Source organism: Ornithodoros turicata, chromosome 9 (genome assembly GCF_037126465.1).
Source record: "Ornithodoros turicata isolate Travis chromosome 9, ASM3712646v1, whole genome shotgun sequence".
Taxonomy (NCBI): domain Eukaryota; kingdom Metazoa; phylum Arthropoda; class Arachnida; order Ixodida; family Argasidae; genus Ornithodoros; species Ornithodoros turicata.
Window position 1 is genome coordinate 5,120,829 of NC_088209.1, and position 144,179 is coordinate 5,265,007.

Here is a 144,179-nt window from a genome sequence, read left to right on the forward strand (position 1 = left end):
ATAAACACTAGCACAACGTTACATGCAGTTCACGAGTCCTGAGACTCGGAGAAAACCGAGGAGAGCGGCAGTGACAGCCCACTGGTTGGGGTGCAAGACGGGGCCAAGAAGAGCGGCCAACGAAAAGTCATTAAAGCCAATCTGGAGCAGACGGCAACGGAGAGTGTCCCTATGTTGAAGGTGCTGCTGGCAATACAGGAGTTGGTGTGGGATGTCCGCTTCCACTCCACAGACATTACAGTTTGGTGAATTTAGCCGACCCATCTTGAAGAGAAGTGAGGGTGTACGGGCAACATTGAGTCGTAGGCGGTGGAGAAGGGATTCTTCTTTACGGCTGCGGTGGCAAGTGATGACGAACTCCATCAATTGGTTCGATAGACCGTAGGAATGAGTTGTAAGTCGTTGTTTCGGCACGGAACTGCTGAGCACATGTGGCACACCGACGGCGTATGTATAGACGGCATGTTGAGGCTGTAAGCGGCAGAGGTGCCAGGGCCGAAGTGTCATCAGACCCAGCGCGTCTCGCTACTGTGTCTGCTCGGGTATTTCCATACACGCCTACGTGGCCAGGGACCCATTGAAACGTGATGTTGTAACCAGTGGCGATGAGCTCATTGAATTTTTGAAGCGTCATGGTATGCAAGTCGCTTATTATGCTGGGGCGAGATGACGACAACATATCTAGTGATGCCTTGCTGTCGGTGAGAATGACCCACGTTCCGTGCCCGGATTCAGTAATATGCTACAGTGCTGCCAGGATACCAAACAGTTCGGCTCTGTCGAGGACACTGTATAGGGGAGTTTGAAACCGTGGCCCAGGTCTTCATCCGGAATGTAGAAAGCCGCGCTCGAACTACCTTCGGTTACCGAGCCATCTGTGTATATATGGCGACTTAGTCGGTGTGTTGAGGCGAGGTGCTCCAGTGTGAGCTGGTGGGCCACGACTGCGGGGACGTCTTTCTTGCGTTGGAGTCCAGGGATGTCCAAGATGGATGGGTCGCCTGTTTGACCATGGAAGTATCCCTCTGAAGAGAGCAATGCAATACAAGACAAAGAAAACTTCATGTAACAGTGCACTGCCAACCGTTTAATGACAAATCACCCATAGTAACATATGACAACTCGTGCGAACATTGAGATGTTTGTGTGTGGTAGCCTGACGTTTACAGGATCCGCAATCAGCATGTACAACGCTATGTACAGTACAAGACATGGTGTGGTGCACTTATGACCTCATAAGGGTCCGGCCCAAGTTTGGGTTACAGGAAACCTTTCAAAGAAGCTAGTCCATTCCACCATCACACGTCACTGCAAAACAAGTCTACAATCTATGGGAGTGCACTATGAAATATATGCCACTGGTATGAGATGGTACCACAGGCAATAACTCTCAATATACAACCTGTATATCACCTGTAACTTTCACATGCTGATCACAAGTGAAAATAGGGACACAACAAGGCGGCACGTGAAAGGGCATGGAGGGTTACTTCATCTGGCACATCTGTCATAATGCTGCATGGATTGCTCCACCTTTTTAAAAAGTGTTGAGTAGATCAAGGTAGCAATTCTCAGACACTGAGGGAGGGCAAAAAGTAGCAAGTGTGCATGTACATGGTGCATGCATATGACAGTCAACCTGAGACATTCAAAATAACACAATGCAAAGCAGAAAAGGCGTAATAAGCACCAAGCCACACTATATTCCTCAGTAAAGCAGTCCGCACACAGACAGGTTTTCTGAGCTCCCCAGGAGCATTTACGTGGTCTTCATGTGCACCGAGTAAAATTATGAAAAAGGTTAAACCAGGTTCAGGTTATGCCATTTTCTCATGTCGATGTACCTGTACTATCAGTGCGATGGTGATGATCCCGGAGGGGTAAGGTTGGTGACCCTGTGCTCCCTGTATAACCTTCTGTCCCTGCAGTTTCATCACAGACGAGCCTGCTGGGCACCAAGATGATGGCATGTTTTCTGCTGTCCTCCCCAATGCTTCTGCTTTACGCTATATGGTGTCAACCTACATCTGTACAACAATACATGCGTCTGCTTTACTCCTTTCGCGGTCATGCTGATATAAGGACAGAGACACAGAAAACATTGCTCAGTTCTGTTTTTGTTTACCCCATACTTACCAGCACTATATGAAGAGCATCTATGTGTCGGGACTGCATCCCACCTGAGCCTTCCTGTGCGTAATAGTGCAGTCTATGCAAAGTGTTGTGCACAGAGCAATGCGGGGTGCCAAAGAAACAGAACAGCTCTGGAGCTTCACGTCACAAAATTCCAGCCATGCCACCACCCGTTAAATAGTTCTCATAGCAAGTAGCTGTTACACAAAAATGTATGCAAGATAATATACAAGAACTGGCGGGTATCCCAGGCATGCATCAGACTGCGAAACACGAAGCCCCACAGTTCACTGCAACACCGTGTTCAAATGCAATCAGAAGCAAGCAAGAAAGCGAGCCCATACTCATGCCCCAAGTGCCCACCTGACAAAAACCATATAACTCCAGTATCCATCCAAATATGAGAAGCAGAAATTATGCGACAAGCTCGTGCCTCTGCGTGAGGTGGTGTGGTGCACACCGTTCAAATTCGCGCGCCCAATATCAGAAACAGCGAGGCACGTGCTTAAGATTTTGAGTGTTTACCACCTCAGTTGACGTTTACCAATGCGGACAGATGTTCACTCATCAACAGCGCAGAAAATCACACAATATCATTTACGCACCAACAAACTATCTCATGTGGTTGTTGGACAGTTTTTTTTTTCTTTTCGCTCTATAGGCATCGCGTCATATCCAATGCTAATCAGTTGAAGTGTGCGTAGATGAGAAGTCTGTTGCTAGCGTTCCGTGCTAACCTAGCCTCAGTCACGACAGATGCAGTCTACGTGGACTCTCTCAACACATGGAATATGTATTCGCCAGACCTATATAACCTAACCTCAGTCACGACGGATGCTCAGTCAAACGCAGAGAGAGGGAGAGGGGGAAAAATTCCATACGATCGGATTCGAACTGCGGAACCCCACTTTTACAGCCAGGAGCTCAACCCATTACTCCATAACCGCTCCACCGAGAGGCGACGTACTTTGGACGGAACACTAACTGCAGTGATTCGGCTTCCGTCTAGACGGAACGCTAGACACTTCGAAATGGGCATAACCGCAGACGCATGTATGTGCACTTCTTCTCTGCGCTTTTCGAAACAACAATGCTTCTTCAGGTGCTCACCTGGTAGGATCCTTAAGAAACGGGTAAAAAGCGTGTACCTGGACATCGCTCACGCTTTTACCGGGGCTTGCAATAGGGAATATTCTATGTTCAGCTTCTCTACTACACGTTCAGCTTACCTTCAAATCCCCGGGTGTTATTGTATGATATAGCAATAAATACACGCAAAAAATGCGAAGCAGTCCGTGCGGCACAACAAATGGAGAAACTTGAACTGCACACGCGCAGCTCCCGGTGAGCAGCGGGATGCGGAAACTCGCTTACGCTGCATGACTTTGACGTACGCATCGAGCAGGCAAGGAGGTACCTTTTACTATATTGAATAACCGAGCAAGTGTTTAGTTCACACCTAACTTATTTCATCGATGTAAAAAAGAAAAGTTGCTTACGTTCGTATTTGTCCTCGCAAGAGCCAGGTTCACTTGCGCATCAAAATGCCAGGGTTGCCGGGTCAGATTTCGTATTTTTTTCCCGCCTTCGCTACGTTTTTAGATTTACGTTGGTGAACTCATTAGGCATGTGAACAAAATAGTGAACGGTGTGTGCGTATAGATATGCTTCGATGGCGGTGAGTTGTCGGTTTAATGCATCTTGTCTTGTTGCGTCTTATTGCATCATACTTGAGAGCGTGTATTGAAGTAGTGTATCTTTTGTGATTAACTTGTTGCGATTAGCAGAAAGTCTTCCCTTGTTGTTGTTATTATTCTTGTCCGTGCATGCCCAAACATGTTAGTTATTCCCTTGTTGCTGTTCTCATCAGTGCATGCCCGCAAGTGTTCGTGATGGTGAATATCCCGTGTGCGCCTGTTTTCGCGCGTGTTTTTCCCTCCATAGCACATTTCCCCCCATAGAGTTAATATAAGAAGACTCTAGAGAACGTACTTGGCGCGCCGTCAATGGGATTCTCCTATTCGCGAGCGTGATCGTCCGGGCGCAGCCATCCGTTCGTCATGGACAGTGTTAGTGGACGAATTTCAGCCCCCTAACTACAGCAGAGCTGCTCCATTTGTTGCCAACCCTGTGCAGTCACGTGGGATGACAAAGAGGGGAAGGAGCCGGCGAAGGCATGACGTCCACCGTAGGAAGCGAGGTCAGTCGTGTAATTGAGTTGAGTACGCACCAGGAACGCGCGAATCTTCGGGGAACGCGCAGAATTGAGTAGTGCTATCGGAATCACAAGGTAAATGCTGTTATATCAAACATGAATCATACCTTATCTATGAGATTACCTGCGACACCGGCAACCCTTGGTTTTTCGGATGAAGACATTTACCGCCTATGACGTGTTGAAGTGGCGTTTGTATGCTTTGCGAGTGAAATCAATAAACCGTTGCACATCGTAACGAATGTAGGCTTGTATTTCCGAAGGCAACAGAATTCCAAAGATGAGTACGCACAGTAAATCGCCATTTCATGCTGCTCTGCGAACCAACGGGAACCGGAAATGGCAAAAACGAAACCACGGCCAACGGAAGGCAACACCTTCCATGACCAAGGATGGCAGCTCCCGTAAGGTCAGCTTTTTTAAGCGAGTCCGACCCCCTGTTTTTTTCCACGGAAGTCGCCATGATGACGACGGTGCTGCCACCTGATGTGATGCTTTGCAACCCGTGATGGCGGTCGCGCTCATGGCCTCAGGTCACCGGAGCTCATCCAAAACGGCCGTCAAACTAAGGAAGCCGCCATCAGGCGTCCCCATGTTGCCAGGCCAGAACTGGCGGAGCCCGCTAGTTTTGGCGGAGGAAATCTGAACAATGGTTTTGGTTCATGTTTGTCGTTTTGTTACTGTGTGTGAGCTTCGACGCTGTTTCGGAAGTCAGCAACATAAACATGAAACTCCCCATTGGCCTCTGGCGATGGAACTCCCCATTCTTATCTTAAAATAAAGTTGTTATTGTTGTTGCCCAATAAATGCATAAAAGAGAACTGCAAGCAGTGCAGAGAGGGTGGATCAGGAGCATCTTTCCTAAAGTAAGTAGCCTGCTTTTCCTACTTTCATGTGTGTGAAATTCTTGCACTATGTTTTTCAGTGAATAAAGTTTGTCTTTCCCTGGCCGTGCATCTTTGTACATCAGAGTGCCAATATGTACAAACACAGCTTGATATTTGCAACATTCACCCAAACCTATAAATTTAAACATCAGAAATATTTTACTAACACAGCATTGACTAGAGGGCACATGTCACAAGGTATTATGCTGCTTAGCACCCACCTTATCCCAGTTACTTATATTTGTTTGATCCCATCTGCCGTGTCTTTGTTCAACAATCTGAGAAAAGGTACCGAAAGAAGCAGCGCAAGTTACTAAGAAAATAATTGCATTTCAGATACAAGTACACACACATATAGGAGCACCTTGTATTTTCCCCAAGCTAATACAAGCACTCAGATATTTTCAATCTGGGAATACGGCAAGCAGATGCTGCACCATCCCATTCACAGCTCCACTCGGGAAGGCTCTGGGGATGCATGCACCTGCAGCTGGAGATCCTACAACTTTTTCCTACACATTTGAAGGCGTATTATGCGTGTGCTACATAACGATAAAGAGGGCACTACTTCTGTTGTTTCTGTAACATTGTTAATGAAAATTTGTCGCCCTCACAGGCTCCCACAGCAACATACGGAACGATATTCGAAATGGGTTCAGCGACTTGAGGAAGTGAATGTGAAATCCTACACTGACTGCAAACACGACCTCATGTGCTCCACTCATTTTCAGCAATGCTCCTTTGATGGTGGACACAGTCAAGCTGTACTGAAGCCTGGTGCATGCCCTAGCGTTCCGGCACCAGGTCAACAAAGTATACATGTTCAGGTCATGGAGCTTACACTGTTTCATTCCTTTTAGTGTCAGTGTGCCTCTGTACTTCTCTGTGAATTTTCTCAATTTTATCCTGCTTGTGCTTGTGTGCAGGTCATGCAAGAGTATACCAACAGCAAAGTGTGTCTCAGATGCAAACCTCATCAAGCATTTGCCATGAAGCCATGACACAGGAACGGCTTCACTTGGGCCATTCAGTTGAAAGTCTGCTTGCGGCGTACTTTTTGCTTGAGCAAGGGTTCTCAAATCCTTTTAAAAGTAAAGTACTAGTACATGATTCCTGCATAAATGTAATTTTTAAAAGCCAGAAAAGCCAAAAAAGGTTGGCCAGATAGTCTGTGTGAGGCATATTCATCTAACACATGTTACATTACTAAAATTCATGTACAAGCCACAAAACTATGGCTTAAATTTTTGTACAATTACACCAAAACCAAGGAAGAATCTCCAGCAAAGTGCGCGGGCACTACGACTGTCTACATCAAGCAGCTATGTGCTACAACATGTTCTACATCGTGGCTGCTCGGTCGATCATCTCTTTTATAGGGGGAGTACAGACACTGACAGTGCAGCGTGGTGAATACTCCTGTGTAGTACAGTCACAGCTTGTTACAGAGAAGTCAATGCAATTGTATTTTCACTGAAACAAAATAGAATCATCTCCTGATTGATGATATTCACAATTTCCTTTATTTTATTAACAGTGCCCTCGCAAACAAAACCCATTTCCTTATCTGTTGCGAAATTATAAGCCTCACTCTATGAATCTCAATTAATTATAATATTTTGCAGGAATATTGACCATTCATAAATTGTGTGTTAATTGTATTCGATACAATAAAGTAGGCCACTAATGATCACCATCCATTCTTTTAATATAGAAGTGTACCTGTGTCAAACAGCCTGTGTACCTACAACATTATATTTGCGGTCTGACGTTTTCAAGTTAAGCTCATCTCCTACTGATTATTACCCCGAATCAGTTGAGCCCCAATTTTGGTTCAACATGACCTCTGTCTGAACTCCAATCATGTATCATATCTACTAATTAGTGGCTTTATGAATGCATATGTATGATGTAAAATTATTTTTGTGCAAAAATAAACTATGCAAGGCACATTTGATATCACAACATTCAGCATTTGTGACCAGTAATTGTGACAACTGTATATTTGACTTCCTTTACCTGAGGTACAGTCGCACAGAGAAGAGAGAAAAATTACGAAGCTTATAACACCCAAATGCATCAGCAGCACCTGATGTCATCCTGATTTACAGATGGGAAACTGAAAGACTGTATGCAGTCCACATTTTTCTTCCCTTTCCTAGGAAGCATACTAAAAAAAAGACAGACGCGAGTAGTTTGCTCAGACGTAGCGCTGTAGAACAGCATTCCATCCACAACTCCGTTTTTACATGCTCCTTGGCAGCAGCAGCTACATGTCTGTTGACTACCCCGTGAAACAGCTTAATTTTACTGTACTGTTCTCTAATGAAATCGTGACTCGCATTAATAAACAGATTTTCTTTGTTGCAACAAAGTTGTGCGTTGCTCTCTCATTCACCTACACGTTTCCCTCTACTTCGTGCATTCGAATAGCTATTCTGCCTGAATCACGACAGATTGTGATATCGCACATCGACCTACAGAGCTCTGTGCCAAGTACCGTCAACATGCGCAGTTCATTCGATGCAAACAACTTGATGCATCTGTTAATAGTTTAATTGCATGATGCAGCTAGCACGCTGATCCATATGCTGCGTACTTCACTTCGCTAAATTGAAACGAATTCACAAAAACGAACGCAGGTCATTGTTCATGGTAGAAGTTGTAAATGACACGCAAATGTAAAGGCCACAGCACCGACAACACTACTCCAACAAACGCGACGACGTAAACAAGGCTTGAAGCCCGGAAGCCACAAATCACAAATTTCACAAAACTGTGCAGCATATTGTAGATCAAGAACTTCGAAAAATACGTTTGCTCAATTCACAAACCGACGATTTCGCATTATCTTCGCCTTCGCAGTGCTTCTTGTTGACATTAGGAACATTTAGGCTTTGCTTGGACAAGTTGCCATTTGGTGGCTTGGATCGAGTCTGTAATCCACTTCGATCCAAACAATCATCCAACTTTAGGCTCAGTGCGCCCAGACACTTTATACTTTGCGCCAAGTATGGGGAGAGATATTTCTGTGCTACTAACTATGGGACGTCTGATGGCTGCCGCCGCCGTTTGACGCGCTGAATAGGGAGAAATGCATGGGAAGATGGCGACTTACTCCCACCTGCATGGCCTGATGCAGTTACAGAACATGGACTGCCTCATTAATAAATTGTAGCGACTTATATTATTAAATAAGTTGAGAAAGTGGAGTTCTGCGAATGTGCGCTTCTTTTCATGTCTCTCATTATAGAAAATGACGAACCTTTACGATAATTTGACTCCTCCTGAATTAGTCCTCTCTTCTGTCATGGGAATGAATGGTAATTGAATTTGTCTATTGAAAATTCTATTCTACGCGCGTTGTTATTCATGTGTGAGTTAAAGGAAAAAAAAAAAAAGTGGGGTGGGGGTTGAAAAATTGGTGGTGGGAGAGGGGTTAAGACAGAAGGGAATATCATATTACTCGTTAAGTCATATTATTTGCTTGCTACTATCATTCACGAATAAAGGCCTATCCACAAGTTCGTGAACGCCACGATTTGCATGCAGTACAGAGGCAATATGAAGCGTGTTCGGCTCTAGTGAACTTTATGATGCCTTGTGCTATAGAGAACATGTATTTAGGCTCCTATATAATATATTTATGTGTCAAGCTGGAATCCAAATACTTGCATAATGTAAAACCCCGAGACTAGGGAACACGAAAGGACAGACACAACACGAAGTCTTCGAGTTGTGTCTGTCCTTTCGTGTTCCGTAGTCCCGGGGTTTTACATTATGCATCATCTTCACCAGCTCGCTTGCTTCCTAGCCACTTTTTCATTGTCCAAATACTTGCCTTGCTCCCATGTCACTTTTCGTCCCTATGTTCTCTCGCCATCAAAGTGTATTGCGCATGAAACAGTTTTGGGAGGTACTATGGCTGCAGAACTTTGCAACTTCCTCTTTTTTCTTTTTTGAGAAGCTGAGACGAGAGTTCAGTCTCAATGCAGCAGAACTTGTCGGGAGATGTACTCAATTTTGCCTTCTTCCAAGACTCATAGCAATTGGTCAGCAGTTTTACTGCAATATTCCGTTATGTTACGGTCCTGTAGAAAAAAAAGAAAAAGAAACAGTGAAGACACCCTGATGGCGTCTGTCTTCCCGATCTCTCACTGCGTAGTGTGTTTGTAAAGCTGCACACAGGTGGCACAGCATCGAAAAGAACAGGATTACGGCGTTCCACGTTTTTGTAGTTTTTGTAGTGGGTTTCGTTCACGAGGCACATAGGCACATATACAACAAAAAATGGCGAGAAGGTGTAGATCGTGTTTGTAAGAAACATGGTTGCAAACGCGAAGAAACACGGACGGACAAAGGACCCCTTCCTGATTCTTCAAAACAACGACGGAAATGTTCGAGCGTGACGTTCCATAAAGATTACATTAGGTTAAATATTGTTTTACTTTTAGTTATCTTCTACCGTGCAATAACGCAGACAAAAAATTGTCATGAATCTTTAGACAAATGGCTATCAGTGTGCAATGATTAGGGCCGGAGAAGCCAGTCTTCTATTTTTAATGTGCCATCCAAACGTGTAATAATGATTGCTTGACTAATCCTGCATGCTCACCTACCCTTGCAGGAAATGTGGTCAGGGTTGTTATGACTACTGTCCTTTTGTGATCTTGTAATGCGTCTCATCGTTACAGATGGCGTATTACTTCAGAGAACAATTCGACGGCTGTGAAGTCAAAATCAAGGTCATAGGAACACGTATCGTAAGTGTTGTTGTTGTATCAGGCCAACATTCTAATACCAGGCACTAATAACAATCTCCCATTTCAGTTTACCGCTCAGGAAGAAGAATTATACCTGCCCAAAGTTGTGAAAGACGGGCAGATAAGTGTTGATTTGCGAAATGTAACATTCGATGGATTTGTTGCCCTGAATCCCGAAGTGGACGCGGCGGATATCGTGGTTTTTCTCACGGGGTAAGCTTGCCATGGAATATTTCAACCTCATCGCCCGTTTCAAGAGTGTTGCGGACCTACGAAATCAACAAGTGAATTTGTGTAGAAAGTGCCCATAGCACCTCGGTCATTCCACGCGAAAGGATCCAATGAGTGCGCTCGACCTACCACCATTCGAGCCGAAACAAATTGTGGCACATCCTGGGTACCTATAATGTCACGTGACAAAATATTTATGTTCTATAGTAGTAGCCGTTGTCGCTCCAGGCGCCGTTAAAGAGTGAGTTCCTTCTAAAAACCACCAATCGCCCGAAACTTTGTTGAGACGCTCCGCGATCTCCTAGAGGTTTCGGGTTTGTTTTAAATTGTAGAAGGTGGTCTATTTTATAATCGCAGCGAAGTTTCCCCTTTTTACCTTCCCCCGTCATTGCCTGCGGAACCCGTCACGAACGTAAATTTTCGCTTCGATTTGGGATTTTGTTGCGCCTGATGGGTCAGTTCAATTTTCGTGCATATTTTTTTCGCTGGTAGCTCTCGTGATACTGCTCAGGTACAAAAATCGCAGAACTGAGGGTGTAGTTGGTAATGTATTAAAAATTGGCAAAGTAGCCATTCTTAGTTAAATCTTCAATGTTCAGAGGCAAAATTCGGAATGTGGATGTCGGTTTGGAACAATATAGTTTGCGTCATTGTATGCGATGGACTTTACCGTACAACATATAAAAAAATATCGAGGGTACTTTTTGATAAGCGCGAGGAAAAAAAAAAGTTTGCCGACGGATACATCGCCACTGCGCTGGGCCACTTTGAGTTTGAGCTGAGGCACCTTGGGGCCGAGGGAGCATGGCTCCAATGGAGCGTCGCATTCCCTGTAATCGAAGGCAATCAACCTACAAGTGCACACAAGTACATCAAGACACAGGGAATAAAAACGGTGACCAGAGGGCGAATATTACACGTCCGCCCCTCGCTGCGTTGAGACTTCTCGTTTTTGTCTGTGACCTTTCGTTAGCGTTGTCGTTGCCTCTGAGCCCACCATGTGTCTTGTTTGATAGAACAGCCCACACAAGCCACGCATACACTGCCCTCCTATCCTTGCCTTCAGGTAATCTGGCTCACATGCGGGTAAAAGAATCCTACCTGACGGGACTGCAGAGCAGGGAAGGATAACGGACGTATTTTGGTTACCGTTTCCATTTTCGTTACTGTTATATTTTCGTTTCCGTTATCCCCTTTCTGGTACCGGCCTTTCAATTTCGTTTCCGTTACGTTTCCGTTACGTTTCCGTTACTGTTTCCGGTAATCGAACAGTTGTTACAGAGCTGCGTGGGGGAGACATCCCGTCCGGCTCTATATCAGCACCCTGTTTTGCCCAAGTGCTGCTTCAGTGTCACGCGTACAGACTGCGCAAGTAATTTTACGTCGTTGGGATGCGCACATCCTGCAAGATAAAAAAAAAAGTAGGAACATGTCTTCAGTCACTCGGGGTCCAGAAACTCAAGATGGGCGTAACCTTCATCCAATGTCGCATCCATAGGCGGACGCTCTCAGTAGTAATGATACTGCGATGGCCACGGTGAAATGAAAAGAAAAGAAAAGTACAAAGTAAGTAACTAAAAATCGTAGCCTGTTATCCTGGTGCTATGGTGGAGTACAGTCATGTGTTGATGTCATGGAGTTACGAGGACTGGGACGAGGTAAGCGACGTCGTGCACCCTCGAGATCCAATATTGCGCTTTCTTTCCATGCTCTCGTGTAGTATTTAGAGCCTTACAGGGAATGGCGTCATAAAAACAAAAACACACTGAAACAAAAATGAAAAGTCACTCATATGTCATCGCACAACAGGTATAGCCATTACCCGAATTCAATACCGGACGATAAATTCGTTTCTGTTTCCAGTAATGGAGGACCGTGGTATGCGTTGCCGTTTCCGTTATCGTTATCAACTCCAATTTAGGTATATACTGTTTCTGTTTCCGTTACCATTACCGTCATACCCTTCCCTGCTGCACATATCATCCGAGCTTCCTGATGGTCTCGCTTCGTCCAACGTGCACAGACTGATGGACGACCGCGAGGCTGAATATTAAATTTGTACTCGACGCGTTGCGTCCAGCCTTAGCGACGCCTTAGCGAGACGCAGACCAAGGTAAATATAAATGGTAGCGAAGGCGGGAAAAAATACGAAATCTGTGTTAGCAACCCTGCGCCCTTCATGATACACATGCGAGCGTGATTGTTGAGTGGCAAACTACGAAGGTAAACAAAAATAATTTAATCGGAGGCGCGAATAATGTCTGTACTAATACAATATGCATGTTTTTAATGAATTCGCGCGGTCTGCCAGTAATACGTAAGATTATAGACAGAGCCGAGTACTCTTCCGGTTCCTATCGCTCTCCATGTTGTTAGCTATGAGTTTGCTGCAGGCTCCGACAGCTGCCCATAGAGCCCATAGTTTGAGATAATTCACACAACACTGGGCACACGACCAATGACGTTGTAGAAATTATGCAATGCCAGTCGGCCAATCAGGAGCCTTAACTTTGGCTGACCTTTCGACCGGTTCTGGCTACCATCGACTTCTACCGGATTTCACGCCTACCGCCGTTACCCCATATTCAAAATAACTGAAAGGGACTCTGACCAGAAGTTCGACAAATCTTTCGTTTGCATCTATTACGAAGGTATAATATGCCTCCAAGCCACACGCGAAATATTTTGGCTGTGCGCGGCGGCAAAGTTTGCCAAACGGCGAGCTGAAAACTGGCTTCGCTTTTCCTCCTCAACTCGCGCAATCGGGGCCGAAATCTAGCCTCTTTGTAGTGGACATCCTCCAATTTCCGTGTGCGTGACGAAAGCACGAGGTCCACGTTTCATTGGGCGCCCGGACCGGAAGTTATGTTGTTAGTGAGTTTGTGAGAGCGCTGGCATCCGTCCGGAAAGCGATCTTCAATATGGACGTCGAAGGAAGAAATGCGGAGACTTCGAGCCCGGAACTTCTTTCTGACCTTTCTGCGATCGAGAAGAAAATTCTGCGTGCTGAACAGCTCGGTATAGGCTTTCGAAACGTCGCCGATGCCGCGAATGCGAGACGAAGTTAGAGCTCTACGAACATCGGTCACAGATGGAGCAAACAGCATGAGTCGCCTGTCTTCAGGTAAGCGATGAGCTTTTTAACGCACACTGTGATCGAACACGTAAACGTTCTCTGAAATTTCGTGTTCTGATATTTAATACGCACTTGCTGTTCATGGTGCCGGTGTGGCTGGTGTGTCATAATGCCGAAGGAGACCGAATGCTTGTGCTGCCAGGAGCTCGAAAACACTGCCAATTGACTGCAGTATTAGTGCATTACAACCCACGAAGATTTCCAACTTCTATGCTTCAATATGGCTGTCCTGAAGGTCGCATATTGAACTCCGTGGGCAGCGCGAACCTATGAGCGACTATTCACAAGTAAGTCACATGTGTCCTTGTCGAACGATGTTAAAATTTGGGCGCCTAAAACTGGTTTGGTCCTGCATTAAAGCCGTTAAAAACTCCAGTACAGTGCGCAGCACGTAAAAAGACTGTACAGTACACAAATCTGAACTGGAGAAAACCAATAGAGGCAAATTTGTAATTGTCAGTGTGCTGTGTCCTGAGTCACGTTTTTATGTATTGCCCAGCGCATAAGGTTTTAGCGTAGGTTTTTAGCGATATTGAGTGTTCTTCATTGTCGATTCAGTGAAAAGTAAAACAATGTTGGTTTCTAAAAGAACACAGCATGTGTAGTAATGTACAGGGTGTGGGCAGGTAAACTGCAGTTGCTCTCAGGTACATGTAGAAATGACACTGCACACACACTGTACTGTAACCGGTTACCTATTTGCCTAAACTATATTTTATGTACATCTGTGTAGACGATGCAGATACACTGGGTATCGCAAGTTTGCAAGGTGAGTATGGCACAAGCTTGGGAAAAACAAGAGCATGGTCATCCCAGGCCTGTGCAGTGAAGAGGGTCTGGCAAGCCTTTCCCACAGAAAATGCCACAGGCTTCAAGTACCCAAGATCCTAACTGGGGGTACCTCTTCGCACAGCTCGTCTATAGCATTTAAAATAATTCAGCATCTATATTTGGGATGATTTATAGCTCTCAGGATGAGTTCATGAGTTCAATATGTTGTGTTGAAACACAACTCTAGCCCTTTTTAATGAGTCTTGCGGAACGATAGATAAGCACTCCTTTCGCGACATTGTGTACCATTGCTACAGTGAACAATTTCTTGAGCAAGACTGATGAACGAACGAAAAACAGAGTCTGTCTTCCAAATATGTATGTTCCTTGTAACTTCCGTATTTGTTAAGTGACCCATGTTAATGTGCCCCTCATGTAATGCCTGTGAGGGCCTTTGAGATATATTTATAAATAAATATCAAAACCGGAAAAAGATGTAACACCTATCCTCTCTTTGTGTGAATGATACATAAACATTCTCAGAAGATCCATGACTTGAAAACCCGAGACGAGGTAGGGACGATAACAGACAAACACAAACACGGTCTCAGATCCCACGGTCTCAGAGACCGTGTTTGTGTTTGTCTGTTATCGTCCCTACCTCGTCTTGGGTTTTCAAGTCATGGATCGTCACCACCAGCTCACTTGCTACCTAACTTTCCTTTCGTTATCATTCTCAGAAGATTTGTACATAGTCACACTTTGCCTCATTTTGCCTAAAGCCTAGTTCCACCTCTTACATCATCTCCAATCCCCAAAGGAGTACAAGGCTAAAGTAATCAGCTACTACATAAAAAGAAGGAGGGGGAGGAAAACAAAAGCTGGCACATCTAAAATTCGAAGAAACCCTGGTGCTTTCACGGGGCTACTCACGGCTCAGTCCTGGATCAGATCCCGATGAAAAACAGCTTTTCTGAACAAGAGAGAAACTGATGTTCTGAGGCTGGAACAGCTTTTCTGAGCCTCAGTGATAGATTCCCTTGATTGCACTGACTGTGAGGAACAACTCATTGGCTTGGTGGCAAGTGGGCTTGCGTCTGATAGTACAATTTGGGATAAAGGGAGCAAGGAACATCTCTCTACGGTCTTAAGAAGGATATCAACATTACCAGTCAAGGTACAGCATTTCATGTTGCTTTCAGTAAGTACAACTTGACTCCTCATAGCAGTTACCATTCGTGTTGGGAAAGCATGCTGAAGTTAGCTGAGGCAGTGCATCCAGAACTGTGAATCAGGTTCATAGAGAGCACCTGGTGAGAGGGACAGCAACAGCGTCCAGTAAAGACTCTCCAGGAATTTTGTGCAGGTTTGGGGGTCACACCTTTTAATAGTGTTGATGGAGAGCAGGGTGTGTGAAAGACTGACCTCTGGTAGATGAATTCTTGTTATTTATAACCAGGTACCCATGTTCTAGTAATCTAGAAAAAGCCTTGGCTCACTTGGAGGAAATTGCTAATGAATCTTGAGTGTCTTTTGTGGAAACAGGTTGTAACTGCCTTTCTATCCACCCTTCTTAGTTGCCCTAGCAAAAGCAAATATGTAATGCTGTACACCATATCTGATGCTAGCACACTAATTGCGTTGAGTGTTCTCAGGCTTCTGAAATGGAGCTACCTCGTACATACGTTGTGCCATGTCGGCAAGAACATAAATCATACTGCCTTTACTTTTTACATTGGCCCGTCAGTGCTTCATGTGACTGCAAGAATGGCACCCCAAAAATGATAGGCAATGAGAATGATTTCTGCAATTTATTGAGCTTTGTAAAAGAACAACTTTATTTGAAAATATATTCCAAAAGCCGGGTGACGACCTCATAATGTAGCGTCCTTTACTGCAAACACCGCTCAACACAACGATTAAAAACAGAGCGTAAACGTTTTGCCGCCTATCCAGGTGGCATCATCAGTACAACAAAGGCCAAAGACGAGCACATCAGCCTATCTAAGAGGGCATCATACACATCCGATAGGGGGCCACGGTTTGTATTACAGGCTGAAGCATCACGCCTGATAAAGCAGGATTCTAAGAACTTTCTAGGGCCCCATCGCTAGTCATGTGCAAAGGTTACTGCACCATCAAAATATATGTCCCTTAGGACAGCAATGGTAGATTAATTCGGTCTTGGTTAGTTAAGCTAAGCGCTAGTAGCCCTGGCAACATCCCTTGTGTGCTCTTTTAGTCTTGTCCCGCGTCTTTTGTCTATCTCGCCAATGTAGGTTGCATCACATTCTATGCACTCAACTTGATATGCACAGTCAAAATGCCTGATGGGCACAGTGCCCTCCAAATAGCGTATGAAATACGTTGGATGAAAGGAATGCGCACCACCGATTTGATTCCTTTGATGTTGTTTTTGATTGTTCCCTGTTGTAGGGATGATGCCAACTGGATAGGCAATGAAACGTTTACTCTATTCTTAATTGTTGTGTTAAGCCGGTGTTCTCAGTACAGGATTTTACATTATGAACTTTGTTTGATGATTAGTGGCGAGCTTCATACCCTGGGCCACTACTCTAACAATTGCTTGGGGTAGTGTGGCGAAATGGAATAACGAGCCTTGTAAACCAATGTACTTGGAAATATGTTTATTTATCTCTCATAGGTTGAAAAACCCAGTGTGGGCTTACATAACGGAGCGGCATGTAATCATACAAGACCGATCACCAAAAGGCCTTGCTTTTGACTAGATTAAAATGTGAAGCGATTGTAACATAACAAATGCTGCATGGTGGCGATATGATAGGTTCTCCTCGCGAGGTGTCGCAACGGTTACGGTTAGTTGAGAAACTGCATATCCAGTTAGCAGGATCAAATTTTAATTAGGCTACTTTAGCCAACACGCGAGCACACAGCACAGTGTCAAAAGCCCTTACAAAATAAAAAAATACTACATCTACGTGGACCCAGAAATCAAGACAGTTCAAAATGCTGTGAACGAATTCCACTACGTTAGTTTTGCCTGAATACCCTTTTCTAAAGCCATGCTGGAATGTAAAAAAAAGAAATCGACAGACTCAACTTGGTTGACAACGTGGTAGCACATGATGTGCTCCATTAGTTTACAGGGAACCCTAAAAAGTGGAGCTGGTGGATAGAAGGAGCATAGTTGTCACCTCTTCTGAAGACAGGAATCAGCTTGAGACCTATGTCCTCGACTCACACACATACTAAGCACCTTTCACACAGATTAACATATCTTCGTTCCAGCTCTTTCACTTTCAGATGTTCATCTCTGTTGAGTGGTCTCACTGTAAACTTTTTCACACCTTTAAAGGTGTGCGCTATGCACATTCAATCTGGTTGCGTCACATTGCATCTCCAGTAAGATATTTTACAAAATTCGGAAAGCATTACTAAAGATCAAGTGTCAGTGCAAATCTTGCTTTCATTATGTCTTGGATATCGTAGGTACGAGCTAATGCATATATGCATCGCTATCGATAATCGAGCACGCGCAAGTGTCTACAATACCGTTGAACAATGTTGAGATGTTGCAAGACTAACTTTTTGGAGGACAGACAACACTCGAGTGAAGAAAATTTGTGCGAAACCGTGCTCCATTATGATGTTACCAAAATTACACCTAAAAAGGCGTGCGCCATGCACGCTATTACACCTTTAAAGGTGTGAAAAGATTTAGAGTGCTGTCATTCTTGTAATACAGGAATTGGAATTGAAATGCAGGTGCATAAGGGATGCTCTGAAAGAAAAGTGTTTGGTTTTAGTCCTCTTAATGTTTCCGAAAACGAAAACAAACTTCACGGTGACTATTCTTCTGAAATGAGCAATTCCAGGATGACAGCAAAAAATATATCTCGCCATATCATTATATAAACCTGGCACTTCAGTTGAATAATGGCAGTTGAAGATGATGATGATTCAATTTAATGGCACATAAGCAACTCGGGCTATAGTGCGCCAAAACCATGGTAAAACTGTGACTTGTTAAATATCAGACGATTATACTAAAATAATATACTTTGTTGGTTGGTAAATTGAAATATAGACAAAAACATGATATGATAAAAATAAGCAATTGAAGAAAAGCCAATTGTTGGCTTTGTGTGACTGATGTCGAGTTTGCCACACTACGTCTTGAGTAATAATGTACGCTGATATGCTGTACCATATAAAGTACAATCATACACACGCTCAATATGTGGTGGATATGTGAAACCAATATACACATACTTACATTTCAAACTTTCTTGAAAAAGGCAGTCCAAGTCTAGGCGTGCTGCACTCGGATGAAGTCGAATGTTTAAAATTCGAGTTTAGAGAAACCGCGGGGTTTAATGCATGAATTTTCGCATGGAGAGTCCTTGTTGGGTGCTTTATCGACTGCAAGTACGAAAGAGCTCCCACAGTTTCTGGTCAGAGTCCCTTGAAGCTTGTTTCGGCTAAAATAAATATTTATTTGACACAAAGCACCGATTCAAAGATCTGATACATGTGTGCACTGTGAATACAAAGTCCACTGCGTTGCTGACGCCAGGTGGATCAAGCTGCCGTAAAATCAGCGTCAAATAGCGGAGGCTGCCATCTTGTGGAACGCAGTTGCCAGACCCGGAAACCCGAAGTTCGCGAGTTACGGCGGCAAAAAAAAAAAAAAAAAAAACGCCGTTGTTGTTTCTTTGTCATATTTGCTTAAACAAACGCATTTCTTGAAAAATGATGCAGCAAACATGTAAAAGTTAGTAATAACTAACCCATGTTGCCTTGGACATTCTTGGCGATTGTTGTAACGCTCGCTTGTAACGCATGCACAAGCTACAATGATAGTTTCGGTTTCGTGGTTGCGTGTTTTCGCGGGCTACATATCTATCATATGCAGGCACATCTGGAACTACATGTTGAGCCAAAGTCTGTCTGAATTTTTTTTTATATGTTTGTAAAGGAGGGGGAGGATGGAACGTTCAACACACCGCATTACAATACTGCTAAGGTTGATGAATGCAGACGAAATGTGATCAGATCAGAAAAGATAACGAAATGTGACCACACCTCGATGGCAGAATCCTGATGTGAAGCCTCCATGGACCAGAGGAGATCCCGATCCTATCGTGATTACTGAAGCAGCTCTGTTCTAAGATGGAGCAGTGACGAACTCTCACCCTCTTCCTGCACCAAAACGAGTAGCCTACACTAAGCGTATATTGGTATGATGGTTGACCACAGTGGGAACACCATACTTCTGCTTCTGGAAAGCAGTCTCAATATAGCTTATCCCTTCTTATTGGAGAAAATCTTCTTCACTGTGATGAGCATACATACAGGCAAAGCGCATATGTTGCTTTGCAACCACTTGTCATCTGTGCATTTTAGATTTTCGTATAGAGACAACGCTTTGGAAGTGCACAAGTGAGATATTTTAGTGAAGGCACAATTCCTCGGAACGACGTGCCAGTCAGACACAGGAAACGATCATGGTACATGACAGAGCTCATGCCAGATATGTTGTACATGTCCATACATAAACAAATTTTACTTCAAGGCAATAAGTAGTTACGTCCAGCACAGTAATGCCACTGTGTGTGCACACATTTTGTGTACGCAATGACGGTGTTCCACATTTCACTTCTATCAAGTAGGAATTGTTTGTGTGGAAAAAGCAACATATGGGTGGGTGAATATGAATTTCGCAGATATTAGTAACGTGTAATACAAACCATTTACTTATCTTTTATAGCTGCACAGATTTCTTAATTGTATGAATGCCTCAACTCATGTGAAAGCGAAGCAAACAAATTTTGTTAAGAAATCTGTAATCAGTGATCTACAACAAAGTAAATTTCATTTGTACATATGTTTTGTGAACGTAATCACTGTTTCACATCTTACGTCTAATATAGTTAAAAGCGATAAAACCCCCTGCGCAGGAAAAGATGAGAACGGAACACAGAAAAGATGAGGACGCCACACTGAACTGCCAACCAAAGAACTTTTATTTTGTGAAACATGCCTTAAATACATGAGACCTCCTCTCCCCCGTATTCCCTCTCATGTTGGACTTCCTGTTTACATCACAAAGATAAATACAGTGGTTACTGACGCAGTTACTACCTGCCTTTTTTTTTTCTCATGCGCCTCTCGAAAGAGAAGGCTACTTCGTTTTTTTACACCTGAACAAAATTTTTGCTTTTGGAATTCCGCCTGACATCCCATACATAATGTAAAAACCCCAAGACTAGGGAACACGAAGGGACAGACAAAAACACGATGTCTTTTCACACAAGTCACACACGTCAAACACGAAGTCAAGTCAAACACAAAGTCAGGTTTGTGTCTGTCCCTTCGTGTTCTCTAGTCTCGGGGTTTTTACATTATGCATCATCTTCACCAGCTCGCTTGCTTCCTAGCCATTTTTTCATTGTCACACCCACATGTCAATAAGTGGTCCCCCAATGCACCGTATCTATTAGAGGTATTAGTTGAATGTTCTTTTAAACGAGTGCTCATGCACCTTTCAATTAAAAACACTGGAAAAACCCCCAGTGCTTTATCAACCAGCCAAAACACTCTTCGACGTCGATTCGGTCGTCGTGTACATCGCAGATCACCCTGTCACCAAGAGGACCATCCTCCACGCACTAGCACGCATCTTCGACCCCCTGGGGTACTTGACCCCCTTCACTATATCCGCGCGCCTGTTGTTTCAGTCGTTGTGGAGTCTCGGTTACGGTTGGGATGCCCAGCTTGCTCCCCAGCAAAGTTCCGGTTGGACCGAATGGTGTTCGCAGTTACCAACCCTCAACACCATACACTTGCCTCGCCTCCTGACAACGGTATGTGACCTCGAGAATTCGTCCGGCGATCTTCACATTTTCGCTGACGCCAATCCGCGCGCCTACGGCACGGCGCTATACCTTCGAACGATCGCCTCCCAAGGCCATTGGAACTGCAGTCTTCTCATCAGCAAGGGCCGGATGGCTCCGCATAAGATCCATCTCCCTTCCTCGCGTTGAACTCATCGGATGCCTCTCCGCCGCAAGGCTCGCTGCTCACATCCGGCAACTTCCGTTGCTCACATCTCTGCCCACTTATTTTTGGACCGATTCTACAATAGCATTACACTGGATCACAGCCGACCTACCGTCCAGACGTGCCTTTGTTCAGCACCACATCACCGAAATCAAACGCATCTCTGCCGGTCACACGTGGCGTCATTGCCCCGGACAAGAGAACCCCGCTGATCTTGTCACTCGCGGTGTGTCTGCTCAGCGACTCGCCGCCGAACCCCTATGGTGGCACGGCCCACACTGGCTCACAATGCAGGCCGACTCCTGGCCTTCTCTGCCCTCTTCAAGCTTCACCCCAGTCCCCCAAGATGAAGAACGCGTCACGCAGACCACTGTCTGCCCCGCTCCCTCGCTCAGGTTGCCGGCTCTTTTCGATTTGCACCGCTACAGCAATCTAAGCACGGTTCTCCGGATTACCGCTTGGGTACGCCGCTTCGTCACTAACGCTCGCCACACGGCGTCGCCCATATGCGGTCCCCTAACCGGGAAGATTTGGTGAGACAGAGTACAATGACTATATCCCAATGCAATCTAGCTGTTTCCTCCCTTCTTTGTCTAGCTGACCTTTCCTCTTTCATTTAATAACCTTTCACATATCTCTTATTTCCTGGCGTTCTAAATTGAGTATCATTTAAGGACGGCACGCAAGCCCAAGTATGACATGATTATGTCTCGAAAGCAGGAGAATGGCAACTATCGGATTTTAAAGGATGACCCCTGTTCTGTACACCCCGAAGCCGATGTACTCGTACAAGTTGCAAGAACTTGGCCGATAATGCGTATGCTGTTTAGAGTCACATCATAACAGCAGTTTATCTCTCGCTTCTCTGAAATAATAGACTCCCTGTAAGAACTAAAGGGAGGATTCACAGAGATTAAACGAAAGTTAGCCAGGATAAGTCTATCGTAGGAGATAATTTTAATATCTGTCAAACTTGCGATTCATTTCGAGAGCTATCCTATTGACATAGACAAGATAACAAGGGCGTTTCCTTAGAGAAGCTATGCAGTCGCCCGGACAGTGCTTTACCAAAGTCGCAATGACAGTTCTCCGTCCTCGAAGACCCTGTTTGCCGCGCGTGATCTGCTGCGTTTCTTAATTTTCCCTTCCGCTCAGAATATCACAGTCAACTTTTTTACACTTTTTGGGTGTAAATGGCTTGTCCCATGGCGCACACCTTTTTGGTGTTGCCGTTACACTCAAATGATGGGTGTTTTCTAATACACCCTTTAGTTAAGTGTATTCCTAATAAAATACTGTTATAACGGGTGTTTAAAAACAAAAACACATTTAAAAGGGGAGTATTCAATTGAAAACACCTTTCATGATGGAATTATTTGCTTGCAAATATTCCCTCGCAAATAGTGTAATAGAAGCTTCCGCGCGGCAGCATACCGAGACTACTGGCCGAGATATATAAGCTAAATTTCTAATATCCCTCCCTGTCAGATACTGTGTTTTTAACTCAGGCCATCGTCTATAATGTGATTACTTGCTGAGCGGAGCTGTGAAACCAGCATAATTTTTCTCTCACGAAATAAAACACCATTTTTTACACCGTATTTCAAATTCAAGTGGGGTGTAAAAAAGGTGTATTCGATGGTAAGCACCTTTTTCAACACCTCACTGTACACCTTTAACGATCGACATTGGACGAAACCTGGTGTATGTCGATATTGCACGTTTAGTGATGCTGTTTTTGCACCGTTTGCGGAATAGAAAAGGGTGTTTTTATAAGAGTACACCTTTTTTGAGCAAATAAAGGTGTAAAATGATGGACTGCGTATCACTTTTTTTTTTCCTCTGCGGCATCATCATTCACGGTTTAATATCTTTTGCTCTGTTCCTCTCTTCTTCGAATGAGGTTTCATACTCACTTTCCCACATTGATTTCCCAATGGGATACTGCAAGTGCTTTGAAGTAATGCGTTTGTTATGTTTGTTTGCTGTTTCGAGCAGCGTCGTTTAGCAGCACAAGTTGACTCTGTTCATACAATCGAGTTTGCCCATTGCATCACCATTAAAATCATTTGGCATACTTTGTACTTCCAGGTACAGTTTGCTATACAGCAATGATGATAAGAACGGTAAGAAGGGCACATACACTGCATGCTATCCTGATGTATTACTCAATGTCAAAAACGACAGTGACCCTCAGCGTATCCAAATTCATTTGATGCAAGGTTTCCTTTTTATGCATGTGGATCTCCTGTACACCACATGTTAAAGTTCATATATCATAGAGTGAGATTAAACGGTTGGAGCTACTTATTTATTCACACATCGGGTAAACAAGACTTTCGTGCACGAGACTGCACTTCTTCTGGTTACAAAAATATTATATATATATATATATATATATATATATATATATAATGCAGGAAAAAAAAAGCCATTAAAGAAACAAATAAATGATACTAGACTTGTTTGAAATTCAAACTTACAGATTAACATGGCTTCTATGGCTGCACGCAGAAAAACAGATACTCATGGAACGATGCGGCAGCACCAGAGGACACGTGTTTCGCCGTGTTTGCGGCTCGTCGGCCCTGGGTAGCTGCGCATCGTTGCGAATTGGGAAACCAGGGGTCACTCAGCGAGCGATATACACCTGGGAGGGTGACTGAGCACTCCTCAATGCCACAGTGCAAGCCAGTGAATTGTAATGCAGGAAAAAAAAAAGCCATTAAAGAAACAAATAAATGATACTAGACGTGTTTGAAATTCAAACTTACAGATTAACATGGCTTCTATGGCTGCACGCAGAAAAACAGATACTCATGGAACGATGCGGCAGCACCAGAGGACACGTGTTTCGCCGTGTTTGCGGCTCGTCGGCCCTGGGTAGCTGCGCATCGTTCCGAATTGGCAAACCAGGGGTCACTCAGCGAGCGATATACACCTGGGAGGGTGACTGAGCACTCCTCAATGTCACAGTGCAAGCCAGTGAATTGTAATGCAGGAAAAAAAAGCCATTAAAGAAACAAATAAATGATACTAGACGTGTTTGAAATTCAAACTTACAGATTAACATGGCTTCTATGGCTGCACGCAGAAAAACAGATACTCATGGAACGATGCGGCAGCACCAGAGGACACGTGTTTCGCCGTGTTTGCGGCTCGTCGGCCCTGGGTAGCTGCGCATCGTTCCGAATTGGCAAACCAGGGGTCACTCAGCGAGCGATATACACCTGGGAGGGTGACTGAGCACTCCTCAATGCCACAGTGCAAGCCAGTGAATTGTAATGCAGGAAAAAAAAAGCCACTAAAGAAACAAATAAATGATACTAGACGTGTTTGAAATTCAAACTTACAGATTAACATGGCTTCTATGGCTGCACGCAGAAAAACAGATACTCATGGAACGATGCGGCAGCACCAGAGGACACGTGTTTCGCCGTGTTTGCGGCTCGTCGGCCCTGGGTAGCTGCGCATCGTTCCGAATTGGCAAACCAGGGGTCACTCAGCGAGCGATATACACCTGGGAGGGTGACTGAGCACTCCTCAATGCCACAGTGCAAGCCAGTGAATTGTAATGCAGGAAAAAAAAAGCCATTAAAGGAACAAATAAATGATACTAGACGTGTTTGAAATTCAAACTTACAGATTAACATGGCTTCTATGGCTGCACGCAGAAAAACAGATACTCATGGAACGATGCGGCAGCACCAGAGGACACGTGTTTCGCCGTGTTTGCGGCTCGTCGGCCCTGGGTAGCTGCGCATCGTTCCGAATTGGCAAACCAGGGGTCACTCAGCGAGCGATATACACCTGGGAGGGTGACTGAGCACTCCTCAATGCCACAGTGCAAGCCAGTGAATTGTAATGCAGGAAAAAAAAAGCCATTAAAGAAACAAATAAATGATACTAGACGTGTTTGAAATTCAAACTTACAGATTAACATGGCTTCTATGGCTGCACGCAGAAAAACAGATACTCATGGAACGATGCGGCAGCACCAGAGGACACGTGTTTCGCCGTGTTTGCGGCTCGTCGGCCCTGGGTAGCTCTGGGTAGCCCTGGGTAGCCCTGGGTAGCCTCTGGTGCTGCCGCATCGTTCCATGAGTATCTGTTTTTCTGCGTGCAGCCATAGAAGCCATGTTAATCTGTAAGTTTGAATTTCAAACACGTCTAGTATCATTTATTTGTTTCTTTAATGGCTTTTTTTTTTCCTGCATTACAATTCACTGGCTTGCACTGTGGCATTGAGGAGTGCTCAGTCACCCTCCCAGGTGTATATCGCTCGCTGAGTGACCCCTGGTTTGCCAATTCGGAACGATGCGCAGCTACCCAGGGCCGACGAGCCGCAAACACGGCAAAACACGTGTCCTCTGGTGCTGCCGCATCGTTCCATGAGTATCTGTTTTTCTGCGTGCAGCCATAGAAGCCATGTTAATCTGTAAGTTTGAATTTCAAACACGTCTAGTATCATTTATTTGTTTCTTTAATGGCTTTTTTTTTTCTGCATTACAATTCACTGGCTTGCACTGTGGCATTGAGGAGTGCTCAGTCACCCTCCCAGGTGTATATCGCTCGCTGAGTGACCCCTGGTTTGCCAATTCGGAACGATGCGCAGCTACCCAGGGCCGACGAGCCGCAAACACGGCGAAACACGTGTCCTCTGGTGCTGCCGCATCGTTCCATGAGTATCTGTTTTTCTGCGTGCAGCCATAGAAGCCATGTTAATCTGTAAGTTTGAATTTCAAACACGTCTAGTATCATTTATTTGTTTCTTTAATGGCTTTTTTTTTTCCTGCATTACAATTCACTGGCTTGCACTGTGGCATTGAGGAGTGCTCAGTCACCCTCCCAGGTGTATATCGCTCGCTGAGTGACCCCTGGTTTGCCAATTCGGAACGATGCGCAGCTACCCAGGGCCGACGAGCCGCAAACACGGCGAAACACGTGTCCTCTGGTGCTGCCGCATCGTTCCATGAGTATCTGTTTTTCTGCGTGCAGCCATAGAAGCCATGTTAATCTGTAAGCTTGAATTTCAAACACGTCTAGTATCATTTATTTGTTTCTTTAATGGCTTTTTTTTCTGCATTACAATTCACTGGCTTGCACTGTGGCATTGAGGAGTGCTCAGTCACCCTCCCAGGTGTATATCGCTCGCTGAGTGACCCCTGGTTTGCCAATTCGGAACGATGCGCAGCTACCCACGGCCGACGAGCCGCAAACACGGCGAAACACGTGTCCTCTGGTGCTGCCGCATCGTTCCATGAGTATCTGTTTTTCTGCGTGCAGCCATAGAAGCCATGTTAATCTGTAAGTTTGAATTTCAAACACGTCTAGTATCATTTATTTGTTTCTTTAATGGCTTTTTTTTTTCCTGCATTACAATTCACTGGCTTGCACTGTGGCATTGAGGAGTGCTCAGTCACCCTCCCAGGTGTATATCGCTCGCTGAGTGACCCCTGGTTTGCCAATTCGGAACGATGCGCAGCTACCCAGGGCCGACGAGCCGCAAACACGGCGAAACACGTGTCCTCTGGTGCTGCCGCATCGTTCCATGAGTATCTGTTTTTCTGCGTGCAGCCATAGAAGCCATGTTAATCTGTAAGTTTGAATTTCAAACACGTCTAGTATCATTTATTTGTTTCTTTAATGGCTTTTTTTTTCCTGCATTACAATTCACTGGCTTGCACTGTGGCATTGAGGAGTGCTCAGTCACCCTCCCAGGTGTATATCGCTCGCTGAGTGACCCCTGGTTTGCCAATTCGGAACGATGCGCAGCTACCCAGGGCCGACGAACCGCAAACACGGCGAAACACGTGTCCTCTGGTGCTGCCGCATCGTTCCATGAGTATCTGTTTTTCTGCGTGCAGCCATAGAAGCCATGTTAATCTGTAAGTTTGAATTTCAAACACGTCTAGTATCATTTATTTGTTTCTTTAATGGCTTTTTTTTTCCTGCATTACAATTCACTGGCTTGCACTGTGGCATTGAGGAGTGCTCAGTCACCCTCCCAGGTGTATATCGCTCGCTGAGTGACCCCTGGTTTCCCAATTCGGAACGATGCGCAGCTACCCAGGGCCGACGAGCCGCAAACACGGCGAAACACGTGTCCTCTGGTGCTGCCGCATCGTTCCATGAGTATCTGTTTTTCTGCGTGCAGCCATAGAAGCCATGTTAATCTGTAAGTTTGAATTTCAAACACGTCTAGTATCATTTATTTGTTTCTTTAATGGCTTTTTTTTTCCTGCATTACAATTCACTGGCTTGCACTGTGGCATTGAGGAGTGCTCAGTCACCCTCCCAGGTGTATATCGCTCGCTGAGTGACCCCTGGTTTGCCAATTCGGAACGATGCGCAGCTACCCAGGGCCGACGAGCCGCAAACACGGCGAAACACGTGTCCTCTGGTGCTGCCGCATCGTTCCATGAGTATCTGTTTTTCTGCGTGCAGCCATAGAAGCCATGTTAATCTGTAAGTTTGAATTTCAAACACGTCTAGTATCATTTATTTGTTTCTTTAATGGCTTTTTTTTTCCTGCATTACAATTCACTGGCTTGCACTGTGGCATTGAGGAGTGCTCAGTCACCCTCCCAGGTGTATATCGCTCGCTGAGTGACCCCTGGTTTGCCAATTCGGAACGATGCGCAGCTACCCAGGGCCGACGAGCCGCAAACACGGCGAAACACGTGTCCTCTGGTGCTGCCGCATCGTTCCATGAGTATCTGTTTTTCTGCGTGCAGCCATAGAAGCCATGTTAATCTGTAAGTTTGAATTTCAAACACGTCTAGTATCATTTATTTGTTTCTTTAATGGCTTTTTTTTTCCTGCATTACAATTCACTGGCTTGCACTGTGGCATTGAGGAGTGCTCAGTCACCCTCCCAGGTGTATATCGCTCGCTGAGTGACCCCTGGTTTGCCAATTCGGAACGATGCGCAGCTACCCAGGGCCGACGAGCCGCAAACACGGCGAAACACGTGTCCTCTGGTGCTGCCGCATCGTTCCATGAGTATCTATATATATATATATATATATATATCGAACCTCCATTTTGCAGTGTATATATATATATATATATATAATATGTATGTGTATATATCTATACTCATGGTACGATGCGACAGCACCAGAGGACACGTGTTTCACCGTGTTTGCGGCTCGTCAGCTCTGGGAAGCTGCGCATCATTTGGAATTGGTAAACCAGGGGTCGCTCAGCGAGCGATCTACACCTGGGAGGGTGACTGAGCACTCCTCAATGCCACAGTGCAAGCCAGTGAATTATAATGCAGGGGGAAAAGCCATTAAAGAAACAAGTAAATGACACTAGACGCACTTGAATTTGAAAATTACAGATTAAGGTGGCTTCTATGGCTGCACGCAGAGAAACAGATACTCATGGAACGATGCGACACACCAGAGGACATGTTTCGCCGTGTTTGCGGCTCGTCAGCTCTGGGAAGCTGCGCATCGTTCGGAATTGGTAAACCAGGGGTCGCTCAGCGAGCGATCTACACCTGGGAGGGTGACTGAGCACTCCTCAATGCCACAGTGCAAGCCAGTGAATTATAATGCAGGGGGAAAAGCCATTAAAGAAACAAGTAAATGACACTAGACGCACTTGAATTCGAAAATTACAGATTAAGGTGGCTTCTATGGCTGCACGCAGAGAAACAGATACTCATGGAACGATGCGACACACCAGAGGACATGTTTCGCCGTGTTTGCGGCTCGTCAGCTCTGGGAAGCTGCGCATCGTTCGGAATTGGTAAACCAGGGGTCGCTCAGCGAGCGATCTACACCTGGGAGGGTGACTGAGCACTCCTCAATGCCACAGTGCAAGCCAGTGAATTATAATGCAGGGGGAAAAGCCATTAAAGAAACAAGTAAATGACACTAGACGCACTTGAATTTGAAAATTACAGATTAAGGTGGCTTCTATGGCTGCACGCAGAGAAACAGATACTCATGGAACGATGCGACACACCACAGGACATGTTTCGCCGTGTTTGCGGCTCGTCAGCTCTGGGAAGCTGCGCATCGTTCGGAATTGGTAAACCAGGGGTCGCTCAGCGAGCGATCTACACCTGGGAGGGTGACTGAGCACTCCTCAATGCCACAGTGCAAGCCAGTGAATTATAATGCAGGGGGAAAAGCCATTAAAGAAACAAGTAAATGACACTAGACGCACTTGAATTCGAAAATTACAGATTAAGGTGGCTTCTATGGCTGCACGCAGAGAAACAGATACTCATGGAACGATGCGACACACCAGAGGACATGTTTCGCCGTGTTTGCGGCTCGTCAGCTCTGGGAAGCTGCGCATCGTTCGGAATTGGTAAACCAGGGGTCGCTCAGCGAGCGATCTACACCTGGGAGGGTGACTGAGCACTCCTCAATGCCACAGTGCAAGCCAGTGAATTATAATGCAGAAAGAAAAGCCATTAAAGAAACAAGTAAATGACACTAAACGTATTTGAATTTCAAAATTACGGATTAAGATGGCTTCTATTGCTGCACGCAGAGAAACAGATACTCATGGGACGATGCGACAGCACCAGAAAACACGTGTTTCGCAGTGTTTGCGGCTCGTCAGCTCTGGGAAGCTGCGCATCGTTCGGAATTGGTAAACCAGGGGTCGCTCAGCGAGCGATCTACACCTGGGAGAGTGACTGAGCACTCCTCAATGCCACAGTGCAAGCCAGTGAATTATAATGCAGGGAGAAAAGCCATTAAAGAAACAAGTAAATGACACTAAACGTATTTGAATTTCAAAATTACGGATTAAGATGGCTTCTATTGCTGCACGCAGAGAAACAGATACTCATGGGACGATGCGACAGCACCAGAAAACACGTGTTTCGCAGTGTTTGCGGCTCGTCAGCTCTGGGAAGCTGCGCATCGTTCGGAATTGGTAAACCAGGGGTCGCTCAGCGAGCGATCTACACCTGGGAGAGTGACTGAGCACTCCTCAATGCCACAGTGCAAGCCAGTGAATTATAATGCAGAAAGAAAAGCCATTAAAGAAACAAGTAAATGACACTAAACGTATTTGAATTTCAAAATTACGGATTAAGATGGCTTCTATTGCTGCACGCAGAGAAACAGATACTCATGGAACGATGCGACACACCAGAGGACATGTTTCGCCGTGTTTGCGGCTCGTCAGCTCTGGGAAGCTGCGCATCGTTCGGAATTGGTAAACCAGGGGTCGCTCAGCGAGCGATCTACACCTGGGAGGGTGACTGAGCACTCCTCAATGCCACAGTGCAAGCCAGTGAATTATAATGCAGAAAGAAAAGCCATTAAAGAAACAAGTAAATGACACTAAACGTATTTGAATTTCAAAATTACGGATTAAGATGGCTTCTATTGCTGCACGCAGAGAAACAGATACTCATGGGACGATGCGACAGCACCAGAAAACACGTGTTTCGCAGTGTTTGCGGCTCGTCAGCTCTGGGAAGCTGCGCATCGTTCGGAATTGGTAAACCAGGGGTCGCTCAGCGAGCGATCTACACCTGGGAGAGTGACTGAGCACTCCTCAATGCCACAGTGCAAGCCAGTGAATTATAATGCAGGGAGAAAAGCCATTAAAGAAACAAGTAAATGACACTAAACGTATTTGAATTTCAAAATTACGGATTAAGATGGCTTCTATTGCTGCACGCAGAGAAACAGATACTCATGGGACGATGCGACAGCACCAGAAAACACGTGTTTCGCAGTGTTTGCGGCTCGTCAGCTCTGGGAAGCTGCGCATCGTTCGGAATTGGTAAACCAGGGGTCGCTCAGCGAGCGATCTACACCTGGGAGAGTGACTGAGCACTCCTCAATGCCACAGTGCAAGCCAGTGAATTATAATGCAGAAAGAAAAGCCATTAAAGAAACAAGTAAATGACACTAAACGTATTTGAATTTCAAAATTACGGATTAAGATGGCTTCTATTGCTGCACGCAGAGAAACAGATACTCATGGGACGATGCGACAGCACCAGAAAACACGTGTTTCGCAGTGTTTGCGGCTCGTCAGCTCTGGGAAGCTGCGCATCGTTCGGAATTGGTAAACCAGGGGTCGCTCAGCGAGCGATCTACACCTGGGAGAGTGACTGAGCACTCCTCAATGCCACAGTGCAAGCCAGTGAATTATAATGCAGGGAGAAAAGCCATTAAAGAAACAAGTAAATGACACTAAACGTATTTGAATTTCAAAATTGCAGTGCAAGCCAGTGAAGTATTAAGGAAAGAAAAGTAAAGTAATATACAGGGTGCCCACGCTAAGTGTGAACAGATTTTTAAAAAATATATCAATCACTTTTTCCGAGATGAAATCAATTGCAATATAGCATATGCTGAAGGGCACTCCCTAGGGGGGCATTAACAGACTCCTAAGGCAATGTCTTAATTAATTTTCAATAATTAACTTTTTAATTATAAAAGCTACGAAGTTGCTCCAATGAGAACATCTGATCTCTTCCGTCACTAGATACCAAAACCGTTTTCAGAGCAAAAATCCGTTCGGTAGATCGTCCGCAAAAAATTCGTGAAGGAACGCCACTTTTTCTTTATTTGGTTTATTGCGCATCTTCAAAGAAGAGGCTTTCCTTTACCCCCAGTGTGAGAGATTGAAAGAGCAGTGATCTGGATAGAAATTTGAACCAACTCAAGCAAATATTCATCAGTCGCCAATTCCCACCCAGTTTAGTTGAGGACGCAATAAGGAAGGCCCGCAGGGCAGATCGCAAAGCTCTGTTCCAAAACCGCAACCGCAAATCAGACAATGGCTCCGTCAACCTCGCTGTAACATTCAACAATAATGTTTCCAACATCAACAGTATACTTAATCGCCACCACGGTATTCTTCGTCAGTCAGAGCGCATGCGACAAATCTTCCCGGAACCCCCACGTGTGGCCTACAGGCGGACGCAAAACCTCCACGATAATCTAGTCAGCTCCAAAGTCAACCGACCAACAAGTCCGACGGCAGGCTGCCACATGTGCAATGGCCGCAGATGTCAAATATGCAAACTAATGCGAAGTGCCCATGTGCATAACAGCACAAATTCTAATTTCTTCGTCAAAATTCATGGTGACTTTGACTGTAATTCATCCAATGTCATTTATGCCATTCAGTGCAACGCGTGTCAAGCACAATACGTAGGCCAAACCAAAACATCTTTTCGGATCAGGTTCAACAACCACCGGTCGGACGTTAATAAAAAGCCAAATCTTCCTGTTTCTCGTCATTTCAACCAGCCTGATCATTCAATAAATGACGTCGCGCTTTTTATTCTTCAATCAAACTTTAGCTCTGATAGAGGAGGGAACAACGCGAGTCTTACCTCATTTACAAATTCCAATCAATCATTAACGAAGATACCGGTGTACTTTCAACAGTAAGGAACCTGTTCGCCTAGATGGGATATACTTTCCCGTTTTCTCCTTTTATGTTCTTTTCAGCTATGGCCTCAGTACAGCTCACCCTGAGCTGGCTCCCCAAGAAAGATTACATCACCACCCGGACTTGACCTTGCGGAATGTTCGAGAATATGACTCAGACAACTGCCACGTGGCATACTTGCACCGATTGTGACGTCACCCAGGGAACCTATTTAAGCAATATCAACCCTTGTACAGGTCCTGACAAAAGTTTACGGAACACGCGAGCGGTGTATTTTCTCCTCGGTGCGACACCCTAGCGGCAAGCGGAAGCTGGCGAAATCAGGCCAGTTCACTGCCTCAGAGGGGTGGACGACTGCACTCTTAGCGACACACAGCGGTAGTTTCGGTATGATTTCTGTTGTATGTGCCCGCAAAGTGAGCTGGATTTTACTGTTGTGCTCGCCAGCAACACGTGATTCAACGATTGTTGAGACAGGGAGCTCGCCGCTATCATCGCGTTAACAAGGATGAATCATAGTGGCAACACTTTACCGTGTATTGTTTTTATTGGAAAGCCAGGATATGTAGAGAAGACAAAGAAAGGTATCTGGTGAAGAGTTGCCTTATTATGGACGACGCGTGACGAGCTGATGAACACATGACGTTGACATTGATAATTGATTGATAAACAAGTGACGTGAGTCACGAGTTGTTGACGAGCACAACAGTTTAATCCAACTCACTCCACGGGCACATACAACAGTAATCATACCGAAACTACCGCTGTGTGTCGCTAAGAGCGCAGTCGTCCACCCCTCTGAGGCAGTGAACTGGCCTGATTTCGCCAGCTTCCGCTTGCCGCCAGGGTGTCGTACCGAGAAGAAAATACACCGCTCGCGTGTTCCGTAAACTTTTGTCGGGACCTGTACCTCTTTTGTCCTGACGAAGACAGTGCCACTCTCGAAACGTCGACCATTCTTTTTTAAATTTGTGTGTTAAATTGCCCATTAAACAAATTAGTTTTTTAACGTTCCTGTAATCTGTAGTTCACGTCTTATTATTTCACTTTTATTCAACTTCATAGCCGTCTGATATATTAACCTATTTGTCCTTTATATATATATATATATATTATATAGGTATATCACCCTGACGAAGTGCAGTCTCGTGCACGAAAGTCTTGTTTACCATGTGTAAATAAATAAGTTGCTCTTACCTTTTAGCATCACTCTGTACGCCCCGCGCACCTAAACTGTCACTTGCACAACACAAGAGCAAACAAAAAAAAAAAAAAAAACACATTCACTTGTTCTGATCGGCTGGCGGCTCCGGACTTCTTTCTTTCACGACCTCGATTGAGGACAGCTGACACAGTGTACAGGCGCGCACCCAGAGACGAATGTCTTTTCGTGCACCCGGCCATACGAAACGGCAGGGTCACCAGATGTGCGGTCCTCAATTGAGGGCGTGAAATAAAGAGGTCCGGAGCCGCCAGCTGATCACAACAAGTGAATGTTTTTTTGTTTTTTCGCGCGCCCCGCGCACCTAAACTGTAGCTTGCACGGCACGAGAGCATCGTCGTCTGTAGCGCTACAACTCTTTGGTTTACTCACCACCGGTAACTTGACATCGCTTATTTTTTACCTTCGTATCTTAAAGTTCATATAGCAAAGTAATGTAAAAAAGTATTAAAGTAAATAATAAAAACATGAAAGGAGTGCAGGTCAGGGAAAGGAAAAATTCTGGATGTGTAAAAGAGGCCTTACTCGTTCCCCGTAAGTGCGTGTTCTTTGCGACTTCTGTTTCATGAGTTGGTTGCTGTAAGTGAGTGTTCATAGGTTGAACTTATGATTGTCCCCTTGGTCTTGACTCCATCTTTTTGGTGCGCCTATTGTTCACAATGAATTACAGTAAAGGATAAGAATAATGACTGCTACCTATTCTCACGATGAATTATGAAGGTGGTAGGGTAGGACTCCTGCCTGCTGATCCACGTCTGAATAATGTACTTAAGTGTTCTGACGATGGTAGCTATGGTACATCGACAATAAACGGAGTGTTGCCATCACGTTCGCTGAAAAGCAAGACTTTCCTCTGCGGCAATAGCAAACTGTTGAAAATAATAAACAATAGCAAATTGACGTGGTGAATGGACTTATCACGTCATCACTCCATGCGTGTGTGTGTGCGCGCGCTGATCTCAACATTGTATTAACTGGTTGTTCATGCATATCTGCAGTGTACTCCCCAGACGAGTCCAGAATTTGCACTCGGGACAAATACATTGTGCTCACTGATCAAGCCTTTAGTTACTCTGCATACGACGACCTTGCATGGAAGCTGGGAAGCAAGTGAGTGCTGAAACCAAGTTCTCGCGAACGTATTATTTCGACCTTGTATATATCACCACTCAACAGAGGACCAGTACGTTTCTCTGCACAGTAATGGCCACTTAACTTTCAGCGATTAGCATTGAGGATCATGGCATTGGAGTATGGAGATTTCTCCGAAGGTGCACATGCATCGAGCAATTCTCCGCATAATGCAGCACACAAACACGCTAATTCGCTTGTCATTTTGGTCTACATTGCGTTCACAGAGAGAGATTTTGCGGTAAACTACATAACGGTTTTCCTGTTGAATATCAGGTTTGTCGGTACTCGAAAGTGTCGCACTTGTACATTTAGGGTAAACAGGTATAAATCCTTACGTGTTTATTTGCTCAAGGGTCATTTCACTTGATGCTGTGCATTTCAGGATGGGAGTTGAAGAGTACGATCCTTCCGGGAATGTTTGCCTCCGCATTCAGAACGCATACAGGTGAGCCGTCTGCCACGTAAGCCCTCAGCTCGGATCCGTATACTTATACACACAAGGTATAATCAACCAATCATGCAGCCGACTGATTGTCTCCTTCGTCTGTTTTCTTTTAATTTCAATTTGAAATTTATTGAAAACAACAACATGACAAGGAGTAGCGGGACCTAGTACAGACTCCTGGCCGTTCACTCGGTCACATTGGGGCGGCGTAAATCGAAAGAAACTATATGCGTACCAGTAGTACCTAGTAAATAGTGTCGTCATGAACACGAACAACTGAACTAATCAAGCTAAGGTACAAGATATACTGAGGTCAAACAACAATTATCTGGTTATACTAGTCAAAACTTAACGAAAGATAACGAAATACTGTGCCATAATACATTCCAGAAAGGCAAGATGCAACGGTGCACACACCACGCATGTTCGTAATATTGGCATTGCGCGGCAAAGAAATAACACGTTTTACCCGTACCCTCCTAGACTAAACAACATACGAGGGCAAACCGAAAAAATAGGGGAGGCTGTGCCTGGAAACGGCCGCGACTTTTGACGTGAATGGTGGCTCGCCGTTGTGGGCGTGGGCAACGTCACGACTGACGTCTTGGGGAATGGACATGGAAATCGATTTTGGTTGTAATATCAAGACCGTGGAGCTCCAGGAAGCAACATCGTTCACGTAGGACATGCATCCTTTAATCATAAGCTCGACGAAGATCGTAAGCAGCGAGCAAGAACAGGACTTTTGCGTGCGCCGAATTGTTGTTGTTGTTGTTGACGTTGTAGTGGTTGACTACAAGACGAAATACCCAGAAATTGCTCTTCTCCCACCAAGGACTTTGTCGTGAACCACAGAGCCCATCAACAGAATTTTTGAAACACACAGAATACACGACACCGTCATGTCGGGCAACGGTCCCCAGTTTCCTTCAATTGTGTTCACAGGCACTGCCAAAACCTACCGTTTCCAACACGTGACAAGGAGTCCGTCTTACTCCGAATCGAATGGAGAGTCTGAGCAAATGGTGCAAATGGAGAAGTGAGTACTGGTAAAAGAGGAAAACCTTTATCTGGCATTATTTGCGTCCAGGAACATGCCTGGCAACACTGGGTACATCCCAGCAGCAATCTTCTGATGCTACCATGAACGTTTTGTCGAAGGATGTTGGATTAAGAGGGTGTTTCGAAGATGATGGCAGCAGAAATGGAAAATCAGAGGCTTCGTTACAAGAGGAGACATCGCGCAATACCTCTCGCAGACTTGAAACCATGTGATACAGTCTGGATCAAGGGCTCCGGAACGAAGGGGTGATCGCTCGACGTCCAGATGTCTGGTGCAGCTTGACGTGAGTTGGGACGGCAGCGACTACCACACCTCTCTCGCCTGAGCGCACACAGCTGCATTTCGCTGCGGCTGATTTATGGGCAGCAGTGTGCAGCATCCGAGAAAGATCACGGCACCAGCATCATCATCACCATCATCATCAACATTGATAATACAACCTCTTCAAGCGTCACAGAAGGGGGACGAGCACCAGCTGTGGAACCACGTAGCGAAAATTCACGTATGCAGCGATACGTGGGTGTATCGCGGTAGGGCAAACAGGTCTTCAGACCATAAAGACTTGGTTTGTGAGATTTGGGGCTACTGGACATGCATAAGTGCTTGCGTAGTGATACTGCGTTGTGTGTTTAGTCATTCTTTAGAGAAGGGGAAAAGTGCTGTAACAGCATAAATAGTGATAACAATGTTGCTCAGGGAAGGGATAAGAGGTGGAATGGGGTATTGGTGGGGTGCATGCCTGTGGAACACTTCTACAAAAGAGCACGCGCAGAATATTGTTTTTTATTTGGCTTATTAGACACTGGAGCGTGCACATCTCGTGGGCTCAGTAGAACAGAACAATGCGTTGAGTCGTATTCGACTTTTGAATGAATGCAGCGTATCGACGGGGGATGTTTCGTGGCATCCGAAAAGCAAGCGTTGGATGAACTGTTACAGGCATACATGTCATTAGTTGTCGAAGAATAGAACGACGGTAATGCAATACTCGCTCGTCTCCTCGATGAGAGAGCTGCTCCTGAGGCGCCGTCCGCCTGTGCATTCCATGATACACGAGAATGTGCTGGAACCCACTGGAGATCCAACCTGAGGCGTACTTTGTACACATACTGGTGAGCCATTGGCACATATGTCACTAAAGGTGCCGCTTATGCGTCTGTTCTCGAGAGCTTGTGGTGCATATAGAGTCGATACACACTGTTCATTCTCTCTCAAAATCAGCTATATTGTGTAGAAGAATTCTTCTGCACAATATAGCTGATTTTAGCCAAGAAAGTAGGAATAGGATTGCCACGTGTTGCTATATGCAAAGCTTCTGGAACCAGGACTACGCACAACTCCAGTGACATTCCATGTCAGAGGGCCACGTGCTTTGGAGCGATGGAGCTGATTGGTGTAGGCGCTAATCTGTCGTCCGATTTTCGGCCCAGAAAAGGTAATTGCCAGACAGGGTCAGACGTATGCCACCACACTTCCATTAGAAGTCGGCTTAGGACGCGCATTCCCCCAGGGCGTCAGTCTTGACATTGGCCATCTCTATGAGGCCGACAACGACGAGCCCAGAGCTGCATATTAAAACGGAGTCTAGCCATTGGGAGGACTCACAAAAGGACACTCGACCTGTCAATCACAGTTTCGCTCCTCTAACTGGTTTGCTTTTTACCAAGGGAGCTGTCATGACACGTGATGAAAATGTTTTCACAGACTGCTGTGATTTCACGTTGCAGCTGTACATTCCCATACAACGTAAACAACGAGATTTGGCCGAGGCAGACCAACAATTAGGGACGACACAGACAAGTAAGCCTCAAACGCCCAGAGATTAACGAATGCAAACAACTCAGGGAAAAGAGGTGCTGACGCCAGGAATCGAACCTGGCTCTTCTGATTTCCGGTCAGATATGCTAACCGCTACACCACACCAGCACGCCGTTTCCCTTGAGCCGTTGAGTGCCTCAAGTACGGTGGGGGACGGACAACCAACCACGCTATTCCCATTCTCTCTTACATCTTTCTCACTCACTCTCTCATTCAGACACGAGGCAGGGCGATTGTAAACGACGTAAACAACGAGATTTGGCCGAGGCAGACCAACAATTAGGGACGACACAGACAAGTAAGCCTCAAACGCCCAGAAATTAACGAATGCAAACAACTCAGGGAAAAGAGGTGCTGACGCCAGGAATCGAACCTGGCTCTTCTGATTTCCGGTCAGATATGCTAACCGCTACACCAAACCAGCACGCCGTTTCCCTTGAGCCATTGAGTGCCTCAAGTGCGAGGGGGACGGACAACCAACCACGCTATTTCCATTCTCCCTTACATCTTTCTCACTCACTCTCTCATTCAGGCACGAGGCAGGGCGATTGTAAACGACGTAAACAACGAGATTTGGCCGAGGCAGACCAACAATTACGGACGACACAGACAAGTAAGCCTCAAACGCCAAGAAATTAACGAAATTTCTCGAAAATCAGTTTCAGCTGATGCTCCGCTATCGATACCTAACCGAAAATAGTACGTTTTATCGTCGGTGTTAGACCTAGTGAACAATGCGATCACAACGAAGTCATAACAAAAAAGGCACTGTGCTGTAAAAATTTGTGTGTCCTCAGGGGGCACTGGCTTCGGCTTGTGTTTGGTGAGTGGCGTCAGCACGGGCCCCAGCCCCCAGTCTCAAGGTGTGCCGAGGCGATTTAAGGTGATGGATAGAACCCTTGAGCCGTGGCGGTCTGGGCCTTGGTCAAGCCCTGGTCAACGAGTGTTCCTTAAAACTCATGGGCCTTCCCATATGTATATATAGTACTTTTGGAATGCCTAGTAATCGGATCTGCATGGTAAAACATTTCTTCTCAGCTGCGATCGGGGCGGCAAACGTCCCCGGACCGAAGTCTCGAAATCAAATCAACATTTTTTCATGTCCAAACACATAGCCTTATCTTCTACCGGAAATGAATCTATCTCAAGGAAATGAATATATTACCACCAGAAATGTAGTCCTTACCTTCGACCGTCCTTCACTGTCTGGTATATTGAAGGTTGTATATTTGCATAGACTGAGAAGTTACCCGTCAAAAAGAACTCGTTACAAGTTAAGTTACCGGGTGCAAAATGTAACTAAGTTAATAACGAAGTTCTTTAGCATGAAATGTAACTCGCAGTTACTGATTTACTTAAAAAAAAAAAAGAACGAGTTACTTCCAAGTTACTCCGGACACAAAATAGCATTACGCAGGTGCAGCGCGCGTGAGCAGTTGAGTTAGACCTTGAGTTGCCCGCGGAGGAGTGCAACACGCGTAGATCGTTTTCGTTTATGTCCAACAATAGACCTCTCCCTGTTTGTAAACAAATGACGTCATAGTGTTCGACAGCGCCAAAATTTGGTAGAATTGAACTACGCTCGAAGCTAGGGGTGAACAAGGTCGCGCCCGAAAGCCACGGTCTTGAGGGGGTTAGGACATGGTCCCTTAAAGGGACGCGACCCTCGGTCCTACTTTTCTTTCAATTGCTTTCAATGGGAGACAGCGAACAAGTGCCCGTTCGTGGAACCCAGCCCTCCTTCCGATTTGTTTCGGTTTCAGTCTGTCTATCAATGTCATGATGACGTTTCTCTGGCAGAGGTCTATTCGAACGCTTTGCACCTTACCCCCTGTGGGCGCGCAATGGTTCAGCTTAATTTCAATGGCAGCGGTTCTTACTTCCTGAATAAAATACTGTCATTGATTGAATATCACGTTTTATGGGAAAAAATGCCATGAAGGAACCGGAGAGAAAGCAAGAAAATATGTGGACGTGAGTGAAAAGCGAGTTAAAAATAACTTGGAACTTAAGTTACTTTGGCAAAGTTACCTGAAAAAGGAATGAGTTCCTCTGAAAGTTACCTCGGCGCAAAAGTACCGAGTTAAGTTACAAGTTACCAAAAAAAGGAACTTAGTTACAGTAACGAGTTACCTCGAACTCTGTATATTTGTCTGCAGGAGCACGTTCATATATCCTAAACCCTCTCCGTTGTTTTAAGTGCAACCGCTTCGTGCACGCTGCTGACGCCTGCCGTGGGTCGCCAAGTTGTGCTCGTTGTGGGCAGCAGGGCTATGATAGTGAAGAGTGTAGAGGCCCTGATTGCTGTGTGAACTGCATAAATGATCACCCCTCTTAGTCGAGGTCTTGCCCTAAGTGGAAATTAGAAAAGGAGATTTTACGCATCAAGTTTACTAAAACATCAACTACCCCAAAGCAATGAAGAGACTATCCCGTTTCATTACACATAAATCATTCTCGGCAGTGCTTCAACACAGACCAAAGATGGAAACAGCACACACGCCTCATTCGTTTGGAGACGACCATTCCTGAATGTTTGTCAGAAGACAGCCTGTTTGTCTGTCTTTTTTATTTAGAAAAGGCACATGACACTGCGTGGAGGTATAGTATTCTTCAAGACATCTATTCTTTCAGTACAAGGGGAAGCCTACGTAGACGTTCGCCGATTTTCTTCAAAACAGAAAATTCAGGGTCCGGCTGGGCACTGTGTCATCGCATCCTTTCTGTCAAGAGAATGGTGTCCTGCAGGGATCTGTTCTCAGTGTTACATTATTTTTAGCCAAAATCAACTCAATGGCATGTACCAACTCACCTTCGATATCGTATTCTCTCTGTGTAGATGACATACAAATATCTTGTTGTTCTTCAAACTTGACATTGTGCGAACGACAAGTGCAACTAGCAATAAACGGGCTCAACAAGTGGTCATCTGAAAACGGGTCTAAACTATCGGCTCAGAAAACTGTGTCAGTCCTGCTTTCAGGGTGAGAGGAATATTTCCACCACCATCCCTAAATCTGGGCGGTCGCGAGACCCAGGTCAAACCAGAAGACAAGTTTCTTGGGGTCACCTTTGACAGCAAGTTTACGTTTTTACCACACATTCAAAATATTTAGGCAAAATGCATGAAGCTCCTGAACCTCCTAAAGCTACTATCTCACAGATCCTGGGGAGGAGATCGAGACACATTACATTTAAGATTCATATATCCACTGTACGGTCTAGACTGGATTATGCTTCCAGTGTCTATGGATCTGCTCGCCAATCAGTTCTGAAAATTCTTGATCCGTTACATCATCAGGCTCAGCGTTTGATAACTAGCGCTTTCCCCACGACACCAATCGAAAGCATTTACGTTGAAGGCTATAAGTGGTCTTTGGAGAGACAGTGGACGAACCTTGCAATATCATATGCACTCAGGGTGAGGGGTTACCGAACCATCCAGCTCTGCGTTGTGTGAAGGAAACACGGTTCAACCAGCTTTTTCTTAAAAAGCCCAGTGTTGTCCCTCCTTTTAGAATGCGTCTGTTACAGGGAATCGACGCTTGTGGGTTTCCTGAGTATCACACTCCAGTTCTCGAAGTTGATGAAGGCGTTCCCCCATGATAGCCACTTCCACAATCTAACTACACCCTGATGAAATATAGTAAACAGGACACTCCTCCGTTTGTTCTCCAAGAGGACATACATCTTAAGGATACTTTTTGGAGAGCATACAGCATTTTATACAGATGGCTCTAAAACAGCCACTGCTGTTTCCAGTGCAACAGTAACAGGATCTTGTACAAAATCCTGTCGACCCGTGAACCTTGTATCAATTTATAGCGCTGAGGTCTATGCAGTCATCTTGGCAGGTAACTATATCCTGGAACAACAGATTCGATCTTCAGTTATCTACAGTGACTCCCTCAGCTCCTTCCAAGCTATCCGCAGCTTACACAAACAAAAGAACCACCTGATCTTGACTGCACAATACTTAGTGAACAAAGCATTCAGCAAAACAAAGCAGAACAAGGTCTCCGATTGAGCTTCTATTGGGCACCGCAGTCATGTGGGGATACCCGGGAATGAACGTGTAGACGCTGCTGCGAGAGCTCCACTTTCTTCTCACATTGTGCCTCTTTAGGACCTTTGCAGGGTCATCAGGACGAAAATAAACAACACATGGCAACAGCACTGGGACACCCAGCATCAAAATAAACTTGGGCTTTATTAATCAGAGAACCGGAAACTTCTATTGCAGAGTCGAAAACCACCTCTAGGGCATCATTTTAAGTCGCTTAAGTCTTGGCCATAGCCATCTGACGCACTGCTTTTTATTACTGCGGGGAAGAGCCGCCACAGTGCATACGTAGTGGGGAGCAGTTGCCTTTACGAAGTTGAGCGTCATCATTGGTTGCGTTAAGTAGGTGCCCCTCTTTTGGCGCACTCAGATCGGGAGTATGAACCCCCCGGAGCGGCCACTTACCAGCGAAAAGCAACTTTGGAGCGCTATACTGTGCCCTCCCTGATGTCCCTGATGCCGCTTCCTGTTGCCTGCTCGTGCCGAGAACAGACGGAGGACACGTTGACCTAGTTTGAACCGATAGTAACGATGGAAGAGACGACTATGGTTGCGAAGACATCTTGCAACAGCAAAGGAGATACAGCAGGTGGGAAGTTGCAACAGACGTCATAGGAGCTGTTTACTGTGAAGACGGCTGCATGGCGTGAAGATGTCCGGATTAAAGCACCACATTTCCCGCGAATAATCGCCGATATCCGCGTGGAAGTTGCCCACGAATATATGCAAAATACGAAAGCACGATAACAGTTATAAAAATATTACAGCTTACTGGAATCGGGGCCCTGGGTAACATTTTAAGTCTGTATTTTGCTTCGGAACCCACACTTCGAAGGTCGTCCTGCCGGCGCCCAACAGTGCGTACGTGACAGAAAATCTCAAGCACCCGGACGCTTGTCGTCTTCTTCAAAGCCCCCATTTCAAAACGGGTCCTCGGGGAGCGGCTCGGAGTCTCGCACTCCCGGGAGCGCGAGTGGTTCTTGTGTCGCGTTCAGTGAGTGGAGTCTGAAACACTCGCGCTCTGGGGCTCTTACTTAAGAGGACATACCACCCCCTGTTTTCTATGTGAACTTCGCATAGGTTTTGTGGCTGAACTACGAGACAGGTCGAAATGCGGAAAGTTTCATTGGAAAGGTGACGTCAAGATCTCTTAACTCCGGGAACTGAAATATCGCTCTAGCGTTGTAATTTTTTTACGGACCCCTGAAGGTGGGAAACCCTCTGTTTTCTATGTGAACTTCACATAGGTTTTGTCGCCGAACTATGAGACAGATCGGAATGCGGAAACTTTCATTGGGAAGTTGACGTCAAGATCTCTTAATTCTGGGAACTGAAATATCGCTCTAGCGTTGTAATTAAACAAAAGAAAGAGAAACGAATTTTGTCGCTACAGCTTTAAAATAAATAAATAAATGAAAGCAAATAAAAACAATCCGCTTCTGAGGTTAACCGGGGACATGTTTCAGGATTCAAATGACCCGTCTTTTGTGTGTTTTTAGCATTCTGTTTTTCCGAAAAAGAACTAAAAGTGAGTACAGGCAAGCATCCAAGGCGCGTTTACCACTGATTCCGGAAGGTGGCGTCGTCCGCTCGCAGCGCCCGAACGTACTCCGCTTGTAAAGCTTCGCGTATTGCGCAGCAGCTGATCGGCGTCCGTGGTTTCGGTTCGTGCTGTAGTGACCAATTCGTGGCTAAGTTACGCGTTTTTTTCACTTTCTTGTCCTGTTCATTTGCTCTCTGTCCTTGTGTGTTTTCTGCGTGTTCATAGTATTTATCCATTATGGCTCGAAGTCACGTCTACGGACAACGAAAACGTAAGAAGAAGGACTTTGCGAATTTACATGGTAGAGGCAGGCATGTGACGGAACCTGCGGATTTGAGAGATTTTGGTAATGCAGGATGCTCCAGCCGTGCTGTTCCAAGTGATCGTTGCACTTCGACGACTCCACATCGCGCAGATACCCTTGTAGGCTCAACCTTTGGTGGTAGTGTTGTTCCTCAAGCTGTAAGGATGCCGGTCGGAATGCTTGTTTCGCTTCGAGCACAAGCGAAATTCGTCATTTGCTGATTCAGCTGGGGTAGATAATGTAGTCCCCTGCAGTTCAGGTTGTGACGAGCTTGCCGGTCCCAGAGCAAGTCCCGTTCCAACCACTGCAGCTGTTACACCCAGTCGATCTCCATCTTTCGATACTGGCAATGTTCACCAGACACAGAGTCAGCGCACAAGTATAGTGTGAATGGTCGGCGTATAGTGGAGATTGATCACTTCTTCTCGTCTTTGCAAAGTTTGTCGGTACATAGCCCGTTTGGTTGCGGCCTGGCTAACATGGAAATTGTATCAGAACATCGGCGAGGTCTGTGTAGCTCTTTCAGTTTGAAGTGCAGGATGTGTCTGAGGAAAGATGTAGTCACAACGGAGGCACCAGTTGATCAACTTGTTCAACAACGCATGGACGTCAATTCCTCAGCAGTGAACGGTATCGTGTCTATAGGTTCTGGTTTCTCAGGCCTTCTCGAGCTCCTAGGTGCTCTGGACATACCCGGCATGGCTAGTAGCACGTACAGTAAGTATCAGGATATTGTTGCTAAAGGAATCGATAAAACAGCTTGGGAAGAAATAAGAAAAGCAGGCATTGAGGAAGCTTGGTTAGCTAGGGAGGCTGGGGACGTCAATGCTGACTGTGTGTTCCTATAATTACGGTCGTTGCCGATGGTGCTTGGTGCAAACGTTCATACAAGAACAAGTACGACGCTCTTTCTGGCTTGGTAAGTAAATATTGTTATCTACACTAAATAAAGGTGCCCGAAAAAGGATTTATCTTGCACACCGCTTGGCAGACGAGATATACAGGAAGTCTGTGCCCACCATTTGCGGAAAGAACACTATGAGCATTTATTTGGAGGAAAAAGTTGATCCCTCTGGTGCTATTAGTGGCACTGCTGTCTTTTGGTAAACACACGTACTAGAGTGGTATACATCCTGTGGCACGAGTTTGTACGATACGCATACAGATGCATAATTCCTGGAAACATTGTCATTGCGTGTAGAGTTTTGTGGAATACAATCCTGACATTTTTTCGTTTTTGCAGGCTGTAATTGTTGGGTGCCGCACAAAGAAAGTACTGTTCCTAGGCGTCCGGTACAAATTTTGTACACTGTGCGCAAGTTGCAAGGCAGGGTCGAGCCCAAAAAAGCATCTGTGCTTCAAGAACTGGGACAGCAGCTCTACCAGTATGGAGAAGGATATCGTCGTTGAAGGCTTCAGGCGCAGCATTGAGTTGCACGGGGTAAAGTACTTACAGTTGATCGCTGACAGTGATTCGAGCACATACAAGTCAATTCTTGAAGCTGCACCGTACCACCATCAGGTAATTCAGAAGATAGAATGTCGCAACCACCCTCTTCGAAACTATGTAAGTCGTCTTCGAGATATTGCTTTGGCAAAGAGAACAACCCCCATTCCCCCATCGCTGAAGAAGCTACTTCTGGATAATGCTGTTCGACTAAGAGTTGGAGTTGCTAGGGCTATTCACTATCGCAAAGAGCAGGTTGAGTTCAGCAAACGAGATCAGATCTGGAACCTGGTGGCTGATATCCGTAATGGGCCACTCCATTTGTTCGGCGACCACGCAAAATGTGCGGGTTACTTTTGCAGTGGTCCAAAAAAAGGGGAAGTCAATCACGTCCCAGAGCTCAGGAAATGCGGACTTTTCAATGAAATCCTTGTAGCGATGAGTCGTTTGGCAATCAATGGTAGCAGCTTGATCCTTGACGTTAACAATAATGCTGCATAACATTTCAATTCTCTCGTTGCAAAGTTTTCTGGCGGGAAAAGAATAAACTTTTCCCAGAGGGGATCAATCATTCGGAATGCGGGCTTCAGGGGCTGTCGTGTCTTTCAACTCTAAGCAGTACCATCGTGCTGTACATATGGCAGTGTACAACATCAGCCCTGGGAAGTATGCAAAAATTATGCTGAAGCGTAAAGCAGCTGTTCGTGCTGCTTGCATAAGGCATCGGGGTTCTGGGGCTGCTCGCTGTAAGCGTTCACTTGAAGGTGCGCCTTGCAAGCGTGCTTCGAGCGACAACCACTATGGTTCCATAGTGGATGCCCCAGAGATGAACCACGATGACTATGTTGAAGCTGCTGCGGTGTATAAGGATTCCCTTGTGCTCTCCCAACCAGATGCAGAGCAGCTCGAGGCTGATACTCGAGGTCAAGAAGGGAGAACTTTGTGGATGCAGGAGAGAGAAAGCGACTCACCGCTTCGAATTTTGGCAAGGTATGCAAGATGCGAGATGCAACGAGCAGTGCAAGTACTGTTCGTTCCTTGCTCTATGGTCATTTTGACACTGAGGCTCTCCGATATGGTCGCGACACTGAGCTCATTGCAATTGCTAAGCTGCAGGATGACTTAGGGGTGACTGTTTCACCATGCGGCCTTGTTGTTGATCGGGAGTTTGCATACCTTGCTGCAACACCTGATGGGCTTGTCGGTGACGACACTGTCGTGGAAGTGAAGTGCCCTTATTCGTCTCGGTCCCTTACCCCTGTGGAGGGGTGTGAGGCCATCATGGTGTTCTACCTTGGCTTGAGTGTATGAAAATATAGCAAAGCTGTCCCCAAACCGTCGTTCTTCCCAGGCACTGTTGAAACACGTCCACACGTTGATGCTATATGTGTGAGGCCATCATGGTATTCTACCTTGGCTTGAGTGTATGAAAATCGTGGAAAGAAACATGAATGGTGTTCCTAGCACTTTTGAAGCTCCACCAGCCTGTTCAGATGTCGACATCCTGAGTATGAATCCATTTTGATATTTTGACAAGGTCAGTAAGTATCATAATTGTGCAGAGCTGTCTCCCAACTGTCGCCAGTTCCTCGCATTGTTGAGCACGAGCAACATCCCAACATGTCGCTCTGCGTTACGTCCTCTTGCCATCTTGCCTTTACTTGGGTGTCATTTCAACATACGAAAATTGCCTTTTCAGATTCAGGTTTCCAGTACTACTGCAGATATGATGGCCAGACGCCGAAAGGTCAAACGTCCTAAGTGTTACTCTCTTTATCTGTCACTTGAAAATTCCCACTCTCTCCCTGATTATGAAGCACCTGCCCTTGCCACTGTTGTACCTGGTACAGCATTATGTGGCCAATGATGAATGGTGCCCTGTTGGACATTTTTTTTCCATAAACACACACTTTGAGGCCTTAGCTGCCAACTGACAAGCATGGCAAAAACAACTATCAGTTGCTACTTCATTGCTCAAAAAGGAAACTCGTTGCTGAGTAACACGTTCCAAGTTTTTACTATTCCCATATTATGAATCTGGCTCTGTCCACCAGGATGCTATATGTTGATGTCGTATGTGCGAGACCTTCATGTCCAAGTGCGCCTACATGCAGCGGACTGTATGGTACTTCATTATGTGTTTATGCCACATCGCCAATGATGAAATGTGCTCTGTTGGAAACTGTATCCACTAATGAACATTCTGAGGCTACAAGCATGAGCTGATACGCATAAGTAATGCAGAAAACGTGACGATGTATACATGCTGCGTTCTTCAATAAAATATCTCCAATCTACCAATAGTGAACACATGCTACTGATTTCTTTTTAATCTTTCGGGTGCTGGCTGTCTAGGATTTTCTGCTTGCAGGAATCTGTAAACCAGTGGTTACTAACAATGGCTATTGGTCACCTTGACCAGATTTCATCTGAAGAAAAACCTGAGTCCGGGGGAACACTGCAGAGACATCTGTACGGACCACAATACGAATTTGAGGAGAAATACATTTTTTCCCATGAAAAGCTTGCTATGAATCATAATATATTTTATTAACCAAAACATATCGCACGAGTTGCACCCGTAGGAAAATACCCAGCCATCTCATGCAGGCTACAGTGGGCATCAGTGACTCGCACTCATAGTGGTATGCAACGCCGTAGTCTTTCAATTTCAAATTTCACACGCATTATCATGCACCACCTCGCTCTGTTTAGAGTTTCTGCTCCAGGAAATATCACGGGGAGGGGGGCATATGTGCCCTGGACCAACTTCTAAGGAAACTACTGGTCTCAGGGTGCCTAGGGTAACGAGCAGACAGCCCAGCCGGAAGCTGGCAGACGGCATGGAGCCATTACAAAATCGCCATTGGAATGATGATAGTTGTTTACAAAATTTTTGTTGTTTACAAAAAAAGTTGTTTACAAAAAGCTTTGGCTACGTTGCTGCTGTTGACAGAAGTGAGCATTGGATTGGGGATCAGATGACGTGGTTGTTATAATACAGCAGGTAATGGTGGTAACATCGTTCTGTGTCGTCATGACATGGCAGCTAAAATGGTGAGCGTTCACCACGGAGGGAGCACAGGCCTGCATGCACTCGTGGGGTGTCCCTTAGCACGACATTCTTCACACGACTCCATTGGCTTGAGTACGATGCCACGACGCGGTCCCGGTGCTTTCAGCCATGGTCCATAGCGTTTCACGAGGGCTGTGCGCAGGATGCCTGCTAGGCACGATAACCCCCCAGCAAACCGGATACATCCAGCAAATGTCCGTATGATATCCTGCCCGGGACATTTGGATATCCAGTGGAGTTTGCCACAGATCCGTTTTACATCCATGCGATATCCCAGCGACTAGCATTTCTGCCATGTTTGTAGATCCACTGAAAGTCCCTGCGACGTCTGTCACGGATATTTGGATATATAAGGGAGATTACGAATATCGTACATATTTTGCTTTTTAAAATTTTGTGCATCACATATTTGGTGTTCGTAGAGTGCGTAGAGAACACTGCAACTGTGTACCAGCAAATAATATTTGTGTGTTTTAACCAATTTGATACTATTGTTCCCATTTGGGGAACAAAACATTACCTTAGCCTAACAGGATTCATCACAGTACAGCAACACTGCCGGACCTGCCAGCATAAGAGCCGAACCCCGCCCGCCTTACTTGGACCACTTTTGAAAACCCGCAGTAACCTCTATTTGCGAGCTGGATGGAACATATACTGAAATACAAATCGTTACACACACGTTCGTTAGGGGTAGCGTGGCGTAAACCATTTGTAACGGTGATGAGGTTGTATCTTCGCAATTCCTGTGTTTCTGCATCAACTCACAGTATACCCAACAACATTTCCGACATCCCTTCCTATCAACTACTGTGTTTTTAATTCAGGTCACCGTCTCTATAAGGACAAACAAATCTTTCCTGGATCTCCCATAGATATCCCTAGGATATGCAGGCTGCCTGTCATGGGACATTCGAACATCCAGAGCGCGATATCCTTCCAACGTACCAGGAAGATCTGTTGTTTACTGGAGTAAGCCCAACACGCATTGAAATTGTGCGATATCCCATAGATATCCTACGGATGTCGAGATATTCAGGACGTTCGCGACCTTGTACGGATGTTCCAGGGATATTAATGGTTTGCTGGGCCCCGTCCCCTCGAAATGTGATAGCCATCCCGTGAAAGCATCCCCTCTTTCACCTCCTTGTTCCTGGTACAGACCTTGTGCTGGAAAAGATATTTGAACATATATACGGAATGTTTTTGCAAACAGCACTTCACAAAGACAACAATATCTCTTCTCTATCTCTCTATATCTCTTCAATATCTCTCTTTTTATCCAAATTGAGATCCATGCGAGATTAGTGTGTTTTCTTCATTCTGTCCACGATTTCTGTACTCCTTTTTTTTTTTTTTTCGTGATGTATATCCCCATTCCCCTGCTCTAATGCCCCCCGGCGCTGCAGGGTATTTTGCAATAAATAAATAAATAAATAAATAAATACAAATAAACCGGAATTCCTAGTAGGCATGTGCCAGTACTTCGTACGCATTTTATTTTCGGAAAAATTGCGCGATAAAAAGCAACTGGAAACTAGCTTTGTGATACTTGAATTACAAACAGGTACCGCATCAAGACCAGCACCTGTTTGTAATTCAAGCACCACAAAGGTAGCCCCAGTTACTTTTTGTCGCACTGTTTTTCCAAAACTAACGAGCATACTGTATAAAATACCTGTTATGACCACCAGGAAGTTCCAGAGTTAGCGTTCGAGAAGCGACTACTCACGTCAATGCTCAACACCGTAGCATCACCGGCACGGACAGCTGGAATCGTGCGCACTATCGCGTTATATCCCTGAATTGTGCCAGAAAGTTCAGGCCGCCTTGTCTGTGGCATCAGCTTATACAGGAATATATGCTCCGCGTAGCCTTTCGCCACCTCAACGGTATCCTGTGAAAGAAGACAATTCATGGAAATGAATCTTCCCTGGCGTGTCAGAGGAAATGGGTTTTAGTAGCACAGAGATTCAAATCGTTGCAATCTGTACTTACTGAGACTTCCCGCAAAACAGCTGCGGCACTCTTCCCATCCTGGATATCGTTGCCACCGACATACATGACGATCCAGTCTACTGCTAGGTGCAGTCGATGGATTTTTTCTCTCAGACGGCCCGCTGTAGCTCCGGGATAGCTAAAAGTGACGATTTCCACGTCAGCGTCCACGAACAACCTGTCGCGCGTCATAAACTTCAGCTGGCTACTGCCAACCAACGCGCCTTTCATCGTTTACATTTCTCTGGGATCACAATGCGTGATGCGGCGAACTGCAAAGTCAGCTGAACGCTAAACAAGTAAATCTCCGAAGAAGCTGCAAGGGAGACAGAACCATGCGTGCGTCTGTGCCGTGCGCGAGACGCAGTTGGCGCCGTTGCGCAGACCTCCTCTCCACGGCTGTCTGGTCGTCTGCTCGCTGAGGTCGACGCGACGACCAAGCCTTTGGCAGCCCGCTCGTGCAGACGCGGATGTTCTGTGACGGGGCCAACACAATAAACCCACCGCATGCAAAAATATAAATAAAATCAAATGCGTTTGTGGTGTTTTGCACATTGGTTTAGGGTCTTATGGACCATGAGAGAACTGATGTTCTGAGGCTGGAACAACATAGAAGGGACAAATACATACAAAGCCTTGTACATACATACATACAAAGCCAAAGCTTTGTATGTATTTGTCCCTTCTATGTTGTTCCAGCCTCCGAACATCAGTTCTCTCATGTTCAACAGATGCCGCCTGCGTCGATCCCATCTTATGAATGTGTATATGAGTGAGCGAAAATGTAAGAGTGAAAGGAGGATGAGTGAGAGAGAGTGGCTGGTTTGTCCCTTCAGATGACGCACCCTGGAAGTCGCTGAGAAGGCGTGTTAGCTTAGCTCAATTGGTAGAGCCCTGGACCGGCAATCCAGAAGATGTGGGTTCGACTCCTACAGCTGGCTAACCTTTTCAGCGACTTTCATCTGTCATCTTCACTCATCTTATGGACCAGCCAAACCAAATATATTGGGATGACCGTGGGGGTGGGGACGTTTGCCACAAGATTTTGCGGCACGCTACCCAAACCCAGATTTATTTGTCATGAGCATTCTGCATGCATTCCTAAGAATCCTTCGCTGTAGTGGAACGATCATATGTTTAAACACTAAAAACAACAAATTATTTATCGAGTGGTCAAAAGCTTCCTTTTATGAACTGTATATGCACCGCGGAAAGGATGGAAATTCGCCTGCAATCTCTGACGGTGAAAATGAAATCGTAGTTCGATTGCCGCGGAAATAAACACTTTCTTTTATTTATGAATCGGATAGTCCGCAATTGATGCAAACTACACTATGATAAACAGTCGCGTCCGAAATATCGAATATCCAGACAAACAACTCAACACGTCAGCCTGAACAGACTGATAGACAGGTTGCTTTATCTTGGAATTATGAAATTTTTATCGTGGTTGAGGAAGGCCCGGCTAGCATTAAACCCCATAAAAAGTAACAATAATACAGTGAAGGAAGTAACAAATTGACACCTGCCGTCTGCACGCACACTGTATCACGAAATTGGCCAAATCCGGAGGCCATTTACTCAAAATCGCCGCCAAAATTTTGGCACGATTTTCGGGTATGTAATGGAGCCATCCTTCTCGAGAACACAAAGAAAATTGGAATGGACAAATGGGACTGGCCATCGGGTCCGCTGCGAGCCTGGGGAACACTTAGAGCAGAGGTGGGTTTGGATAGGGCCTCAGTATGGAAATATTGGTGTATGGGCAGGGCACGGGCCTGAAAATCCGGCCCATGCAGTGCTCTACGCCTTCTCCAGAGGCGACTACTCTGCCTTTTGGCAAAACAGTCACATTACACGAGTTGCAGCACGAGTTGCAGCACATGAGCAAAATGCGCATGACATGTGCATGCGTGCACTGTTTGGTTTGTTTGATAGCTGAAGAAACTCGGGATGGGGGACAAGACAGCGGTTTCTATAGAAAACCGCTATCACGCATTTTGTTTTCCCAAATGTTCGCGTAAGCCAGACGGACACTGGGTAGTTTGCCAAAATGGGCATTTGGACCGTATGACGTGCAACCCATTATTTGAGGGTGAAATCCATACCCGACCCCTACCTCCTCTGACAAGACCCGCCACCCGCGGTCTACCATAAAATGAACTTCCGCACCCAATCGGACCCGACCAGCAGGGGCTACGGCGCCTTTGTTTACTTATTATTTGGTATGATCTTTTCTCTTCGTTGTTGTTGCTGTAGCCGTTGCTTGTTCGTGGCCGACCCGCCAGCAGTGCTTGTGCCAAAAACGCTGCCCGCAACAGTCTCGCAACCCGCGCGGGTGTCAATAATATCCCCCGCAACCGACCCGCTACCCGCGGGAAACTCCAAACCGGGATCCGCACCGCAGGATAGAGCGGGTCGTGCAGAACCCTGCACTACGCCTGAAAACTCCGCACTTCGGCTTTCCTCTTGATCAGCGTCTCACTCTGCTTCACGGAGAGAGCGGTGTCGTGTGTACGCGGTTGCTCCTCTCTGGCTTTGTTGAATTGGAATTGATTTGGAGTAGCAAACCGTAGCCATCTGGCTGACATTTCCTAACCCCTATGAAGAAGAAGAACCGAGACCCGTTACACGAAATAGGCATGAAAATGGACACAAACATTCAGCTGTCGAGTCTCATGAAGTCTGAACGTACATGCCGCACCATGGTATGTGTTGTCGAGTCCAAACCTGGCACGGGCACGTGCGAAAAACGTAAAGCCCGGCCCGACAAGGCCCGCGCAATGCTCTAAAGGGGAGTGCGAAACCCTATCGAAATTTGCTAGCAGTCCTGTGCGAGCCCACCGGAATAATGCGAGCCAATTGAGGGAGCGCTTTCACGACACCAATCGACAGCAACGAACGTCATGGTTCAACAGCGTAAATGTCACTGGCAAGAAAAGCAGTGATGTTTTGCAACGGGATGTTGCACTGTCATATGACCGTCGACAACCCCGCGTCCTTTCTGGATACCGTTGCCTCTGACAAAAATCGGTATTCAGCTCAACTGGAGTTCCCCGATACTCTCAGGGACACGTGATCCTGTGACCCCACGAAAACTGAAAACTACGATCACCATATCACGAATAGACACCTCCACGGACAGTCTCTGCGTATCAGGTGAAAAGCTTTAGCCCGCTGCTACCGATCAGAGCAATCTTCATCCACGAGAAAGCGAGGTGGTAACGGCGGTACGCGACAGTCACACGGCATGTTCGAGAAATGCCAGTAAAACGTACACACCAAACAGCAAACGCGAGACAACCAAACCCACCGCGCAAAAGCAAATCCGGGAAAGGAGGAAATCTAAAAATAAAGGAAACACAACCCAGCTCATAGGTCTCCGCCTGTCACGTGGGCTTGTCGTGTCCTCCAATCAGAGACGCGATGGACTTCTTACAAAGTCGGAGGAGTGAGAAGGCCGCGCGTGTGGCGCCATCTATCGCAGAAAAAAGTTCATTTTTGAGTTGAGACCTATGTGATATGTCCTCTTAGCACAAACATTATTTTCATGAATTACCTCTCTTCCCCACCATACGTGTTTTTAGGTTTTTTAAGGACATTCGCCAACTGCATAATCTGCAACCAGTCTCATTTCTCTCACTATGCCATTTCGATTTCTGCTTGGTTTTAATATAATCATTAAATTTCAGTATAAGCAGATACCCAACATCTGTCGTGGTGCATTATGGCCTAAGCTGCCTTTGCACCAATAAACTCCGAATCATCATCATCATCGTCACCTGCTGAATCTTATAGAAATAGAAATTCTTGCCTATTCATGTAGATTCCCATTCATCTAGTCATGTAGATAAGTTAACAAATCGTACCGACGACAGGATATGTACCAGCAGGTGGTTCTGACAGCAGCGGTACAACGACGGAAGCAGACGACAGTTCCCGACGTGCCCTGCGCAGTCTAGGTGGCGTTCATCAAATTTGCACCAAAAATCGACTAGTTTTACAGATCGCGAGATGTATCCATTTCAACCGTATCCAATCCACTTGCCACCGGAAATGGCGCTGCCCATGTTGAATAGGGTGACAAACAGTGAGGATAGGTTGATTGGTAGTGGCCCATACTTCAAGACCTAATTGGTCAGAAAGCTGAAAAGGTGGGTGAAGCTTCAGGTATAGGCATGACCCACCACCACCGAGGTCGTCTCCTTTCTGCTCTAGAGAAGTGCGATAATTTCATGGGGCTATGCTTATGTTTAACAAATGCTTTTTTCATAGTTATATGTAGCATAATATATTCTAAAGTTCTCCTTCAGCACCTGATATGTTGTTGTTAGGTTGAACATGACAGTACGTGCTCCTACATAATATGTTTTATTAAACGAACAAGCGGAAGAAAATCACACAGCAAATGTCTATGTCATATTTTCACAGACAGTCTCTCACCGGGAATGCGGTTTCAAATGGAGAGCCCGTCCTCTGTTACAACACAATGAATACCTGCTGCCTACCACATTTCTACGGAATATACAACCTACGCAGAGAACCTTTTTGCAAGCGTTACAACGGCTGGGAGGTAGTGAGTATGCAATGCCATATTACTCACGCGTCAACCGTAGCAGGCGAAACAGTGAAAGCGTACAAGAAAAGTGAGAGACACTGATTTCTTTTCTCACATTGACTGTGCGGGGGCTCTTTCACATGGAATTTGTCGTTTTCAATGAGGCAATTGCTAAGTGAAACGTTTAGTACAACACTACCAGGAGTCCGGTAGGTTACTGCATCTACAGTGATATTCGCCTCCTCTACTGCATGGTGGGCTTCGGTACAATATTTTGAATTAGTAGACCGCGACGCTCTCGCTGATTGTAGTGGTGGTTGCCTTCTAATTTATTTGTAGCATGAGCGCTTACAATATGTAGGAGAAATATGAGTGCTAACCAATTCAATAATGTTCTAAAAGCAAGTGGTAAGAGCTATTTACCAACAAAGTTTTTTTTTCGTTTAACTCGCGAGTCGCATGAGGATGCGAGCGATCCACACTGGAAACAAGGTATTGTATAGTGCAGCTTCATTTTTTCGACATGCTATCGGAATAAGCCAGTGCATTTTGAATACCGGAACAGAAAACTAGATTTTCTGAAGCAGAATACGTAAGTCAGCGCTTGTTTGTCCGTTTTCGAATCTTGGACGATATATGTCACCACGAGAACTGTGGGCGTGGACAAGTTTATGGCTTCCCCATTCTCCGTATACAGCTTGCTGGTGGGTTGCTGGAGCTGTGCAGCCGCCAGAATCTCCCATAGACGCAGTGGTTCAGGGAAAATGGCAGGCTCCCAAACCACGTCATATCCAGGAGCCACTCATTGCGATCAAGAGCAACGTGGACGAAGTACACATGCACAGACCGACCTCCTTTCTTAATCTCCTTTCATTTCTCTCCTCCAATTTCTCGTCTCCTCTTGTCCATCCCCCCTGAACTGAAGTGACGTACGTGTTACCCCAAAACAGGGAAACGAAAAGTGATTGTGGGTGATAGCATAGATCGAGAAGTTACTCATCAAAAAGAACTCGTTACGAGTTACGTTACCGTGTGAAAAATGTAAGTAAGTTCATAACGAATTTCTTCAGCCTGAAATGTAACTCACAGTTACTGAGTTACTTAAACCGGAACGAGTTACTTCCAAGTTACTTCGGACACAAAACAGCATTACGCAGGTGCAGCTCGCGTGAGCAGTTGAGTTAGACCTTGAGGTGTGTGTGTGTGTGTGTGTGTGTGTGTCTGGGCGGGGGGGGGGGTATGCGTACTGAAAAAAAAAGCGAGGAAAGGTTAGTCAGGCATAGGCCGACTTGCTATTCCTTCCATAAAAAGAAAACGAAGGGAAAAAAAACAAAGAAAGTCACCACACGCACACAGCCACACAAAAGGGCCTTAGAGGCTGGTCGAGAGGCCGGTGGCACGGAGAAAGCTCAGGAGGGTAGTCGTAACTTCCCCCTGGTTGAGCAGAATCGGGCCGAGCAGGGTGGCCAAAGTGACGTTAGGGTAGCGAAGTTGTCGCAAGTGGCGTTGGAGGATGAGTCTTTGTGAGAGGTATACCAGATGCAGGATAGGAGGCAGTGTTAGACCGAGTTGCACGCGGAGGTGTGCAACACACGTAGATCGTTTTTGTTTATGTTCAACAATAGACCTCTCCATATTTGTAAACAATTGACGTCATAGTGTTCGACAGCGGCACAGATTTGGTAGAGTTAAACTACGCTCGAAGTTGGAGGGGGACAAGGACGCGCACGAAAGCTGCGGTCTTGAGGGGATTACGATGGTCCCTGAAAGGGACGCGACCTTCGGTCCTACTTTTCTTTCAATGAGAGGCAGCGAACAAGTGCCCGTTCGTGGAACCCAACCCTCTCCTTTTGATTTGTTTCGGTTTCAGTCTGTCCAGTGTCGTCACTAGGGGGGTGCGGTCCGCACGGGGTGAAGCGACGGAAGGGGTGACGCGCCGTACCAATACTGACGCTTCCTCCCGTTGTTTGTGGCACGATGACGCCAAAAACAACATGAGGAGCTCTCTGCGAGGCAATTTTTTTTTCTGAGTGTGGTGTAATATGTTTATTTATCGTGAATCGCCTGGCACGGAAAGGTATCCGTTAATGGGGCGTGGGGTGGGGTGGGTTTGACGCAAGGAGCTCCTGCACCGGGTGACGCGTACCCAAGCGACGCCACTGAGTCTGTCTACCAACGTCATGATGACGTTTTTCTGTATTTTCGGTATTGGTCTATTCGAACGCTTTGCGTCTTACTCTCTGTGAGGGCACAATGGTTCAGATTCATTTCGGTGACAGCGGTTCTAACTTCCTGAATAGAATACTGTCACTGATTGAATATCAAGTGTTATGGCAAAAAAGGGCGTGAACGAACTGGAGAGAAAGCAAGAAAATACGTGGACTTAAGTGAAAAGCGAATTAAAAGTAACTTGGAACTGAACTTAAATTGCTTTGGCAAAGTCACCTGATAAAGGAACGAGTTCCTCTGAAAGTTACTACGGCGCAAGAGTTAAGTTACAAGTTACCAAAAAAGGAACTTAGTTACAGTAACGAGTTACCTCGTTACAAGTAACGAGTTTCTTGTAACGAGTTACCTCGAACACCGGTTGATAGAGCAAGTTTATTTCTCCTCTTGAATTCTTTCTATTAAATGGACTATGAAATGATTTTTTCCTCGTTTTCATCTGAAAGAAAACATTTTTATGAATCTAGAGTCAAGATTCTACCTTTGCCGTGCGAGGAGTATTCTCGGGAGCGAATTTAAACGGATCGGCAAAGGGAGTACATCTGGCGCCGCGCCGTGGCGAGCTGCCGCTCGGAGACGCAATAAGCAACTTGGTGGAACCACCACCGTGTCCAAGACACGTCATCGTGAAATGTCGTGGTCGAGCAAGAAACATGCGCCGTAGGGTCCCGCGAATGCGTTCACCGGGAGTGGAAATCTCCATGCGGTCAGCTTCAGCGTGACTGGCGCAGTCCATCGCAGTCTCATCCTATGGTTCTCGCCGACATGCCGAGGCGCTGTTGGATGGCTGGTTGCAATATTCGCGTGGCATCCAATGTCATATGCTTCCCAGCGGCGAGACGATCAGCGTTTGATGGCACAAAACAGTCGGACCGCTGGAATGGAAACGCAGTGCGGTGCCATCAACTGGTCGTGTTTGTAGCGAACATTTCCATTCCTGCGATTGCGAAGGGTACGCTGCATCTCTTCAACGTACTGGGTGCGGAGCCCAGTGTCGTTTGAAACGAGGTGTAGCGCCATCACAATACCTGTTCACACCGGGGAGAGAACATCAAGCGAAACGGCGCAAAGGTGTGAGCACTTTTCGTTATTGCTGCTAACAAAAATCTTTCAGTCCGTGTGGTCCAAATGCTGTCCCAGATTTCAGGATTGCATGAATAGGTTAATTCTCATCTGCGCGGCTTGGAACCTCACGGCCGCTTACGTCTCACAAGGGAGAGAGTAAAAAAAAAAAAAAAGCTAGTTATTAAACTCAGGTGGTGCGCTGTTGATAAAAACAGACTTCGCTTAGCATGATCTTAGAAACCATACTTTGATAGAGTATTTATTTAATATATTGAACATATGTACCCGTTCTTCTCTCTTCACTCATCTGCTTTCATGTTTACAGGTAACTTCTTCAGGGGAGCCTGAAACCCCTGAAGTGAGATAGCATGATCACTGCTACCCACTATCCAGAGCAGACAAATGCTGTGCAGCCTCCTTCCAGATTCCTCTTTGCAGCAATGTCTTGCCTGCGATTCGGGCTCTGTATATTGTTCACAAGTTTTTTTAGTTGATTTCATTTTACTTTATCATGTATACAAATACGATATTGAGGAGGACATTTTCTTGCTGACACTTGAATAAGCTAGGTTGCTTTTAAGAAGTGCAGACTTTGGTTCCTTAACTTATAATCACTACTCAGGTGAATTCCATCCATTTGCATTGACCGGAACTGGAGCTGCATACTGTGTTATACTTTTTCTTCTCTCAAACCAGGGCGGCAGAAGTGTATCGCAGCTATAGTCTTTCACCGGGGTAACATGCCAGAACAAATCTTGCAAGTGCTCTGCAGTTCGCCTCAAAAATCAACCTACGTGTGATGCACCATGTTGTCAGGAGTTGTTGTTCCTGCTACAACTCTGTGCTTTGTTTTACATTATCAAAAATAACCTGACCAACCATTACTATATCCGTGGTGTACCGCTGTGTTCAGCCAGTACAACTTGCTCTGGGCATTCTGTAAAGCCTGTGCAGCGACTTCAGCCCATATTTGCTGATAACATTGGTGCCAATACAGTTGGTAGATGAGCTGTGTCGCAATGTAAAATAGAATACATCTCGTGCTTGCATACGCATAAAAATTATGCATGCCGAGCATATAATACCTAAATGTAGATGTTTCAGTTATTAGCTGTTGTGTATTTTAGTTATCGCACTATTTGAGCAAAATGCCGACATTTCAGCTGTTTGAGCCTGGTGCCCTCAAGTGGAGCCTGCACAGCTGAGGACTCTCTGTCCAGCTGGCAAATTGAACAGTTCTTTTACGAAGAAGGCAGATTTCCGCCAGAATAAGAAAAGTAGTTTATTTGAAATAGAACCAATTACTTCTCTTTTTTTCTTGAATTGTAAAATATAGGGCATGTTACGTGACTACTAGAGCTTCTGCCTCTTTCCAGGTACCTCAACCGGTGACTTCAAACTTGAAACACCATAGTATAAGGTGGCAATGAAGCAGGCGAGTTGGTGTCGTTAGGCTGCGTCCCTCAGACACGGGGTCCATTATGGATGTATTACGTAGTATTGGAAACCTGGTTAAATATTAAATGTGTTAAACAACAAGAGCTATCAGAAATAAATACGATGTGCAGAATACTCTGACAGGATACGCTGCAGAGTACGCTTGATTTTCCGTAGGCATGGTTGTTGTTAATGCTAAGTGCTAACATTTACGACGTGCTCAACACTGAATACCTCATAAAACACATATTCTAGCAAAAAACATATTCTTAGGCAAACAATAAGCCCTTTGACGGAAGGAAATACGGCCACCCCGTCCTGTCAGCAGACCCCGAAATGCAGAAAAAATCAGAATCGCTTGAAATTACAGAGCAGTGTAGCAGTGCAGCACATGTAGCAGTGCAGCACCTTCATCCACATCGCTACTGGTGCGAGGCACCATCTCACGAGCATCAGTTGGGCTCTCGCCACTAACCGAACAGGTTGTCGTTCTTTAGAGCTCCCAACAATGGTGACCCGAACGTCGAACGTAAGGATCGAACATCATCCTTAACCGCCATGTCCGTCGACCATCAAGCCCTACCGCCGCCTACATCTAACCCATCTTTATCTGCAGTGGCTGTCAAGTTACCACAATTTTTGACCGCAACCCGGCCGTGTGGTTTATCCAAGCGGAGGCGCAATTTCATCTCGCTGGCGTAACATCACAACTGACGAAATTTTACCACGTCACCTCCGCCCTCACCCCAACTGCGGCCGATGAGGTGTACGACGTCCTCGCCAACCCCTCGCCAACCACGCCTTACGACCAGCTCAAGCAAGCCCTGCTGCAACGCACTACCTCCTCCAGCCGGTCCCGCCTTCAACAACTGCTATCCGCTGAAGAGCTGGGATACCGCAGCCCCGCACAGCTACTTCGCCGAATGCGGCAGCTGCTTGGCGACAAATCCGCTACCATGGACGGCGTTCTTCTCCGTGAATTATTTTTAGATCTGCCACCGAACGTCCAAATGGTTCTGGCAACAGCAGTGAACATGTCACTCGACAGAGCTGGCTACGCTCGCAGATGCGGTTGTTGAGGTCGCCACCCCGTCCATCGCTGCCACCGCTGCACCACAACACCCCGTTTTTCCAACACCGTCTGCAGCGGCAAGCTCTTCTGGCTCTCCGCAATTAGAAGACCTTTGCCGCGAATTCCGCGCGCTTGCCTCTCTAATTGCAGCATCACATGATCCACCGCAGCAAACTCGTCAACCCTACCATCGCCGCCGTTTCAGTCGGAGTCCACGGCGCTATTCTCCCAGCCGCTCGAATAGCAGAGACCGCGACGAAAGCCCGGCGGCGACGATTTGCTGGTACCATCGCAAGTTTGGCGCCGAGGCCCATCATTACCTACTACCATGTTCTTGGCAGCAGGGAAACCCGCCCGCGGGCCATTGATGGCGACCAATGGTCCATCCTCCCAGTCCAGTCGCCTATTTTATATACGGGACAAAACATCAGCCCGCCGCTTCCTTGTGGACACCGGCGCGGAGGTGAGCGTATTGCCAGCGAGCGGAAACGAACGACGACCAGCCACCTCTCTTCCACCTCACCGCTGTTAACGGGTCTAAAATCCCTGTGTACGCTCAACGCTCCCTCACATTGAACCTGGGTCTCCGCCGTGTGTTCCGTTGGCTCTTCCTGGTTGCGGCTGTCTCTCACCCCGTTCTCGGCACAGACTTTCTTAAAGGGACCGAAAAGTGAATATAAACCTATCGAAACTTTATGTTCAGCGAAAAGCTTGAACCTTCAGAAGTTCGAATATCAAAGAACTCCGCTGAAGTCGCTGTAGTTTTTCTGTAATCGAATTTTCCATAATTGCATGTCCAGGGACCTAGTAGGAAACCGTGCAGTCTATCAACAATTGCATGACCCCGCGCCATCTGTCGAGGACGCATGTAATACGCGCACTTCCGGGCGCTAATCCGGCGAAAACGAAAATGGCAGTGGGGATTTGTGACCACTTTCTACGTCGAGAATGTCGAGCCTCTTGAACATGAGTGCGCATGAATTTCGCGTTCGAGAACTGTCGCTCACACAGAACTGTTGTTCGTGCGTTAGCGTGCTGGAAAGTGTGTTCTTCGCAGCAGAAGATTCCGCGTCCAGAGATCAATCGGAGTCACATTCGTCCTCAGCAGTAGCTCACCGTGCCGTGAACATGGACTGCTTTGTGAAATTTCCATGTATCAGGGAGAAGCACTTGTGTAAGCCGAAACAAGCGCTGTTTTTTCGTCGTGCAGGTGTTCACGTGTGAAATGCAAACCGACGGATACTACGGTTTTTGCTGCCGAGAGGTAGAGAATGCGTGTGAAAAGCAGACAGACGATTGCATCAGAACTAACGAATATTTCGAAATACTGTGCCTTGACACCGAAGTACTGCAAATGTCTTTTACATACATCCGAGAAACCGAAGAGCGTGGCAACATACACGGCAGCGGCGTGTGGTCTTTACGCGCTACTTGAACGGCAAACTGGACGGAAAACCCTTATTTCTGCAGGAAATTCCGTTATACCACCTGTCGGCCATTCACAAGAAGGATATGGGGTGCTCCGAGAAAATACAATATAAAGTACTCCACTGGATCTCGATCTCCATCATGCATGCTATTAGGGATGCTTTCCCATCAGTGCGCCGACCTGTAGAAATGTTATCAGCATATTTTCATTTCTTGTTTGCTGCAAGTTTTTCTCATTGCTTTTTGTTTGCTGTCACAGCATGTTATAATTACCAGTTTGTTCCTGGAGGGCTAAATAACCTGTGGGCATAGATGTATTTGTAGGTTATACTCATGTCACAATTGTATATATGAGGAGTAAGTAAGATAATTTTCATCAGTGTCATTCAGCTGAACTGTGTTCATAACCTTTTAGTATACTTCTTAGTGACCACGTTTCCAAATGTCAACTAATAATTGAACCAAGATTGGGATTTAACACTTAATTAACTCTGTTTTGCCAAACGGAGTACTTGCAACTGATTCATTATCACGTCACCAACTAACATTTGTAAAGAAGGACTTGAGGGCTGACTTCAAGTATTATTAACCCTTGATCTAGGTTCAAAGTTAACCATGCACAATTGGTGTGCATAGTACTCCAAAATGGCTAAATAATTTATTGCATAAGTTCTCTGTTACTGTAATTGAGATGTAGTTTTGTAAAGTGCTTTTGACAGCCCTGCAAATTGAAACTGGCTTCAGTGTACACTACACATGCATCGTAACATTTAATTGAAATATAATATAAGAGCAGAAGCAACATTTTGTCACAACTCAAACTATATCTTTCTTTTTTATTGTCCAGGGATTTAGGAAACAGAGTAGGACTTCCTGCCCTCTGATGTTTTGACGTACTTGATAGAGTTGTAAAACCTGCAACAAAATAAACAAGAGAAGTATAAACAGTTTCGTCTTTCCCTTTTGAATTTAACGAGCTAGTTGTATTTTACCATTTGTTCACTTTTGTATTCTCTGTTGGTGAAAAGATTACAGGAACAATAATGCTGTAGATCGAACAATGACCTGTCATCTTGATGAAGATCAGAACATTTCTTCAGGCATGCTAAGTGAGACAAAAGAAATGTACAATGAAGGTTGTACAAAAACAGCAAATCTCCGTCGACTAAAACTTTCTACATGTGGATGTTACCACATCGTGTAGTTTCCATCCAAAAGTAGGACTAGGCGAGGTTGTTTGGTAGGTTGTTGGCATGTTGATGTGCTATACCGTTTCAGCACATCAATATTGATGAGGGGCAAACACAGTAGACAGCGTGATGGCTGCAAACTCAAGTGAAGATTTATTCAACAGAACAAGAAACCAAAAGCATGAGTATAGAGAAAGGCAGTGCCATGCAGTGTATGGTGAACAACATTAATCTCTGAGAAGGTAGGATCGGAAAAGCAATAAAGAGAAATGACAGTTGCGTCCTAGATAGGGGAACTCTGCAAATTTAGGACCAATGTGATGTGGTAACCTTGCATGGCTCACTGCAGCTCTGACACACATTGAACAATTCCAGTAGTGGGGCTTCAAAGACAACGAACGTTTGCTGTTTCACTGGGCATTCAAGTGTAGAGGATGCATCTCTAGAAAATTAATTAGCGTTCCTTAGTCATAAAGTCATAACTACATCTCAACAGGAAGTATTCTTGTACCCTTCAAACAATCTAGTAGTTCTGATCGGTTTCTTCTCCCCTTGTTGACGTCATACTAATGTTCTGCACCTGTCCAAAGACTTAAAAAAATGTCGCAAAGTCTGCAACACGTAACAAATCTAGTGCTTCCATCTGTGGACTTTGCATACCTGCTTTCAGCAATTTCTGTCATGTCAACTTGAGTGCCTGGATCACACACACACGAAGCAGTCTTGCGCCACTTCAACACTGGAAGGCCCCTAAAATTGAATTTGTTGATGTTGACAATGTTGAGTACGGGACAAGTAGGATAACATAAGTGAAATGGAATACGTCGTCGCTATATTGTAATTTATACATGTGTGACGCCTGTACATACCTAAGACGTTGTGTTGAACTCGTCACCTCGGTGAAGCAAAATCACTGGGTACTGAGCATCAGTGTGCTTCGGACGTCTTGGCAATTCGCCTTCTACGGCATCTTCGTAGTCATCGGCAGCAAAATGAGAACAGCACACACGACACGACTGCTACATCTAATAACCGAGTGTTTCGAACCACATTCGCTTTCGCGTACTCTCCTGTTGAATCTTGTGGTAGAAAACGCCCGCCGCCGATGGTGAACGAACATGATTTTTGCATCCCCGAACACCAAAACTACACCAGGCATATGTAGGTCTCTCGAATAATTGACACAACAACCACGAACATGTCATTCACTTCTCTTCGCGCGACCAACACGACCACCCACGAGGTAAACAATAAACGCGATAACACAGACGGCCTTGCAGATGGCGCGGCGGATCGTAGCTCGTAGCGGCGAAGTAGCTGAATCCTTTATTAACGTAAAACCTATGGAAGTGAGCGTCATTTTTAAAATGGCGTTTAGCTGTAAGATAATGTGCGTCAGCTTTGTTCTCTGCAAAATTAACTCTCACGTGGTAAGGGTTGACCAATCCCTGCGAGCCCTGGACCTGAAACCCAAGTTGCTCTTTTTCGCCGTTCGCTGGCAGCACCGTCCATGTTCCGGCAATCTTCAAAATATTTATACATAAAAAATATGCCGAATTGAGAAGTAATGCTTTCTGTATCTTATCAAACAACGATGTTGTGCACGACAGTGGGCAAAAATATGGGGGTTATTTTTCACTTTTCGGTCCCTTTAATAACCATCAGCTGCCCGTCGATATGCGCAACCACCGTCTCATTGACTCTGCCACCAGCCTCACTGTCTCCGGCATACGATCGTCCCATCAGTCTCTGGGCGTGTCAGTCTTTCAAGCTGACGGTAATCCCTACCTTGCCGTCCTCAAGGAGTTCACTCAACTCACGCGCCCACCAGATTGGTCGAAGCCTGTCCCGCACAGTGTGGTCCACCGCATCGAGACAAAAGGTCCTCCCGTCTTCTGCCGCCCCCGTAGACTACCGCCGGAGAAGCTGAAAATTGCGAAGGACGAATTTGACCACATGTTGGAAATGGGCATTATTCGTCCATCATCAAGCAGCTGGGCCTCTGCTCTCCACATGGTCCCAAAGAAAACCGGTGACTGGCGGCCATGTGGGGACTATAGAGCGCTTAATCGGGTTACCATCCCCGATCAGTATCTCATCCCTCATGTTCATGACTTCACGGCATTCCTTCACGGCGCGACGATTTTCTCGAAGCTTGATTTGGTGCGCGCTTACCATCAAATACCCGTTGCGGAAGCCGACATCCCAAAAACAGCCATTACAACACCGTTTGGCTTGTTTGAATTCCCACGGATGCCCTTCGGGCTACGGAATGCCGCCCAATCATTCCAGCGCTTCATAGATTCCGTCATTAGAGGTTTGCCATTTGTTTTTGCATACATCGATGACATCCTCGTGGCCAGTCAATCCGATGAGGAGCACATCATCCATCTGCACAAGCTTTTCTCTCGTCTCTCCGAGTACGGAATTATTATTGACGCCAGCAAGAGCGAATTCGGCGTCTCCTCCTTGGGCTTTCTGGGTCATAGGATTTTTGCTGATGGCCTCACACCACTCCCATCGAAAGCAGTGCAGCACATGTAGCAGTGCAGCACCTTCATCCACATCGCTACTGGTGCGAGGCACCATCTCACGAGCACGATCACTAAAGCATCAGTTGGGCTCTCGCCACTAACCGAACAGGTTGTCGTTCTTTAGAGCTCCCACTAGCAGCTTCGCGCTCTAAAGCGCGAAGCTGCTTTGAATAAGAATAGTAATGATAATGAAGAACACGAGTTGAAAAGTATACCAAAGCATTAGACGACCAAGTCTCTTGCATCGATAATTCGTACAAACATGGCAAGCAACAAAGGTGGACAGCTTGCAAATATTACAGGAGAGAGGTTTTTCGCAGTAGCCTCCAGAAGGGGAGCCCTCTTTACTGATAGCGATACTACCAATAATACCACGTTGCGGTGAATCGCTAGAGGCCCACGAATCTCGTCAGCAAAAACCTCATAGCAACGGAGGAACGGAACACAGGAACGGCCGCCGAGCAGAAGACGATTACATTTGGAGGAAAAACTACAGCTCACATGTCATACTTTCCAGCACAAGTGTAGCAAACGATTCACACACAAAAGCTGTTCATTACCGCGTACGGTTCCATTTTGGTCCACTTTGGTTACTAAGTGGTTCTTTTTACCTGCTTTGATGACCAAGTGGTTCCAGTTTAGCCCACAACGGCTCTGGTCAAACCTACTCTGACTTCCAAGTGGGTACACTTTCAAATATAATTTCAAACAACTTTGGTGATCAAGTGGCCCTTTTTGACCTGCTTTGGTGATGAAGTGGTTCCAGTTGGCTCTGGCCAAACACACTCTGACCTCCAAGTGGGTACACATTCAAAAATGATTTCATACTACTTTGTTGACCAAGTGGCCCCATTTTAGTCCACTTTGGTGACCAAGTGGTTCCAACTTAGCCCACAACGGCTCTGGCCAAACCCACTCTGACTTCCAAGCGGGTACACTTTCAAAGATAATTTCAGACCACTTTCGGTGATGAAGTGGTTCCATTTGGTTCTGGCCAAACCCACTCTGACTTCCAAGCGGGTACACTTTCAAAAATAATTTCATACAACTTTGCTGACCAAGTTGTCCCATTTTTGTCCACTTTGATGACCAAGTACTTTGGTGACCAAGTGGTTCCAGTTCAGCCCACAACAGCTCTGGCCAAACCCACTTTCACATCCAAGTGGGTTACGTCTAAAGTTAATTTCAAACCACTTTGGTGACCAAGTGGTTCTGTTTAGCCCACAAGGGCTCTTGCCAAACCCATTTTGACTTCCACTGGGACACACTTTTGAAAAATAATGATTTCTTTTGAAACCACTTTGCTGACGAATTGGTTCCACTTTGACCCACTTTGCTATTCAAGTTATTCCACTATGTCTCACTTGGAATTCCACTTTATTTTCTCACCTGGGTGGAGATAAACTTTCTTAAGGTAGATTCTGTCAGTTTCTTAGGAGTATATTTAGATTCATGTCTAACGTGGTCACCAAATGTAATGATTGGGAAAAACGGAACAATTTGAAGGGTATTTATTCATTACTTTGTGCTTCTGAAACAGTTTGTGTGCATCAGTTCTTTTTCGGGTAGATGTGCAACTAACAAAACGATTGGGTATGCAATGAGATTTTCAAGAACTCATAACGGTTTTGTGTAAGCGGGCATGTTGACTGGTGTGAGGTGCCTGTGCACATGGAGCCCACTCATGTTTTGGAAGCACAGAATGTACGCTGCCTTGAGCACCACAAAATAATATCGTATAGTAGTGCGCCACAAAAATGACGTGAAGGCACAACTTAGGAGTATCCAACCATGTCACAATAACCAGGTGGAAGCAGTCTTACTTCGTAATCTGTATTGTTACGTGCTCTGCATTATACATTTTTTAAAATGTATTCTCGTTACCCTTTCCTGTGAAAAAGTTTAGCTGCACAAGAACAAGTAATTCTAGTGAGTTTCACCGAGTTGTGTTCTTGCCGTGCAATAAATACTTCTGTTGCAATATTACTGTGTGTACATGCATTTATTATTTATTGAGCTGCAGTTGGCACCGCTGCTGCTTTCTGTTCTGTGCCGCATATTCGTGTGGCTCCAATATATGCTGTCGCAGACAAACATGGGAAAGACACCAGCTGTTAAGATATCGCGTGTGAGAGAAAGTACCAGAGCTTAGCTCTAGATTATTCACGCAGGATTTCACGACGTTGTTATTGTTGAGGTAGAAAATGCAAATTAGGTAAAACCAGAGTTCGAGGTAACTCGTTGCAAGTAACTCGTTACTGTAACTAAGTTCCTTTTTTGGTAACTTGTAACTTAACACGGTACTTTAACGCCTTGTTAACTTTCAGAGGAACTCGTTCCTTTTTCAGATAACTTTGCAAAAGTAACTAAAGCTAAGTTCCAAGTTACTTTTAACTCGCTTTTCACTCGCGTCCACATATTTTCTTGCTTTCTCTCCGGTTCCTTCATAGTATTTTTTTCCATAAAACGTGATATTCAATCAATGTGTGACAGCATTTTATTCAGGAAGTAAGAACCGCTGCCACTGAAATGAAGCTCAACCATTGTCCGCCCACAGGGAGTAAGATGCAAAGCGTTAGATAGACCTCTACCAGACAAATGTCATCATGACATTGGTAGACAGATTGAAACCGAAACAAATCGGAAGGAGAGGGCTGGGTTCCATGAACGGGCACTTGTTCACTGCATCCCATTGAAAGAAAAGCAGGACCGAGGGTCGCGTCCCTTTAAGGGATCATATCGCAATCCCCTCAAGACCGTGGCTTTCGGGTAAACAACAACTTTATTTTGGCTTTGCAGAGTGGGGAGGTTCATCGCCACAGGCGATACTCTATATATCCCATTGCTGGTGGGAATGTGGGGAATAAAATAACGTTATAAACGAAATAAAATAAGACCTTGTTCACCTCTAGCTTCGAGCGTACTTCAATTCTAACAAATTTGTGGCGCTGTCGAACACTATATGACGTAATTTGTTTACAAACAGAGAGAGGTCTATTGTTGGACATATAAGAAAACGATCTGAGCGTGTTGCACTCCTCCGCAGGCAACTCAAGGTCTAACTCAACTGCTCACGCGCGCTGCACCTTCGTAATGATATTTGGTGTCCGAAGTAACTTGAAAGTAATTCGTTCTTTTTTTAAGTAACTCAGTAACTGCGAGTTACATTTTAGGCTGAAGAACTTCGTTATTAACTTAGTTTATTACAGACCTTGTCTGTGTAGCCATTTTTTTGCCGCCTCAGTCTCGGGTTTTTAGGTTATGGGGGTATAATAGTTACATTTCTCACACTATAACTTAAGTTATAACGCGTCTTTTTTGACGGGTAACTTCTCAATCTATGGGTAAACCCACTGACAAGAGTGCTCTTTCCTCTTACTACAATGCAGACACAATCGTTCAGTTTGGTCGCCATGTGATGTGGTCGTGTGACCTTAAAAAGTCAATGGAACGCGACACTCATCTGAGCCGAAGAAAGATCCCTGGAACGCCCTAGCTTGAACTATGTTTTGCAACGTGATGGGCTTCAGCGTGCGTAATCGTTGATGCAATGCTCATTTGAAGGCTTACCACGAATGAACGCGCTTTGAGGGAGCGCAAGCGATAAGCCGCACTTCGGCAGCGACCACGTGAGCCGAGATTGGTGCAACCGGCGGTTGCGGCTTATTAGCATATGGCATTACTGATAAGATAAATATTCATCCCTTGTTTGCGCAGCTCCGGTCAACCTTAGTAATAACACTGGCAAAAATTCGGTCTCATTTCCCAGCGCGATAACAGCCATCCTTTGGGCACTGGGGGAATGTTAAGTTAACAAAATCTTAGCGTTAAACAAACAGAGTAATTTTGTGCCTTTAATATTTCCTCATGGTTCCAAGGGTTGCTGCAGTGACGCTACGGAACGAGACCTCGTTTTCCCCCGGGTGATTTATAAGGTTGACCAGAGCTGTACTACAAAAGAAAGCCTTACGAATCATGCTCGAATTGCCACCTTTTGAACCAGGGGCATTTCCTTTTTCTCTGTTATGTATTAAGGACACATACACACTCGTAACATATAAATGTCATGTTTCGAATATCCTCATTTTATTGCCTAGTGTTCACTGCCCGAATGCTCTGTTCCGTCCCCCTCTCCATGCACCTTGCCTTCGCCTAGAAAGCATCATGGGGTCCAAGCCATTAACGTCACATGACTATCGAGGTGATCAGCCGTAACATGTTGCGCTATTCCTTGCTTGGTAATTCTTCTCCGCTGGTACCAAAAGCAGTATATGAGTTGGAGCGGTATCCCGTGCAGATAGATATTCAAGAAAATAGAGTATGGAGAAGAGCCTTTATATCATTATCTAGCGAGTCTTGCCCTACATGTTTACGTATGCTCCTTCCTTCCGGCTGTGCCGTGCAGTCTTGTTGCTGGCAAATATTTTAGCTACTCAATTTAGAATTTAAAATCATTTGGGGATACAGCCTGCAAACCGGTACTGCAAACATTCATTGTGATTGACGAGAGAAACGAATGAACGACAGGAAGAAATTACATTGTCACTAAATCGTCAGAAATGCAGTAGTGCCATAAAATAGTAACAATACGTCAATAAGAAGTCATTTGCTCATTTTCGGGTATCATTGAAGGACTCACCAATAATGTGTGACAGCCACTTTGGAATGATAACGCTTTTGTGCACGTATTTTTACAGGCTAGCACAGATACGGATCTAGACAACGAGGGAGGAAAATACATGTGCGAGTTCACATGCCTAGAAGAAAAGGGACATGAAGTGGGAGGTCCAGCACCCGTAGGAACGGTGAAGAAAGCGACGTCGGAGTATTGGGTAAGCTTCTCTACACAGGGTCATTCGATGCCTAGCGCCCTGATGCCAAGAGCAGCTGTCGAAGCGCCAGCGACTGTATCGATAGAGGAGTATCAGTAGAAGGCGATTACGACCATCGGGAGCGACACTTGCCCGTCTTGGAATTCCCGTGCCGCCTTTAACGGTAGTGCGCTTGGTTTATTGACTGTCGCTAGACGTTAAGACGTGTGATGGTGGTGGTGGCGGTGCTCGTGAAAGCGCTCGCCGCGGTCGGCCTCCAACATGTGAGCAACGTCACGGCTGACGGCATGGGGGACGTTAGACTAGTAGAAATCCAGGGAACCGGTAGGGAACTACGAAGGAAGTTGCCTCAAAGCGAGAGCCGCGGATATTTCGAACAGAGAGGTGGTGGTGGTGGTGGTGGTGGTGGTGATAGGGCTTCCCGTTGTCGGCCTCGCGTATGTGGGCAACGTCACGACTGACGCCCTGGGGGAATGTGCGTCCTGGGCCGACTTCTAAGGGAACTGTGCCGACATATGTCTGAAAGCGTCTGAGGAAAACCCAGGAAAAACCCCAGACAGCACAGCCGGCACCAGGATTCGAACCCGGGTACCTCCCAGTCTCGACAGACTCGACAGAGAGTGTTAAGACGTCTGGGAACGAGACGTCGCGCTCTCATCCAATAGTGTAGCGGGAGGAGAATCACGTGGAATGCCCTTTGTTTTGGAAGCAGAAGACGACGCGTTGACGATGGAGAAGTCTCGCGAGTAGTATACGTAGGGGCAGGACGACGACATTGCCGCCAGGGCTGCGCTACCGTCGCGTCTGGGTCTACTTCAGTGGCGAATTTTCTCTGGCGCGCGTTGGGCGGCGTGTGGGCGGATGGTTCTTCGTGCGAAAAAATGGAACCCGAGAAAGGAACAGAGGAGGGACGACAGGACACGTCCCTCCCCTGTCCCTTGGATTGGATTGGAAAAAGAAAGAAAAATATGTCCCTCTGTCCCTTTCTCGGGTTCCATTCTTTCACTATGTACAAGCTGCCCTGCACCCTTGCCCTTTTTACCATTACGGTTGTCCGTGCGCTCATCAGCGGGCGGAGGGCTTCCCGTGCGCTTATCGTTGCGCACTGTTCAGCATGGGCCGACTTCTTTCGTCATTTTTCAGCCTGGGCCGACTTCGCTCGCACTTTTTTCAACTACAACCGGTGTACGCTGGGCGGTTTACATGCAGGTATAGACACGCAAGGGATAGCCATACACAAAAGTACAAGTGGAAATATATTTATTAAAGTCAATAGTGCCAGGGATTATGTTGTGACTCTGTGTGAGGGAGGAAAACCCAGCCAAAAAATCTGAAGCTGGAGGAACACAATACGATACACGTAATAAAGATTATACTTAACTCATTACAGGTATGATGTAATAGCATTGACGAGACATCACACAGAAAGAATGAAACACAACATTTTTTTATTAACGGTAATCATAGACACAAGGTTTCAATGAATCAGAATTAAAATGGAATAGCCCATTTAATCAAAGATCTTAATCAATACGATTACATTCAAAATTACAAGTTTTATTATAAAAAGTCTAACAGTCCTATAGATGAGCAAGCGGGTTGTAGCGGGGTAGTTGGTTGAACTAGATACCTGAGTGAAAATGCAGCAAGAGACGCGGACGGGTGGGTTAAAACATATACGACAGGAGACCTGCAGTAATCAGATTCTGTGGGTCTCCTGTCGTATATGTCTCCGTCTGCGGGTCTCCTCTTGCTGCATTTTCACTCAACTATACGTGAGCACCATCATTGCAATAGTGGAGTTTTAATTTCAACTACAACTTCTGATAGATGCATGTAATTTCAAGCACAATAGGGAAGCTAAGTTGGATATTCCACCATGACATAAATTTAAGTAATCAGATTCTTATGAAGTGATCGGTGGGCGGCACGTTGCCGGAGGGCTTTGCGTTCGCGCATTTTACAACCAGGATCGACTCTTTGGTGATTTTTCCGAGTGGGTCGACTTCGTTCGCAATTTTCTTTTCGGCGGCGTGCGGGCAGTTTACATGCAAGTAGGGACACACGCGCTGGCAACCCAACCAAGCGACGACACAATCGTACCTGGGCCGACTTCATTCGCATTTTTTCAGCCTGGCCCGACCTCATTCGCAATTTTTTTTTTTCGCTGACGCGCGCGCAGTTTACATGCAAGTAGGGACATGCGCGCTGCCAACCTCGCCAAGCGATGGTACCGTCACAACCTGGATCGACTTCATTCACAATTTTTCCGCCTGGCCGACTTCATTCGTAATTTCTTCTGCTACAACAGCCGTGCGGTGGGCGGTTTTCATGCAAGTATAGACATACAATGGACAATCATACACAAAAGTACAAGATGAAATATATTTATTAAAGGGACTATGAAATTTCAAAACCCCCATACTTTTTTTCGCTGGAAACTGTTTTTCCCGCCGAGAAACTGATATGCCACAAATTTTTTCGGACGAAATCGCTCCACTCTGCAAGGAGCGCGCGCTCGAAATGTCTCTTCCGCGTTCCTCCTCTCCCGCGCACATTATCCCGTCCATGGTGTACTGTACGGACCGCACTTCTGTGCCCCGTTACGTCACCGGTGTTGCGCAATGGCAAGTAATGCTGCGAGCTCGCTGTGGCTGTCAAGTGTCGCCGTCCAGTCGCACATAGAAGGCCACAAGGCCAGAAGTTGAAGCATTACGTTTTCTTGGTTGGAGGCGTTAGGATAACACGCTATAATGAACAGCTTTTTGCGTGTGAATCGTTTGCTACAGTTGAGCTGGCAAGTATGACATGTGAGCTGTACTTTTTCATCGAATGTATTCTTCCTCTGCTCTGTGGCCATTCACAACAAGGAACTCAAGTACATCTGTGGCTTTGAGAGTTTTGCTGACGAGTTACGTGGGCCTCTAGCGATTCACCGCAACGTGTATTGGTTGTATCGCTGTCACCAATGGAAAGTGTCTAGTGGTTGCTTCGCATTGCAGTTATATTTACGTCAGTTGCAGTTATGTTTACGTGTTGGCAATCTGACAACAAAGGAAGTGCGTTGTGAAGTGCGACTGTGATATTTGGAAGATGCCCCCCTTGTTGCTCGATTTGTTTGCACGAATTATCGTAAAAGACTGGGTGGTCTAATGTTTTGTTTTACTTTGTTTCAACTCATGTTCTTCGTCATCATTACTGTTATTATTCAAAGCAGCTTCGTGCCCTCAGGCAATTTTGATTTACTCTGCATTTATTGTTCTACAGATGGTTGTATTTCCTTCCGTCGAAGGACTTCTTGTTTGCCTAAGATTATGTTTCATGCAATAATTTATTTATGAGCACGTCACGTATTATGTATTCAATGTTGAGGACGTCGTACATCTGAACATTTAGCATTGCCAACTATCATGCCTACAAAAACTCAGCTGTGGCGTATTGTGCAAGAGTATTCTGCATATACATTTACATTATACTGTATATATTTCTGATAAGTGTTTGTCGTTTAACAAATTTATTGTTCAACCAGGTTTCCAATACTGTGTAATACATCCATAACCCTAAGACTGGGGGACACAATCTCACGACACCAGTTCGCCTGCTTCATTGCCCTCTTATATTATTGTGTTACGTAAGCTTGAAGTCACCAGTTGAGGTAACTGGAAAGAAGCCAAGACCCCCAGTACTGACGTAGCATGCGCAATATTTTGCAATTAGAAAAACGACAAGTAATTGGTACTATTTCAAGTAAACTGCTAGTCGGCCTTCTGGCAGAAATCTGCTTTCTTTGTGAAAGAACTGTTCTATTTGCCACCGGGACACAGTCCTCGCTATGCAGGCTCCTCCAAGGGTGTGGGCACACTTGTATGTGCGTCAAGGACGAGGGCATCAGGCTCACACAGCTGAAATGTCGACATTTAGCTAAAATAGTACACTAACTAAGACGTAACATCTACTATACGCATTATATGCTATACACGTATAATTTTTATTTTTAATAGAACACATGGTATGTTCTATTTTACACTGTCACACAGCTCATCTAACAACTATTGGCACCAGTGTTACCAGCAAATAAGGGCTGAAGTAGCTGCACGGCTTTGCAGGATACCCAGAGCAAGTTGAACTGGTTGAACACAGCAGTACACCACTGGTATGATAATGGTTGGTAGGGTTATTTTTTGGTAATGTGAAACAAAGCGCAGAGTTGTAGCAGGAACAAAATCTCATGAGGACATAGTGCATCAAAGGTAGGTTCCTTTAATTTAGCGGTGACCTGCAGAGCACATGCTGGAGTTGCCCTGGCATGTTACCCTGGTGAAAGACTTCAGCTGTCATACACATGGGCTGCCCTGATTTGAGAGAAGAAAATAACACAGTATACAATTCCAGTTCTGGTGAATGCAAATGATGTAATCTAACTGAGCAATGATTATAAGATAAGAAGTGTAAACAAGAAAATGTCCCCCTAAATATCATATTTGTGCACATGATAAAACAAACTGTAAATCAAATAACGAAAAAGTTATAAAAACAAACTTGTGAACAATATACAGAGCCCGAATGGTAGGCAAGACACTGCATTAAAGAGGAATTTGAAAAGAGGATGCACAGCATTTGTCTGCTCTGAATAGTCGGTTACAATGATCATGCTGTCTCACCTAAGGGGTTTCAGGCTCCGCTGATGAAGTCACCTGTAAACATGAAAGCTACTGAGTGAAGAGAAAAGAATGGATACGTATGCTCAACATATTACATAAATATTCTGTTGAAGTATGGTTTCTAAGATCATGCTAAACGAAGTGTACTTTTATCAACAGTGCACCACCTGAGTTTAGGGACTAGATTCGGTAACTTCTTTTTTTTTTTTTTTTACTCTCTCTGTGCGGTAAGCGGCGCAAGGTTCCGAGTCACGCAGATGAGAGTTAACCCATTCACGCAATCCTGAAATCTATGATAGCATTTAAACCACACGGACTGAGAAACCTTTGTTAGCCCCAATAATGGAAAATACTCACACCTTTGCGCCGTTTAGGTAGATGTTCTTTCCCTCGTGTGGACAGGTATTGTGATGGTGTTGCACCTTGATTCAGACGACACTGAGCTCGTTATCCAGTATGTTGAGGAGATTCAGCGTACCCTTCGTAAATTCGATCATGCAAACGTCCGCTACAAACACGATCAGTCGATGGCACCACATGGTCTTTCCACTCCGGTGGTCTGATTGCTTCTTGGCATCAAAAGCTGTCCGTCTCGTCACTGGGAAGCATGAGACATTGGATACCAGGGGAATATTGACGTAAATTAGGGCAACCAACTATAAAACATCTTCTCGGCATGTCGAGGAAAACCCACGACCATCTCTATAACACACGACCATCACACTCGCACCTAGCCCCAGCGCCACTGATGTAGTTTCGCCAAGCGGCCGCCGCGCGTTTGTGGCGCTGAATACGGGACCCTCGGCAGACGACGCATGCTCTGCGGATACCGTTGCTGCCGTCATTCGCGTTTGGTTTTTGCTATTTTTCACGCGGTGGACAGTGTTTGTCTCCAGTGCATGGTTTGTGCTTGGTGCAGACGTGATGGTGTACTGCACCGTCCCGCTTTGCAAGCCGAAGAAAGCAGTGTCGAACACAATTATTTCATGCCACGAGCTCCGCGCTCAAATGCTGTCTTACGGGAGAAGTGGCTCGAAATATATCGCGGCGTCTTGACACAAGTAACTTCATTGCGAATTGCGAATGTTTCATTTCATATAGGGTGCACTTTTTGGATGGCAGCGTGTACCATAAACAGTTTTATCTAATATAGCTGAGTACCTTTTACGCATCTCTCTTTGAAAAAAAAAAAAAAAACGAATAATAAACCGTGGCCTCCGACCAGGGGTGGACATAAATGCATTTTTTGAGTATTTAAATATAAATACAAAATACTTTGTTGAAAGGGGTGTTTAAATACTCTTCATAAATACTTTTCGATAGGAGTATTTAAATATAAAATATACAGTATTCAAATGTCGTAACTAGTAACATAAATACTTTGATGAAGATGTCATCTGGAATTACAGAAATAACGATGAACATGACAAGTCAGCAAGGAAAAATAGCATTTATTTGTTAGATGATCACGGTAATTTTAATATTAGAAATTTTTGACTGCATCACTTAGGATTCTTGTGTTCGGTCGTATAATCAGATTCGCAAAAGAGAACAGCATCTTCACTGGTGCCGATGAGCAAAGGCTTGCATTCAATTTGATGAAGATACTTCGTACAACAAAGTAACAGCCGCGACCATTGTCTGCAACAACAGCGAAAAACTCTCCATCTAAAATCGTTTTTCGCCTGCATGCTAGCTCGAACTCTGCGTGTTCTCGGCATTTCAAGGCCGAAGGCTTTAGCATCGGCGCAAAGCGCAAAATTCTCAGCCGTGGCACCGTGGCTACGGTACCTACGTTTAGTGGTCACGAAGTTTACACAGCCTTGCATCTCCCAGGAGTGCAAAACGAACACAAAAAAGGCACCAAAAGGTAGCGTCGCAGAAAAGCCACCATCAAGAAAAATTCTCAGGGTGGCTTCTATCCGAACAGCATAATAAAAGTTAGCAGAGCATTGTAATTGCAAACCGCAAAAGAAGAAAAAAAGTGTAAAAGTAAAATAAAAAGGGACCAATAAGTAGGAAAACAAAACAAGCAACTGCTGATTTAAAACTGAAGTGCTGCTTATACAACAAATTCTGTTGGACGTCGTAACAGGTGTGAGTCATCTCTCTGCCAGGAACAGTTTCTTCTTACGGTCGCATTCACCCATTCTCTGTAACTGCCCTGTATGTTAACACGGAACGCCTCTCACGTGAAACGTAAAGAACGCGCTTGCGTCTGACAATCATAAACGCATGATAACTGGCCCAACACACAAGGTGCTGCTGCCAAGTTTATGTGTACGATGTACTGCACATAGTGCGCGAGTTTCACAGTTTTACATGCCACCTACGCTTCAGAGCACAGCCTATTTCTGAGTATTTAGTTTCAGAACTCTTAGCTCTACATGAACAGAGAACCTGCGACAATACACAAACATGTACGCACGAAGAATTAACCACAAGGACCACTCATATTGCACACAGCTGAGCTACAAGAGGCGCTCTTCTAGGTCCCGCAAGTGGCGCCCCTGGCGGGCGCTCCGCGCGGAAATACGGCACTTCCGCTCCATGAGGCGCGGACGGAAGTCCCATAGGCGAACGGGCGAGTGTTATGGTCGTGTATTATAGAGATGGTCGTGCGAAAACCACAGGATGCGACTATGCGACTGCGATAGACTGCGACCATCGCGCGGAAGCTGCCCTCATGGAGATTTCCACTCCCGATGAACGCATACGCGGGATCCTACGGCGCATGCTCCTGGCGAGATCCTTCGGCTCGGCATCACGTCACGATGACGTGTTGCCGAGCCGGCCGTGGTCCCGTCAAGTTGCCCGCTGTGTCTTCGCTCGGCAGCTCGTCACGGCGCGGCGCCAGCTGTCCTCCCTTCGCCGCTCCGTTTAAATTCGCTCCCGAGAATACTCCTCGCATGATGAAGGTAAAATTTTGGTCCTAGACTCGGAAAAAGGTTTTCTTTCTGATGAGAACGAGAAAAAAATCATTTCATAGTCCCTTTAAAGCCAATAGTGGCAGGAACTATGTTCTGATTCTGCATTAAGGGGAAAAACCCAGCCAGAAACATGAAACAGAAGAGACGCAATACAATACACATAATAAAGAATAAAGAATATACTTACTTATTACAGGTGTGAACCAATAGCATTAAAGAGGTATCACACAGAAATAATTAAGCACAATATTTTGTAATAACGGTAATCATACACAAAAGTTTTCAATGAATCAGAATTAAAGTGAATAGCATATTTAATCAAAGAACGTAATAAATACGATTACAATCAAAATTACAAATTTTATTATGAAAAGTCTGAGTCGTGACAATAGTGGAGTTTTAATTTCAATTACATGTTCTGATGTAAGTAATTTCAAGCACAATAGGGAAGCTAAGTTGAATATTTCAACACGACACAAATTTAATTAATCAGTTTCTTATGAAGTGAATAGCACAGATGCAGGGAAGTAATGCGAAACACAACAAGATCAACAGCTAGCACTAACAGAGAGCCAAGTATCATCCAACAAGTAAACAGGATATTGTCACGAACCGAAATGGGCCGGCGAGTCGTCGAATAAACAGCAAACGGTTTATTAAACTGCTTGGTAGCAAGAAGCCAAACGTGATAGCTCTCTGAACACAACTGAGTCCACAGAATGAATGCTCCAGCCTGAAGCGCACAAGCATTTAAGCATCGCGCCGAAAAGTCTAGAAACAGCACGTGCGTTTGCCAGAGAGCAGGCGATGTGTCTGGAAGCTTCTTGCTTCTTTTTCAGCGCGCGCCGGGATGAGATGTACCGTTTCGTGCTTGCCCTGGAAGTTTCTCGAAGATGATTCGTGGCATTGTCCCCTCCGTAGATGCGGCATCGTCTCGATGCCGTTCTTTGTCTTTTTTTTTTCGTCATGTTGTCTCCTTCCGACCAGTCTACAGCTCTACCTGCTGTAGTACGGCTTGAGTCGAACGACGTCAACTATTTCAGTCCTCAGGGGTCGTCGAGAGGGAGCGCTACATTCGGGTACCACTTCGTAATCCAGGTCTCCAATGCGTCGAAGTACTTTGTAGGGACCGAAGTAACGCTCGAGTAGCTTCTCGCTATGGCCTCGTCGTCCAATCGGCGTCTAAACCCATACCAAGTCGCCTGGACTGAAGCGTACGTCTCGACGGCGCAAATTGTATCTTCTTTCATCGACGCGTTCCTGTTGACTAATGCGTAGTCTGGCCAGCTGGCGGGCTTCTTCTGCTCGCTGTGTGAAGTACAGATAGTACAGTAAGTACAGGTAGTACTGTGTGAAGTACAGACAGTACAGTTCCTCATCACTGGGTTCGTGCGGCAGCATCGCGTCCAGCATAGTCGATGCGTCATGGCCGTGTGCAAGGCGGAACGGTGTGAATCCCGTTGTTTCCTGGACAGCCGTGTTATAGGCGAACGTGACGTAAGGCAATATTCCGTCCCATGTCTTGTGCTCGACGTCGACGTACATCGAAATCATGTCGGCAAGGGCTTTGTTTAGGCGTTAGGTGAGCCCGTTCGTCTGCGAATGGTACGCCGTTGTCCTCCGGTGGGCGGTGTGGCTGTGTCGAATGATTTCTTGTGTTAGCCTGCATGGAAATGCCTTTCCCCTATCGGTGATTAAGGCCGTCGGAGCTCCGTGCCGTAGTACGATGTTCTCGATGAAGAACTTCGCCACTTCTGCTGTTGTGCCCTGTGGAAGTGGCTTAGTCTCGGCATAGCGTGTCAGGTAGTCGGTGGCGAATATTATCCAACGATTTCCGGAAGACAAACGTGGGAAGGGCCCGAGTAGATCCATCCCAATCTGCTTGAACGGCGCCGACGGCGGAGCGATTGGCTGAAGGTACCCAGAAGGTCGTACCGGCGGCGTTTTTCGTCGTTGGCATTTCCGGAACGTCCTTACGTAGTGGTGGATGGTCTTTGCCAGTTTTGTCCAGTAGTACTTTTCCCTTATACGGGCCAGTGTCCGGCTGTATCCCAAATGACCTGATGACGGTTCGTCGTGGCAGGATTCAAGAATCTCGAGGCGCATGTCTCCAGGCACAACGAGGAGCCACGTAGCGCCTTGTGGTGCGTGGCTTTCTTTGTAGAGGACACCATCACGTAGGGAAAAATTTGAGAGTGATCATCGGAAGATTGAAGGAACGTTGTCGGCGCGGCCCTCCAGATAGTCGACGAGTGTCTTCAATTCGGGGTTGTCGTACACTCTTAATTTTTTTACACCCTTTAGGGTGTAATAAGGGTGTAATCCCAAAGTGCGATAACTCACTCCCTTTAGGGTGTAATATTACACCCTTTTCCACCGGCTACAACCTCAAAAAAGGGTGTAATTTGCTACTTCAAAAACACCCTTTAGGGTGTAATCCAAAAGTGCTATAACTCACTCCCTTTAGGGTGTAATTTAACACCCCTGGTAATATTACACCCTTCAAAAAGGTGTTGTTTATCTGTCAAGTAATACGTGTGCTACTTGAGAGATAGATGCTATAGTTCTCACAAATGCCAGCAGCCCGAAACTGTGAATCTATGCACATGTACGCAGTCCAATAAATGAGGAGTTGAATTACTCATACATAATTCAGGGGAGTGCCTCTCTGCTAATTACTGTGGACACAAGAAATTTCCACGAGCACCAAATGCACAGCCACTGCAGCATTTGGGAAATGCACCTGAAAAGAAAAGTCCAGACGTAGGTCAAGTATACAGGTTCTTTATTTCATAGTGCTTGAGGTCCAATTGCTACCGCAGTTACAATCCTTTGTATTGCTAATGAGGCCAAACCAGACAAACACCACATATCAATACTAGAACCGTAATTACCACCGAAGCTATATATGGCATGAAACTCTTGCTTGCCAGGATACAAAGCACCTGCTTTGTGCATTGCATAACAAAGCTCGGTCTCCCTTAGTTCTGGGGTCTTAAAAGAAACATTCAACAAGAATGATGTAAAGTCCTGCTGGGCAACACTGCTTTAAAACTCCTGACGTCAGTATATCAAAGTGTGCCAAACCTTAATGTGCCCTCAAGGAGCAGCGGCTTTTTCGCTTCACAGGTTTTCTTGAATGCTCTGAAAAAAAGTCATATTGAGCTGGACATGTACTGCTGACGACATACTGTCTGTCATTTGGGTTTCATGGTTTCGCTGCTTTCTGCGGCATGCTGCAGGTAGTGAGTAAAAAACAGGCACAGCAGATTTTTCCCGACCTGCCTGCTGCTTACTACTTGCAACAACTCTTCACAGAGGCTGCAGAATGCTGTGAAAGCCCGAAACTCAAACTTCAGACAAGTACGTCTCAAATAGGTACAATGTACATTCTAAACCCATTGACGGATAGGTGCCGCCTGATCAACTGGCACATTTCTCAAGAAGTGCACCAGATGACTTCAAGAGGCAGCCTGCGAAAGCTGTAGGTGCCCTGTGCCCCCTGAAACAACTGGTACGGCATCGCTGCAGACGCCAGGAGCCACAGTGTACCGGACGTAATGAAGGAATATTTGTACCAACTAATACGCGAGACACATTATGCCTCTCGAGTTCTCTAAAGAAAATGATCTCCAGGATTCGCAAAAAAAGAAAAAGAAGAAGAAGAAAATAGGGGAAAAAATGCACCAAGGACATTGAACTTGAAACACCAAATTTTATTGGCGTGCACATACCTTTAAATTTCATCCAGTACATCATCGTTGGCCGAATGGAACGCATACACAGTTCACTAATCCCAACACACACATATGGAGCACACGTTGCATGGGCACAACCCCTCCGATGCACCAGGCTGGCACTGCAAAGCTCAACCAAGGTCATCCTTAGTGACGAACACGACAGTTCCTCAAACGAAATGGCCAACGAATAATTGTCCGAGCATGTGGCACCAGACCCCTCTTCGATGTGAGAAGCAGTTGCAGTTTTGCACGCATATGCGTGACCGTTGAGACAGGACACTACCTGTAAAGAAACCGAAGTGAACATCACGCTGGTATTGTTCAAACGTTAATGCTAGAATATTACAGCTTTTTGTAACTCACGTCCTTGCAGTCGATAGAGTCCCACGTTCACCTATAACGAAAGAATACAATTAGCCTCGCTTGTAATATAAATCGTCGCTTCACCGATGTAGCCGATCCACTCCTGCGTCCTGCCGCCATTTGCAATGTGTCCATCGTCTGCAACAGAACAATTGTTAAACACAAGTAAAACGCAGGCGTCGTACGTTGCATCACAGCCAGGTTGACTTACCTTAAGCAAACATTAAACTTGTAATTAAAAAGCAAGGTTGTCGTCCTTTCAAAGGCGAGGTTGCAGCGCACATAACAGGCACGAACGCAGCGACGAATGCACTGCGGTGGAATACGCGGTGCCACGTCACTCCTCACGGGCGGAGCGCGGAACAACGTAGTACGCTCCAGCGAAGGGCGAAGGGGCGAAGGCACACATATTCAGCGGGCACACGGATTATTCGACAAGCACACGAGTATACGGCTCAGGAGGCACACATATTATTCAGCGGGGCAGACATATTTGGCGATAAGGATCGTTGAGCTTACTATTTGATAGCTCATACGGCTGCTTCCAGACGTTTACGGCTGTGTACCGGCTGTACTTTCTGAGGGAACTTTTTTAACCGGCACATGTTCGTCGCAGGATTTAGAGTGTAGACTCAAAATTTCTACAGAGGTGCCCTATTGTATGCATCTGTAGGTAACATGAAGCATATCATTGTGGTTTCAAAAGAAATACAGTTCATGTAAAAGCTCTATGCCCGCTACACCCATTTTACGCCTCTTTTACACCCGAGCTCAGTGGACGTTGTAAATAAGGTGTTACGTTATTATTACACCCATTTTAACACCCCTCATCCCAGGATGTTTCTTCGAGCTGGTGTAATTTGGGAGTAAAAATTAGTTTACACCCCAGTTACACCCGGATTACACCCTAAAGGGTGTTTTAAATTTAAGAGTGTACTGCTTGATAGACATGGTAGTCGCGCTCATTAGACCGAGGAAGGCGTCGTCGTCCTCGAAACCGTTGTCCTGTCGCTGGAGTGGTGCTCGGGACAGGCAGGCGGCGTGGTTGTGTTTTCTTCCTGACTTCTAAGTGATGGTTACGTCATACTCCTGTAATCGGAGGCTCTATCTCGCTAGGCGTCTTGAGGGGTCCCTTGAACCAGCCAGCACAGAGAATGGTGGTCTGTTACCACCTTGAACGACCGTCCGTACAGGTAGGGACGCAACTTTGTGATGGCTCATATGAGTGCAAGGCACTCTTTTTCGTTCGTCGAATAGTTCTTCTCTGACTTGGTTAGCGTTCTGCTTGCGTAAGCGATGACACGTTCGACGCCATCGTGAAGTTGAACGAGCACCGCTCCTAGACCATCGTTGCTTGCATCGGTGTGTATTTCTGTTTCGGCGTTTGGATCGAAGCGGGCAAGCACGGGTGCGGTCTGTAGACGCGTCTTCAAACGCCTGTTGCTGGGCTTCACTCCAGATAAACGTGGATCCGTCCTTCGTGAGGGCATTCAGGGGTGACGCAATTCTTGAGAAGTTCCGAATGAATCGTCGGTAGTAGGCGCAAAGGCCAGGGAAGCTTCGAACGTCTTTCACGTTAGAAGGAACTGGGTAATTTGCGATGGCCGCCGTCTTCTCGGGGTCGGGGCGTACGCCGTCGTTGCTCACGAGATGGCCGAGAAATCTGAGTTCCTCGTAGCCGAATCGACACTTCTGAGGCTTCAACGTCAGCCCTGCAGTCCTGATAGCCTCGAGGATTTGCTTTAGCCGTTCAACATGTTCTTCGAAAGCTCTTGCGAAGACGCCAACATCGTCGAGGTACACGAGGCAGGTTTGCCATTTCAACCCGGCGAGAACTGTATCCATAACTCGCTGTAACGTCGCTGGTGCTGTGCACAGGCCGAAAGACATAACCTTGAATTGGAATTGGAAGAATTCATCCGGAGTGACGAAGGCAGTCTTTTCACGGTCCCGTTCGTCGACTTCGATTTGCCAGTACCCTGTCTTGAGGTCCATGGAAGAGAAAAATTTTGCGTTTTGAAGGCGATCGTGCGTGTCGTCGATGCGCGGTAATGGGTTAACGTCCTTCTTCGTTATCTTATTGAGTTAGTGTAGTCGAGTATTGAGTTAGCCGGTAGTCGACGCAGAACCTGAGTGTTCCGTCCTTCTTCTTCACTAGTAACACCGGCGATGCCCACGGACTGGTCGACGGCTGGATAATGTCATCTCTTAGCATCTCTTCTACTTGCATTCAGATCGTTTCTCGCTCTTTGCAGGAGACCCGGTACGGCATGCAGTGAATTGGACGGGCGTTTTCGTCGACGATGATGCGGTGCTTCGCAATGGGCGTTTGTCTTACTTTCGACGATGCAGCGAAACAGTCACTGAAATCGTTGAGCATCTGGAGAAGTGTTTGCTTTTGAGTTGTATTGAGTTGAGGGTTTACGTCGAGATGTCCGGCCTCGTGTTCCGCGGTGACCGTGATGCGAGAAGCGTCCATCAGACAAACATTCGTAGTGGTGTATTGGTCTACGATGGCGGCTATCTTCGTGCAATTTGTGAAGTGTTGTGGCTCCGTGCGAAAATTTGTGACCAGGAGTTCGACTATTCCGTTTCTTACGGGCACAATTCCTCTTGCTATCCCAATTCCTCATTCGCGGAGTTGGGAGTTGGGGATCGCGTGTTGCCTTCAGCCAACAAACAGCCAGTCGATGCTCTGTCGTACGTAGCGGTCACAAGGACTGAAGACAAGGGAGGTAGGTTGACGTGCTGACTCGTCACGGCGGTTACGTCTGTGTTTGCGCGTTTCTCCGGGGTTATTCGTGCCCACCACTTGTCTATTACGCAGTTGCCGGCGTTCTGAAAGAGATAACTCCATTTGTGAAGTCGATGACTGCTTCATTTTCCACTAGGAAGTCCATTCCGACTATTACGGCGTGTATATGTAGGACGGCGAAGCTAACGACGTATTTGATGTCACGCACTTGTATGACTGCAGTGCATCGGCCAGCCGGTGTTACGACGTGTCCACGAGCAGTCCTGATGTCAGGCTCATCCCACTTCCGTTTGCACCTTGCGAAGCTTCTTAGCCAACGTACCACTTATAACGGAGTCGTCGGTTCCAGAATCGATTAACGCAATCATCTCATGGCCGTCAATGAGTATTTTCAGGTTATTGGTAATTTTTCAAGCGTCATGGCGGTGCAGCGTTGCTGTTGGTCGAGTTTGAGGAATTGTAACTTGTCGTCGGTCCGCAGCTTCATCTCCCGGAGCTGCAGTCTTCAGTTTTCCCGGTTAGGGCTGCGCCACACAGGTCGTCTTGCCGGTGACGGTGAACATGCTCTTCCCGGCAACCAGCTGCGGTGGGGGACGCTCGGGGACAGGTCGCGTCGTGAGCCAGCAGAAGCATTCTGCTGCCGTAGATAGTCTTCAATTGCGGCGGGGCGAATACCGCGCTGAGGGTGGGGGGAGTCGGGTGAAAATCCGGGATAGCCAAGGTACATCGGTGATAGACGTGGTTGGCCTCTCCGCAGTGGTAGCAAAGCGGCCTGAAGCGGGAGTCCGCCAAACGTCCGTTTTGCGAAATAGCTGAGTGTGTGGCGGGACGCTCGGAGTAGGTTGGACAGGCCGAGGAGGCGTGCAACGGTTTCCGTAGTACGGCGGACGAGTAGGTGGCACCTGTGTCAGAGCGGCGGAATAGGTTGGTCTCGATACTTCGGCGTCGGGGTTGACGGTTGACGACGTCTGGATTGCCTGCTGAACCTCGTCCTTGATGATCGCACCGATCGAAGACAAAGGGTCTTGGGCCTTCTCAGGACAGAGGAGAGCTCGTACTTCTTCGCGTACCACCTCTAGAATCAGCTGTCTGAGCGATCCGACGTCAAGTCCAGCGGTCGTGAAGAAAGCTTCGTAGCCCTGGTGTCGTTGGTCGACGGTAGCGCGAGAGAGCAGGGCCCTCTCAATGCTGACGGCTTCGTCCAGAAAAGCGTCGGTCGTGGCGGGTGGATTTCGGGACAGGGCGCGAAAGATATCTTCTTTTACGCCCGTCATGAGTCGTTGAATCTTCTTCTCCTCGGATGCTTTGGGGTCAGCTCGCCGGAAGAGCCGCAGCACATCTTCGACGAAGCCAGTAACGCTTTCGTTTGGCAGCTGAATCCGTCTCTGGAGCAGATGTTCAGGGCGTTCAGCTCGTTGCTGAAAAGCGAACGCCTCACAGGGTTTGCTTTTGAAGACGTCCCAGGACGCGAGAGAAGTCTCCCGGTTCTCGAACGATGTCTTCGCGGTGCCTTCCAGGGAGTGTAGACGTTGACGAGCTTCTGGTCGTCATTCCAGTTGTTGAACCTGGCAATCCGCTCGACCGATCGAAGTGGTCGACCCAATCGTCCACGTCGTCGTAATACTCCCCGCTGAATGTCTTCGGCGACCGGGCTATGGGCGTGGCAACAGGTTGCGCCACTTGGGTGCTGGTCTCCGCAGTCATCTTCTTCTTGCGCTTATGGGGTTCTAATGGACCGAATTCTGCATGCGGGCCAAGCTGTCTTCTGCTTCGTCGCAGCTGGTCTTCCAGGTCGCTGAACAAACGATGCCCCGCACCTCCACCAGAAACGTCACGAAGCGAAATGGGCCGGCAAGTCGTCGAATAAACAGCAAACGGTTTATTAAACTACTTTGTAGCAAAAACACAAGCGTGATAGCTCTCTGAACACAACTGAGTCCAAAGAATGAATGCTCCAGCCTGGAGCGCACAAGCATTTAAGCTTCGCGGCGAAAACTCTAGAAACAATAGCACGTACGTTTGCCAGAGAGCAGGCGATGTTGTTGTTGTTGTTGTTGCTCCTTCTTCTTCTTCTTCTTCTCCCCAAGAAGATGGCTCCTCAAGCGGGATGTGTCTGGAATCTTCTTGCTTCTTCTTCAGCGCGCGCCGGGATGAGATGTACAGTTTCGTGCTTGCCCTGGAAGTTTCTCGAAGATGATTCGTAGCAATATACATGCAGGAAAATAATAGCGAAACAATCTATTAAAACGAGAAACATTACTAATTTAATAAGTTACAATGAACTATCAATGAATCTATCATTTGAACTATCATAAAATCATCCTCGCGACCTAATCTACTCGAACACTATACAATTTTCATTCTACCAGACACTATACACGTTACTTTGACGGAGGTATCCAACACACAGAAAACGGACACAGTACGAAGAGAAAAACCAATCTCTTTCGCTACTTGAGCCCGGTTGGGTTCACTCCCTCTCCCTCCCTATACAGCCCAAAAGCGAAGAAACCGCACATCCTTTGTCACTCCAAGGGGTGAGGGAACGCAATCTCTTTCACATTCTGTCCCCAAACGGGGATTTTCTCATGACCAGCCAAGTTTATCCAATGGCGATATATTTTATTCAACAATTATCGCAAATAGATGCTAGCAGTAATCAATTCCGAAGAGCAACCAGTAGCCAGCAAAATCTAAGAACATGCATTAATATCAGTGCAAACCGGTCTTAGACAATCGTTTTGAAGCAAGATGAGAAATATTATGCTAACATCAGCAAAACAGTACTCAAGCAAAACGAGAAACAGTACAAATTTAATAAATGTCAAACCGACTAGCGTAAATATAAGAAAATAATTTGTTCAACAATATCAGAGCGAACCGGTTTCTCCAAGCGGCACATTCTCCAAGTCGTAAACAACAGAGGAAAATAATGTGTCATTTGAAGCACCATAAAATCATCCTCGCAATCTAGATAGGCGAACACTGTAGAATTTTCATTCTAGCAGAGGCTATAAACCTTACTTTGTTAGAGATATCCACACTAACACACACACGCACACACACAGAAAATACATATGATACAATAACGAACTGTGGCGGTATCTCCATAGATTGAGAAGTTACCCGTCAAAAAGAACTCGTTACAAGTTAAGTTACCGTGTGCAAAATGTAAGTACGTTAATAACGAAGTTCTTCAGCCTGAAATGTAACTCGCAGTTACTGAGTTACTTAAAAAAGTAACGACGAAGTGACTTCCAAGTTACTTCGGACACAAAATAGCATTACGCAGGTGCAGCGCAGGTTGCCTGAGGAGGAGTGCAACCCGCTTAGGTCGTTTTCGTTGATGTCCAGCAATAGACCCCTCCCTGTTTGTAAACAAATGAGGTCATAAGAAATTGCGAAGAGGATGAGGATCACCTGACCCCACCTGCGCCCATCTTCGTGAATCATCAAAGCTCAAGCTCGTGGACATTTCTCGTTCGTGTTGGATTAAACACTAGTTCTGAATTGGAGTCATCCTTTCCTACATTTTGGTGCAGAAACTCGGGAGGCATACACACCTCTTCTCTTCTGAACGAAATGATTCTCCAATCATGGAGCGTTTAAAACGACAACGGGCCCCTCTCCGCGCTAGGATCACAAGACTAACCGACGAGATCAAGGACATCCTGAATTCAACGAGCCCTTCTCGACAAGATCTAGAGCTCAAGCTTTCTCTCCTCACCAACCAGCAAGGCAGCTATATATGCAGGTATGGATAATCAGATTTCAGCCACTGTGGACGATGAGGAAATCGATACCGAAACGGGGGAAGGATGTGACCAGTACCTCGAGCTTATTGCCAATTCTACCCTCAGGGCGAACCGCCATCTTTCGAACACCAGTCTTGAAACGATTGACAAAGCTCGTCAACCCCTGATCCAAAGCAACACGGCACTGCAATTGCCCACTAACGTGCCACGATTACCCAAGCTCCAAACTGAGCTCTGTACTGGGGAATTGTCATCTTGGCAGTCCTTTTGGGACCAATTCAGCTCTGGCGTCTATCAAAATCCTACCTTATCAGTTATCACAAGCAATTAAAGGTCTTGATCTTACTGTGGAAAATTATCTTACGCCATCCAAATTCTTCATCAGCAGTTTGGAAATCCGGATCGTCTGATATCGGAGCACATGACTCATCTCCTTGAGCTTCCAGTGGTGCGATCTTCCGACGACGTGGCAAACTTCGCCTGTTAGACGACACAGTTACAGTACGGATGCGAAACTTGAAAAGCCTTCGAGCACCGGAGAGTTCCTATAGCATTGTACTCGTCACGCCGTTGCTACGCCAACTTCATCCGTATTTGGAACTTCAATATTACCGCCGACAAAAAGGTGCCAATGAAGATAACCCACAAGCGACATCTTCCTCGAAATCGCATCAGGCCAACGAGGACAACCAACAAGCGGCATCTTCCTCGGAATTGCATCACGACAGCTCTACTCTAGTTGAGTCTGCCACAATTCTGTCCTTACTCGCCTTTCTTCGACGAGAAGTCGAAAACAGAGAACGTTCGGCGCTCGATCTGCCTCCTGGACATTCTCATTGAAACGCCTCAGCCGCCAGGATACATGCAGAATTGAGTAGTGGTATTGGAATCACAAAGTGAATGTTATACCATATCAAACGTGAATCATATATTATCGATGAGACTAGCTGCGACACCGCCAACCCTTTGCTTTCCACGGTCCGTGTCTACTTTAGGTCCGCCACTCGATTTCAACCTTGAAATCTACATACCTGGATGTAATTATGCAAGATGCATCGTAATCTGTTATTAATAGAGAGTTTTAGCAGACCGTTGATAACGTGGCTTGAGTCGAACCGTATCAACCGGAACCAATCAGTGGATAAGATTCTGAGTCACGCACCACTGCGATTGGTTCCGATAGGCACGATAACCTTATCAACGGTATACTAAAACTCACTAATATGCGCGGCGCTCGGTTCCACAAATTCCTCGCGAGACCTGTGATTCACGGAAAATCTCGGCAGTCGGCAGTGGCGGCCATGCCATCTCCACGCGCCCATTTTTTAATTACGACTGCCTACGCGCACCTCACCCTCTTTCCGGCATTCTTTTCGCCTGTTCTCTCTCGCCCGTCGTTAGGAACGCGTACCACTTCCGCTAGCAGACAGCAGCCGCATGTGCTATGGAAGTGCATTTGAGGCTTGTATTTGATTCAGAGTGGCCGCAGATAGAGGTTTTGCATTTTTCTGAAGCGTCTGCCACGAAAACGCGCCTTCTCTTATAGATATCTCAGTTTTCATTGACGTCGTGAAGAAATAATGACGGGGCTACTATACTTGACAGCAAACACACCAGTGCAAGGACGCTGAACGCCTCACGGGGACAATAAAGACTCAGATATCTATAAGAGAAGGTGTGTTTGTGTTTTGGTGGTAGACGCTTAAAAAAAACGTCCATCTGCGGCCACTCTGAATCAAATACAAGCATCAAATGCACTTCCGTAGCACGCTTCCGCTGCTGTCTGCTAGCGGAAGTGGTATGCGTTCCTAGCGACGGATGAGAGAGAACAGGCGAAGAGAATGCTGGGAAGAGGATGAGGTGCGCGTAGGCACTCGTAGGTAAACAATGGGCGCATGGAGATTGCATGGCCGCCGCTGCCGAAACTTTCCGTGAATCACAGGTCTCTAGAGGGATTTGTGGAACCGAGCACCACATATTAATTAAAGATTATGATGCACATTACATATATGATTATGATGCATAATTACATCCAGGTATATAGATTTCAAGGTTGAAATCGAGTGGCGGACCTAAACTATACATGGACCAAATCAAGGTATACACGACACATTACAGACGTACACGAAGACATTACCCACGGGAGAGAAAAAACAAAATCTCCGTGTACACCTGCACATTCGACGAGCAGACGAGTTCGATGGAACGGGTTCCCTGTACGCTCTATAAAGAAAAAGTCCATCTGCTCGATGTTAGGGAGCATTTCTATGGCATTAAAAAAATTAGCACTTTCATGGGACAAAGTGACAACTTTTATTGCGCTAAATGCATAAGCGGTTATGGGACGAGAGAGGCATTGGAGCAGCCAAAAGTGGGGGAGAGCGTCTCCTTCAACAAGATACAGTACTTGCATCCCTATCCCTATTTCGCGGTATTACATACGGAGAGTGTTGTGGAAAAGATTGCACTCGTTAAGGACGCCGCGAGTGTGCACAGGACGGGCTCGTTCCGCATCGTTGTAGTGAGAAGTTGCGACGGATAAATAGTAGGCCTAGATGGCTATTTGTGACCCTATGTGGCAGAAAAACGCTTGCTCGTGCTTAAAGGATTTTGCGATCAAATCAATAGGTTGAACCACTGTCCCTCGCCGTTGGTCATGAGTATGGAAGACCACTTTCAACAGGAGAGCGCAACGCACTGCAAATTTAGTGGAATCGAATTTAACTGACATACAGGAAAAGTGTCGCATCACGACCACATTAGCTTTGTAGAGCCCGGTTGTTCAAATTTTGTCACGACGTTGTGTGATAAGTGTAGCCGTACGTGTCGTAACACCAAATAACTCGTCGTGTGCGTGCACAACCTGCAATATGCCACATGCACGTTCTAAATCTGGGTGAAGCATGCATCTTAGCTTCGAGTACTGAAAAGATCAGAGGGTTCAACATTGGCGATCTCAATTTCCATGATACCACGCAGTGTTTCACCCTCTCCTTGTCGAACCTGGTGGGAACCCTCCCCGGCGAGAGCGCGTCTCATTGTACCTGTCAAATGTTTGGTGACTGTTTCCATGCCTCGTCAGGAAGAGCATTTATTCGTACACCTTCGTCGATAGTTTCAAAGCGTACAATTTGCCTGCACTACCGCCAAATGAACTTTCAAAAGTGACATAAACGACCAAGAGATCACGGACAAAGACTCTCGGTAAGCCCTCGACATTTTCGAATTGTTTGAATGTAAGAACCTTGGCGGTTACACGCGTATCTACGTCACCCTCGACGCCTGTCAGCTCTGCAACGTCGAACTGTATTTCAGGAAGATTGCGCTAGAGACGCGTTAGATGGATATCCTATGCATCGTGTCCTTCACCAGTTACGTGTGGGGCAGCGCTCTCTAGCTCACCAAAGCCAAACTCGAGCTCATGAGCGATCGCGAGATGTACGAAACGATCGAGAAGGGACTCAGAGGGGGCATTTGTAAGAACTTCTACTGATAGGATCGGGCTAATCGTGAGGGGTGCGACGATTACGAATCCCAGAAAGAAAATACTTTTGTCCAGTATCTTGACATTAACAGTTTGTACTTGTACGCAATGACTTTCCATCCCCCGACAAGTGGTTTTGAGTGGGTCGATCCTTCGAGGTGGAGCGAGATCGATTTTCTCAACATTACTCACGATTCGGAAATGGGTTACATGTACGTGGGAGACTTGTCCTATCTCGAGAAAGCGCATGCACTCACCAGGGATTTTTCCCCGAACGAACTCTCCCCCACCAGCGACACTTGAAACACGCATTGGCGCTGAATGTACCTCCCTCAAAGAAACTTTTGCTGATGTGCTACGACAAAGAACGCTACGTCGTTCATTATGCATTGCTCGCTCTGTAAACGTGTTAAAAAAAGTGTCAAAACGTGTTCACAGCATCCACTCGTTCTACCAAGACAGTTTTTTGCGAAACTTCATGCAGAGAAATGGCACGTTGAGGAATGCCGCGACCACAAAATTCCAGCGTCTTCTGTACAAAACTATGTTGAACAGTATGTTCGGTAGGACAATACAAAATGTGAGACAGATGAAAGGGTACCATATAGCCTACGACAAAGAAAGTGCACTCCGAAAAAGCTAGCTTCATCGACAGTCACCATTTTCTCATTCTTAGCGACAAGCGCATCTTGTACGAAATGAAACAGCGTCGCATCAAATGCACGCACCCGCTTTACGTGGGCTTTGCAATACTAGAGATATCTAAAGAACGAATGTACAGCTTCATCTAAAAGTCACCCTTTTCTCGCTTGACGTGTCCAGTGTAATTGATCTATAGCGATATAGACAGCATAAGTTTTCTCTCACACGTGAAAGCCTGGAAGAGCAGCTGACAAAAATTGAGGACGACTTAGATCTGTCCTCCTATCCAGAGGACTACCCACTTTTCAACGACGAGTACGTGAACCAGGTGGGGTACTTTAAAGATGAGACGGGAGGTGGTTGTTATTCAGGAAGTCGTATCCATCCAAGCCAAAATGTACAGCCTTCTTTTGGCTGGGATACACAAACAGATCGCGAGAGCGAAAGGAGTTAAGAAAGACGTGCTGAGGAAACATTTATTGCACGAAGTGTACCGAGATTCTCTGTTCAACGAAAGGACAGTCTCTCAGAAGCAGTGCACCGTCTAGAGTATAAAGCAAACAATGTACACCATTTTGAGACTCAAGAAGAGCTTGGTCCCTTACGATGACAAGCACTATCTTGTGGACGCCGTACAAGCCTTCCCTTACGGAAGCTGCAAATGCGGTTAAGCTTTGCTAGTGTTTTGACGTGCATAGGATTACAGTAGTACTCTCTCTTTGTGCCGCATCAGAAAATCTTGAAGAGAACCCGAGAGCGTCGTCATCGTCAGGAATCGAATGACCATGGAACAAAGAGCAAGTCCTTCATGAACGCGCATATAATCGAGAATAAAAGTTCTAGTCCACATGGGTTGCTCTCTCTCTCGGACAGGAGAAGCATGGGTCATCGTGGCAGTGTCGTAGCGGAATGAATGTATGAAAAGAATCACCATTGCGCCATCATTCTGGTGCCGTGACCCACACAATGACAATGCTCCGGTGAAGATTCCCCGAAACTTTTCTGTTCTGGCAATTCAGAGAGGGTGCAGGCATCTATCAACCAACTCAAGAGACGTCTTTCTATGCATTCAATAAAGATGTTTTTGTGAAAAAAAAACAAAAAAAACACACAGACACATCAAAGTTATTCGGACTGTTTAATGCATTGCGTTTTGATCACCAAACAGTATTTCAGTAAGTCGATGACAAAGTTCACAATGTAGTCTGGTTGCAAATGTCGCTGCATCCGCACGGCGTAGTTAATATGAGCAATGGCACAAGCAAGAAGGTCAACAATGTCTGCAGAGACGTAGTTGAATTCGGCGTTGAACGGGCTCACAAATTTGCTCATCAGTCCGAAGGGTCTGTCCTGAACCGTGATGGAAACGTTCTTGTAATGGGCATAGATCCGATTCCCCATCTCTTGCAGCGCCCCCGGGTGAGATCTCTCCTATATTGCCGAAGCCCACCACGTCTATCACATAGCGGAAAGTAGGGATGACGAGCTCGTTACGGGGACTCTCCTTGTTGAAACATTCATTCTCCACTTCTTCCCAAGAAGCGTGGATACGGGGACAATTTTGTAAAGCGTGGTAGTTAAACATTTCCACGTACTGGTCATGTAAGCACAGTGCATGCTTCCTTTATGCAGCGTTTTCAAATAAACACGTGCAAAAAAATGAGAGAGGAACCAAAACACGAAGCAATCCGTTTCTGCTAGGACTGCGTGTGCGTAGTGGAAGGAGAGAGTGAAACCGAAACGGGGAGCGCCTGCGTGGAGATGACTGCTCGATGCCGGCTGGCCGCAGTTGCAGCAGCAGCGCATATAGATGGGTTGCACCGGCCCTAAAGAAAGAGGGAAAAAGCACTGGGAAAGCTATGGTGTGACGTCACGTGCAAGCCATGTATAGCGACCACAGAGATGCGCTCTTGTCACTCTCACGCTGACTTCGATTCATAGTAAAGTGGTTGAAAGTGTGCGGCTGTCTCGTCTTTTGTTAATTGCGTCGCAACTTTCAGCAGCCTTATGGTTTCTCCGGCGGTATGCGGATTCTACGTCGTCTTATTATTTCATCCCAGCGTTGTAGGCTGTCTTCTCCGAAGCCATTTTCACGTGGAGCATGTATTTCCTCCGGTAGGCGAATGGGCAGGAGAAGGTAGTCACACGTTGATAAAAAATATTGTGTTTGATTCTTCCTGTGTGATACCTCTTCAGTGCTATTGGATCATGCCGCGTAATAAGTATAATATTTATTACGTGTATCGTATTGTGTTTCTTCTGCTTCATATTTTTTGGCTGGGTTTTTCTCCTTCACACAGGGACACAACATGATTCCCGGCTCTATCGACTTTACTAAATATATTTTCACTTGTACTTTTGTGTATGGATAACCTTTGCATGTGTTATACTTGCATGTAAACCGTCCACGGTACACCTGTTGTAGCAGAATAAAATTGGGAGCAAAGTGGGCCCAGATGGAAAAATCACAAAAGAAGTGGGCCCAGGCTGAACAATACGCAACGATATGCTCACGTAGCCCTCCGCCTGCTGGTAAGCGCACGGACAACCCTCCGCCCACGCGCCGCCCGCCGGGCGCCAGAAAAAATTCGCCGGTGAAGTCTGCCAGACGCGACGGTGGTGGCCCTGGTGACAATGTCGTCGTCCTGCCCCCTACGTATACTACTCTCGCGCTTCTTGCTCGACGCATGAATAACATTAAACGGTACTGCATTTCGTGATCGAGCACCGCAATTTATTCACGGACATTTTGCCTGCTGCCTACACGCAACTAGACAAACAAAAGAAGTGGACGGAATAGTCGCGATACTAAATTACCGGCGAAGGACCTGTCACGACAGTCGACAAGTGGAGAAATGTAAGCTTTAGGCAGACCTTTGTTTATTGTGCTGATAATCTGGAGATGGATGATAGTGATGTATAGACTCCGCGGTCAAACAGTTTCACGAAAAACGTCTGAGAAACGCGTTGTCGTCCGATCTAAACACCAGCGCAAACAGTGGCGGCGTTCATAAGAGCCACGCGCATTGCAGCCATTTTGACAGCTATCGCTTCGCTTTACGACAAAAGACATTCACTTCGCTTTATGACACTATAGCCCACCATAACGACGGGGACTAAGCTGTCGTTCCCGTGAGCGACAGCATCGTCAATGGACGACGCGTTTGGAGCACAGGGAATACCAAATTTCCATTGCGAGGTTACGTTGCGTCACATTGCTCTCTCTCCCGAACGACACGTGCGCGCTACCGACAAAGCGCAGCATAGGGACCCAGAAGTGACGCTCGACCCTCGTTGATTTTGTTACAACAATTTATACAATTTATTTTGTTACTTGGATAAAACCAATAAAACCACTACTACGAAGTTCAAAGAAGTCACAGGCAGGGAAGGGTAATGGTAACGGAAACAGAAACGGCATATTACCGAAATTGGAGATGGTAACGGAAACGCATACCACTGTCCTCCATTACCGGAAACAGAAACAGAAACGAAAATTATCGTCCGGTATTGAATTCGGTAATGGCTATTCCTGTTGTGCGATGGAATTTGAGTAACTTTCCATTTTTGTTTTTGTATTTTGGTGAATCCATTCCCAGTAATCCTACATAGTACACGAGAAGGCACAATAATGGATCTCAATGGTACATCCCTCATTTACCTCGTCCCAGTCCTCGAAACTCCGTGACATCAACACATTATTATACTCCACCGTAGAACGAGGATGAGAACCTACAATTTTTAGTTACTCACTTCGTACTTTTTTTTTTGTCATTTAACCGTAACCATGGCAGTATTATTTACTACTGAGAGCGTCCGCCTATGAACGCGACATTGGATGAAGGTTACGCCCATCTTGAGTTGCTGGACTTCGAGTGACCAAAGATATGTCCTAACATTATTTATTTTAAGGCTCGCAAAATGTGCGCATGCCAGCGACGCAAAATTACTTGTGTAGTGTGTACACGTGACACCGAAGCAGCACTTGGACAAAACAGGTGCATATAGAGCCGGACGGGCTGTCCTCCCGCTGCTCTGTAACAGCCGTTCAATTACTGGAAACAGTAACGGAAACGAAAATACGTCCGTTATTCTCCCCTGGTTACAGGGTGAGCCTCTTGCCAACCCTGCAGTCTACGCATGGCGCCGCCAAAATTATGAAAGTACCGCAACTGTGTTCGTGCCGCGGTATCGAAGAAGTGTTCGTTTACCTATCTGAGGGTCGCAAATATTCGGGCTACTCGCCATATGCATCCTGAAGGCAGTATGAAAAAATATTTGAGAAAAAAGATTTCGCGTTTCTTCTGGACTACATCTCTATAAGTAAAGACACAAAACTATTTTTAGCTTTGAGATACGAATGGGTACTACAAGTCAAAGAAGTCTGGTTGCGAGGTTAAACAAAATGATGAAAAAAGAAATACACAAAGATGCGACTTTGCCGACAATACGGCAACTTTGACCATAAATAACAAAAATGATGGAACGCAGAAAGAAGTGTAGGGAAAGTTAAAAGAAAGCATTATGATCAAGGAACACAAGAAGTCATCAGGGTCATATGACGTAACTCAAGGCCGTAGCCTCTCAGCCCACATATTTTGCTCCAGCATTCGACCGAGTCCCGCATAAGGGATTACTACAAAAAAAGAGCACTACCAAACCAAAATATACCAACCAAACCAAAACCAAAATATAGCAAAATGGCTTGAGGCCTATTCGCTCAAGAGCAACCAGTTTGTGCAGATTGACTAAGTTAGCTCGGAATAACTTTCCGTCTTATCGGAGGTGCTGCAGGGCTAGGTTATAGGTCCCGTACTTTTATCAACGATATGAGCGTTAACTTCTACAGCCCAGTTAGGATTTTAAAAAAATCACTGGTGACAACAACTTTAATTTGACTTTGGAGAGTGGGGAGGTTCATTGCCAGAGGTGATACTCTACCCCATTGCTGGTGGGAATGTGAGGAATAAAATAACGAGCCCCTTCACAATAACGATCGAAGTCTGATGGTGTCCAGAAATGTCAAAAGAGCTTTGAGCGCAGAGCGTTGCTGGGCTGGATTGGGCCAAGGACCAAGCAATTTCGGTAGAGAGAAGGGGCGAGAGTCCACCTGACGAAGAGACTCGGAGAGTGTGGTTCGGGAAGGTTGGTAGTGGGGGCAATGAAGAAGAGTATGCTCCAGATACTCAAGAGCACCACAGTGGCAGCAGGTGGGAGAGTCAACTTGTTTCAAGCGGTAACGCCACTGAGCTGTAAAGGCCACATCGAGGCGCATTCGGTGGGTTAATGCAGCATCTTGACGAGAGGTGTTTTGTGGCATGCGGAAAGCGAGCATTGGATCAACTCTGCTCAACATAGAGGGGGGAGAATGTCGGTTGTCCATTGGCGGGAAGCCAGGGGTGTCACGAGGCGTCGCAGAATGGAACGGCGGTCTCCTCTCAGCATAACAATACTGGTCCGTTTCCGATACGAGAGTGCTGCTTCTGCGGCGCTGTCGGCCTGCTCGTTCCCCACGACACCACAATAGGCTGGAACCCACTGGAGAACTAGCCTGTGGCCTGCTGCGTAGATAGTGTGGTAAGACATTAACACATCTGTGACTAGGGGTGCGGAGGGGCCTCGTATGCCGGAATTTTCAATTGCTTGAAGTGCAGATTTGTTGTCTGTGAAGACTGCCTGCGGTGTAAAATCAGCGATGTGTTGTAGAAAGAAAAGGATGGCATAGAGTTCCGCAGCTGTGGAGGAGGTTGGATGTGAAAGGCGTCGTCCCTGCATTACGCCTTCGGATGGTATGACGAATGCTGAGGCGGACTTGTTGTTTCGGGATGCGCCATCGGTATATGCTGCCGTAAAAGTAGAAAACTTCTCGTCTACCAGAGCCTGAAAATGGGCTCGGAGGACTTGAGGGTGGACCTGATCTCTTCTTTCCAGAAGGTTTGGGAGGCGTACAAACGTCGATGGTACCGGCAGAGACCAGGGGGCTTCCGGCGGTATAATGTCCTTAGCTATGAAGCCAGTGAGAGTCTGGCGTGTCCTCTGCGCTACTCGATAGAAGTCGCTTTCAGGGCGGTATCGAATTTTCCTGACGAGCGGGTGACGGGGAATGTGAGCACGCAAACGGAGGAAGTGCCGAGCCGTTTCACGTTCACGGAGAACCTCAATCGGGTGCTCACCAGCTTCAGCGAGTACTTGCCGTGTTTCAGCCATTCTTGGAACTCCGAGGCATCGACGAAGGCTTCGAGCCAACAGGGACCGAAGGTTATTTAATGATGTTGTTGATATCCTGTGCAGAATAGGAAGGCTGTAAAGCACAGTCGCCCTCACCAACACCGCGTGAACCGCGAGCAGGGAACACCGATCACAGCCCCATCCTGAGCCAGAAAGATGTTGAATTGCGGGGAGCCATCGCTGCACTTTAGTTTCAAGGTGTTTAATGTGCCGGGCCCAGCGCAAGTCCGAGTCGATTACCACGCCAAGGAAGCGGTGGAAGCGTACCGGCTCAAGCTTCTTTGCACCAAGCCAAAGAGGGAAATTGGCCATAGCTTTGCGCGTGAAAGGGATCTCGACACACTTTTCAGGTGAAAGGTCCATCCCAAGGTGCGTGAGGTACATGTGGACATTATTTAAAGCGAGCTGCAGGCGGCGCTGTATGGCTGGGCGTGATTTTCCTACTGTCCAAAGGGCGACGTCATCTGCATACACGGAAAACGACAATTTGCGAGTAATTACTGATTGTAGGCCAGCCATCACCACGTTAAAGAGTGTCGGGCTGAGAATACTTCCTTGGGGGACTCCTTGAGGAACAGGATGCTGAGGGTTTCGGCCTTGGGACGTACAAACAGCGACAGTTCGGTCCGTAAGGAAGTCTTGGAGCCAGATGAAGAGCCGACCGGATACCCCAAACGAGCGCAAGGCGTGCAGCGCACAAATGTGCGAGACGGTATCATATGCGCGCTTGATGTCGAGGAAAACCGATAGAACGATCCGTCGATGGGCACGAGCATGTTGAACTGTAGAGACTAGGTCGAGAACTGGATCCATGGAGCTTCGGTGGCGATGAAATCCAGCCATTTCGTGAGGGAACGCACGTTTTTCGAGCCACCAGTCGAGGCGATGCAAAACCATTCTCTCCATCAGTTTCCCCATACAGCTTGTCAGGCTCACAGGGCGAAAGGACGATAGGGCATTTGGGGGCTTGCCTGGTTTCATGATGGGAACAACCAATGCCTCCTTCCATCTATGTGGTAAAAATCCTTGTTGCCAAGACGTATTATACGCGTGAAGGAGAGCTTGGAGTGACCGCCCGTCAAGGTTTCGCAGGGCGGCATAGGTGATTTTATCGGGTGCAGGGGACGAGCCGGCGTTCACAAGCTTCAGCGCTGCCTTTAGCTCGATTAGTGTGAAGTCGTGGTCCATAACTTCCTAGGGACGGGCCCAGTCTTGGTGAAGTTCAGCCGTCATGTGGACAAAACTGCGGTGTAGTGGCGTCGTCAAGGCAGCCGCCGGAGTCGTTAGTATCACACAGAAGTCCGTCGATAGCGTGTTTTCGTCTACGCCCTTAACGATAGCCAAGGCCGCGAGAGGATCCTTTTGAGGGGGCGCCTCCTTCAGAGATCGGATTGTCCGCCAGATCTTCGTGGCCGGAATAAACGGTGAAAGATGGTGGCAAAACTTACGCCAACGCTTCCTGCCCTCTTTCTTAAGTTCTCGTGTTACTTTAGCTTTCATCCGGCGGTATTCCACAATGTCCGTAAGTTGTCATGTCCGACGTGCCGTTCTTTCTGCTCGGCGACGTAATGTTCTAAGGTGGTTAATTGCTGGGGAATGACCGACATGGCCTGTTACACTTTTAGACATGGCATTAGATTACATTAAATGACACAGTGATCTACTCATGAATAAATCGTATATAAGACCAAATCTTATTAAATAATCACATGGAGAAAGTTTTTTAGATGGCGTAAAGATTGCACGTGAGGAGGAAAAAGACGTGATGCTCCCACGTGTATAGCATATAGACTGCTATTCTTTGAGAGCAGTTAATAAGTTTCAAGAAGTGTACATTAATTCTGCTTTATCGTGGAGCAAACACATTGAAACAACCCGCAACAAGGCTTCACCTAAGTTGTGGAAGTTCCAAATAACCCAAAGGTAAACACCCTCCGATGTTAAGATACTGGTCTATAAGATCTGGTGCGTTCTACCCTTGATTATGCTTGCCCCGTTTGGGCTCCATTTACAAAACAACATATTAAAATTCTAGAGCACACCAAAATAGTGCTCTCAGGTTTGCTTATAATTGTTATAAGGCAGCGTTCACACGGGGCAACTTTTTCCAGCAACTTTGAGCAACTTTGGAGTTGCTGACAGTTGCTGCGAATCGCTCCCCGACCGAAAGGTGGTGGTGCTGGTGGTGAAAGGGCTCGCCGCTGTCGGCCTCACAAAGCTGGGCAACGTCACGACTGACGCCCTGGGGGAATGTGCGTCCTGGGCCGACTGTGCCGACATATGTCTGAAAGCGTCTGAGGACCGAAAACTTGAGAAGCTGCTCGCGCACCGGTCAATCAGCGACGGGAGCATTGCCACTTGACTCCCGATGGCGTTGTGGATTTCGTTCGTGGGTTCATGGGTTCAAATCCTGCAGGTGCAGCTGAGAAATAACTTCTTTTTTTACGAACTTCATGGAAACATATCAGTTGCCATTTTTGGAAGATAATAATGATCTATTGGGGCAATAAAACTGGCTGAAATTTTATATACTGCAGCTAAAGAAAAGATTCCACCAGTTCGATTCGAACCCACATTCTCCGGCCGCCATAAGGTTGCTTGTGGGTGGAGCTACCAAGTGACTAGGTGTGAACGCCGGTGTGTTCACACCAAGTTACTAGGTGTGAAATTGCTCGACGTTGGTTTGAGTTGCTTCGAGTTGCTGAGAAAAGTTGCCCCATGTGAACGCCGGCTAAGTATACCCAATCTCTTTCAGCGCAGAGTGTGCGCGCAAACATACTGTCTCTTGAAAACTACGTTACTGTCAACCATTTGAAGTGTTTCTTTTTTTTTTTTTTCAAGTAATGTAGAATCCACCCTTGAGCCTTACTCAAGATATCGCGCCTCAGGTGCTCAGCGAACAAAACACGTAATGCCAATCTTTTTCAAGTACTCGTTAGTTTTCCCTTTTTTTGTCTAGAGGTATGTATTTGGTTGGAATGGGCTTCCAGAATCGTCAATCAATTCTAGTTCATTAGATAGATTTGTTTGGGCTCTCATTGACCACCTGGTACAATAAGTATTATCCAGAAAGGCCATTGCCATGTTTGTCTGATTTCTACTGAAGTAGTAGCCTAGTTCAGTGTTTGTTGTTATTTTTCCTATAGCTTATTTTTAGTTGTAACCAATCTATTTGGACCGATAAAGTAGCGTCACTGCTTCTTCGAAGGTTTGTTATAACGTCCTGGGGTGCTGTTGTTCGTACAGTGATTAGATTGGAGTATTATATTAGATAGAAGCATTTTTTTAATTTTGTCCTCTGTATGTATTTGTGACTGGTGCTGTTATTTTGCTCTTACAAACTTATACCACCCTGCTTCGGCCTGTCAAGGGCTGGCAGTATTACATAAATAGAAAAATAAATACCAGCGAGGTTTGAGTTCATATATCCAAAGGCGATAGCGAACAGAATGTCCAGCAATTTGATCGGCTGTGTTTGTCGAGATTCTCAGAAAGGGGCACCATCACAGACAGATCTTGACTGATGAAGGAAGTTATAGGACGACTTTCTTATTACATGAGAGGGGATATCTTTTAGAAGGTAGCATCGGTAGAGTCCGGTGCGGAGCGAAGTCGCTGCTACACGTGAATGCTCGTGCTGACGATTATACCCGCTGAAGTTTCTACAGTGAGCCAGGTGGTATGAGAAGAGACAAAGACAATCGTGGACTGTAGTACTGAACTGGTAAACTTCTACAATGAACTCATCTGGTATGAGGGAAAGAGACAAAGTACACATACACAAACCAGGGGGTGTCTGTTGCAGCAACAACCACCCGGAACGGATCTTGACACGCCAGGGTGGTGGCACAACGGAAAGAGGAGCGCCTGACGAGGTTACATTCCTTGCGATAAGGCCCCTTCTGGATTCGACGCTGTGCTAGGAGCCAGACTTGTGTTGCACGTTTCGGCATCTTCTCAAGCAGCACAATGTACTGAAAGTCGAGTGCAATAGGGGTGGACGGTATGTGTCTTATCAATGTTCCTTAGCTTTAAGAGTCTGTTCAAGGCCATCCACCCCTATTGCACTCGACTTTCAGTACATTGTGCCGCTTAGGTTATTTTAGCTTTTTCCCATGCTCTTACTGACAATCTCCACGTGATCAGTTCATGCACATGACTCAAACTCAAAGTCATCAGTATACTGAAGAATCACCTTTTGGAATTTGAACACTATAGTGTTCAAATTCTAAAAGGTGATTCTTCAGGTCCCAAAAAGTGATTAGAAGATCACTTTTTCCTCAAACTCATCGATAGCATAATCTCAATTCGTTCCATGTAATCACCTAATGAATGTGACTTCGAGCTACATCGTTTCCAGACTCACTTCGTTCCATGCGATCAGTTGGTGCATACGTGCTCGTGTTGCATCGTTGCAGAATCACTTCGTTTCCCTTTGATTTCATGCATACAACTTCCTGTTACATCGTTGCAGTCATCACGCCCAGGCAAAAATCTGGAGTGGGACCACTTCGAAGTGGATTATTGGACAGGAACCACTTGGAATGTGGAACCATTCACTGGCTGGGACCAGTTAAAAGTGGAACCAGTTTCACGGTGGTACCACTTGTAGTGGAACCAATGGAATTTATCCAGTGGTCCCCTCTGCTAAGTGGTCTCGGATCCGACCACTTAGCAGATGGGACCACTGAATGCATGACCAAAAGTAATGCGTAGAAAAGCACACACCGTTCAAGTAAATATTGTTTATTCTGCTATGAGCATACACTAAGAATAAAGAAATAATCGATACATCTCTCACGTACTAAGTCCCGCACGGGTAATCACTCACTGCGTCCAGACGAGGCATGTGCTTGCGTTGAATTTGCGATGCACTCACGGACAACAGTGAACATGGCGTTTTCTTGACCACCTCACACCTGTATTTTCTCAGAGAAGATGACGCCTCCGTCCATGTAGGTCGCGACATGTACCCTTTTCCTCTTCACCAAAAATGATCCTAATCTTTATACTCGTCTTAACCATGTTTCTCAGGTTCCTCTAGCTCCTGAAATAAAACATATAATCAGTAGTAATCGAAGCACCACGGTAAGCACTTATACCTCTTAACTTCGGAAGAAGCATTCTGTGCAGTCCGTTTGGTGTTTCATCGTCCGGTTCTTCTGCGGACGCTGTGTCTTCCTAGCGTCGAAACTTCTCCGAGATATCGCCAATATGTTTCACATGACTCATTGTCATCACGTTGTCTTAGAAAACGCACTAAAACCACTTAAATAGTGCAAATGAAATGCCCGATCTCTGCCACAGCAACCGAAGAGAAAAAACGACCTCGCAACGACGCGTCCAAGTTCCAACTGACGCCTGACGCTCTCTCTGCTCCCTCTCGCCCTCCCGCGGCCCACCGTTCGAATTTGAATTGAAGGCCTCCCGCCGCACCAGGGCGCCCTCATAATTATTGCATCTGCTTTGGGTCAGCCCATGCAATTACCTCTTTGTTTTTAGTTCTTCTAATTATTTGGCGGAGTGTGTCATCTTTTGATTGTGTCTTTCGGCATTTTGCTGGTACCTTTTATGACATTTGCCTTTAGATGAGAATATGAGCAGGAATTGAAGTTGCAGCATATATTTTATCGAAGACGTAGACGGTTAAAAAACAAGAAATATAGATCATACGTGTGCTAAAATACATCGAAATAATGGCTAAAAAAACAGAAGGGTATATGGCAAGAGTGGACTCTTCTTCCACTAACGGATCTCAAAGGGTGAAGTTGCCGAGCTTGGAATCTCAAGTGGTTCAATTGACCATTGTGGGAAGAAAATGGTACCTGTGAGGCTCCCAGTCTAAGTTCTGGAACCATTTGAGGCCAGAGTGGTACCATTGATTTCACCAATGTGGAACCAGCCACACCACTTGCGAATCCAGCTGGGACCATCAAGATTCAACTGGAACCATTCCGGGGCCATCCACATTCAAATGGAACCATTCTGGAACCAGTCCAGATTTTTGCCTGGGCGCTCATTAATCACTGTCCGCAACGGGGCGATTTAAAGACAGAAAGGCGCGTGATGCTTGGCTTGGACAGAGAAGTAGATTGAAATCCAGTACACGGCCTGGTCCAGTGTTTCTGTGCGATAACCTGACAGCTGAGAACAAGACTGTTGTGGCAAATCCGTCACTCAGCCAAAGAAAAGGGTTATCAATTTGTTTGTATGAAGTGAGGCGTACAGATGGTGCTAAAGCCATTAAGGTCTCGTATATTGATAACCTCACAAAACTGTAGAAGGGTCATTCTAGCTCAAACGTCCTGCCGGTCGCGGCAGTCGCGTGTGCTTTTTGGGTGTAATTATCCAAGAAAATCTCAACTGCCAATTACATGTTGGCTTGGTACTTAGTAAGATGTCTGGTTGGCTTTATATGCACCTGCATAATTAAGAAACTTTGTTCCGACTACGACACTTTTCAAGCTTTATTATGCTTTAGTACATTCTTATATAAACTATGATCTTGAGGTACGGTCTGATGTACAGCTCTCATCACAACCCACTCTCTTTAGCCCAGAAACGAGCCCCGAGAATTATGCTCTCAATCAATTCCCAAGATTCTGTGTCATTTGAGTTTTGTCTATTCCCTGTTCTTAGCATGTTTGATCTTCTAAAATATAAGATCTCGCTACTCACGCATACTTTCTTTTATGGGTCCACGGACACCTCTGTATAAGCTAGGGTTACCAAATGTCCAGTCAGCTTACTGCCTTAGAAATGTACCAGTTCTATTTCAGTGCCCTACATTTGGCACTAATTTTGGATTCTTGTCAATGACGTCTTTTGGTACTCGTCTCTCGAATGAGCTTCCTATTGGCCGTACGAACCATTGATAAGTTTTCAGTATTTAAACGGTTGTGCGGAGCTTAATATTGGGATAACGATGTCGAAACTCGGGTCTGAAAGTGCACATTTATTGCACGATTCTTTCTTTTTATGTGTATGGGAGTGCGTTGTTGGTGTGACAGGGCCGTATCACAGGGCTCGCCTTCACGGTCCAATTAATTTTGAACCATTTACGTGACACAGATCAAAGAAATCTTGAATCTTACGCACTCCAGCATTTTTGCTATTTACGGTTAAAGTAGCCTCATTTTCATCAGAGTCGCGTTTTTGCATATTTTTCTCCTAGTATTTTGTTTAACCTCTCAACGAGACTCCTTTCGCTTGTAGTACCCATTCTTATCTCAACGTTAGATATAGTTGTGTCTCTTCACTTCGAATGGTGTAGCGCAAAGAAAATCCGAAACTTTGCTTCTCGAAGAATTTTTCGGATGGCCTTCAGGCTACATCTGGCGAGTAACTAGAATATTTTGTGACGCTCACATAGAGAGACGAACACTTCTTCATTACCGTGGCGCCAAAACAGTTGCGGTATCTCTATGATTTTCACTTTGCCGTGCGTAGACTGCAGGGGTGGTCAGAGGCTAACCTCGTAACTTTAAACGGACACCTATAGGGACAACTATTCTGCGATGGCAGAAAAAAACCTTTGTTGTGGTGGTTTTCTCCAAGTAATAAATTCGTACGAGTCCTTATAGCAAAATCGCCGACGGTAGAGCGTCGCCTCTAGGACGTTTGGTGTGGAATGACCCCACTATAAACTGAGTGTAAAATTTAGGAGCAAATAAAGATTATGACGCGCAAATGTGCTACCGATTTATAAGGATAAGGATATTTATAAGGATATTCTCTACTAGACAACGAGACTAATACTTGTACGGGTAGTAGTAATAAGCGATTAATGCAAAATACGTAACTTATTCTTCGAACACATGGACCGCTAGACTGCTTGTTTTTATTGTTGAGTGAGAACTTTCTGGCGTACAGGTCGCATGTAATATCAAATCGCATTTAGGTGGAAGTGGTCTTCGTGCACACTCGCAATAAATAGTCGTTCGGTGTGGACACTGAACGTGGTTTCCATGAGGTAAGCACAGAGGGACAGAAGAAACAGAGATCCACAATGAATAGATTAGAATTCTCTCTGTGGAAATGGGATGGGAATTTTGTGTGCGCACCTCTGTCTTTCGGTTACTCTCCGGCATGTTTCGCCAGTTAGCCGCCATTTTGAGACTTATGACGTGTTTTTCCACGCAGACCCGATCTCTACTTTGCCCTTCAGACGAGGATGTGGTAAGAACGTGCATGCATTTCTATTTTTTATCTGATTACGGCAGAACAAAAGAGATGCCTCAACGCATGTGTCTCGTACACGTATATATGCAGTGTTAGACACAAGAGTTCTGTAGCAACCTCTGCGGCCCAGTTCCAACTGATCTTCTCATTGATGTACTACTGCATGAAAGAAGTCGAGTGTTTGTTTCAGAGGACACACTATTTCCCGTAAACGGAGGGTTGCAAGCGGTAGTAATGCTGGTGGACTGCGCGATATGCTGATGCGCGTGAGCTGCATCACAACTGTCGTCGTCGTCGCTACAGATGGCTCCCTCCTCTAGACAGACGAAGTATGAATCAGGATGTCAAGCGTATACGGACGGGACTAGGTAGCGAGACCAGTGCGCACGGCGTACGCTGCCACGTGCCCTGTTCGCTTCCCAGGGTCGGGGAGGGTTGAGGCTCGGGTAGGAGGCGCATGGGACAATGGTGCTATTGTGGGTTGCACTGTAGAAGCAGGATTGTCAGCATTGTAGGCAGGACTCAGCTTGTCAATGGAAATGACCGGCAGTGGTGCACTAATGGACTGACTTGCGGAGAGAAGTCTTCAGCTTGCCATGGAACCGTTCAGCTAACGCGATGGGCGAAGGATAGTCAGCTGTCGCGCAGATCCGTGGCGTGCCAAGTAGATTCATCAAGTAGGAAAAGTGTCAGGGTTCGAACTGGCGTCTGCGATTCGTTGTAATGATAAACGGTATGCCGAAACGTGCAATCCATCCGGCGACGAGAACTTGGGCAACGGTGAACGCAATGATGCCTGTTATACGGATCACTTCTGGATTGCGTATAAAACCTGTTCACACACGTGAGGAGGTAGGTGGACTCGTTCCATGGTGGTAACAGATCAATGAGGTCAATATGAACGTGGTCAAAACGACGTGACGGAAGCGGAATGTCGGACACAGGGGTGGTGGTATTGCGGTGAACTTTGCTTCTCTGGCAGTGTACGCACGACGAGGCTCAGGTACGAATGTCGGTCATGAGAGAACTGATGTTCTGAGGCTGGAACCACATAGAAGGGACAATCACATACAAGGCCTCAAGTTGCCTAAGAAATTAACGATGAAAGATGAAAGTCACTGAAAAGGTTAGCCAGCTGTAGGACTCCAACCCACATCTTCTGGATTACCGGTCCAGGGCTCTACCAATTGAGCTAAGCTAACACGCCTTCTCAGCGACTTTCAGGGTGTGTCATCTGAAGGGACAAACCAGTCACTCTCTCTCACTCATCCTCCTTTCACTCTTACATTTTTGCACACTCATACACACATTCATACGATGATACAATCCCAGGCGAAAATTTTTTGAACAGGGACCAGTTCAACCGGTCCCAGATCAACTGGTACCAATTGGGACAACTGGTCCCTGTTTGATAACACAGTTCACCCAGTCCCAGTTGAGACTGGGACCGGTTAGAAACCAGTTGGGCCAACTGGTACCAGTTCATCGAACTGGTCCCTGTTCGATAACACAGTTCGCCCAGTTTCAGTTGCAACTGGACCAGTTCAACTGAAACTGGGCGAACTGTGTTATCGAACAGGGACCAGTTCGATGAACTGGTACCAGTTGGCACAACTGGTTTCTAACCGGTCGCAGTCTCGACTGGAACTGGTTGCAAACCTCATTGTTGGACCTGGGACCAGTTGAAGTGGCTTCACTTAGAGCGGCCTGTTCGGACAGAGGTTAGCTTGTATGTAACCGATGCCCCTTTGCAGGATCGCTGTTCCCAGCAACGGCAGACCCAAAGAACTGCAATGCAAAATTGCGTTTTATTTGTAGTCAAACATTACACATATTCTAATGTACATGTAGTATAACTATAACGTAATTAAATTATAGGAGTAGATGAACTACAGAGTTACATGGAATAGATAATACTTCATGGTTTATTGGTCCCTTGCTTGACTGCCTTTTGACTGCCTTGTGGACATCTTGAATCATTCAACAAAGTATTTGAGATGTTCTTAATAGCACACGAGTGATCGGTATTTTCCTTTGAGCCCGAGCAGCTTAAGGTTTCTGGAAAGTTGAAAAGGCACAAGTGAATATGCATTAAATTGCAACATGTAATTATAGTGTGTGCCTGGACAGTCACTCAATTTGAGCAGTCGTGGCCCCGGAAAGTACAGGAATCTCTCAACATTTCCGTTGTGCAGTAATTGGACCTTTCAACTAAGAGATTGGCCGGCTTTGGGGGCCAATGGGTACTACTCTGGCGCGCTACGCTGGTTCGACAACATCCGTGGTGTGAAGGGTCTAAAACATGAGAATGAACGAAAAAAAAGCAAAAACAACAACGTGAATGGAAAAAGTTGCTGGTAACGTTAACATAAACCGGATCTTACTCGTAAAACGGCATGCACTTGCAGATGCCACGAATGTGACGTGGAACAGAGAGAAGAGGTTCTAGTGGAAGTAATATTTCTAAATGGTGCACAAGGGAAAAGCACTTAAGCACAGTACTCACGATAAAGCGGTCTCCACAGTTGTAGTCAAGCTGTAATCCTATAACAGCCACCCGCCCGGCCGCTGGCGCTCATTGTACTGTCGCACTGTCGTAACTTGCAGACAACTCCTTTAGATTACAAAATCAACGCCTATGTCACACATCACGCTGAGAACATAACGGGCAAAAGTCGCTGTACAAGCACGCTGCTATAAGCAAGCGACCGTTGCACAGTAAACGCATCATTTATCGCGGGAGCAGGAACGCACAAAATACAAATATAAGAGTTTCAAAATAACTTTCGTTAACAGGAACTTTACCAAAAATTGAAACATAATTATTACTACTAATAAAGTCACTTTCTGATCGTTTTATAACTTTGTCTTGCAATCTTTATTAACCTGTCCTGGCACTGAAACCGAAACTTCCCCCCAAATATGTAAACTGGTCCAGTTCGAACTGGCACCACCTCACTTCCAGTTGCTACCAGTCCAGCTTGAACTGGTACCAGTTCACTTTCCAGTTGCCCCCAGCCCAGCTTGAACTGGTTGCACACAGTGCCCACTTGCCACCAGACCAGCTTGAACTGGTACCAGTTCACTTCCCAGTTACCTCTAACCCAGCTTGAATTGGTACCTGTTCACTTCCCAGTTGCTACCAGTCCAGCTCGAACTGGTGCCACAAAGTGCCCAGTTGCCACCAGCCCAGCTTGAACTGGTACCAGTTTACTTTCCAGTTGCCACCAGTTTGGTACCAGTTGGTTCCAGTTGACCACCAGTTGGCGCGAACTGGGAACGAGCTGGTACCAGTTGACTTCCCAGCTCAAATTTTCGCCTGGAATGATACGATAAGATGTGGGTTCGAGTCCTACAGCTGGCTAACCTTTTCAGTGACTTTCATCTTTCAACGAATGTCAGTGTTAATCTTGGCCCGGACAAATCTTGTGGCGATGAGCTGCTGACTAGCCCGAACGTCAAGGTGGGATTATCTGTGGAGAGTGTCGCAAACTTGACGAGGGAAGCTCAAAGGGACGTACACTAGAGTCACTAAATAAGCTAAGCGTAGCTTATTTAGTGACTCTAACGTACACTATCGCGAAAGAAACATTTCGACAAAAATGACTGACGCCGTATCCGTCATGCTGTGTTTTATTCCTAGTACCCGTAAACACTCCCGCTGTAAGCGTAAAGTGCGGAGATTTATGAGTAAATGGCAAGGGAAACGTGAGTTACTCTTATATTCCTCCGCATAAGATTTCGTCTTGACTGATGAACTGAGGCTCTGCGTCGGAGTACGAGTCTATTCGTTGTTTTTCAATTGTTATGCGGGCCCTGCCTCCTGAGAACACATGCATAGTTCCGTGTGCAAGGCGTCTTTTCTTGCGCTTGGTTAACGGTGGTTCAGGCTCCTGGCGTCTCATGATCTCACATCATGCACCGTCTGGCAATGTAAGTCGTCACATTTTGGACTGTGTATCTTGAGTTTCCTTGAATTTCAGACTTCATTTGTGTCACAGGTATGGCAGAAACAACTCGGATCGAACGAGACAACGTCGCACGATGTAGTTGACCGAGCACGAGGACGCTGCCTAAACAGTTGTGACTCTCCCAGCTATCTCCATGCTGCTAATTCATATGCATACGCCCATCGCCCCCCGTGTTGGTGCCTTATGTGTGATGGTCATCTATGATCAGATACTTTTGTTATAGGTGAGACTCTTTTCGCTTTCGTTTTCATTTTCGTTTCTCCGATGTGCGTTTCTCGCTGTTTAGTCATGTGTGTTAATGATTCCGCAATCCGTTCTTGTAATAGCAGTTCGTAGTATTATTGCTGATAATAGCGCAGCACGGTGTGTTGACAGGAAGCAAATGGGTTTTCTGACTTGTAAAAAGCGGCCCTGATGTTGTATATGGTGGTGGTGGTTGTGATGCAAAACACGTGTGGAATGCCACTTAGAGAGCTAAATGATTTATGCATTTAACAATATTCAACTAAACGTTATGTTAAAGGATAATTGTGTTTCCAGTACGGAAAGTGGTCTTTTAAGTCCGCGTTATGCTTATGACTATTTCGTGTAAGGGGCCTCTGCGGAGATGGACTCAGGTCTGACAAAGAGCACCTTATCAGCATGATTTATTTCGGCGTTACCGTATTTTCGAGATCTGCTTTCCCATTTAAGCACTAGAAACACTAGCAGTTTCGCTGTGTTTACTGTTGCAGAGACACCTGCAGCCATCTGACAATACCACGGAGCGCATGAATGACATGATGAAATGATTTACGCATCTAACAATATCCAGATGAATGCTATTTAATGGACGAGAAAGATTCCAGAATGGTATGTAGTTTTACAGTCCATGTTACGTTTGTAACTACTTCATGTAGAAATTTCCTGGAGATGACTCAGGACTGGCGAAGAACACCTTATCGGCATCCCTTACGGTCCTAGCATATTTCCGAGATTAGCTTTCTCATTGAAATACTTCAAGCAGTGTCGTATCTTTGGAATCTACTGTTGAACACACATGCTTGGCCGTTTGACAATACCAGCAAGCACATTATTTTGCGCCTTTCATAAGAAACTTCTGTTTCCAGCATCCCCAGGAACAGGACTGGCTCTTCGTAGCCATGCTGCACTGCACAGTACCCCGCATGCACGCTCAGCTGCATTAAGTCGTGCTCCTGAAGTTTCTACTATGCGACACCCTGCTGAAAGAAGTTCAGAAGACTACTCTGTCACGCATACTGTACAGCCAGCACAACTCACCTGTAAAAGTGTTTTGTTAAGTTGTAACTACTTATACTACATACGATGCGCTGCTCGATAAATGGTACGTCTGAATACACTGAACACTTCAGCTGTTATAAATAATTAGCTTATTACCTGTCTGCTATAGATTTTATTTTGTGGATATGTCTCCTATTCTGCGTCCCTATAGATGCCTTGATGATCCTGTGATACAACGCTCATTAAATGTTTTTACACTATGAATGTGAACTAATTCAATTACTAGCTCATATAGGTGGTCCACAATTTATATTTCGTTGCGTGTGAATTTTTGTGAAGATACACTAATGTCATTTCATACTAGTCTAAAGTTTTGTAGGTATTGTGGTTTGTTGGTTTATGGCTAGTATGCTTTGTTTTTTTTTTCTCCTGCACCTTATACTTCATTACTTGCATGCCATAGGCGCAGTATCCTACAACCAAATGTATCTATTATTGTGGGCTCTTTCCTCTAATAAAGTGGGATTATTTCATGAATAGTTGTTGTATTGCGGTTTAGATATGTGCTACTAACGCTGCTAGAAAAACTTCCATATATCCAGATGTTCTGGTTTAAATGAGATAGCGGCGTACGCAGGCTATGGTGAGAGGGTGAACACGGTTCAAGTGACGCACTCGTGCTTCTTATTGTTCTGTTGACCGTCGCAAGAACTCTTGTATATTACTTGCTTTGCGTATGTACGTGCGTTTTACATCTGTTATTCACGTTATCGACGTGTTTGTCTGTGTCATACGATTTTGCAGTGCAGTATTCCTAGCTATTGTGGCGTACCTGACTGTTAACTGCCACAACTTTTAGATCAGCAACAAGCAATGACTTAACGGTTTCATGCTACAGAAGTGAAACTGTTTTGTGCCATCGCCGCCCCCCTTCTCAAGTCAGCGTTCCCGGCTGTTCCTTATCCAAACGACAATTAAGATGACAGTCAAGTAGCCTTTTTGTCATTCACAACGCCCTTCGTTTTTACTCTTACTGTGAGGCATATGGAAGGCAGAAAAAGCGTTAATATAAGGGTAAGGTTAGGACGGATGGAAAAACAATCAACCGTTAGCTCTTAAAATGAGAGCCCAAGAGTTGTTCGATTTTTTACCTTTAATATCCGTCACGGTATCTATCCGTACAGCGCTGACGTATTGGATAAGGGTAAAAAAACGCATCTTTGTTTTTGCTGTTATTAATATTATCCGATTTTTTTACGAGAGTGTACGGTCGATCAGAACCTGTGGAGACATCGCAGAGAAGCTTCACTTCTGTATAGGGTACGGAATGGTCTTTCAAGCACAAGAATGATGACGACCGCGATTGCGCTAGCTCATCGTTTTGTTGATGTTCTGCCATGGCGGCGAACCGGATCAAAAGAAGGGCAGGGACTTGTAACGCCCTGATGTGAGCTCGCGACAGTGCGCCCGTGACGACATTTTCTTTGCCGTGGATGTGGCGGATGATCGTTGTGAAATCTTGACCTGAATTGGAGTTGACGAAGTCCGCGAGGTATGTCCCCGGCGCTGTTACTTGCAAGTGCGAAGGTCAGAGGATTGTGATCAGTGAGCACGAAAAACGCGTAAATCCGTGTGCCACCAGAAGCTCGTACAGTAAGTAGGCAATGTGTTACCTGCGTTAATGTAGGACTACTTTGTCTGCTCACACCCTGTAGGAAAACAACAGGCACATCGACGTATAAACAGCAAAGGTGCCAGAACTGTAGCGTTCGTTGTGCCCGCTCTTTCGATTTTCTGTCATGTGCCAGAGTAGGGTTTTGCGTGCTCTCATACTCATTTCAGTTTGATGCATTCTTATTGATATTGCTCTTATGTTTCCCACAGATCTGCGACCCTTTTGGATATGATCGTCGTCTTGGTCGTCAGCCCAAGCGTACGTACAAGCATTTCAAAAAGGCAATCATCAATGCGTGGGAATTGGACGACTACGAAGTTCCAGAAACAGATGTGACATTCTGCATGCAATAGGGAACACTGTTTTCAGGAGTCAGAATAAAGGTTTGGACATTGCGTTCATAACAGGAATTGCTGCAGCATGATGTATGTTTCAAAGAAAGAAAGGAAAAAAAAAGGGCATCGCACAATCGCGCAGAGAGACAAGTATTTTGGGAGGGGTTCTGGGGGATACTCCCTTTCTAAAATGCACATCCAAACCTACGAGGGCTGAACCCACAAAACACCCCTTGTGGCAGCGCCACTAAACGCACACTTTGCTACGTCTACGGAACAGAGTCAACACGCGACATACGGAAAGGCCAATGAGTGCCAGCGCCAGGGGCTGAGCACTCATTGGGTTTTCCGTGAGTTACATGTTGACTTTGCCCTTATACGCGCGGAGGCTCCAGGTGTTGTGTTTGACTCTAGACGTTGTTCGCCTTGGCTCGTTTGCCTATGTTTCTTCTGTGTATACGCCCGTCTGTATTCGTCGGACTTGGAGGTTAATACGCGGTTTCACCAATGACAATTAACACTTGAAGTGGCATTAGACTTCCCTAAATTTGGTGTTACTCGTGAACCTTGTCTTACTAACGGCTCTATGCAGAGACTGAAACTAAAACAAATATCGGTTCGGGTACGGCTACGGTTCAGCGACAGAATTCTGAAAATAGTTTCGGTTACGGTTACGTGATTCAGCGCTTTAATATTTGCGGTCACCAGTAACCAAACAGTTGAACCGGTACTTTTTTTCGGTTTTCTCTATGGTATATCTGCAGGCTGCGTGGATGTCGCAAAGTGAGCTACAAAATGCAACGGGTAAAAATTAACGGGCAACGAAGAGATGGATATCCCTGGGGGCGAGGTCTGGATTGTAAGGGGGATGTGGCAGCAATTCCCAGCCAAGTTCATATAAGGTGCGTGTCATGAGATGCTCGGTATGCGGGCGTACATTGTGCTGTAGGAGGAGGACTCCATTGGTGGTGGGGCCTGGCCGCTTTTGCTTCAGCGCCTTATGCACGTCCCTGAGAACCTGGCAGTAATATGCATATTGATGGTGGTACCACTGGGCAGAAAATCAACATGAACAACGCCAGCCCTGTCACAGGAAACCGTGGCCATGACCTTACCCGCAGAAGGGGTACTGGGTACCGCTTCTTAGGAACTGGCGAGCCCGGATGCATCCACTGTTTTAATGCGCGTTTAGACTCAGGAGTGAAATGGTGCACCCACATTTCATCGCACGTGGTACGGCTGTCCTTCAGTGTCGAACCGCTACCTTAGCTCTGGGGAGATTTCCAGCTTTCTGTGCCAGTGAAACACGGAGGGCTGCCTGCACCCCAACGGGTACTAACTTTCCGAAACTGGAGGTGTTCATGAATGATAGTGTTCAACGTTCCCGCAGAAAGGTCCGTCTTTCGAGCCAGTTCGAGACGTGTTATCCGTCGGTCCTTGAGAATCAGGCGCTCCACAAGTTGGATGTTCTGAGGAACTCTGACACTGGGATCTGAGCCGCCCGGCCGGGATCGTCCTGCACTGATGTACGGCCGTCTCGGAACCGTTTGCACCACTCAAATGCCTTGCTGCGGCTAAGTGTATATCGTGGCCATACTGAGCCTGAAGTCTTCCGTGAATTTCAGGTGACTTTACGCCTTAATTCACGAGACACTTCATGACGATTCCCTGTTTGATGTGCACGTTCACCTCGTTGTCGATCGTCTAGTCCAACACGTGTCTTCTGTTTCTGTGTGTGCACAAACAGTGGACTATCACGTGGTGAACGCGGAGGCCTGTCGCGTGTGAAAATGACGAAAAAGAAGTAGCGCGAGCCATTTGTACACTCAGGAGCAGGAAAGTCCTGGTATGACTTGAACACTCCTCGTGTTTTCTTCTCACCGCTATGCAACCGACGGCGCTCGAACGTGTTCATCAGTAGGGCCCGGATTTTTAGGCGCTAACAGGTAGCGCTCTTCGTCGGATAAATAATTCTAGGCCAACCAACCTTCAGAATCGTATCGTTTTATCTCTCAATTGGAACGAATGATGATACAGAAAACGAGGCGCTCCCCATTCCTCAGTTTATCGTGAGACAGAGTGATATCATCAGCGATGATGATTGACATACTGCGTGCTATGCGGTCAAGAGGGCCCACCTGTTAGTGTCTACAAATCCAGGACCTATTCATCAGCCAGAATTCACGACAACACTTCAATTTGAAACCCAATGGCTGTTCGTGGACTGATGCTTGTGCCCAGAAACAGTACAACACGACCAAAGACACCATAATTCACGGATAAGACGGCGAACGGCGTACGCACTTTCCTGCCAACGAAAGACACCGCTGACCCGGGTGAGGAAAGTCGTAGGACGTCAGTCTTTTTAGCCTTGTGTTGGCCTGGCCCTGGGTCGATCTCTGCTGCTTGCACGGAAGTTATCCGAATGTTCATATAGCGAGGTGCATAAGTAACCTACAGAACATTTCTCCCGGCAACCCTCGGATATTCTTCGACGATTTGATTTTCGCAAGAGAGATCAGCGCGAAGAGGAGAGCATAACGAAATACATCTCTGAAATCCGAAGACTGAGTGAATTCTGTAATTTCATCGATTTGGATAATATACTTCGAGATCGTCTGGTGTACGGCATGAGGAATCAAGCAATCCAGTACCGATTATTCGCGGATCCTCGTTTGACACTCAAGTCTGCTTTGGAGTTAGCCCTAGCTGCAAAGGCGGCTAACAAAAACGTTTCTGATATCAAAGAATCTGTGTATGGTGTCAACTACACTTCGAATCATCCGAAAACTAAAGCAAGTAAGCAAGAGATGTCCAGATAACAATTTCCGAACAGGACAGGGAACACCTCCATTCGCTGTGAACAGTGTAAAGGAGGCCAGAGCTGTCGTTTCGAAGACGCAACCTCCAACTTCTGCAAGAAGAAATGCTAATTGGAGCAAGTGTGTTTCACGAAATTCCAGCCTACTATGAGAGCTTCACCACAAGGACCAGAACATCATCTGCAGGACGAGATGCCTGAGGTTGGCAATATGCATCAAAAAAGAAAAAAAAAGAAAAGATGAATCGAATGAGGTAGGCTGAACAAACGTGACCCCCGCTTTGGATCAACACGTGATTTTTTTTCGTGGATTTCAACGTAGAACTTTTCAGATGAAGTGACCGGGTCAGCAGATGACTGGTGAAATTTTCGAAGAGCTGCGTACATTGCCATTCATTTATGCCGAGCACACAATGATCCCGGAGATGTGGGGTGAATGACCTGATGCAGGGGCCCACGGGGGAGTGATGTATATGGGACAGGGCAACCCCCCTGGCTATATTTTTTAGGCTATATGATATAAAACAGATGGCTAGCCAGGCGCATGCGCTTTCGTGGTGGTGAGGGGGTGGCTATATTAGAGCGTGCAGTAAGCACGGTGCTCGCTTTGGATAACTCAGAAAGTAAGCGCTCTTGCCTATGCAGAGTATGCGAAATCTTCACTATTCCTTGTTGTAAGCACGCGCACATTGAGGTGATCGTTGGAAGTTCTCTGCTCATGCATACCACAGCATTTATTCCAGTGGTAAACTAAGACGTGCACACTCTAAAAAATAAAACTCCTTTTTAGGTGTAATTGGGGTATATTTGGGGTGTATCAATTGCTGTACTCCCTTGTTACACCCTTAAGAAAAAGAATACACCCTATTTTTGGTCTGAAATGGATGTAATATGTGTATGTCCACTCTGCACGGTGTAATTTCGAGAATTGGTGTGAAAAAGGTGTAGTGGCCATCAAATTTCTAATGCTTCGCTACGACAGGTCTGGCAACAATGTGCTGTTTACTCTGTCTTCTCCTGCTATGGCGGTTGGAGTTGTGGATTGTGGTAGTTTTCGTGTTCTTTGGGGAGGTCGTTTGGTGAACTACAGGTCATTTGACCATCTGAGTTTAGTATGCACTGCAAGGATTATGGTTCCGCGTCTCAAACGGATGCAAGCAACAGATGCGCCGTGCCCATCGGATCGAGTAGCTTGTCCGAGCGTCTCGCTGCAGCGTGCTATTTGGTAAGTGTTGTCGGTGTATTTTGTCTTCTCTGCTTGTTTGGTTGATTAAGGTGCCTTTGAAGCGGGTATTTTGAGATTATGTGTGAACCTTAAGTGGAATGCACAGATTAGATAAGAGAACAGTGTGCGTCTCGTTGTAACGGTCACATGTGGCCGTTGGGCAAAGTCAAGGGGTATACGTAACAAATTAAGTTGGTGCAACTTGTGGTAGCAAGTAAAGCAGCTAGGGTAAGAGTCAACAACTCAAGAGGCAAGAGGTAGCGGGCAATGAAACCACAAGGCCACAACCCTCTGATTTCCGGTCAGATGTGCTGGGTCAATGGCTGTGCGCGTCTTCTGAACAAGGCCCTGGCAAGTTTGTGTTTTGGCGATGTCAGCATGGTGTAATCGGTAATACACTTGACCAGAAATCAGAGAGGTATGGGTGCGGGTCTCGCTACCGACACTTCGCTGACCCTTTACCGATTGCAGCTTTGTAGGGACATTGGTCTTTTAACTACACTATGATTGCGTGCTTCTTAATTTCTACGTTATTCTAGTATAATCGTCTTATTTTTAACTAGTCACAATATTACCATGGATTTGGCGTATTATAGCTTGAGTTGCTTTTGCGCCAATAAAATTCAATCATCATTTATCGATTGCTTTACTTTCTGTCTTGAGCTGCTTGCATGTTGACGAGGGCTGTGTTTGTGTATACTCTTAATTCTCTAGCCTCAGCCATCTGCGTAACTGTCATGTAATTTGTGGTTCGCCCTTAATTTGATTAAGGCATTTCACAGTTCATTTTTTCTTTCACTACGGAGGCAGGACATCTCTTGGCCTCACCGTAATACCTTGATCTTGGTCGACACGTTGGTGGATACTTTTATGTTTCGTATCGTGCGGTGACTATGTAATTCTTATTGCAGTGCATGCAGTGTATCATAGGTAATCCAAATAAATAGTATGCCTGTTATTTTAACCGTTGTGTTTCTGTTGCCCTCGGCATAACACCATTACTGAAGGGTGTTGTCTTGCCTGGGGGTGTAGACATACACCAAAAAAGGAGTCAGTTAGGGTACAGCTAGATTGCACCAAAAGAGGTGTTCAGACAACACCCTTTCTGAGGGGTGTAGTTTTGCCAGAGGGTGTATATGTACACCAAAAAGGGGAGTCAGTTAGGGTATCGTCAAATAACACACAAAAAGGACTTATATTTTTTAGAGTGCAGCAGACCGAGAGCCTGAAGAATGTCTATTCCCACGATGTCTTTGTAGCCGTACCTTCAGAGGACTTCGTCGAGATTACGTGATATCCTGAATAGATTCGCATCTCCTTGTTCTAGCTCGATTTCGTGATATACTCGTAGGTCCCCGTCCACAGCATCGTATACCCTATCGATGGTGGTGAATCTAAGCCCGATGAAATCCTCACAGAGCGCCCTGCGGTACTGCATCTTCCGGGATCCAACCGAAAAATGCCGTTAGAATATCGAGGACCGTTCGCCGATCTGAAAATAGTGCTTTTGTTAAGACATGCCCAACGAGGATAAATTCGGAATACCTTTTGTAATTCGGCTGTCAAGTTCTATAGGGTGTGCTGCCCAGAGCAGTGTGTTGTGGGAACTCAAGTGTAACACCAGTACTCCGACGGAGAGAGCGCAAATGAGCCGCGCGGTTGAGGAGCCACTCTCCTGTAGTTTCTTTTCCACTAGATGAAGCTTCAACTTGCTTCAGCATGCAGAAGAAGCGAGCTGCGATATAAAGCGGATGGCTCCCATGGTGGGGCAGTCTAGATGAAGTAGCTTTCACAACGCTTCGAAAGTATTTTATTCCGTACTTTTTATCGCGGGCATTCTTGGAGTCTCTTCATTTTACCTGCATATATGCTGCTGTTTCCCAGGAAGTACATGTGACAAGCCGCGCATGCCTTGAATTTGTGTGTCATTGTCATCCTTACCTTTGTTTTAAGCTCGGTACTTTTTTTTAGATAGATATGTCCAAAACGCGACAAGTATAGTGCATGTTGAATCAATATTTCTGTGTGTGTGTTCCTCAGAAGCGTGAGTATATTGTTTACAGGGAAGCTATTGGAAAAAAATCGCCCTTATGCTTCAGTGCATAGCAAGTTTTCTCGATCATAGGTATTGAAATCATTTTTCCCATTCTGGTGTAGAGAAAAACGCTTCTAAGCTACACTGCGTAGCATCGCATCCTCGCATAGTAAAATCTCCAGAGATGGGCTTCATCTAATGCTTATGCGCGATGGGGTGAAGACAACTTTACTCATGTTCTGTGGATAGTGTGAGTGTGTGTACATCGTCCTCATTAGCACTGCAAGCAGGAAGGAGCTATAGTATGCGCCCTAGGCTGACGCCCAGGGATCATATTGATGTAAGATGTCCAGCAGCGGATTGTCTCAGGCAAAAATACGTGTGGATCACGTGAAATGAATGCACTCGGTAGACATGTTTTGTGGCGCAGTGGTGTCTAGCTAGAGTTCGCCTTTTCCAAAAACGTCTGCGCACCACGCGGCAGAAATGTCGAAACGATCTCGTAGGCATGGAGCAGCTGTTTTGCCGGTGTGCCGAGGCCGGCAGGCATGTGAAGCAGAAGCTAGCATTCGAAGTAAGGCCAGTAGGGCGCTGCAGCGGACAGCACTGGCTCGCAAAATAAGAGTCATGCACTGTTTCCTTTTTTTAAAGTATCGGAACGTGCCCCATTTTTGATCCGCAGTCTGGTACACAAGTTTTACGAGTGATGCAGCTTTATCAAAAGATCTTGTTGAAGTTCTGCGGTACCTTACACACCTGCGTTAATTCAGCAACACAAAGGCGGTACATATTTTTTCATCTTATTTCCTGACGGTACACGCACATTATGATACCTCGGACAATATCACATTAAAATAGATCAAATAACATTTCCTCGCCTGCTGACATGGAACATACTGCTCCGTCCCCTTTTTTTTCCGCGATTGAAAACTGCCGGGCACGACTACATTAATACAAAACTGCAGAAGGTGAAGAAACATTTCTTGTCCCCCTGTAGCTGATAAACCATGTAGTTAGCTATGTACCCTAGCAGCACCGTAAAAGTAGTTTTTCACCGTCTACGTCGTTGCTTCATGTCTGAATGAAACGTACGGTTTACGCAGTTTCTCATCAGTAGCAGGCATAAAAAGTGGCGTGGTTTAAAATGTCGCACAAAACTGTTATTTGGCACCTCGCTGACATTAATGTCGCAACTGTATTCCTCCCTTCGGAAGTGGAAACTGTTGCTGCTTCGCTTCAGGTGAACGTAGCAGATTCGGCGCATGCAAGAAGTCCTGTATTTGCTCGATGCTGCGGCACAGAGAACTGCTTCCTCGAGCGTGTCATGAAAGAATGAGTGACCTAAGTAAACGACGTCGCTTCCTGGGGCTCCGCGGTCTTCATATTAGAACCAAAATAGCGTTCCATTTCTATTGCGGATAGAAAGAGAACATGCTCACGTGCTATGCCAATGCCTCCTACATCTGTAATGCCTGGCAAGACGGTCGCTCCGTACTCCAGCGCCCGTTTCCTGTTCCTCCTCTCCCGCGACCCCCCTTTATGCAGCGGTGGCGCTAGTTCCCGAGGGTCGCGAGAACTGTCGTTTCGAATGTTTTCGAAATTCTTCGAATTGAAGGGCTTCTTCTCGCAACGCGAGGATAAATTCTGCTTGCGGACGGCTGCTGCAGCTACCGCTGCTGCGTTTTTATCACTCGGTGCGTATGCGTATCCTAGGGATTTGGCCCCACCAGACGGAGGCCCCGCATACTAAGGCGGACATACGCAGAGAACGGGGAGCCCGCTGACTTGGCAGACATAGAGATACAGGAGGCATTGGCTATGCTCATGCCTACCACTTTATTTTGAGGGTTAGCCGCGCCAGCTTTTTTTTTTTTTTTTTTGAAGGGTAGATCATAAACCAACAAGCGGGTGGTGGTGAAAGGGTTCGCCGTTGTCGGCCTCACAGAGGTAGGTTACGACTAACGCTCTGGGGGGAATGTGCGTCCTGGGCCGACTTCTAAGGGGAACTGCGCCGACATATATCTGAAAGCGTCTGAGGAAAACACAGGAAAAACCCCAGGCAGCGACAGCCGGCACCGGGATTCGAACTCGGGTGCCTCTCAGTCTCGACGTGACATGGCCAGCACGCTAACCACTGAGCCACGGGAGCTACAAGTGGATGGGTAGAGATGCGCGGAAGTGGCCAGTGAGTGGCTCTCAGTTTGATGAACCAATAGCAGTTGAGTGACCAAAAAGTGGGTTGCAGTTAGATCAATAGCAGTTGGGGTCTACGAGCCTATGAGGGTCTTAGAAATCTGGATGGCGAGGCTAAAAAAACTCACCGTGGTTGGCCACGCCAGGTTAGAAGTACGAACCAATGAGCAGTTGGGTAGATGTGAGTGTCTCGCAGTTAGATGGACCAATGAGTGGTTGGGAGTGACCAATGAGTGGCTTGCAGTTAGGTAGACAGCAGTTGGGGTCTACCAACCTATATGAGGTAGCGGAGTAACCGACAAATTAAGTTTGAAATAAATTTTGTTGTGTATTTTGTCTTACGAGGTAAGTTTGGACATCTAAGATAGAGCCGCAGCCGGGCCGCTGTCCAGCGCCATCTGTCTGTGTCGGAATGTGGCGACGTGAAGGAACCAGCCAATCGAGGTGAAATTGGCGGAGTCAAGTGATCGGAGTGGCTTAGCACGGGGCTAACCAACGTGAAGGTGGTGAGGAGTTATGGTCGCCCAATCATACATATTAGAACTCTAGTTAAGTGGGACACACCAATAAATGATCAGTAGGCTTGGAGTGGACAAAAACTGGGCGGAGCCAAGCTAGCTAATTGGCATAATGGTGTAGAGCCACAAACAGTGGGCTTAGCAAGGACGAACAGAGGTGTAGAGCCAGCTAATTATCATGAAGGGATGGAACCCCTCAGTAATGAGTTGGCTTAGCATGGACCAATCAGCATGAAGTGGGTGGAGCCAAGTCAGCTGATTAGCATGAAGGGGTGGAGCCAAGCTAGCCAATCATTAATCAGTAGGTTTGGAATAGGCCAATCAGCGTTAAGGGGCTGAGCCGAGCTAATCAATCATCGATCAGTAGGTTTGGAATAGGCCAGTCATCGTTAAGGGGCGAAGCCAAGCCAGCTGATTAGCATGAAGGGCCAGAGCAACGATGAACCAAGCCGTCAGCAACCGAGTCAATGAACCGTCAGCAATGAGTTGGCTTAGCATGGACCAATCAGCATGAAGTGGGTGGAGCCAAGTCAGGTGATTAGCATGAAGGGGTGGAGCCAAGCTAGTAAATCATTGATCAGTAGGTTTGGATTAGGCCAGTCATCGTTAGGGGGCGAAGCTATGTTAGCTGATTAGCATGAAGGGCCAGAGCAACGACCGAGCAACCACATGGTGTAGAACTGGATTTTGGCTTAGAAGTGGCTTTTGTTGGGCTGGAATGGGATTATAATTGGCTTCTGTTGGATTAGAAAAAGTCTTGATTGCCTGCCACTATTCCCTACTGCTGATATGCCTTTTATGCTCTCTGTGCTTCTGTCCTTCTGTGCTATGTTCTCTGTTTAATTTATGTGCATGGTAAGTGCTATTTCTCTTCCCCACATGATTTCTAGATTTATTGCATTGAATATCTACCATTTTGGACTGCTCAGCAGGGATTCCACACAGAACAAGTGCAGAAAGTTGAACTAGTTGGTGGGATAGCACAGTGCAATATTTGGGTTAGTTGGTGCGACAACAATCTGTTTAACTGTCTGATAAAGAAGTGGCCTTCCTGAAGAACTAATTACACACCTTGCTGTCTACTGAGGCTGATGTGTCGCTCCGCATGTGTGAAGTCTTGTGTGTCGTCACGTGTCTCCTGATACCGGCTTGTGCATTTATGTCTCCCTTTTTTTTTTCGCAATACACTACAGTTGTGAGCGACGCTTGTGTTTTACCTTTTGTCCTCGTCTGTCACGTCCCTAAATATCACGTCCCTAATTACACACCTTGCTGTCTACTGAGGGTGATCTGTCGCTCCGCATGTGTGAAGTCTTGTGTGTCGTCACGTGTCTCCTGATACCGGCTTGTGCATTTATGTCTCCCTTTTTTTTCGCAATACACTACAGTTGTGAGCGACGCTTGTGTTTTACCTTTTGTCCTCGTCTGTCACGTCCCGAAATATCACGTCCCTAATTACACACCTTGCTGTCTACTGAGGGTGATGTGTCGCTCCGCATGTGTGAAGTCTTGTGTGTCGTCACGTGTCTCCTGATACCGGCTTGTGCATTTATGTCTCCCTTTTTTTTTCGCAATACACTACAGTTGTGAGCGACGCTTGTGTTTTTACCTTTTGTCCTCGTCTGTCACGTCCCTAAATATCACGTCCCTAATTACACACCTTGCTGTCTACTGAGGGTGATGTGTCGCTCCGCATGTGTGAAGTCTTGTGTGTCGTCACGTGTCTCCTGATACCGGCTTGTGCATTTATGTCTCCCTTTTTTTCGCAATACACTACAGTTGTGAGCGACGCTTGTGTTTTACCTTTTGTCCTCGTCTGTCACGTCCCTAAATATCACGTCCCTAATTACACACCTTGCTGTCTACTGAGGGTGATGTGTCGCTCCGCATGTGTGAAGTCTTGTGTGTCGTCACGTGTCTCCTGATACCGGCTTGTGCATTTATGTCTCCCTTTTTTTTTTTCGCAATACACTACAGTTGTGAGCGACGCTTGTGTTTTTACCTTTTGTCCTCGTCTGTCACGTCCCTAAATATGACGTCCCTAATTACACACCTTGCTGTCTACTGAGGGTGATGTGTCGCTCCGCATGTGTGAAGTCTTGTGTGTCGTCACGTGTCCTCCTGATACCGGCTTGTGCATTTATGTCTCCCTTTTTTTTTTCGCAATACACTACAGTTGTGAGCGACGCTTGTGTTTTACCTTTTGTCCTCGTCTGTCACGTCCCTAAATATCACGTCCCTAATTACACACCTTGCTGTCTACTGAGGGTGATCTGTCGCTCCGCATGTGTGAAGTCTTGTGGTGTCGTCACGTGTCTCCTGATACCGGCTTGTGCATTTATGTCTCTCCCTTTTTTTTCGCAATACACTACAGTTGTGAGCGACGCTTGTGTTTTACCTTTTGTCCTCGTCTGTCACGTCCCGAAATATCACGTCCCTAATTACACACCTTGCTGTCTACTGAGGGTGATGTGTCGCTCCGCATGTGTGAAGTCTTGTGTGTCCGTCACGTGTCTCCTGATACCGGCTTGTGCATTTATGTCTCCCTTTTTTTTCGCAATACACTACAGTTGTGAGCGACGCTTGTGTTTTACCTTTTGTCCTCGTCTGTCACGTCCCTAAATATCACGTCCCTAATTACACACCTTGCTGTCTACTGAGGGTGATGTGTCGCTCCGCATGTGTGAAGTCTTGTGTGTCGTCACGTGTCTCCTGATACCGGCTTGTGCATTTATGTCTCCCTTTTTTTTCGCAATACACTACAGTTGTGAGCGACGCTTGTGTTTTACCTTTTGTCCTCGTCTGTCACGTCCCTAAATATCACGTCCCTAATTACACACCTTGCTGTCTACTGAGGGTGATGTGTCGCTCCGCATGTGTGAAGTCTTGTGTGTCGTCACGTGTCTCCTGATACCGGCTTGTGCATTTATGTCTCCCTTTTTTTTTCGCAATACACTACAGTTGTGAGCGACGCTTGTGTTTTACCTTTTGTCCTCGTCTGTCACGTCCCTAAATATGACGTCCCTAATTACACACCTTGCTGTCTACTGAGGGTGATGTGTCGCTCCGCATGTGTGAAGTCTTGTGTGTCGTCACGTGTCTCCTGATACCGGCTTGTGCATTTATGTCTCCCTTTTTTTTTCGCAATACACTACAGTTGTGAGCGACGCTTGTGTTTTACCTTTTGTCCTCGTCTGTCACGTCCCTAAATATCACGTCCCTAATTACACACCTTGCTGTCAACTGAGGGTGATGTGTCGCTCCGCATGTGTGAAGTCTTGTGTGTCGTCACGTGTCTCCTGATACCGGCTTGTGCATTTATGTCTCCCTTTTTTTTTTCGCAATACACTACAGTTGTGAGCGACGCTTGTGTTTTACCTTTTGTCCTCGTCTGTCACGTCCCTAAATATCACGTCCCTAATTACACACCTTGCTGTCTACTGAGGGTGATGTGTCGCTCCGCATGTGTGAAGTCTTGTGTGTCGTCACGTGTCTCCTGATACCGGCTTGTGCATTTATGTCTCCCTTTTTTTTTCGCAATACACTACAGTTGTGAGCGACGCTTGTGTTTTACCTTTTGTCCTCGTCTGTCACGTCCCTAAATATCACGTCCCTAATTACACACCTTGCTGTCAACTGAGGGTGATGTGTCGCTCCGCATGTGTGAAGTCTTGTGTGTCGTCACGTGTCTCCTGATACCGGCTTGTGCATTTATGTCTCCCTTTTTTTTCGCAATACACTACAGTTGTGAGCGACGCTTCTGTTTTACCTTTTGTCCTCGTCTGTCACGTCCCTAAATATCACGTCCCTAATTACACACCTTGCTGTCTACTGAGGGTGATGTGTCGCTCCGCATGTGTGAAGTCTTGTGTGTCGTCACGTGTCTCCTGATACCGGCTTGTGCATTTATGTCTCCCTTTTTTTTCGCAATACACTACAGTTGTGAGCGACGCTTGTGTTTTACCTTTTGTCCTCGTCTGTCACGTCCCTAAATATCACGTCCCTAATTACACACCTTGCTGTCTACTGAGGGTGATGTGTCGCTCCGCATGTGTGAAGTCTTGTGTGTCGTCACGTGTCTCCTGATACCGGCTTGTGCATTTATGTCTCCCTTTTTTTTCGCAATACACTACAGTTGTGAGCGACGCTTGTGTTTTACCTTTTGTCCTCGTCTGTCACGTCCCTAAATATCACGTCCCTAATTACACACCTTGCTGTCTACTGAGGGTGATGTGTCGCTCCGCATGTGTGAAGTCTTGTGTGTCGTCACGTATCTCCTGATACCGGCTTGTGCATTTATGTCTCCCTTTTTTTTCGCAATACACTACAGTTGTGAGCGACGCTTGTGTTTTACCTTTTGTCCTCGTCTGTCACGTCCCTAAATATCACGTCCCTAATTACACACCTTGCTGTCTACTGAGGGTGATGTGTCGCTCCGCATGTGTGAAGTCTTGTGTGTCGTCACGTGTCTCCTGATACCGGCTTGTGCATTTATGTCTCCCTTTTTTTTCGCAATACACTACAGTTGTGAGCGACGCTTGTGTTTTACCTTTTGTCCTCGTCTGTCCCGTCCCTAAATATCACGTCCCTAATTACACACCTTGCTGTCTACTGAGGGTGATGTGTCGCTCCGCATGTGTGAAGTCTTGTGTGTCGTCACGTGTCTCCTGATACCGGCTTGTGCATTTATGTCTCCCTTTTTTTTCGCAATACACTACAGTTGTGAGCGACGCTTGTGTTTTACCTTTTGTCATCGTCTGTCACGTCCCTAAATATCACGTCCCTAATTACACACCTTGCTGTCTACTGAGGGTGATGTGTCGCTCCGCATGTGTGAAGTCTTGTGTGTCGTCACGTGTCTCCTTATACCGGCTTGTGCATTTATGTTTCCCTTTTTTTTTCGCAATACACTACAGTTGTGAGCGACGCTTGTGTTTTACCTTTTGTCCTCGTCTGTCACGTCCCTAAATATCACGTCCCTAATTACACACCTTGCTGTCTACTGAGGGTGATGTGTCGCTCCGCATGTGTGAAGTCTTGTGTGTCGTCACGTGTCTCCTGATACCGGCTTGTGCATTTATGTCTCCCTTTTTTTTCGCAATACACTACAGTTGTGAGCGACGCTTGTGTTTTACCTTTTGTCCTCGTCTGTCACGTCCCTAAATATCACGTCCCTAATTGCACACCTTGCTGTCTACTGAGGGTGATGTGTCGCTCCGCATGTGTGAAGTCTTGTGTGTCGTCACGTATCTCCTGATACCGGCTTGTGCATTTATGTCTCCCTTTTTTTCGCAATACACTACAGTTGTGAGCGACGCTTGTGTTTTACCTTTTGTCCTCGTCTGTCACGTCCCTAAATATCACGTCCTTAATTACACACCTTGCTGTCTACTGAGGGTGATGTGTCGCTCCGCATGTGTGAAGTCTTGTGTGTCGTCACGTGTCTCCTGATACCGGCTTGTGCATTTATGTCTCCCTTTTTTTTCGCAATACACTACAGTTGTGAGCGACGCTTGTGTTTTACCTTTTGTCCTCGTCTGTCACGTCCCTAAATATCACGTCCCTAATTACACACCTTGCTGTCTACTGAGGGTGATGTGTCGCTCCGCATGTGTGAAGTCTTGTGTGTCGTCACGTGTCTCCTTATACCGGCTTGTGCATTTATGTTTCCCTTTTTTTTCGCAATACACTACAGTTGTGAGCGACGCTTGTGTTTTACCTTTTGTCCTCGTCTGTCACGTCCCTAAATATCACGTCCTTAATTACACACCTTGCTGTCTACTGAGGGTGATGTGTCGCTCCGCATGTGTGAAGTCTCTTGTGTCGTCACGTGTCTCCTGATACCGGCTTGTGCATTTATGTCTCCCTTTTTTTCGCAATACACTACAGTTGTGAGCGACGCTTGTGTTTTACCTTTTGTCCTCGTCTGTCACGTCCCTAAATATCACGTCCCTAATTACACACCTTGCTGTCTACTGAGGGTGATGTGTCGCTCCGCATGTGTGAAGTCTTGTGTGTCGTCACGTGTCTCCTGATACCGGCTTGTGCATTTATGTCTCCCTTTTTTTTTCGCAATACACTACAGTTGTGAGCGACGCTTGTGTTTTACCTTTTGTCCTCGTCTGTCACGTCCCTAAATATCACGTCCCTAATTACACACCTTGCTGTCTACTGAGGGTGATGTGTCGCTCCGCATGTGTGAAGTCTTGTGTGTCGTCACGTGTCTCCTGATACCGGCTTGTGCATTTATGTCTCCCTTTTTTTTTCGCAATACACTACAGTTGTGAGCGACGCTTGTGTTTTACCTTTTGTCCTCGTCTGTCACGTCCCTAAATATCACGTCCCTAATTACACACCTTGCTGTCAACTGAGGGTGATGTGTCGCTCCGCATGTGTGAAGTCTTGTGTGTCGTCACGTGTCTCCTGATACCGGCTTGTGCATTTATGTCTCCTTTTTTTTCGCAATACACTACAGTTGTGAGCGACGCTTGTGTTTTACCTTTTGTCCTCGTCTGTCACGTCCCTAAATATCACGTCCCTAATTATACACCTTGCTGTCTACTGAGGGTGATGTGTCGCTCCGCATGTGTGAAGTCTTGTGTGTCGTCACGTGTCTCCTGATACCGGCTTGTGCATTTATGTCTCCCTTTTTTTTCGCAATACACTACAGTTGTGAGCGACGCTTGTGTTTTACCTTTTGTCCTCGTCTGTCACGTCCCTAAATATCACGTCCCTAATTACACAGCTTGCTGTCTACTGAGGGTGATGTGTCGCTCCGCATGTGTGAAGTCTTGTGTGTCGTCACGTGTCTCCTGATACCGGCTTGTGCATTTATGTCTCCCTTTTTTTTCGCAATACACTACAGTTGTGAGCGACGCTTGTGTTTTACCTTTTGTCCTCGTCTGTCACGTCCCTAAATATCACGTCCCTAATTACACACCTTGCTGTCTACTGAGGGTGATGTGTCGCTCCGCATGTGTGAAGTCTTGTGTGTCGTCACGTGTCTCCTGATACCGGCTTGTGCATTTATGTCTCCCTTTTTTTTCGCAATACACTACAGTTGTGAGCGACGCTTGTGTTTTACCTTTTGTCCTCGTCTGTCACGTCCCTAAATATCACGTCCCTAATTACACACCTTGCTGTCTACTGAGGGTGATGTGTCGCTCCGCATGTGTGAAGTCTTGTGTGTCGTCACGTATCTCCTGATACCGGCTTGTGCATTTATGTCTCCCTTTTTTTTCGCAATACACTACAGTTGTGAGCGACGCTTGTGTTTTACCTTTTGTCCTCGTCTGTCACGTCCCTAAATATCACGTCCCTAATTACACACCTTGCTGTCTACTGAGGGTGATGTGTCGCTCCGCATGTGTGAAGTCTTGTGTGTCGTCACGTGTCTCCTGATACCGGCTTGTGCATTTATGTCTCCCTTTTTTTTCGCAATACACTACAGTTGTGAGCGACGCTTGTGTTTTACCTTTTGTCCTCGTCTGTCACGTCCCTAAATATCACGTCCCTAATTGCACACCTTGCTGTCTACTGAGGGTGATGTGTCGCTCCGCATGTGTGAAGTCTTGTGTGTCGTCACGTATCTCCTGATACCGGCTTGTGCATTTATGTCTCCCTTTTTTTTCGCAATACACTACAGTTGTGAGCGACGCTTGTGTTTTACCTTTTGTCCTCGTCTGTCACGTCCCTAAATATCACGTCCCTAATTACACACCTTGCTGTCTACTGAGGGTGATGTGTCGCTCCGCATGTGTGAAGTCTTGTGTGTCGTCACGTGTCTCCTGATACCGGCTTGTGCATTTATGTCTCCCTTTTTTTTCGCAATACACTACAGTTGTGAGCGACGCTTGTGTTTTACCTTTTGTCCTCGTCTGTCCCGTCCCTAAATATCACGTCCCTAATTACACACCTTGCTGTCTACTGAGGGTGATGTGTCGCTCCGCATGTGTGAAGTCTTGTGTGTCGTCACGTGTCTCCTGATTCCGGCTTGTGCATTTATGTCTCCCTTTTTTTTCGCAATACACTACAGTTGTGAGCGACGCTTGTGTTTTACCTTTTGTCCTCGTCTGTCACGTCCCTAAATATCACGTCCCTAATTACACACCTTGCTGTCTACTGAGGGTGATGTGTCGCTCCGCATGTGTGAAGTCTTGTGTGTCGTCACGTGTCTCCTTATACCGGCTTGTGCATTTATGTTTCCCTTTTTTTTTCGCAATACACTACAGTTGTGAGCGACGCTTGCGTTTTACCTTTTGTCCTCGTCTGTCCCGTCCCTAAATATCACGTCCCTAATTACACACCTTGCTGTCTACTGAGGGTGATGTGTCGCTCCGCATGTGTGAAGTCTTGTGTGTCGTCACGTATCTCCTGATACCGGCTTGTGCATTTATGTCTCCCTTTTTTCTCGCAATACACTACAGTTGTGAGCGATGCTTGTGTTTTAGCTTTTGTCCTCGTCTGTCAGGTCCCTAAATATCACGTCCCTAATTACACACCTTGCTGTCTACTGAGGGTGATGTGTCGCTCCGCATGTGTGAAGTCTTGTGTGTCGTCACGTGTCTCCTTATACCGGCTTGTGCATTTATGTCTCCCTTTTTTTTCGCAATACACTACAGTTGTGAGCGACGCTTGTGTTTTACCTTTTGTCCTCGTCTGTCACGTCCCTAAATATCACGTCCCTAATTACACACCTTGCTGTCTACTGAGGGTGATGTGTCGCTCCGCATGTGTGAAGTCTTGTGTGTCGTCACGTGTCTCCTGATACCGGCTTGTGCATTTATGTCTCCCTTTTTTTTCGCAATACACTACAGTTGTGAGCGACGCTTGTGTTTTACCTTTTGTCCTCGTCTGTCACGTCCCTAAATATCACGTCCCTAATTACACACCTTGCTGTCTACTGAGGGTGATGTGTCGCTCCGCATGTGTGAAGTCTTGTGTGTCGTCACGTGTCTCCTGATACCGGCTTGTGCATTTATGTCTCCCTTTTTTTTCGCAATAGACTACAGTTGTGAGCGACGCTTGTGTTTTACCTTTTGTCCTCGTCTGTCACGTCCCTAAATATCACGTCCCTAATTACACACCTTGCTGTCTACTGAGGGTGATGTGTCGCTCCGCATGTGTGAAGTCTTGTGTGTCGTCACGTATCTCCTGATACCGGCTTGTGCATTTATGTCTCCCTTTTTTTTCGCAATACACTACAGTTGTGAGCGACGCTTGTGTTTTACCTTTTGTCCTCGACTGTCACGTCCCTAAATATCACGTCCCTAATTACACACCTTGCTGTCTACTGAGGGTGATGTGTCGCTCCGCATGTGTGAAGTCTTGTGTGTGGTCACGTGTCTCCTGATACCGGCTTGTGCATTTATGTCTCCCTTTTTTTTCGCAATACACTACAGTTGTGAGCGACGCTTGTGTTTTACCTTTTGTCCTCGTCTGTCACGTCCCTAAATATCACGTCCCTAATTGCACACCTTGCTGTCTACTGAGGGTGATGTGTCGCTCCGCATGTGTGAAGTCTTGTGTGTCGTCACGTATCTCCTGATACCGGCTTGTGCATTTATGTCTCCCTTTTTTTTCGCAATACACTACAGTTGTGAGCGACGCTTGTGTTTTACCTTTTGTCCTCGTCTGTCACGTCCCTAAATATCACGTCCCTAATTACACACCTTGCTGTCTACTGAGGGTGATGTGTCGCTCCGCATGTGTGAAGTCTTGTGTGTCGTCACGTGTCTCCTGATACCGGCTTGTGCATTTATGTCTCCCTTTTTTTTCGCAATACACTACAGTTGTGAGCGACGCTTGTGTTTTACCTTTTGTCCTCGTCTGTCACGTCCCTAAATATCACGTCCCTAATTGCACACCTTGCTGTCTACTGAGGGTGATGTGTCGCTCCGCATGTGTGAAGTCTTGTGTGTCGTCACGTATCTCCTGATACCGGCTTGTGCATTTATGTCTCCAATTTTTTTCGCAATACACTACAGTTGTGAGCGACGCTTGTGTTTTACCTTTTGTCCTCGTCTGTCACGTCCCTAAATATCACGTCCCTAATTACACACCTTGCTGTCTACTGAGGGTGATGTGTCGCTCCGCATGTGTGAAGTCTTGTGTGTCGTCACGTGTCTCCTGATACCGGCTTGTGCATTTATGTCTCCCTTTTTTTCGCAATACACTACAGTTGTGAGCGACGCTTGTGTTTTACCTTTTGTCCTCGTCTGTCCCGTCCCTAAATATCACGTCCCTAATTACACACCTTGCTGTCTACTGAGGGTGATGTGTCGCTCCGCATGTGTGAAGTCTTGTGTGTCGTCACGTGTCTCCTGATACCGGCTTGTGCATTTATGTCTCCCTTTTTTTTCGCAATACACTACAGTTGTGAGCGACGCTTGTGTTTTACCTTTTGTCCTCGTCTGTCACGTCCCTAAATATCACGTCCCTAATTACACACCTTGCTGTCTACTGAGGGTGATGTGTCGCTCCGCATGTGTGAAGTCTTGTGTGTCGTCACGTGTCTCCTTATACCGGCTTGTGCATTTATGTTTCCCTTTTTTTTTCGCAATACACTACAGTTGTGAGCGACGCTTGCGTTTTACCTTTTGTCCTCGTCTGTCCCGTCCCTAAATATCACGTCCCTAATTACACACCTTGCTGTCTACTGAGGGTGATGTGTCGCTCCGCATGTGTGAAGTCTTGTGTGTCGTCACGTATCTCCTGATACCGGCTTGTGCATTTATGTCTCCCTTTTTTCTCGCAATACACTACAGTTGTGAGCGATGCTTGTGTTTTAGCTTTTGTCCTCGTCTGTCACGTCCCTAAATATCACGTCCCTAATTACACACCTTGCTGTCTACTGAGGGTGATGTGTCGCTCCGCATGTGTGAAGTCTTGTGTGTCGTCACGTGTCTCCTTATACCGGCTTGTGCATTTATGTCTCCCTTTTTTTTCGCAATACACTACAGTTGTGAGCGACGCTTGTGTTTTACCTTTTGTCCTCGTCTGTCACGTCCCTAAATATCACGTCCCTAATTACACACCTTGCTGTCTACTGAGGGTGATGTGTCGCTCCGCATGTGTGAAGTCTTGTGTGTCGTCACGTGTCTCCTGATACCGGCTTGTGCATTTATGTCTCCCTTTTTTTTCGCAATACACTACAGTTGTGAGCGACGCTTGTGTTTTACCTTTTGTCCTCGTCTGTCACGTCCCTAAATATCACGTCCCTAATTACACACCTTGCTGTCTACTGAGGGTGATGTGTCGCTCCGCATGTGTGAAGTCTTGTGTGTCGTCACGTGTCTCCTGATACCGGCTTGTGCATTTATGTCTCCCTTTTTTTTCGCAATACACTACAGTTGTGAGCGACGCTTGTGTTTTACCTTTTGTCCTCGTCTGTCACGTCCCTAAATATCACGTCCCTAATTACACACCTTGCTGTCTACTGAGGGTGATGTGTCGCTCCGCATGTGTGAAGTCTTGTGTGTCGTCACGTATCTCCTGATACCGGCTTGTGCATTTATGTCTCCCTTTTTTTCGCAATACACTACAGTTGTGAGCGACGCTTGTGTTTTACCTTTTGTCCTCGTCTGTCACGTCCCTAAATATCACGTCCCTAATTACACACCTTGCTGTCTACTGAGGGTGATGTGTCGCTCCGCATGTGTGAAGTCTTGTGTGTCGTCACGTGTCTCCTGATACCGGCTTGTGCATTTATGTCTCCCTTTTTTTTCGCAATACACTACAGTTGTGAGCGACGCTTGTGTTTTACCTTTTGTCCTCGTCTGTCACGTCCCTAAATATCACGTCCCTAATTGCACACCTTGCTGTCTACTGAGGGTGATGTGTCGCTCCGCATGTGTGAAGTCTTGTGTGTCGTCACGTATCTCCTGATACCGGCTTGTGCATTTATGTCTCCCTTTTTTTTCGCAATACACTACAGTTGTGAGCGACGCTTGTGTTTTACCTTTTGTCCTCGTCTGTCACGTCCCTAAATATCACGTCCCTAATTACACACCTTGCTGTCTACTGAGGGTGATGTGTCGCTCCGCATGTGTGAAGTCTTGTGTGTCGTCACGTGTCTCCTGATACCGGCTTGTGCATTTATGTTTCCCTTTTTTTTTCGCAATACACTACAGTTGTGAGCGACGCTTGCGTTTTACCTATTGTCCTCGTCTGTCCCGTCCCTAAATATCACGTCCCTAATTACACACCTTGCTGTCTACTGAGGGTGATGTGTCGCTCCGCATGTGTGAAGTCTTGTGTGTCGTCACGTATCTCCTGATACCGGCTTGTGCATTTATGTCTCCCTTTTTTCTCGCAACACACTACAGTTGTGAGCGACGCTTGTGTTTTAGCTTTTGTCCTCGTCTGTCACGTCCCTAAATATCACGTCCCTAATTACACACCTTGCTGTCTACTGAGGGTGATGTGTCGCTCCGCATGTGTGAAGTCTTGTGTGTCGTCACGTGTCTCCTTATACCGGCTTGTGCATTTATGTCTCCCTTTTTTTTTCGCAATACACTACAGTTGTGAGCGACGCTTGTGTTTTACCTTTTGTCCTCGTCTGTCACGTCCCTAATTACACACCTTGCTGTCTACTGAGGGTGATGTGTCGCTCCGCATGTGTGAAGTCTTGTGTGTCGTCACGTGTCTCCTTATACCGGCTTGTGCATTTGTGTTTCCCTTTTTTTCTCGCAATACACTACAGTTGTGAGCGACGCTTGTGTTTTACCTTTTGTCCTCGTCTGTCACGTCCCTAAATATCACGTCCCTAATTACACACCTTGCTGTCTACTGAGGGTGATGTGTCGCTCCGCATGTGTGAAGTCTTGTGTGTCGTCACGTGTCTCCTTATACCGGCTTGTGCATTTGTGTTTCCCTTTTTTTTCTCGCAATACACTACAGTTGTGAGCGACGCTTGTGTTTTACCTTTTGTCCTCGTCTGTCACGTCCCTAAATATCACGTCCCTAATTACACACCTTGCTGTCTACTGAGGGTGATGTGTCGCTCCGCATGTGTGAAGTCTTGTGTGTCGTCACGTGTCTCCTTATACCGGCTTGTGCATTTATGTCTCCCTTTTTTTTCGCAATACACTACAGTTGTGAGCGACGCTTGTGTTTTACCTTTTGTCCTCATCTGTCACGTCCCTAAATATCACGTCCCTAATTACACACCTTGCTGTCTACTGAGGGTGATGTGTCGCTCCGCATGTGTGAAGTCTTGTGTGTCGTCACGTGTCTCCTTATTCCGGCTTGTGCATTTATGTCTCCCTTTTTTTTCGCAATACACTACAGTTGTGAGCGACGCTTGTGTTTTACCTTTTGTCCTCGTCTGTCAGGTCCCTAAATATCACGTCCCTAATTACACACCTTGCTGTCTACTGAGGGTGATGTGTCGCTCCGCATGTGTGAAGTCTTGTGTGTCGTCACGTATCTCCTGATACCGGCTTGTGCATTTATGTCTCCCTTTTTTTTCGCAATACACTACAGTTGTGAGCGACGCTTGTGTTTTACCTTTTGTCCTCGACTGTCACGTCCCTAAATATCACGTCCCTAATTACACACCTTGCTGTCTACTGAGGGTGATGTGTCGCTCCGCATGTGTGAAGTCTTGTGTGTCGTCACGTATCTCCTGATACCGGCTTGTGCATTTATGTCTCCCTTTTTTTTCGCAATACACTACAGTTGTGAGCGACGCTTGTGTTTTACCTTTTGTCCTCGTCTGTCACGTCCCTAAATATCACGTCCCTAATTACACACCTTGCTGTCTACTGAGGGTGATGTGTCGCTCCGCATGTGTGAAGTCTTGTGTGTCGTCACGTGTCTCCTTATACCGGCTTGTGCATTTGTGTTTCCCTTTTTTTTCTCGCAATACACTACAGTTGTGAGCGACGCTTGTGTTTTACCTTTTGTCCTCGTCTGTCACGTCCCTAAATATCACGTCCCTAATTACACACCTTGCTGTCTACTGAGGGTGATGTGTCGCTCCGCATGTGTGAAGTCTTGTGTGTCGTCACGTGTCTCCTGATACCGGCTTGTGCATTTATGTCTCCTTTTTTTTTGCAATACACTACAGTTGTGAGCGACGCTTGTGTTTTACCTTTTGTTCTCGTCTGTCCCGTCCCTAAATATCACGTCCCTAATTACACACCTTGCTGTCTACTGAGGGTGATGTGTCGCTCCGCATGTGTGAAGTCTTGTGTGTCGTCACGTGTCTCCTTATACCGGCTTGTGCATTTATGTCTCCCTTTTTTTTCGCAATACACTACAGTTGTGAGCGACGCTTGTGTTTTACCTTTTGTCCTCGTCTGTCACGTCCCTAAATATCACGTCCCTAATTACACACCTTGCTGTCTACTGAGGGTGATGTGTCGCTCCGCATGTGTGAAGTCTTGTGTGTCGTCACGTGTCTCCTTATACCGGCTTGTGCATTTATGTCTCCCTTTTTTTTCGCAATACACTACAGTTGTGAGCGACGCTTGTGTTTTACCTTTTGTCCTCGTCTGTCAGGTCCCTGAATATCACGTCCCTAATTACACACCTTGCTGTCTACTGAGGGCGATGTGTCGCTCCGCATGTGTGAAGTCTTGTGTGTCGTCACGTATCTCCTGGTACCGGCTTGTGCATTTATGTCTCCCTTTTTTTTCGCAATACACTACAGTTGTGAGCGACGCTTGTGTTTTACCTTTTGTCCTCGTCTGTCACGTCCCTAAATATCACGTCCCTAATTACACACCTTGCTGTCTACTGAAGGTGATGTGTCGCTCCGCATGTGTGAAGTCTTGTGTGTCGTCACGTGTCTCCTGATACCGGCTTGTGCATTTATGTCTCCCTTTTTTTTTCGCAATACACTACAGTTGTGAGCGACGCTTGTGTTTTACCTTTTGTCCTCGTCTGTCACGTCCCTAAATATCATGTCCCTAATTACACACCTTGCTGTCTACTGAGGGTGATGTGTCGCTCCGCATGTGTGAAGTCTTGTGTGTCGTCACGTGTCTCCTTATACCGGCTTGTGCATTTATGTCTCCCTTTTTTTTCGCAATACACTACAGTTGGAGCGACGCTTGTGTTTTACCTTTTGTCCTCCTCTGTCACGTCCCTAAATATCACGTCCCTAATTACACACCTTGCTGTCTACTGAGGGTGATGTGTCGCTCCGCATGTGTGAAGTCTTGTGTGTCGTCACGTGTCTCCTTATACCGGCTTGTGCATTTATGTCTCCCTTTTTTTTCGCAATACACTACAGTTGGAGCGACGCTTGTGTTTTACCTTTTGTCCTCCTCTGTCACGTCCCTAAATATCACGTCCCTAATTACACACCTTGCTGTCTACTGAGGGTGATGTGTCGCTCCGCATGTGTGAAGTCTTGTGTGTCGTCACGTGTCTCCTTATACCAGCTTGTGCATTTATGTCTCCCTTTTTTTTCGCAATACACTACAGTTGGAGCGACGCTTGTGTTTTACCTTTTGTCCTCCTCTGTCACGTCCCTAAATATCACGTCCCTAATTACACACCTTGCTGTCTACTGAGGGTGATGTGTCGCTCCGCATGTGTGAAGTCTTGTGTGTCGTCACGTGTCTCCTTATACCGGCTTGTGCATTTATGTCTCCCTTTTTTTTCGCAATACACTACAGTTGGAGCGACGCTTGTGTTTTACCTTTTGTCCTCCTCTGTCACGTCCCTAAATATCACGTCCCTAATTACACACCTTGCTGTCTACTGAGGGTGATGTGTCGCTCCGCATGTGTGAAGTCTTGTGTGTCGTCACGTGTCTCCTTATACCGGCTTGTGCATTTATGTCTCCCTTTTTTTTCGCAATACACTACAGTTGGAGCGACGCTTGTGTTTTACCTTTTGTCCTCCTCTGTCACGTCCCTAAATATCACGTCCCTAATTACACACCTTGCTGTCTACTGAGGGTGATGTGTCGCTCCGCATGTGTGAAGTCTTGTGTGTCGTCACGTGTCTCCTTATACCGGCTTGTGCATTTATGTCTCCCTTTTTTTTCGCAATACACTACAGTTGGAGCGACGCTTGTGTTTTACCTTTTGTCCTCGTCTGTCCCGTCCCTAAATATCACGTCCCTAATTACACACCTTGCTGTCTACTGAGGGTGATGTGTCGCTCCGCATGTGTGAAGTCTTGTGTGTCGTCACGTGTCTCCTTATACCGGCTTGTGCATTTATGTCTCCCTTTTTTTTCGCAATACACTACAGTTGGAGCGACGCTTGTGTTTTACCTTTTGTCCTCCTCTGTCACGTCCCTAAATATCACGTCCCTAATTACACACCTTGCTGTCTACTGAGGGTGATGTGTCGCTCCGCATGTGTGAAGTCTTGTGTGTCGTCACGTGTCTCCTTATACCGGCTTGTGCATTTATGTCTCCCTTTTTTTTCGCAATACACTACAGTTGGAGCGACGCTTGTGTTTTACCTTTTGTCCTCCTCTGTCACGTCCCTAAATATCACGTCCCTAATTACACACCTTGCTGTCTACTGAGGGTGATGTGTCGCTCCGCATGTGTGAACTCTTGTATGTCGTCATGTGTCGCCTGATAACGGTTTGTGTATTTATGCCTCCCTTTTTTTCCCGCAATACACTACAGTTGTAAGTGACGCTTGTGTTTTACTTTTTGTCCTCGCCTGGCACGTTCCTAAATATTGCAGCACGCTATTCCTCACAGGGCTGTTATTCATGTGGCCTCGAAATATCATGGACAGCAAAAACTCTAGCACTTAAGAGTGTAGAATAATACAATTGGCACTTTCACGACATGTTCAAGCCTATCCTCATGGCCACGCCGGTAGAACTGAGAAGGGGGTGCTTCAGGCGCGTGTTCATCCTCGTCGTTGTCCACAGGCCGCAATATCACTCCCCCCTCAGGCGATAAAGCAGATGATGCCCACGACTTCACTAGAGGCGGGCGTCGAGGGCGACTGTGGTTGACATGAGCGGTTGAACAGGTTGACGGCACGGCACACGTAGGCGAAGCATCACAGCTGATGAGTCATCATGACCCGGTAGTCCGAGAAGCAGTGGTTTATCCAGAATCCCAAGCATGGCCGTAGGAAAAAATTGTGGGGTCATAATTATGGTTACATCATTATAGCTTACCATGTCCTTACCGACATGTGTCTAAGACTGAAATCGCAAGGGCACCCCCTGTTGGGGGTACACAGGCGAAAAAGTTAGGGGGTGCCACTGAACGTTTGGGGGTGTTAGGGGGTGTAGGGGGGCCTGGATAAATCACTGCCAAGAAGAGTAGGGAAGAGAGAGGCGCTGCCATTAAAAATAACCTTTCACAAATAAACGCGTAAGCAGCCCCACTGTTAGAAATAAATCTCGCACAATATACGCTTAAAAATCAACCCACAAAAATAATCGCTGAAATATCCCAGTGTAAATAAAAATGCTAAGGTTAAGAATATATCGTTACAAATAAATCGTTTCAGAATCCACCCACGGGGTGCATCCCGTTTGAAACCATTAACAATAATCTTTCAAAAATAAACGCGTAAGTACCCACTGTTAAAAATATATCTCCCAGAATATACGCTGAAAAATAAACCCAGAAAAATAATCGCCGAAATATCCCTGTTTAAATATAAACGCTAAGGAATCCGTTAAGAATATATCGTTAAAAATAAGTCGTTTCAGAATCCCCCCAAATCCACCCAACAGTTGCTAGAGTCATATGGTATGGCCCGAATCAAGGTGAACTGCAAGCAAAGGGGTTAACCTAACCTCACAGGACCAAACTAGCCTAAACTATCCCAAACTAACCGAAACCAAACTAACCTAACCTAACATAACATGATAAAACCCGGCGTAAATTGCAATCAGTCCGCCTCCGTGCTAGGTCGTGGGGGAATTTTGAAACAGTTCATTTTTAAATGTGGATTATTAAACGGTGATCTCTAAACTGGGATAGTAAGCGGTGTATTTTCGGAGATATATTTTTAACCGTGTATTTTTTTAGCTTATTATTCTTGAATGTTTTATTCTTAAACGTTTATTCTTAATGGTGGATTTCGGGGACCCCCCCCCCCCTCACGTCTGCCCTACGGTTACTACAATCACGTGATATAGAGGCGTGTGAAATGGACAACCCGCCTAGAGAAATAGTCCCGCTTAGTATTTAGTCTTAAAGATTTATTAGCGTAACCCCCTTTATGCCTGCCCTGCCCAAAGCAAGGTGAACTGCAACAAATGAACTTAACTAACCTCACACGGCCAAGCTAGCCTAAGCTGTCCCAAACTAACCCCAACTTAAAAACTTACCTAACATAACCTGATCTAACCCGAAGCAGAATGCAATCAATCCGCCTCAGTGCTGGATGATTAGGGGATTTTGAAACAGTTTATTTTTAACGGTGGATTCTTAAGCGGTGATCCCTAAACGGAGATATTCTGTTTATTTTAGGAGATTTATTTTCGACCATGTATTTTTTAAGTGGTTTATTCTTGAATGTTTTATTCTTAAGCGGTTTATTCTTAATGGGGGATTTCGGGTACCCCCGGCGCGAAGCTTGAGTGTCGCGGACAGCGGTGAAGGAGGGGTGTATCCCGTTTGAAACCATTAAAAATAATCTTTCAAAAATAAACGCGTAAGTATCCACTGTTAAAATATATCTCCCAGAATATACGCTAAAAAATCAACGCACAAAAATAATCGCCGAAATATTGCCGTTTAAGTAAAAACGCTAAGGAATCCACGGTTAAGAATATATCGTTAAAAATAAATCGTTTCAGAATCCCCCAAATCCACCCTACAGTTGCTAGATTCATGTGGTATGGCCCCAATCAAGGCGAACTGCAAGCAAGGGGCTTAAACTAACCTCACAGTACCAAACTAGCCTAAACTATCCCAAACTAACCGAAACCAAACTAAACTAACCTAACATAACCTGATCTAACCCGCCGCAAATTTCAATCAATCCGTTTCCGTGCTAGATGGTGAGGGGATTTTGAAATAGTTTATATTTAATGGTGGATTATTAAACGATAATCTCTAAGCGGGGATAGTAAGCGGTTAATTTTAAGAGATATATTTTTAATCCTGTATTTTTTAAGCGGTTTATTCTTGAATTTTTTATTCTTAAGCGGTTTATTCTTAGTGGTGGATTTCGGGAACCCCCCATTACGCCGAACATGATGTTCTCTGTTCGGGTCACCGAATGTAGAGGAGATTGTGTCCTTCTAGATGAGTCCCTACCGGCGATGATGGGATGCCACGTTCAGGCGATGTCGGCGGCCTATCCCCATGGTCGCGCCGTTGCAACTGAGGAGCGTGTGCTTCAGGCGCGTGTCCATCCTCCATATCGTCCATCCATGCATATCATCACATATTTTGCACCGACAATCTCATGTCAGACATGATTGGCAAGCGTTGTTCGACTAGAAAAAAATATGTGGGATAGTTGGACATGACATGTTGGTGTTCCATTTCAGAGAATTTGTTCTACTATTAAAGGTCTAAAAGCATTGCACAGGGGAAACACAATTCTACAAACGTGAACATATATGTGACACCCTATCAGGAAGAATGTTATAAGTATTTTAATGAGGTAGAAGTTGTTAGCAATCTGTTTAATGCTTGCTTCAACAGTTAAGTACTCTAGCAAAATATATTTTTCTAGTACACTGCAACAAGCGACCGCAGTAAAGTGCAGAAGCAGCCACCCCTTCATGACCCCTAAATGAAATACAATGGCCTAGTACATTACTGTTCTGCCTCCATCTTTTTAGAGTGTCATTATTTTGATGAGTGAGAGCATTAAGATGAGCCCATCTTACCTTTCACATTAGTTCGTTTACCAAAGTGCATGCGAAGACAAGGTAGCTGTGTCCGTACTGTGTTGAGGTTCATGAGCCACAGGAAGCCGTCGTATGCATACATTCTGCCTAACATGGACACGGGCAGCAATACGGCGGGTAAGGGCAAAACAATTACTTGAATGACGTCATCAAGGTCGTGTGACGTCACTCAAGGTCGTAGCCGCTCCGCCCTCATGTCAGTGAGGTCACCATGAGGTCACTGGATAAGAAACTTAATCTGCGATACGATATCATAGATAATCACTGATATCATATCATAGCTAATCCAGTGATATCATATTGTAATTGGTATCAGTAGGAGTCTTTTAATCAACCAACCGACCAAGTCCGTCTTCAATCTCGAACTCCCGTGCTCGTGCTCTACGTCACGAGATGTGCCCTAACGGTCTCTTCGTCGTCTGCTACACTATACCCCCTTTTGACAAAAGGAATAGTTCTTTCACAAAAATCATCCAGGTAACGCGCAGGTTTGCGAAGCAACGATCGGGGCCGGAGGTTATAGCGTCAAGGTACATCCGGAGAAGATGGAGGCGAAGGGGTGACGAGACGCTGGAGGGTGTGTT

The 144,179-nt window shown here is 46.1% G+C and overlaps 1 protein-coding gene, 1 long non-coding RNA gene and 1 other non-coding gene across 3 annotated transcripts; 1 reads left to right on the plus strand and 2 right to left on the minus strand.

Annotated features, from left to right (window-relative positions):
- Window positions 1-9,934: 9,934 nt before the first annotated feature.
- Window positions 9,935-115,066, plus strand: LOC135369232 (uncharacterized). Its single transcript, XM_064602854.1, has 9 exons — window positions 9,935-9,998; window positions 10,066-10,211; window positions 23,272-23,306; window positions 34,795-34,906; window positions 35,313-35,375; window positions 55,119-55,263; window positions 70,895-71,029; window positions 107,730-107,765; window positions 114,866-115,066. The coding sequence occupies exons 5-9, from the start codon at window positions 35,314-35,316 to the stop codon at window positions 115,007-115,009; spliced, it is 522 nt and encodes a 173-aa protein (XP_064458924.1). The 5' UTR covers window positions 9,935-9,998; window positions 10,066-10,211; window positions 23,272-23,306; window positions 34,795-34,906; window position 35,313; the 3' UTR covers window positions 115,010-115,066.
- On the minus strand, window positions 38,293-38,364 carry Trnas-gga (transfer RNA serine (anticodon GGA)). The gene has a single exon. It is a non-coding gene; the product is annotated as a tRNA-Ser (tRNA).
- LOC135369231 (uncharacterized) lies at window positions 80,781-83,632 on the minus strand. The gene is made up of 3 exons (XR_010414994.1): window positions 82,935-83,632; window positions 82,355-82,861; window positions 80,781-81,363 (listed from the first exon to the last, which is right to left on the minus strand). It is a non-coding gene; the product is annotated as an uncharacterized LOC135369231 (long non-coding RNA).
- Window positions 115,067-144,179: the final 29,113 nt, after the last annotated feature.

Excerpts from the sequence above, each read along its gene's own strand:
- LOC135369232 (XM_064602854.1), top strand. The coding sequence starts at position 35,314 with ATGGGAGTTGAAGAGTACGATCCTTCCGGGAATGTTTGCCTCCGCATT. Across the intron at positions 35,376-55,118 it reads CGCATTCAGAACGCATACAG|ACAGTCTCTCACCGGGAATG; the intron begins GTGAGCCGTCTG and ends ATATTTTCACAG. Across the intron at positions 107,766-114,865 it reads GCCCTTCAGACGAGGATGTG|ATCTGCGACCCTTTTGGATA; the intron begins GTAAGAACGTGC and ends TGTTTCCCACAG.